The 144,179-nt window shown below is 38.0% G+C and overlaps 3 protein-coding genes across 4 annotated transcripts; all 3 read right to left on the bottom strand.

The window, feature by feature from the left end:
* Positions 1-76,955: 76,955 nt before the first annotated feature.
* On the bottom strand, positions 76,956-129,682 carry LOC310872473 (transmembrane protein 17A-like). Of its 2 annotated transcripts, XM_083784372.1 has the most exons (5): positions 129,520-129,682; positions 127,978-128,084; positions 123,357-123,470; positions 122,482-122,862; positions 76,956-77,080 (listed from the first exon to the last, which is right to left on the bottom strand). In XM_083784372.1, exons 1-4 carry the CDS (start codon positions 129,650-129,652, stop codon positions 122,539-122,541), a joined length of 678 nt encoding a protein of 225 aa, XP_083640498.1. In that variant the 5' UTR covers positions 129,653-129,682; the 3' UTR covers positions 76,956-77,080; positions 122,482-122,538. The 2 variants fall into 2 exon arrangements, with proteins under 2 accessions (XP_083640498.1, XP_083640499.1); XM_083784373.1 differs by lacking the exon at positions 123,357-123,470.
* Positions 77,368-82,095, bottom strand: LOC310871803 (transmembrane protein 17A-like; the record flags this gene model as incomplete). The annotated part of the gene is made up of 4 exons (XM_083783438.1): positions 81,916-82,095; positions 80,330-80,436; positions 78,182-78,295; positions 77,368-77,691 (listed from the first exon to the last, which is right to left on the bottom strand). The coding sequence occupies exons 1-4, from the start codon at positions 82,046-82,048 to the stop codon at positions 77,368-77,370; spliced, it is 678 nt and encodes a 225-aa protein (XP_083639564.1). The 5' UTR covers positions 82,049-82,095.
* A 1,294-nt stretch (positions 129,683-130,976) lies between the features above and the next one.
* Positions 130,977-136,267, bottom strand: selenoe (selenoprotein e; the record flags this gene model as incomplete). The annotated part of the gene is made up of 4 exons (XM_083783437.1): positions 130,977-131,149; positions 132,732-132,810; positions 133,973-134,049; positions 136,154-136,267. The coding sequence occupies 4 exons, from the start codon at positions 136,265-136,267 to the stop codon at positions 131,006-131,008; spliced, it is 414 nt and encodes a 137-aa protein (XP_083639563.1). The 3' UTR covers positions 130,977-131,005.
* Positions 136,268-144,179: the final 7,912 nt, after the last annotated feature.

The raw sequence follows: 144,179 nt of genomic DNA, 5'->3' as shown, positions 1-144,179 counted from the left end.
AAATGGATTGCCATGGGCACACTTCCCATACATTGCTCCTGCTTTGACGTATAGCAACTGTCTGCTTGCTTTTTAGTCAACTAGCAATTTCCGTTGCTTAGTTTTTATTTATTAGTCCTTATTGGTTGCGTTCCTGTTCTCCCTTTAAGCTTCTTCTGTAGTGGGTACTGTATTTATGAGCATTGTATGTCTGTCCTGTTTTTTGTTGTGTATTTTTTGTTACTGGCAGAGTTGTGTCACTTATTTTGCCTATTGTTCTGGCCAGTTCACACTTGTACAAGAGACTTCAGTCTCAATGTGGTTTTTACTGGTTAAATAAAAAGAAATACCCCTCTGGAGTGAGTGTGGAAATATAGTGGCCCTCTGGAGTGAGTGTGGAAATATAGTGGCCCTCTCTATCGTCAACGTTTCCCACCCCTGTCTCACAGCATGGAACATCTCCCACCACTGTATCACTCCCAGTTCATCTCACAGCATCGAACAGGAGGAGGATAGCATTGAAGGAAGGACCTTTTCCGAGGTCCACACCAGCTTATCTTATCCTACTCCAATTTAAAAAAAGTATTTTGATTTCCATTGACTTCCATTCTGGAGATATTGACCTTTTTGTAACACCTGCTTTTGTCTGAAAGTGATGTTCTTGAACAGAAAGCTAGCTATGGACTGTTTAAGGTCACAGACATTGACAGGCAGATATAAAAATGAACACAAAGAATATCCTATGCATACTATTATAGTATGTATAGGATATTTCTTGTGTTCATTTTTATACACCGAAAGAAAGGAACATCTCCCACAACTGTATCGCTTCCCAGTTCACTTAGAACTTTACAGCACTTTGAGCACGAAAGCAATTTTCTTAGTTTATGTCTGAGGAGTTTTCCTTAAGGTATTTGTGGAGTGAATGTTCCGGTTTTCAATTGTATAAAGACATAATCATGGGCATGGCTATCATTTATAGTCATGATTCAAATTGAGTGTGTAGGCTATTAAGGATCTTTTTTTTTTTAATTAATTTTAAATGATCTTGACTTTGGACGTCGGCAAGACACACAGGCAACTGTGATTTGGACCTGTACATTATAAAACAAAAACTAAGGCACTGGTTGTGGTACTTCTGGTTTACCAGAACGGGGTTCAACTCTCTGCGGTGCCCTGCTCAATTTGTTGTTACATGGTTCATTTTCTGCTCATTGTGTTTTGCTTTTTCACCTGGGGGTTATCATAGATGATAACCCCCAGGTTCTTTTCTGATTGTACCGTATAGTATATATTAATAGAGACGGCAACCGGAGGAAACCCTGAGGCGAAATGGACATGGTGGCCGAATTTGTTATTGCAGCTTTGGGGCCAAAGCTGGTCCGTTGACTATCATTGCTCACGCGCATGACACGTGAACGCTGTTTCATACGTGAACGCTGTTTCATACGTGAACGCTGTTTCATACGTGAACACTGTTTCACACGTGAACGCTGTTTCATACGTGAACACTGTTTCATACGTGAACGCTGTTTCATAGTGAACACTGTTTCATACGTGAACACTGTATCATAGTGAACACTGTTTCATACGTGAATACTGTTTCATACGTGAACGCTGTTTCAGTGCAACGATAGTCAGCGGCCCAATCCATCCCAGAATGCACTCTGTTCCAACCCGGAATGTGCTTTTGAGCAACTTAATGCAAGTGGATGGGAGGAATAACCCGGTGCCGTCTCTATTAATATATACTCTAAGGTTTGTACTCCCTACAGTTGGGTTACAAGTATATTTAGGGACCAAGCCCGAAGGGACTCTTGGTCGCTTTTTCGCTTCTCCTTCGCGAAACAATAATTTGAAGATGACTATTGGCCCTGATTTGACCCCATCTGATCGGACAACCTCTAGAGGGCAATGCCAAACGGTGAGGACGCGGAGCCCACAACCATTGGCCAATGGGTGGCCCTATAGCACTCAACTGAGCTTGTATAGAAACTCAAAGGACCACTTCACCACTTTTCAACCTTCATATAATTGGTCCTCACTGTTCATGATAAAATACCACCATTTTTTTCTACTCAGTCTGTGTCTCATAGGAGGGCTGTGGGCAGATCAGACTGGATCATCACCTAGATCTGCATATATGGAGCCGGCCAGCAACTCTACATCTGACCTCTAACCTCAAACCCTTAGATCTCCATATATGGAGTGGGCCTGTTCTGACATTCCATGTTGATCCTTCCCTACCCGTCCATCCTCTTCTATGTCTCCCTTTTGACTGATACCTGTCCATTCAAACTCTAGACAGGCCTGTTGACTGATACCTGTCCATTCAAACTCTAGACGGGCCCCAAAGTTAGTTAGTAGTGCTGCCGCGGCGGGCAGGTGGCAAAAACTAGAGTTCTCAACAGGCCCGAAAATAGTTTTGGGGGGACATTTTGCTGGCTTTTCAGAGTTTGTGTTCATAAAGATAGCCTGATGAAGGCTACATAGGCCAAAACGTTGCTATTTCCCTGAAAATAAAAGTTGGTCACTGCATTTGAAGACAGTGTGCGGTTGTTTTCCTTGTTCGTTTGGCTTTTCAGAGTAAAATCTCCCTCATCTGCTTGGTACTCTTGCGCCTTTAGTCTGAAAACGTCCCCGGCATATAATGTGTTTTAATAACCATTTAAACTCTACTTTGTGGACTATGTTTCACAAGGTCTGTACTAGGCCCCCTCCATTTTCCCTCTACACCATCACCAAGAAACATAGCTGGCCTACAAGCTCACAAGGCTTGAATGTTCACTATTGTCACCAAATGTTTGCCCAGAATAGTAACGTTGGGTTCACTTGGTTAAATTACATGTATTTATTGTATTTGCAAAGATCTGCTATTTTTCAATAGCAGATCTACAAGCTCATAGCACAACACAGAGTGCCGCCCTATGGGCTAGTATATCTGCTATTTTGTGAAAAGGTCATTTGTAGTACGGGCCTCGGGTCTTAATGGGTTAATTATCTAAGCACAATGTGTTGTCAAGCTGTGTCTCCCGACCCTCAGTCCACTGCTTCTTCTCATTGGTTGACAGCAAGCGATGACATCACATGACCTCTGGGCTGGTCACTCACCAGGTCAGAGGTCATGACCTCTGGGCTGGTCATCAAATGTCTTGCAGCGAGCGTCTAGATTTAAAGTTAAACACAAATGATGGTCATCTGATATATTGTCACTGTGGTTATCTTGTATGTCCAAAACCTTTACTTTTCAGGAAATGGAGAAATAGAGACATGTGTTCCAACGGATCCAATGGAGTTGAGTCTGTGTTAAACCCATTTTGGGCGGGAACCCTTTTTGGTGTTTTAAAGCATCGTGCTATTACTTTAGCTATTGGAAAATAGCAGATCTACAAACTCATAGCGCGGCACTCTGAAAAAATAGACGTCTAAAAAACGTCTAAAAATAGACGTCTAAAACACGTCTATTTTTAGACGTGTTTTAGACGTTTTTTATCCCATTTTTAGAAGCTCGTCTAATAGCCCATATCGTACGGCAAACTATAGCACGCCGTTTTTCATCATTTTTGAGGATTTGACCATCCCACTGAGCAATAGCCAGCTATTAGACGTGCGTCTAAAAATGGGATAAAAAACGTCTAAAAATAGACGTCTAAAAAACGACAAAAAATAGACGTCTAAAACACGTTTATTTTTAGACGTGTTTTAGACGTCTATTAGATGCTCGTATAATAGCCCATATCGTACGGTATACTGTAGCACGCCGTTTTTCATCATTTTTGAGGATTTGAAAAAAATGAAGAAAAAAAAAACATGGATTATAGACCATAGTTTTTTGAAATTTTGAAAAAAAAATGTAACCTCGTTTTTCATCATTTTTGAACATGGGCTATAGCCCATACCGTACGGCATACTATAGCACGCCGTTTTTCATCATTTTTGAGGTTTTGAAAAAAAAAAACAAAAAAAGAAAACATGGGTTATATAGCCCATCGTTTTTTGAAATTTTGAAAAAAAAATTAACCTCGTTTTTCATCATTTTTGACCATGGGCTATAGCCCATACCGTACGGCATACTATAGCACGCAGTTTTTCATCATTTTTGAGGTTTAAAAAAAAAAAACATGGGTTATAGCCCATCGTTTTTTTGAAATTTTGAAAAAAAAATGTAACCTCGTTTTTCATCATTTTTGAACATGGGCTATAGCCCATACCGTACGGCATACTATAGCACGCCGTTTTTCATCATTTTTGAGGTTTTGAAAAAAAAAAAAAAAAAAAAAAACATGGGTTATAGCCCATCGTTTTTTGAAATTTTGAAAAATAAATTTAACCTCGTTTTTCATCATTTTTGACCATGGGCTATAGCCCATACCGTACGGCATACTATAGCACGCAGTTTTTCATCATTTTTGAGGTTTAAAAAAAAAAAACATGGGTTATAGCCCATCGTTTTTTTGAAATTTTGAAAAATAACTTTAACCTCGTTTTTCATCATTTTTGAACATGGGCTATAGCCCATACCGTACGGCATACTATAGCACGCCGTTTTTCATCATTTTTGAGGTTTAAAAAATAAATAAAAAAATAAATAAAACATGGGTTATAGCCCATCGTTTTTTTTAAATTTTGAAAAAAAATTTAAACCTCGTTTTTCATAATTTTTGAACATGGGCTATAGCCCATACCGTACAGCATACTATAGCACGCCGTTTTTCATCATTTTTGAGGTTTTGAAAAAAATGAAAAAACAAACAAAACATGGGTTATAGCCCATCGTTTTTTGAATATTTGAAAAAAAAATATATCCCCGTTTTTCATCATTTTTGACCATGGGCTATAGCCCATACCGTACGGCATACTATAGCACGCCGTTTTTCATCATTTTTGAGGTTTTGAAAAAAAAAAAAAAAAAAAAACATGGGTTATAGCCCATCGTTTTTTGAAATTTTGATTTTTTTTTTAAACCTCGTTTTTCATCATTTTGAACATGGGCTATAGCCCATACCGTACGGCATACTATAGCACGCCGTTTTTCATCGTTTTTGAGGTTTTGAAAAAAATGAAAAAAAAAAACATGGGTTATAGCCCATCGTTTTTTGAATTTTTGAAAAAAAAATATATCCCCGTTTTTCATCATTTTTGACCATGGGCTATAGCCCATACCGTACGGCATACTATAGCACGCCGTTTTTCATCATTTTTGAGGATTTGAAAAATAAATCAAAATAAAAAAAACATGGGTTATAGCCCATCGTTTTTTTGAAATTTTGAATTTTTTTTAAACCTCGTTTTTCATCATTTTTAAACATGGGCTATAGCCCCTACCGTACGGCATACTATAACACGCCGTTTTTCATCATTTTTGAGGATTTTAAAAAAATTCAAAATTTCAAAAAACATGGGTTATAGCCCATCGTTTTTTTTTTTTTTTTTTTTTTTTTAAACCTCGTTTTTCATCATTTTTAAACATGGGCTATAGCCCCTACCGTACGGCATACTATAACACGCCGTTTTTCATCATTTTTGAGGATTTGAAAAAAATTCAAAATTTAAAAAACATGGGTTATAGCCCATCGTTTTTTTTTAATTTTTGGAAAAAATAAGTAACCTCATTTTTCATAATTTTTGAACATGGGCTATAGCCCCTAACGTACGGCATACTATAGCACGCCGTTTTTCATCATTTTTGAGGATTTGAAAAAAATGAAAAAAATAAACATGGGTTATAGCCCATCGTTTTTTTTAAATTAAAAAAAAAATTAAACCTCGTTTTTCATCATTTTTAAACATGGGCTATAGCCCCTACCGTACGGCCATACTATAACACGCCGTTTTTCATCATTTTTGACCATGGGCTATAGCCCATACCGTATGGCATACTGTAGCACGCTGTTTTTCATCATTTTTGAGGATTTAAAAAAAATTCAAAATTTTAAAAAACATGGGTTATAGCCCATCGTTTTTTTAAATTTTTGGAAAAAATAAGTAACCTCATTTTTCATCATTTTTGAACATGGGCTATAGCCCCTACCGTACGGCATACTATAACATGCCGTTTTTCATCATTTTTGAGGATTTGAAAAAAAATCTAAATTAAAAAAAAACATGGGTTATAGCCCATCGTTTTTTTGAATTTTTGGAAAAAATAAGTAACCTCATTTTTCATCATTTTTGAACATGGGCTATAGCCCATAACGTACGGCATACTGTAGCACGCAGTTTTTCATGATTTTTGAGGATTTTAAAAAAATTCAAAATTTCAAAAAACATGGGTTATAGCCCATCGTTTTTTTGAAATTTTGAAAAAAATTTAAACCTCGTTTTTCATCATTTTTAAACATGGGCTATAGCCCCTACCGTACGGCATACTATAACACGCAGTTTTTCATCATTTTTGAGGATTTGAAAAAAAAATCAAAAATTCAAAAAACATGGGTTATAGCCCATCGTTCTTTTGAAATTTTGAAATTTTTTTAAACCTCGTTTTTCATCATTTTTAAACATGGGCTATAGCCCCTACCGTACGGCATACTATAACACGCAGTTTTTCATCATTTTTGAGGATTTGAAAAAAATTCAAAATTTCAAAAACATGGGTTATAGCCCATCGTTTTTTTTTTAATTTGAAATTTTTTTAAACCTCGTTTTTCATCATTTTTAAACATGGGCTATAGCCCCTACCGTACGGCATACTATAACACGCAGTTTTTCATCATTTTTGAGGATTTGAAAAAAAATCAAAATTTCAAAAAACATGGGTTATAGCCCATCGTTTTTTTGAAATTTAGATTTTTTTTTAAACCTCGTTTTTCATCATTTTTAAACATGGGCTATAGCCCCTACCGTACGGCATACTATAACACAGAGTTTTTCATCATTTTTGAGGATTTGAAAAAAAATCTAAATTAAAAAAAATATGAGTTATAGCCCATCGTTTTTTTGAAATTTTGAATTTTTTTTAAACCTCTTTTTTCATCATTTTTAAACATGGCTATAGCCCCTACCGTACGGCATACTATAACACGCAGTTTTTCATCATTTTTGAGGATTCGAAAAAATGTCAAAATTTCAAAAAAGATGGGTTATAGCCCATCGTTTTTTTGAAAATTTGAAAAAAAATTAAACCTCGTTATTCATCATTTTTAAACATGGGCTATAGCCCCTACCGTACGGCATACTATAACACGCAGTTTTTCATCATTTTTGAGGATTTGAAAAAAAATCTAAATTTCAAAAAACATGGGTTATAGCCCATCGCTTTTTTGAAATTTAGATTTTTTTTTAACCTCGTTTTTCATCATTTTTAAACATGGGCTATAGCCCCTACCGTACGGCATACTATAACACGCAGTTTTTCATCATTTTTGAGGATTTGAAAAAAATTCAAAATTTCAAAAAACATGGGTTATAGCCCATCGTTTTTTTTTAATTTTTTTAAATTTTTAAACCTCGTTTTTCATCATTTTTAAACATGGGCTATAGCCCCTACCGTACGGCATACTATAACACGCCGTTTTTCATCATTTTTTTGGATTTGAAAAAAATTCAAAATTTCAAAAAACATGGGTTATAGCCCATCGTTTTTTGAATTTTTGGAAAAAATAAGTAACCTCATTTTTCATCATTTTTGAACATGGGCTATAGCCCCTAACGTACGGCATACTATAGCACGCCGTTTTTCATCATTTTTGAGGATTTGAAAAAAAATCAAAATAAAAAAAAACATGGGTTATAGCCCATCGTTTTTTTGAAATTTTGAATTTTTTTTAAACCTCGTTTTTCATCATTTTTAAACATGGGCTATAGCCCCTACCGTACGGCATACTATAACACGCAGTTTTTCATCATTTTTGTGGATTTGAAAAAAAAATCAAAATTTCAAAAAACATGGGTTATAGCCCATCGTTCTTTTGAAAATTTGAATTTTTTTTAAACCTCGTTTTTCATCATTTTAAAACATGGGCTATAGCCCCTACCGTACGGCATACTATAACACGCCGTTTTTCATAATTTTTGAGGATTTGAAAAAAAATCTAAATTTCAAAAAACATGGGTTTTTAAAAAATTTAAATTTTTTCAAATCCTCAAAAACGATGAAAAACGGCGTGCTATAGTATGCCATACGATATGGGCTATAGCCCATGGTCAAAAATGATGAAAAACGAGGATAGTGTTTTTTTTCAAATATTAAAAAAACGATGGGCTATAACCCAACTTTTTGAAATTTTGAATTTTCTTCAATTCCTCAAAAACGATGAGAAACGGCGTGCTATAGTATGCCATACGATATGGGCTATAGCCCATGGTCAAAAATGATGAAAAACGAGGATAAAAAAAAAATCAAAAATTCAAAAAACGATGGGCTATAACCCAACTTTTTGAAATTTTGATTTTTTTTTTCAAATCCTCAAAAACGATGAAAAACGGCGTGCTATAGTATGCCATACGATATGGGCTATAGCCCATGGTCAAAAATGATGAAAAACGAGGATAATTCTTTTTTTCAAAAATTCAAAAAACGATGGGCTATAACCCAACTTTTTGAAATTTTGTTTTTTTTTCAATTCCTCAAAAACGATGAGAAACGGCGTGCTATAGTATGCCATACGATATGGGCTATAGCCCATGGTCAAAAATGATGAAAAACTAGGATAAATTTTTTTTTTTAATTCAAAAAACGATGGGCTATAACCCAACTTTTTGAAATTTGGATTTTTTTTTTCAATTCCTCAAAAACGATGAAAAACGGCGTGCTATAGTATGCCATACGATATGGGCTATAGCCCATGGTCAAAAATGATGAAAAACGAGGATAGTGTTTTTTTTCAAAAATTCAAACAACGATGGGCTATAACCCAACTTTTTGAATTTTTGAATTTTTTTCAAATCCTCAAAAATGATGAAAAACGGCGTGCTATAGTATGCCATATGATATGGGCTATAGCCCATGGTCAAAAATGATGAAAAACGAGGATAATGTTTTTTTTCAAAAATTCAAAAAACGATGGGCTATAACCCAACTTTTTGAAATTTTGATTTTTTTTCAATTCCTCAAAAACGATGAGAAACGGCGTGCTATAGTATGCCATACGATATGGGCTATAGCCCATGGTCAAAAATGATGAAAAACTGGGATTATTTTTTTTTCAAAAATTCAAAAAACAATGGGCTATAACCCAACTTTTTGAAATTTTGATTTTTTTTTCAATTCCTCAAAAACGATGAAAAACGGCGTGCTATAGTATGCCATACGATATGGGCTATAGCCCATGGTCAAAAATGATGAAAAACTAGGATAATTTTTTTTTTTTTAAATTCAAAAAACGATGGGCTATAACCCAACTTTTTGAAATTTTGAATTTTTTTCAATTCCTCAAAAACGATGAGAAACGGCGTGCTATAGTATGCCATACGATATGGGCTATAGCCCATGGTCAAAAATGATGAAAAACGAGGATAAAAAAAAAAATCAAAAATTCAAAAAACGATGGGCTATAACCCAACTTTTTGAAATTTTGATTTTTTTTTCAAATCCTCAAAAACGATGAAAAACGGCGTGCTATAGTATGCCATACGATATGGGCTATAGCCCATGGTCAAAAATGATGAAAAACGAGGATAATTTTTTTTTCAAAAATTCAAAAAACGATGGGCTATAACCCAACTTTTTGAAATTTTGATTTTTTTTTCAATTCCTCAAAAACGATGAGAAACGGCGTGCTATAGTATGCCATACGATATGGGCTATAGCCCATGGTCAAAAATGATGAAAAACTAGGATAATTTTTTTTTTAATTCAAAAAACGATGGGCTATAACCCAACTTTTTGAAATTTGGATTTTTTTTTTCAATTCCTCAAAAACGATGAAAAACGGCGTGCTATAGTATGCCATACGATATGGGCTATAGCCCATGGTAAAAAATGATGAAAAACGAGGATAGTGTTTTTTTTCAAAAATTCAAACAACGATGGGCTATAACCCAACTTTTTGAATTTTTGAATTTTTTTCAAATCCTCAAAAATGATGAAAAACGGCGTGCTATAGTATGCCATATGATATGGGCTATAGCCCATGGTCAAAAATGATGAAAAACGAGGATAATGTTTTTTTTCAAAAATTCAAAAAACGATGGGCTATAACCCAACTTTTTGAAATTTTGAATTTTTTTCAATTCCTCAAAAACGATGAGAAACGGCGTGCTATAGTATGCCATACGATATGGGCTATAGCCCATGGTCAAAAATGATGAAAAACGAGGATAAAAAAAAAATTCAAAAATTCAAAAAACGATGGGCTACCCAACTTTTTGAAATTTTGATTTTTTTTTTCAAATCCTCAAAAACGATGAAAAACGGCGTGCTATAGTATGCCATACGATATGGGCTATAGCCCATGGTCAAAAATGATGAAAAACGAGGATAATTTTTTTTTCAAAAATTCAAAAAACGATGGGCTATAACCCAACTTTTTGAAATTTTGATTTTTTTTCAATTCCTCAAAAACGATGAGAAACGGCGTGCTATAGTATGCCATACGATATGGGCTATAGCCCATGGTCAAAAATGATGAAAAACGAGGATAAAAAAAAAATTCAAAAATTCAAAAAACGATGGGCTATAACCCAACTTTTTGAAATTTGGATTTTTTTTTTCAATTCCTCAAAAACGATGAAAAACGGCGTGCTATAGTATGCCATACGATATGGGCTATAGCCCATGGTAAAAAATGATGAAAAACGAGGATAGTGTTTTTTTTCAAAAATTCAAACAACGATGGGCTATAACCCAACTTTTTGAATTTTTGAATTTTTTTCAAATCCTCAAAAATGATGAAAAACGGCGTGCTATAGTATGCCATATGATATGGGCTATAGCCCATGGTCAAAAATGATGAAAAACGAGGATAATGTTTTTTTTCAAAAATTCAAAAAACGATGGGCTATAACCCAACTTTTTGAAATTTTGAATTTTTTTCAATTCCTCAAAAACGATGAGAAACGGCGTGCTATAGTATGCCATACGATATGGGCTATAGCCCATGGTCAAAAATGATGAAAAACGAGGATAAAAAAAAAATTCAAAAATTCAAAAAACGATGGGCTACCCAACTTTTTGAAATTTTGATTTTTTTTTTCAAATCCTCAAAAACGATGAAAAACGGCGTGCTATAGTATGCCATACGATATGGGCTATAGCCCATGGTCAAAAATGATGAAAAACGAGGATAATTTTTTTTTCAAAAATTCAAAAAACGATGGGCTATAACCCAACTTTTTGAAATTTTGATTTTTTTTCAATTCCTCAAAAACGATGAGAAACGGCGTGCTATAGTATGCCATACGATATGGGCTATAGCCCATGGTCAAAAATGATGAAAAACTAGGATAATTTTTTTTTTTTAATTCAAAAAACGATGGGCTATAACCCAACTTTTTGAAATTTTGAATTTTTTTCAATTCCTCAAAAACGATGAGAAACGGCGTGCTATAGTATGCCATACGATATGGGCTATAGCCCATGGTCAAAAATGATGAAAAACGAGGATAAAAAAAAAATTCTAAAATTCTAAAAACGATGGGCTATAACCCAACTTTTTGAAATTTTGATTTTTTTTTCAAATCCTCAAAAACGATGAAAAACGGCGTGCTATAGTATGCCATACGATATGGGCTATAGCCCATGGTCAAAAATGATGAAAAACGAGGATAATTTTTTTTTCAAAAATTCAAAAAACGATGGGCTATAACCCAACTTTTTGAAATTTTGATTTTTTTTTCAATTCCTCAAAAACGATGAGAAACGGCGTGCTATAGTATGCCATACGATATGGGCTATAGCCCATGGTCAAAAATGATGAAAAACTAGGATAATTTTTTTTTTTAATTCAAAAAACGATGGGCTATAACCCAACTTTTTGAAATTTGGATTTTTTTTTTCAATTCCTCAAAAACGATGAAAAACGGCGTGCTATAGTATGCCATACGATATGGGCTATAGCCCATGGTAAAAAATGATGAAAAACGAGGATAGTGTTTTTTTTCAAAAATTCAAACAACGATGGGCTATAACCCAACTTTTTGAATTTTTGAATTTTTTTCAAATCCTCAAAAATGATGAAAAACGGCGTGCTATAGTATGCCATATGATATGGGCTATAGCCCATGGTCAAAAATGATGAAAAACGAGGATAATGTTTTTTTTCAAAAATTCAAAAAACGATGGGCTATAACCCAACTTTTTGAAATTTTGAATTTTTTTCAATTCCTCAAAAACGATGAGAAACGGCGTGCTATAGTATGCCATACGATATGGGCTATAGCCCATGGTCAAAAATGATGAAAAACGAGGATAAAAAAAAATATCAAAAATTCAAAAAACGATGGGCTACCCAACTTTTTGAAATTTTGATTTTTTTTTTCAAATCCTCAAAAACGATGAAAAACGGCGTGCTATAGTATGCCATACGATATGGGCTATAGCCCATGGTCAAAAATGATGAAAAACGAGGATAATTTTTTTTTCAAAAATTCAAAAAACGATGGGCTATAACCCAACTTTTTGAAATTTTGATTTTTTTTCAATTCCTCAAAAACGATGAGAAACGGCGTGCTATAGTATGCCATACGATATGGGCTATAGCCCATGGTCAAAAATGATGAAAAACTAGGATAATTTTTTTTTTTTAATTCAAAAAACAATGGGCTATAACCCAACTTTTTGAAATTTGGATTTTTTTTTTCAATTCCTCAAAAACGATGAAAAACGGCGTGCTATAGTATGCCATACGATATGGGCTATAGCCCATGGTCAAAAATGATGAAAAACGAGGATAGTGTTTTTTTTCAAAAATTCAAACAACGATGGGCTATAACCCAACTTTTTGAATTTTTGAATTTTTTTCAATTCCTCAAAAACGATGAGAAACGGCGTGCTATAGTATGCCATACGATATGGGCTATAGCCCATGGTCAAAAATGATGAAAAACTGGGATTATTTTTTTTTCAAAAATTCAAAAAACAATGGGCTATAACCCAACTTTTTGAAATTTTGATTTTTTTTTCAATTCCTCAAAAACGATGAAAAACGGCGTGCTATAGTATGCCATACGATATGGGCTATAGCCCATGGTCAAAAATGATGAAAAACTAGGATAATTTTTTTTTTCAAAAATTCAAAAAACGATGGGCTATAACCCAACTTTTTGAAATTTTGAATTTTTTTCAATTCCTCAAAAACGATGAGAAACGGCGTGCTATAGTATGCCATACGATATGGGCTATAGCCCATGGTCAAAAATGATGAAAAACGAGGATAAAAAAAAAATTCAAAAATTCAAAAAACGATGGGCTATAACCCAACTTTTTGAAATTTTGATTTTTTTTTCAAATCCTCAAAAACGATGAAAAACGGCGTGCTATAGTATGCCATACGATATGGGCTATAGCCCATGGTCAAAAATGATGAAAAACGAGGATAATTTTTTTTTCAAAAATTCAAAAAACGATGGGCTATAACCCAACTTTTTGAAATTTTGATTTTTTTTTCAATTCCTCAAAAACGATGAGAAACGGCGTGCTATAGTATGCCATACGATATGGGCTATAGCCCATGGTCAAAAATGATGAAAAACTAGGATAAATTCTTTTTTTAATTCAAAAAACGATGGGCTATAACCCAACTTTTTGAAATTTTGATTTTTTTTCAATTCCTCAAAAACGATGAGAAACGGCGTGCTATAGTATGCCATACGATATGGGCTATAGCCCATGGTCAAAAATGATGAAAAACGAGGATAAAAAAAAAATTCAAAAAACGATGGGCTATAACCCAACTTTTTGAAATTTTGATTTTTTTTTCAAATCCTCAAAAACGATGAACAACGGCGTGCTATAGTATGCCATACGATATGGGCTATAGCCCATGGTCAAAAATGATGAAAAACGAGGATAATTTTTTTTTCAAAAATTCAAAAAACGATGGGCTATAACCCAACTTTTTGAAATTTGGATTTTTTTTTTCAATTCCTCAAAAACGATGAAAAACGGCGTGCTATAGTATGCCATACGATATGGGCTATAGCCCATGGTAAAAAATGATGAAAAACGAGGATAGTGTTTTTTTTCAAAAATTCAAACAACGATGGGCTATAACCCAACTTTTTGAATTTTTTAATTTTTTTCAAATCCTCAAAAATGATGAAAAACGGCGTGCTATAGTATGCCATACGATATGGGCTATAGCCCATGGTCAAAAATGATGAAAAACTAGGATTTTTTTTTTTTCAAAAATTCAAAAAACAATGGGCTATAACCCAACTTTTTGAAATTTTGATTTTTTTTTCAATTCCTCAAAAACGATGAAAAACGGCGTGCTATAGTATGCCATACGATATGGGCTATAGCCCATGGTCAAAAATGATGAAAAACTAGGATAATTTTTTTTTTCAAAAATTCAAAAAACGATGGGCTATAACCCAACTTTTTGAAATTTTGAATTTTTTTCAATTCCTCAAAAACGATGAGAAACGGCGTGCTATAGTATGCCATACGATATGGGCTATAGCCCATGGTCAAAAATGATGAAAAACGAGGATAATTTTTTTTTTCAAAAATTCAAAAAACGATGGGCTATAACCCAACTTTTTGAAATTTTGATTTTTTTTTTCAAATCCTCAAAAACGATGAAAAACGGCGTGCTATAGTATGCCATACGATATGGGCTATAGCCCATGGTCAAAAATGATGAAAAACGAGGATAATTTTTTTTTCAAAAATTCAAAAAACGATGGGCTATAACCCAACTTTTTGAAATTTTGATTTTTTTTCAATTCCTCAAAAACGATGAGAAACGGCGTGCTATAGTATGCCATACGATATGGGCTATAGCCCATGGTCAAAAATGATGAAAAACTAGGATAATTTTTTTTTTTTTAATTCAAAAAACGATGGGCTATAACCCAACTTTTTGAAATTTGGATTTTTTTTTTCAATTCCTCAAAAACGATGAAAAACGGCGTGCTATAGTATGCCATACGATATGGGCTATAGCCCATGGTCAAAAATGATGAAAAACGAGGATAGTGTTTTTTTTCAAAAATTCAAACAACGATGGGCTATAACCCAACTTTTTGATTTTTTTTTTTTTTTTCGAATCCTCAAAAATGATGAAAAACGGCGTGCTATAGTATGCCATATGATATGGGCTATAGCCCATGGTCAAAAATGATGAAAAACGAGGATAATGTTTTTTTTCAAAAATTCAAAAAACGATGGGCTATAACCCAACTTTTTGAAATTTTGATTTTTTTTCAATTCCTCAAAAACGATGAGAAACGGCGTGCTATAGTATGCCATACGATATGGGCTATAGCCCATGGTCAAAAATGATGAAAAACTAGGATTATTTTTTTTTCAAAAATTCAAAAAACAATGGGCTATAACCCAACTTTTTGAAATTTTGAATTTTTTTCAATTCCTCAAAAACGATGAAAAACGGCGTGCTATAGTATGCCATACGATATGGGCTATAGCCCATGGTCAAAAATGATGAAAAACGAGGATAAAAAAAAATATCAAAAATTCAAAAAACGATGGGCTATAACCCAACTTTTTGAAATTTTGAATTTTTTTCAATTCCTCAAAAACGATGAGAAACGGCGTGCTATAGTATGCCATACGATATGGGCTATAGCCCATGGTCAAAAATGATGAAAAACTGGGATTATTTTTTTTTCAAAAATTCAAAAAACAATGGGCTATAACCCAACTTTTTGAAATTTTGATTTTTTTTTCAATTCCTCAAAAACGATGAAAAACGGCGTGCTATAGTATGCCATACGATATGGGCTATAGCCCATGGTCAAAAATGATGAAAAACTAGGATAATTTTTTTTTTCAAAAATTCAAAAAACGATGGGCTATAACCCAACTTTTTGAAATTTTGAATTTTTTTCAATTCCTCAAAAACGATGAGAAACGGCGTGCTATAGTATGCCATACGATATGGGCTATAGCCCATGGTCAAAAATGATGAAAAACGAGGATAAAAAAAAAATTCAAAAATTCAAAAAACGATGGGCTATAACCCAACTTTTTGAAATTTTGATTTTTTTTTCAAATCCTCAAAAACGATGAAAAACGGCGTGCTATAGTATGCCATACGATATGGGCTATAGCCCATGGTCAAAAATGATGAAAAACGAGGATAATTTTTTTTTCAAAAATTCAAAAAACGATGGGCTATAACCCAACTTTTTGAAATTTTGATTTTTTTTTCAATTCCTCAAAAACGATGAGAAACGGCGTGCTATAGTATGCCATACGATATGGGCTATAGCCCATGGTAAAAAATGATGAAAAACGAGGATAGTGTTTTTTTTCAAAAATTCAAACAACGATGGGCTATAACCCAACTTTTTGAATTTTTGAATTTTTTTCAAATCCTCAAAAATGATGAAAAACGGCGTGCTATAGTATGCCATATGATATGGGCTATAGCCCATGGTCAAAAATGATGAAAAACGAGGATAATGTTTTTTTTCAAAAATTCAAAAAACGATGGGCTATAACCCAACTTTTTGAAATTTTGATTTTTTTTCAATTCCTCAAAAACGATGAGAAACGGCGTGCTATAGTATGCCATACGATATGGGCTATAGCCCATGGTCAAAAATGATGAAAAACTAGGATTTTTTTTTTCTTCAAAAATTCAAAAAACAATGGGCTATAACCCAACTTTTTGAAATTTTGATTTTTTTTTCAATTCCTCAAAAACGATGAAAAACGGCGTGCTATAGTATGCCATACGATATGGGCTATAGCCCATGGTCAAAAATGATGAAAAACTAGGATAATGTTTTTTTTCAAAAATTCAAAAAACGATGGGCTATAACCCAACTTTTTGAAATTTTGAATTTTTTTCAATTCCTCAAAAACGATGAGAAACGGCGTGCTATAGTATGCCATACGATATGGGCTATAGCCCATGGTCAAAAATGATGAAAAACGAGGATAATTTTTTTTTTCAAAAATTCAAAAAACGATGGGCTATAACCCAACTTTTTGAAATTTTGATTTTTTTTTTCAAATCCTCAAAAACGATGAAAAACGGCGTGCTATAGTATGCCATACGATATGGGCTATAGCCCATGGTCAAAAATGATGAAAAACGAGGATAATTTTTTTTTCAAAAATTCAAAAAACGATGGGCTATAACCCAACTTTTTGAAATTTTGATTTTTTTTCAATTCCTCAAAAACGATGAGAAACGGCGTGCTATAGTATGCCATACGATATGGGCTATAGCCCATGGTCAAAAATGATGAAAAACTAGGATAATTTTTTTTTTTTTAATTCAAAAAACGATGGGCTATAACCCAACTTTTTGAAATTTGGATTTTTTTTTTCAATTCCTCAAAAACGATGAAAAACGGCGTGCTATAGTATGCCATACGATATGGGCTATAGCCCATGGTCAAAAATGATGAAAAACGAGGATAGTGTTTTTTTTCAAAAATTCAAACAACGATGGGCTATAACCCAACTTTTTGATTTTTTTTTTTTTTTTCAAATCCTCAAAAATGATGAAAAACGGCGTGCTATAGTATGCCATATGATATGGGCTATAGCCCATGGTCAAAAATGATGAAAAACGAGGATAATGTTTTTTTTCAAAAATTCAAAAAACGATGGGCTATAACCCAACTTTTTGAAATTTTGATTTTTTTTCAATTCCTCAAAAACGATGAGAAACGGCGTGCTATAGTATGCCATACGATATGGGCTATAGCCCATGGTCAAAAATGATGAAAAACTAGGATTTTTTTTTTTTCAAAAATTCAAAAAACAATGGGCTATAACCCAACTTTTTGAAATTTTGATTTTTTTTTCAATTCCTCAAAAACGATGAAAAACGGCGTGCTATAGTATGCCATACGATATGGGCTATAGCCCATGGTCAAAAATGATGAAAAACGAGGATAGTGTTTTTTTTCAAAAAATCTAAAAACGATGGGCTATAACCCAACTTTTTGAAATTTTGAATTTTTTTCAATTCCTCAAAAACGATGAAAAACGGCGTGCTATAGTATGCCATATGATATGGGCTATAGCCCATGGTCAAAAATGATGAAAAACGAGGATAAAAAAAAATATCAAAAATTCAAAAAACGATGGGCTATAACCCAACTTTTTGAAATTTTGAATTTTTTTCAATTCCTCAAAAACGATGAAAAATGGCGTGCTATAGTATGCCATACGATATGGGCTATAGCCCATGGTCAAAAATGATGAAAAACGAGGATTAAAAAAAAAAAAAAAAAATCAAAAAACGATGGGCTATAACCCAACTTTTTGAAATTTTGAATTTTTTTCAATTCCTCAAAAACGATGAAAAACGGCGTGCTATAGTATGCCATACGATATGGGCTATAGCCCATGGTCAAAAATGATGAAAAACGAGGATAATTCTTTTTTTCAAAAATTCAAAAAACGATGGGCTATAACCCAACTTTTTGAAATTTTGATTTTTTTTCAATTCCTCAAAAACGATGAGAAACGGCGGGCTATAGTATGCCATACGATATGGGCTATAGCCCATGGTCAAAAATGATGAAAAACGAGGATAAAAAAAAAATTCAAAAATTCAAAAAACGATGGGCTATAACCCAACTTTTTGAAATTTTGATTTTTTTTTCAAATCCTCAAAAACGATGAAAAACGGCGTGCTATAGTATGCCATACGATATGGGCTATAGCCCATGGTCAAAAATGATGAAAAACAAGGATAATTTTTTTTTCAAAAATTCAAAAAACGATGGGCTATAACCCAACTTTTTGAAATTTTGATTTTTTTTCAATTCCTCAAAAACGATGAGAAACGGCGTGCTATAGTATGCCATACGATATGGGCTATAGCCCATGGTCAAAAATGATGAAAAACTAGGATATATTTTTTTTTTTAATTCAAAAAACGATGGGCTATAACCCTACTTTTTGAAATTTGGATTTTTTTTTTCAATTCCTCAAAAACGATGAAAAACGGCGTGCTATAGTATGCCATACGATATGGGCTATAGCCCATGGTCAAAAATGATGAAAAACTAGGATATTTATTTTTTTTTTAATTCAAAAAACGATGGGCTATAACCCAACTTTTTGAATTTTTGATTTTTTTTCAAATCCTCAAAAATGATGAAAAACGGCGTGCTATAGTATGCCATACGATATGGGCTATAGCCCATGGTCAAAAATGATGAAAAACGAGGATAATCTTTTTTTTCAAAAATTCAAAAAACGATGGGCTATAACCCAACTTTTTGATTTTTTTTTTTTTTTCAATTCCTCAAAAACGATGAAAAACGGCGTGCTATAGTATGCCATACGATATGGGCTATAGCCCATGGTCAAAAATGATGAAAAACGAGGATAATTCTTTTTTTCAAAAATTCAAAAAACGATGGGCTATAACCCAACTTTTTGAAATTTTGAATTTTTTTCAATTCCTCAAAAACGATGAAAAACGGCGTGCTATAGTATGCCATACGATATGGGCTATAGCCCATGGTCAAAAATGATGAAAAACGAGGATAATTCTTTTTTTCAAAAATTCAAAAAACGATGGGCTATAACCCAACTTTTTGAAATTTTGATTTTTTTTCAATTCCTCAAAAACGATGAGAAACGGCGGGCTATAGTATGCCATACGATATGGGCTATAGCCCATGGTCAAAAATGATGAAAAACGAGGATAAAAAAAAAATTCAAAAATTCAAAAAACGATGGGCTATAACCCAACTTTTTGAAATTTTGATTTTTTTCTTCAAATCCTCAAAAACGATGAAAAACGGCGTGCTATAGTATGCCATACGATATGGGCTATAGCCCATGGTCAAAAATGATGAAAAACAAGGATAATTTTTTTTTCAAAAATTCAAAAAACGATGGGCTATAACCCAACTTTTTGAAATTTTGATTTTTTTTCAATTCCTCAAAAACGATGAGAAACGGCGTGCTATAGTATGCCATACGATATGGGCTATAGCCCATGGTCAAAAATGATGAAAAACTAGGATATTTTTTTTTTTTTTAATTCAAAAAACGATGGGCTATAACCCAACTTTTTGAAATTTGGATTTTTTTTTTCAATTCCTCAAAAACGATGAAAAACGGCGTGCTATAGTATGCCATACGATATGGGCTATAGCCCATGGTCAAAAATGATGAAAAACTAGGATATTTTTTTTTTTTTAATTCAAAAAACGATGGGCTATAACCCAACTTTTTGAATTTTTGATTTTTTTTCAAATCCTCAAAAATGATGAAAAACGGCGTGCTATAGTATGCCATACGATATGGGCTATAGCCCATGGTCAAAAATGATGAAAAACGAGGATAATCTTTTTTTTCAAAAATTCAAAAAACGATGGGCTATAACCCAACTTTTTGAATTTTTTTTTTTTTTCAATTCCTCAAAAACGATGAAAAACGGCGTGCTATAGTATGCCATACGATATGGGCTATAGCCCATGGTCAAAAATGATGAAAAACGAGGATAATTCTTTTTTTCAAAAATTCAAAAAACTATGGGCTATAACCCAACTTTTTGAAATTTTGATTTTTTTTCAATTCCTCAAAAACGATGAGAAACGGCGTGCTATAGTATGCCATACGATATGGGCTATAGCCCATGGTCAAAAATGATGAAAAACGAGGATAATTTTTTTTTTCAAAAATTCAAAAAACGATGGGCTATAACCCAACTTTTTGAAATTTTGATTTTTTTTTCAAATCCTCAAAAACGATGAAAAACGGCGTGCTATAGTATGCCATACGATATGGGCTATAGCCCATGGTCAAAAATGATGAAAAACGAGGATAATTTTTTTTTCAAAAATTCAAAAAACGATGGGCTATAACCCAACTTTTTGAAATTTTGATTTTTTTTCAATTCCTCAAAAACGATGAGAAACGGCGTGCTATAGTATGCCATACGATATGGGCTATAGCCCATGGTCAAAAATGATGAAAAACTAGGATAATTTTTTTTTTAATTCAAAAAACGATGGGCTATAACCCAACTTTTTGAAATTTGGATTTTTTTTTTCAATTCCTCAAAAACGATGAAAAACGGCGTGCTATAGTATGCCATACGATATGGGCTATAGCCCATGGTCAAAAATGATGAAAAACTAGGATATTTTTTTTTTTTAATTAAAAAAACGATGGGCTATAACCCAACTTTTTGAATTTTTGAATTTTTTTCAAATCCTCAAAAATGATGAAAAACGGCGTGCTATAGTATGCCATATGATATGGGCTATAGCCCATGGTCAAAAATGATGAAAAACGAGGATAATGTTTTTTTTCAAAAATTCAAAAAACGATGGGCTATAACCCAACTTTTTGAAATTTTGATTTTTTTTTCAAATCCTCAAAAACGATGAAAAACGGCGTGCTATAGTATGCCATACGATATGGGCTATAGCCCATGGTCAAAAATGATGAAAAACAAGGATAATTTTTTTTTCAAAAATTCAAAAAACGATGGGCTATAACCCAACTTTTTGAAATTTTGATTTTTTTTCAATTCCTCAAAAACGATGAGAAACGGCGTGCTATAGTATGCCATACGATATGGGCTATAGCCCATGGTCAAAAATGATGAAAAACTAGGATATTTTTTTTTTTTTTAATTCAAAAAACGATGGGCTATAACCCAACTTTTTGAAATTTGGATTTTTTTTTTCAATTCCTCAAAAACGATGAAAAACGGCGTGCTATAGTATGCCATACGATATGGGCTATAGCCCATGGTCAAAAATGATGAAAAACTAGGATATTTATTTTTTTTTTAATTCAAAAAACGATGGGCTATAACCCAACTTTTTGAATTTTTGATTTTTTTTCAAATCCTCAAAAATGATGAAAAACGGCGTGCTATAGTATGCCATACGATATGGGCTATAGCCCATGGTCAAAAATGATGAAAAACGAGGATAATCTTTTTTTTCAAAAATTCAAAAAACGATGGGCTATAACCCAACTTTTTGAATTTTTTTTTTTTTTCAATTCCTCAAAAACGATGAAAAACGGCGTGCTATAGTATGCCATACGATATGGGCTATAGCCCATGGTCAAAAATGATGAAAAACGAGGATAATTCTTTTTTTCAAAAATTCAAAAAACTATGGGCTATAACCCAACTTTTTGAAATTTTGATTTTTTTTCAATTCCTCAAAAACGATGAGAAACGGCGTGCTATAGTATGCCATACGATATGGGCTATAGCCCATGGTCAAAAATGATGAAAAACGAGGATAATTTTTTTTTTCAAAAATTCAAAAAACGATGGGCTATAACCCAACTTTTTGAAATTTTGATTTTTTTTTCAAATCCTCAAAAACGATGAAAAACGGCGTGCTATAGTATGCCATACGATATGGGCTATAGCCCATGGTCAAAAATGATGAAAAACGAGGATAATTTTTTTTTCAAAAATTCAAAAAACGATGGGCTATAACCCAACTTTTTGAAATTTTGATTTTTTTTCAATTCCTCAAAAACGATGAGAAACGGCGTGCTATAGTATGCCATACGATATGGGCTATAGCCCATGGTCAAAAATGATGAAAAACTAGGATAATTTTTTTTTTTAATTCAAAAAACGATGGGCTATAACCCAACTTTTTGAAATTTGGATTTTTTTTTTCAATTCCTCAAAAACGATGAAAAACGGCGTGCTATAGTATGCCATACGATATGGGCTATAGCCCATGGTCAAAAATGATGAAAAACTAGGATATATATTTTTTTTTTAATTAAAAAAACGATGGGCTATAACCCAACTTTTTGAATTTTTGAATTTTTTTCAAATCCTCAAAAATGATGAAAAACGGCGTGCTATAGTATGCCATATGATATGGGCTATAGCCCATGGTCAAAAATGATGAAAAACGAGGATAATGTTTTTTTTCAAAAATTCAAAAAACGATGGGCTATAACCCAACTTTTTGAAATTTTGATTTTTTTTTCAATTCCTCAAAAACGATGAGAAACGGCGTGCTATAGTATGCCATACGATATGGGCTATAGCCCATGGTCAAAAATGATGAAAAACGAGGATAATGTTTTTTTTCAAAAATTCAAAAAACGATGGGCTATAACCCAACTTTTTGAAATTTTGATTTTTTTTTCAATTCCTCAAAAACGATGAGAAACGGCGTGCTATAGTATGCCATACGATATGGGCTATAGCCCATGGTCAAAAATGATGAAAAACGAGGGTAATCTTTTTTTTCAAAAATTCAAAAAACGATGGGCTATAACCCAACTTTTTGAAATTTTGATTTTTTTTCAATTCCTCAAAAACGATGAGAAACGGCGTGCTATAGTATGCCATACGATATGGGCTATAGCCCATGGTCAAAAATGATGAAAAACGAGGATCTTTATTTTTTTCAAAAATTCAAAAAACGATGGGCTATAACCCAACTTTTTGAAATTTTGATTTTTTTTCAATTCCTCAAAAACGATGAAAAACGGCGTGCTATATAGTATGCCATACGATATGGGCTATAGCCCATGGTCAAAAATGATGAAAAACGAGGATAGTTTTTTTTTTCAAAAATTCAAAAAACGATGGGCTATAACCCAACTTTTTGAAATTTAATTTTTTTTCAATTCCTCAAAAACGATGAAAAACGGCATGCTATAGTATGCCATACGATATGGGCTATAGCCCATGGTCAAAAATGATGAAAAACGAGGATAGTGTTTTTTTTCAAAAATTCAAAAAACAATGGGCTATAACCCAACTTTTTGAAATTTAAATTTTTTTCAATTCCTCAAAAACGATGAAAAACGGCATGCTATAGTATGCCATACGATATGGGCTATAGCCCATGGTCAAAAATGATGAAAAACGAGGATAAAAAAAAAATCTAAAATTCAAAAAACGATGGGCTATAACCCAACTTTTTGAAATTTTGAATTTTTTTCAATTCCTCAAAAACGATGAAAAACGGCGTGCTATAGTATGCCATACGATATGGGCTATAGCCCATGGTCAAAAATGATGAAAAACGAGGATAATTTTTTTTTTCAAAAATTCAAAAAACGATGGGCTATAACCCAACTTTTTGAAATTTTGAATTTTTTTCAATTCCTCAAAAACGATGAGAAACGGCGTGCTATATTATGCCATACGATATGGGCTATAGCCCATGGTCAAAAATGATGAAAAACGAGGATAAAAAAAAAATTCAAAAATTCAAAAAACGATGGGCTATAACCCAACTTTTTGAAATTTTGATTTTTTTTTTCAATTCCTCAAAAACGATGAAAAACGGCGTGCTATAGTATGCCATACGATATGGGCTATAGCCCATGGTCAAAAATGATGAAAAACGAGGATAATCTTTTTTTTCAAAAATTCAAAAAACGATGGGCTATAACCCAACTTTTTGAAATTTTGATTTTTTTTCAATTCCTCAAAAACGATGAGAAACGGCGTGCTATAGTATGCCATACGATATGGGCTATAGCCCATGGTCAAAAATGATGAAAAACGAGGATCTTTTTTTTTTTCAAAAATTCAAAAAACGATGGGCTATAACCCAACTTTTTGAAATTTTGATTTTTTTTCAATTCCTCAAAAACGATGAAAAACGGCGTGCTATATAGTATGCCATACGATATGGGCTATAGCCCATGGTCAAAAATGATGAAAAACGAGGATAGTTTTTTCTTTCAAAAATTCAAAAAACGATGGGCTATAACCCAACTTTTTGAAATTTAATTTTTTTTCAATTCCTCAAAAACGATGAAAAACGGCATGCTATAGTATGCCATACGATATGGGCTATAGCCCATGGTCAAAAATGATGAAAAACGAGGATAGTGTTTTTTTTCAAAAATTCAAAAAACAATGGGCTATAACCCAACTTTTTGAAATTTAATTTTTTTTCAATTCCTCAAAAACGATGAAAAACGGCATGCTATAGTATGCCATACGATATGGGCTATAGCCCATGGTCAAAAATGATGAAAAACGAGGATAAAAAAAAAATCAAAAATTCAAAAAACGATGGGCTATAACCCAACTTTTTGAAATTTTGAAATTTTTTCAATTCCTCAAAAACGATGAAAAACGGCGTGCTATAGTATGCCATACGATATGGGCTATAGCCCATGGTCAAAAATGATGAAAAACGAGGATAATTTTTTTTTCAAAAATTAAAAAAACGATGGGCTATAACCCAACTTTTTGAAATTTTGATTTTTTTTCAATTCCTCAAAAACGATGAGAAACGGCGTGCTATAGTATGCCATACGATATGGGCTATAGCCCATGGTCAAAAATGATGAAAAACGAGGATAATTTTTTTTTTCAAAAATTCAAAAAACGATGGGCTATAACCCAACTTTTTGAAATTTTGATTTTTTTTTCAAATCCTCAAAAACGATGAAAAACGGCGTGCTATAGTATGCCATACGATATGGGCTATAGCCCATGGTCAAAAATGATGAAAAACGAGGATAATTTTTTTTTCAAAAATTCAAAAAACGATGGGCTATAACCCAACTTTTTGAAATTTTGATTTTTTTTCAATTCCTCAAAAACGATGAGAAACGGCGTGCTATAGTATGCCATACGATATGGGCTATAGCCCATGGTCAAAAATGATGAAAAACTAGGATAATTTTTTTTTTTAATTCAAAAAACGATGGGCTATAACCCAACTTTTTGAAATTTGGATTTTTTTTTTCAATTCCTCAAAAACGATGAAAAACGGCGTGCTATAGTATGCCATACGATATGGGCTATAGCCCATGGTCAAAAATGATGAAAAACTAGGATATATATTTTTTTTTTAATTAAAAAAACGATGGGCTATAACCCAACTTTTTGAATTTTTGAATTTTTTTCAAATCCTCAAAAATGATGAAAAACGGCGTGCTATAGTATGCCATATGATATGGGCTATAGCCCATGGTCAAAAATGATGAAAAACGAGGATAATGTTTTTTTTCAAAAATTCAAAAAACGATGGGCTATAACCCAACTTTTTGAAATTTTGATTTTTTTTTCAATTCCTCAAAAACGATGAGAAACGGCGTGCTATAGTATGCCATACGATATGGGCTATAGCCCATGGTCAAAAATGATGAAAAACGAGGATAATGTTTTTTTTCAAAAATTCAAAAAACGATGGGCTATAACCCAACTTTTTGAAATTTTGATTTTTTTTTCAATTCCTCAAAAACGATGAGAAACGGCGTGCTATAGTATGCCATACGATATGGGCTATAGCCCATGGTCAAAAATGATGAAAAACGAGGGTAATCTTTTTTTTCAAAAATTCAAAAAACGATGGGCTATAACCCAACTTTTTGAAATTTTGATTTTTTTTCAATTCCTCAAAAACGATGAGAAACGGCGTGCTATAGTATGCCATACGATATGGGCTATAGCCCATGGTCAAAAATGATGAAAAACGAGGATCTTTATTTTTTTCAAAAATTCAAAAAACGATGGGCTATAACCCAACTTTTTGAAATTTTGATTTTTTTTCAATTCCTCAAAAACGATGAAAAACGGCGTGCTATATAGTATGCCATACGATATGGGCTATAGCCCATGGTCAAAAATGATGAAAAACGAGGATAGTTTTTTTTTTCAAAAATTCAAAAAACGATGGGCTATAACCCAACTTTTTGAAATTTAATTTTTTTTCAATTCCTCAAAAACGATGAAAAACGGCATGCTATAGTATGCCATACGATATGGGCTATAGCCCATGGTCAAAAATGATGAAAAACGAGGATAGTGTTTTTTTTCAAAAATTCAAAAAACAATGGGCTATAACCCAACTTTTTGAAATTTAATTTTTTTTCAATTCCTCAAAAACGATGAAAAACGGCATGCTATAGTATGCCATACGATATGGGCTATAGCCCATGGTCAAAAATGATGAAAAACGAGGATAAAAAAAAAATCTAAAATTCAAAAAACGATGGGCTATAACCCAACTTTTTGAAATTTTGAATTTTTTTCAATTCCTCAAAAACGATGAAAAACGGCGTGCTATAGTATGCCATACGATATGGGCTATAGCCCATGGTCAAAAATGATGAAAAACGAGGATAATTTTTTTTTTCAAAAATTCAAAAAACGATGGGCTATAACCCAACTTTTTGAAATTTTGAATTTTTTTCAATTCCTCAAAAACGATGAGAAACGGCGTGCTATATTATGCCATACGATATGGGCTATAGCCCATGGTCAAAAATGATGAAAAACGAGGATCTTTTTTTTTTTCAAAAATTCAAAAAACGATGGGCTATAACCCAACTTTTTGAAATTTTGATTTTTTTTCAATTCCTCAAAAACGATGAAAAACGGCGTGCTATATAGTATGCCATACGATATGGGCTATAGCCCATGGTCAAAAATGATGAAAAACGAGGATAGTTTTTTCTTTCAAAAATTCAAAAAACGATGGGCTATAACCCAACTTTTTGAAATTTAATTTTTTTTCAATTCCTCAAAAACGATGAAAAACGGCATGCTATAGTATGCCATACGATATGGGCTATAGCCCATGGTCAAAAATGATGAAAAACGAGGATAGTGTTTTTTTTCAAAAATTCAAAAAACAATGGGCTATAACCCAACTTTTTGAAATTTAATTTTTTTTCAATTCCTCAAAAACGATGAAAAACGGCATGCTATAGTATGCCATACGATATGGGCTATAGCCCATGGTCAAAAATGATGAAAAACGAGGATAAAAAAAAAATCAAAAATTCAAAAAACGATGGGCTATAACCCAACTTTTTGAAATTTTGAAATTTTTTCAATTCCTCAAAAACGATGAAAAACGGCGTGCTATAGTATGCCATACGATATGGGCTATAGCCCATGGTCAAAAATGATGAAAAACGAGGATAATTTTTTTTTCAAAAATTAAAAAAACGATGGGCTATAACCCAACTTTTTGAAATTTTGAATTTTTTTCAATTCCTCAAAAACGATGAGAAACGGCGTGCTATATTATGCCATACGATATGGGCTATAGCCCATGGTCAAAAATGATGAAAAACGAGGATAAAAAAAAAATTCAAAAATTCAAAAAACGATGGGCTATAACCCAACTTTTTGAAATTTTGATTTTTTTTTTCAATTCCTCAAAAACGATGAAAAACGGCGTGCTATAGTATGCCATACGATATGGGCTATAGCCCATGGTCAAAAATGATGAAAAACGAGGATAATCTTTTTTTTCAAAAATTCAAAAAACGATGGGCTATAACCCAACTTTTTGAAATTTTGATTTTTTTTCAATTCCTCAAAAACGATGAGAAACGGCGTGCTATAGTATGCCATACGATATGGGCTATAGCCCATGGTCAAAAATGATGAAAAACGAGGATAGTTTTTTTTTTTCAAAAATTCAAAAAACGATGGGCTATAACCCAACTTTTTGAAATTTTGATTTTTTTTCAATTCCTCAAAAACGATGAGAAACGGCGTGCTATAGTATGCCATACGATATGGGCTATAGCCCATGGTCAAAAATGATGAAAAACGAGGATCTTTTTTTTTTTCAAAAATTCAAAAAACGATGGGCTATAACCCAACTTTTTGAAATTTTGAATTTTTTTCAATTCCTCAAAAACGATGAGAAACGGCGTGCTATATTATGCCATACGATATGGGCTATAGCCCATGGTCAAAAATGATGAAAAACGAGGATAAAAAAAAAATTCAAAAATTCAAAAAACGATGGGCTATAACCCAACTTTTTGAAATTTTGAAATTTTTTCAATTCCTCAAAAACGATGAAAAACGGCGTGCTATAGTATGCCATACGATATGGGCTATAGCCCATGGTCAAAAATGATGAAAAACGAGGATAATTTTTTTTTCAAAAATTAAAAAAACGATGGGCTATAACCCAACTTTTTGAAATTTTGATTTTTTTTCAATTCCTCAAAAACGATGAGAAACGGCGTGCTATATTATGCCATACGATATGGGCTATAGCCCATGGTCAAAAATGATGAAAAACGAGGATAAAAAAAAAATTCAAAAATTCAAAAAACGATGGGCTATAACCCAACTTTTTGAAATTTTGATTTTTTTTTTCAATTCCTCAAAAACGATGAAAAACGGCGTGCTATAGTATGCCATACGATATGGGCTATAGCCCATGGTCAAAAATGATGAAAAACGAGGATAATCTTTTTTTTCAAAAATTCAAAAAACGATGGGCTATAACCCAACTTTTTGAAATTTTGATTTTTTTTCAATTCCTCAAAAACGATGAGAAACGGCGTGCTATAGTATGCCATACGATATGGGCTATAGCCCATGGTCAAAAATGATGAAAAACGAGGATAGTTTTTTTTTTTCAAAAATTCAAAAAACGATGGGCTATAACCCAACTTTTTGAAATTTTGATTTTTTTTCAATTCCTCAAAAACGATGAGAAACGGCGTGCTATAGTATGCCATACGATATGGGCTATAGCCCATGGTCAAAAATGATGAAAAACGAGGATCTTTTTTTTTTTCAAAAATTCAAAAAACGATGGGCTATAACCCAACTTTTTGAAATTTTGAATTTTTTTCAATTCCTCAAAAACGATGAGAAACGGCGTGCTATATTATGCCATACGATATGGGCTATAGCCCATGGTCAAAAATGATGAAAAACGAGGATAAAAAAAAAATTCAAAAATTCAAAAAACGATGGGCTATAACCCAACTTTTTGAATTATTATTTTTTTTTTTCAATTCCTCAAAAACGATGAAAAACGGCGTGCTATAGTATGCCATACGATATGGGCTATAGCCCATGGTCAAAAATGATGAAAAACGAGGATAATCTTTTTTTTCAAAAATTCAAAAAACGATGGGCTATAACCCAACTTTTTGAAATTTTGATTTTTTTTCAATTCCTCAAAAACGATGAGAAACGGCGTGCTATAGTATGCCATACGATATGGGCTATAGCCCATGGTCAAAAATGATGAAAAACGAGGATCTTTTTTTTTTTCAAAAATTCAAAAAACGATGGGCTATAACCCAACTTTTTGAAATTTTGAATTTTTTTCAATTCCTCAAAAACGATGAGAAACGGCGTGCTATATTATGCCATACGATATGGGCTATAGCCCATGGTCAAAAATGATGAAAAACGAGGATAAAAAAAAAATTCAAAAATTCAAAAAACGATGGGCTATAACCCAACTTTTTGAATTTTTTTTTTTTTTTTTCAATTCCTCAAAAACGATGAAAAACGGCGTGCTATAGTATGCCATACGATATGGGCTATAGCCCATGGTCAAAAATGATGAAAAACGAGGATAATCTTTTTTTTCAAAAATTCAAAAAACGATGGGCTATAACCCAACTTTTTGAAATTTTGATTTTTTTTCAATTCCTCAAAAACGATGAGAAACGGCGTGCTATAGTATGCCATACGATATGGGCTATAGCCCATGGTCAAAAATGATGAAAAACGAGGATAGTTTTTTCTTTCAAAAATTCAAAAAACGATGGGCTATAACCCAACTTTTTGAAATTTAATTTTTTTTCAATTCCTCAAAAACGATGAAAAACGGCATGCTATAGTATGCCATACGATATGGGCTATAGCCCATGGTCAAAAATGATGAAAAACGAGGATAGTGTTTTTTTTCAAAAATTAAAAAAACAATGGGCTATAACCCAACTTTTTGAAATTTAATTTTTTTTCAATTCCTCAAAAACGATGAAAAACGGCATGCTATAGTATGCCATACGATATGGGCTATAGCCCATGGTCAAAAATGATGAAAAACGAGGATAAAAAAAAAATCAAAAATTAAAAAAACGATGGGCTATAACCCAACTTTTTGAAATTTTGAAATTTTTTCAATTCCTCAAAAACGATGAAAAACGGCGTGCTATAGTATGCCATACGATATGGGCTATAGCCCATGGTCAAAAATGATGAAAAACGAGGATAATTTTTTTTTAAAAAATTCAAAAAACGATGGGCTATAACCCAACTTTTTGAAATTTTGAATTTTTTTCAATTCCTCAAAAACGATGAGAAACGGCGTGCTATATTATGCCATACGATATGGGCTATAGCCCATGGTCAAAAATGATGAAAAACGAGGATAATTTTTTTTTTAAAAAATTCAAAAAACGATGGGCTATAACCCAACTTTTTGAAATTTTGATTTTTTTTTTTCAATTCCTCAAAAACGATGAAAAACGGCGTGCTATAGTATGCCATACGATATGGGCTATAGCCCATGGTCAAAAATGATGAAAAACGAGGATAATCTTTTTTTTCAAAAATTCAAAAAACGATGGGCTATAACCCAACTTTTTGAAATTTTGATTTTTTTTCAATTCCTCAAAAACGATGAGAAACGGCGTGCTATAGTATGCCATACGATATGGGCTATAGCCCATGGTCAAAAATGATGAAAAACGAGGATAGTTTTTTCTTTCAAAAATTCAAAAAACGATGGGCTATAACCCAACTTTTTGAAATTTAATTTTTTTTCAATTCCTCAAAAACGATGAAAAACGGCATGCTATAGTATGCCATACGATATGGGCTATAGCCCATGGTCAAAAATGATGAAAAACGAGGATAGTGTTTTTTTTCAAAAATTCAAAAAACAATGGGCTATAACCCAACTTTTTGAAATTTAATTTTTTTTCAATTCCTCAAAAACGATGAAAAACGGCATGCTATAGTATGCCATACGATATGGGCTATAGCCCATGGTCAAAAATGATGAAAAACGAGGATAATTTTTTTTTTTTAAATTCAAAAAACGATGGGCTATAACCCAACTTTTTGAAATTTTGAATTTTTTTCAATTCCTCAAAAACGATGAGAAACGGCGTGCTATATTATGCCATACGATATGGGCTATAGCCCATGGTCAAAAATGATGAAAAACGAGGATAAAAAAAAAATTCAAAAATTCAAAAAACGATGGGCTATAACCCAACTTTTTGAAATTTTGATTTTTTTTTTTCAATTCCTCAAAAACGATGAAAAACGGCGTGCTATAGTATGCCATACGATATGGGCTATAGCCCATGGTCAAAAATGATGAAAAACGAGGATAATCTTTTTTTTCAAAAATTCAAAAAACGATGGGCTATAACCCAACTTTTTGAAATTTTGATTTTTTTTCAATTCCTCAAAAACGATGAGAAACGGCGTGCTATAGTATGCCATACGATATGGGCTATAGCCCATGGTCAAAAATGATGAAAAACGAGGATAGTTTTTTTTTTTCAAAAATTCAAAAAACGATGGGCTATAACCCAACTTTTTGAAATTTTGAATTTTTTTCAATTCCTCAAAAACGATGAAAAACGGCGTGCTATAGTATGCCATACGATATGGGCTATAGCCCATGGTCAAAAATGATGAAAAACGAGGATAGTGTTTTTTTTCAAAAATTCAAAAAACGATGGGCTATAACCCAACTTTTTGAAATTTTGAATTTTTTTCAATTCCTCAAAAACGATGAAAAACGGCGTGCTATAGTATGCCATACGATATGGGCTATAGCCCATGGTCAAAAATGATGAAAAACGAGGATAGTGTTTTTTTTCAAAAAATCAAAAAACGATGGGCTATAACCCAACTTTTTGAAATTTTGAATTTTTTTCAATTCCTCAAAAACGATGAAAAACGGCGTGCTATAGTATGCCATATGATATGGGCTATAGCCCATGGTCAAAAATGATGAAAAACGAGGATAAAAAAAAATATCAAAAATTAAAAAAACGATGGGCTATAACCCAACTTTTTCAAATTTTGATTTTTTTTCAATTCCTCAAAAACGATGAAAAATGGCGTGCTATAGTATGCCATACGATATGGGCTATAGCCCATGGTCAAAAATGATGAAAAACGAGGATAAAAAAAAATATCAAAAATTAAAAAAACGATGGGCTATAACCCAACTTTTTCAAATTTAGATTTTTTTTCAATTCCTCAAAAACAATGAAAAATGGCGTGCTATAGTATGCCATACGATATGGGCTATAGCCCATGGTCAAAAATGATGAAAAACGAGGATTAAAAAAAAATTAAAAAATTAAAAAAACGATGGGCTATAACCCAACTTTTTGAAATTTTGAATTTTTTTCAATTCCTCAAAAACGATGAAAAACGGCGTGCTATAGTAGGCCATACGATATGGGCTATAGCCCATGGTCAAAAATGATGAAAAACGAGGATAATCTTTTTTTTCAAAAATTCAAAAAACGATGGGCTATAACCCAACTTTTTGAAATTTAATTTTTTTTCAATTCCTCAAAAACGATGAAAAACGGCGTGCTATAGTATGCCATACGATATGGGCTATAGCCCATGGTCAAAAATGATGAAAAACGAGGATAATCTTTTTTTTCAAAAATTCAAAAAACGATGGGCTATAACCCAACTTTTTGAAATTTAGATTTTTTTTCAATTCCTCAAAAACGATGAAAAACGGCATGCTATAGTATGCCATACGATATGGGCTATAGCCCATGGTCAAAAATGATGAAAAACGAGGATAGTGTTTTTTTTCAAAAATTCAAAAAACGATGGGCTATAACCCAACTTTTTGAAATTTTGAATTTTTTTCAATTCCTCAAAAACGATGAGAAACGGCGTGCTATATTATGCCATACGATATGGGCTATAGCCCATGGTCAAAAATGATGAAAAACGAGGATAAAAAAAAAATTCAAAAATTCAAAAAACGATGGGCTATAACCCAACTTTTTGAAATTTTGATTTTTTTTTTCAATTCCTCAAAAACGATGAAAAACGGCGTGCTATAGTATGCCATACGATATGGGCTATAGCCCATGGTCAAAAATGATGAAAAACGAGGATAATCTTTTTTTTCAAAAATTCAAAAAACGATGGGCTATAACCCAACTTTTTGAAATTTTGATTTTTTTTCAATTCCTCAAAAACGATGAGAAACGGCGTGCTATAGTATGCCATACGATATGGGCTATAGCCCATGGTCAAAAATGATGAAAAACGAGGATCTTTTTTTTTTTCAAAAATTCAAAAAACGATGGGCTATAACCCAACTTTTTGAAATTTTGATTTTTTTTCAATTCCTCAAAAACGATGAAAAACGGCGTGCTATATAGTATGCCATACGATATGGGCTATAGCCCATGGTCAAAAATGATGAAAAACGAGGATAGTTTTTTCTTTCAAAAATTCAAAAAACGATGGGCTATAACCCAACTTTTTGAAATTTAATTTTTTTTCAATTCCTCAAAAACGATGAAAAACGGCATGCTATAGTATGCCATACGATATGGGCTATAGCCCATGGTCAAAAATGATGAAAAACGAGGATAGTGTTTTTTTTCAAAAATTCAAAAAACAATGGGCTATAACCCAACTTTTTGAAATTTAATTTTTTTTCAATTCCTCAAAAACGATGAAAAACGGCATGCTATAGTATGCCATACGATATGGGCTCTAGCCCATGGTCAAAAATGATGAAAAACGAGGATAAAAAAAAAATCAAAAATTCAAAAAACGATGAGCTATAACCAAACTTTTTGAAATTTTGAAATTTTTTCAATTCCTCAAAAACGATGAAAAACGGCGTGCTATAGTATGCCATACGATATGGGCTATAGCCCATGGTCAAAAATGATGAAAAACGAGGATAATTTTTTTTTCAAAAATTCAAAAAACGATGGGCTATAACCCAACTTTTTGAAATTTTGAATTTTTTTCAATTCCTCAAAAACGATGAGAAACGGCGTGCTATATTATGCCATACGATATGGGCTATAGCCCATGGTCAAAAATGATGAAAAACGAGGATAAAAAAAAAATTCAAAAATTCAAAAAACGATGGGCTATAACCCAACTTTTTGAAATTTTGATTTTTTTTTTCAATTCCTCAAAAACGATGAAAAACGGCGTGCTATAGTATGCCATACGATATGGGCTATAGCCCATGGTCAAAAATGATGAAAAACGAGGATAATCTTTTTTTTCAAAAATTCAAAAAACGATGGGCTATAACCCAACTTTTTGAAATTTTGATTTTTTTTTCAATTCCTCAAAAACGATGAGAAACGGCGTGCTATAGTATGCCATACGATATGGGCTATAGCCCATGGTCAAAAATGATGAAAAACGAGGATAGTTTTTTTTTTTCAAAAATTAAAAAAACGATGGGCTATAACCCAACTTTTTGAAATTTTGAATTTTTTTCAATTCCTCAAAAACGATGAAAAACGGCGTGCTATAGTATGCCATACGATATGGGCTATAGCCCATGGTCAAAAATGATGAAAAACGAGGATAGTGTTTTTTTTCAAAAAATCAAAAAACGATGGGCTATAACCCAACTTTTTGAAATTTTGAATTTTTTTCAATTCCTCAAAAACGATGAAAAACGGCGTGCTATAGTATGCCATATGATATGGGCTATAGCCCATGGTCAAAAATGATGAAAAACGAGGATAAAAAAAAATATCAAAAATTAAAAAAACGATGGGCTATAACCCAACTTTTTCAAATTTTGATTTTTTTTCAATTCCTCAAAAACGATGAAAAATGGCGTGCTATAGTATGCCATACGATATGGGCTATAGCCCATGGTCAAAAATGATGAAAAACGAGGATAAAAAAAAATATCAAAAATTAAAAAAACGATGGGCTATAACCCAACTTTTTCAAATTTAGATTTTTTTTCAATTCCTCAAAAACAATGAAAAATGGCGTGCTATAGTATGCCATACGATATGGGCTATAGCCCATGGTCAAAAATGATGAAAAACGAGGATTAAAAAAAAATTAAAAAATTAAAAAAACGATGGGCTATAACCCAACTTTTTGAAATTTTGAATTTTTTTCAATTCCTCAAAAACGATGAAAAACGGCGTGCTATAGTATGCCATACGATATGGGCTATAGCCCATGGTCAAAAATGATGAAAAACGAGGATAATCTTTTTTTTCAAAAATTCAAAAAACGATGGGCTATAACCCAACTTTTTGAAATTTAATTTTTTTTCAATTCCTCAAAAACGATGAAAAACGGCGTGCTATAGTATGCCATACGATATGGGCTATAGCCCATGGTCAAAAATGATGAAAAACGAGGATAATCTTTTTTTTCAAAAATTCAAAAAACGATGGGCTATAACCCAACTTTTTGAAATTTAGATTTTTTTTCAATTCCTCAAAAACGATGAAAAACGGCGTGCTATATAGTATGCCATACGATATGGGCTATAGCCCATGGTCAAAAATGATGAAACACGAGGATAGTGTTTTTTTTCAAAAATTCAAAAAACAATGGGCTATAACCCAACTTTTTGAAATTTAATTTTTTTTCAATTCCTCAAAAACGATGAAAAACGGCATGCTATAGTATGCCATACGATATGGGCTATAGCCCATGGTCAAAAATGATGAAAAACGAGGATAGTGTTTTTTTTCAAAAATTCAAAAAACAATGGGCTATAACCCAACTTTTTGAAATTTAATTTTTTTTCAATTCCTCAAAAACGATGAAAAACGGCATGCTATAGTATGCCATACGATATGGGCTATAGCCCATGGTCAAAAATGATGAAAAACGAGGATAGTGTTTTTTTTCAAAAATTCAAAAAACAATGGGCTATAACCCAACTTTTTGAAATTTAATTTTTTTTTCAATTCCTCAAAAACGATGAAAAACGGCATGCTATAGTATGCCATACGATATGGGCTATAGCCCATGGTCAAAAATGATGAAAAACGAGGATAGTGTTTTTTTTCAAAAATTCAAAAAACAATGGGCTATAACCCAACTTTTTGAAATTTTGAATTTTTTTCAATTCCTCAAAAACGATGAAAAACGGCGTGCTATAGTATGCCATACGATATGGGCTATAGCCCATGGTCAAAAATGATGAAAAACGAGGATAATCTTTTTTTTCAAAAATTCAAAAAACGATGGGCTATAACCCAACTTTTTGAAATTTAATTTTTTTTCAATTCCTCAAAAACGATGAAAAACGGCGTGCTATAGTATGCCATACGATATGGGCTATAGCCCATGGTCAAAAATGATGAAAAACGAGGATAATCTTTTTTTTCAAAAATTCAAAAAACGATGGGCTATAACCCAACTTTTTGAAATTTAGATTTTTTTTCAATTCCTCAAAAACGATGAAAAACGGCGTGCTATATAGTATGCCATACGATATGGGCTATAGCCCATGGTCAAAAATGATGAAACACGAGGATAGTGTTTTTTTTCAAAAATTCAAAAAACAATGGGCTATAACCCAACTTTTTGAAATTTAATTTTTTTTCAATTCCTCAAAAACGATGAAAAACGGCATGCTATAGTATGCCATACGATATGGGCTATAGCCCATGGTCAAAAATGATGAAAAACGAGGATAGTGTTTTTTTTCAAAAATTCAAAAAACAATGGGCTATAACCCAACTTTTTGAAATTTTTTTTTTTTTCAATTCCTCAAAAACGATGAAAAACGGCATGCTATAGTATGCCATACGATATGGGCTATAGCCCATGGTCAAAAATGATGAAAAACGAGGATAGTGTTTTTTTTCAAAAATTCAAAAAACAATGGGCTATAACCCAACTTTTTGAAATTTAATTTTTTTTTCAATTCCTCAAAAACGATGAAAAACGGCATGCTATAGTATGCCATACGATATGGGCTATAGCCCATGGTCAAAAATGATGAAAAACGAGGATAGTGTTTTTTTTCAAAAATTCAAAAAACAATGGGCTATAACCCAACTTTTTGAAATTTTGAATTTTTTTCAATTCCTCAAAAACGATGAAAAACGGCGTGCTATAGTATGCCATACGATATGGGCTATAGCCCATGGTCAACAATGATGAAAAACGAGGATATTTTTTTTTTCAAAAATTCAAAAAACGATGGGCTATAACCCAACTTTTTGAAATTTAATTTTTTTTCAATTCCTCAAAAACGATGAAAAACGGCATGCTATAGTATGCCATACGATATGGGCTATAGCCCATGGTCAAAAATGATGAAAAACGAGGATAGTGTTTTTTTTCAAAAATTCAAAAAACAATGGGCTATAACCCAACTTTTTGAAATTTAATTTTTTTTCAATTCCTCAAAAACGATGAAAAACGGCATGCTATAGTATGCCATACGATATGGGCTATAGCCCATGGTCAAAAATGATGAAAAACGAGGATAGTGTTTTTTTTCAAAAATTCAAAAAACAATGGGCTATAACCCAACTTTTTGAAAAAAATTTTTTTTTTCAATTCCTCAAAAACGATGAAAAACGGCATGCTATAGTATGCCATACGATATGGGCTATAGCCCATGGTCAAAAATGATGAAAAACGAGGATAGTGTTTTTTTTCAAAAATTCAAAAAACAATGGGCTATAACCCAACTTTTTGAAATTTTGAATTTTTTTCAATTCCTCAAAAACGATGAAAAACGGCGTGCTATAGTATGCCATACGATATGGGCTATAGCCCATGGTCAAAAATGATGAAAAACGAGGATAAAAAAAAAATCAAAAATTCAAAAAACGATGGGCTATAACCCAACTTTTTGAAATTTTGAATTTTTTTCAATTCCTCAAAAACGATGAAAAACGGCGTGCTATAGTATGCCATACGATATGGGCTATAGCCCATGGTCAACAATGATGAAAAACGAGGATATTTTTTTTTTCAAAAATTCAAAAAACGATGGGCTATAACCCAACTTTTTGAAATTTAATTTTTTTTCAATTCCTCAAAAACGATGAAAAACGGCATGCTATAGTATGCCATACGATATGGGCTATAGCCCATGGTCAAAAATGATGAAAAACGAGGATAGTGTTTTTTTTCAAAAATTCAAAAAACAATGGGCTATAACCCAACTTTTTGAAATTTAATTTTTTTTCAATTCCTCAAAAACGATGAAAAACGGCATGCTATAGTATGCCATACGATATGGGCTATAGCCCATGGTCAAAAATGATGAAAAACGAGGATAGTGTTTTTTTTCAAAAATTCAAAAAACAATGGGCTATAACCCAACTTTTTGAAATTTTGAATTTTTTTCAATTCCTCAAAAACGATGAAAAACGGCGTGCTATAGTATGCCATACGATATGGGCTATAGCCCATGGTCAAAAATGATGAAAAACGAGGATAAAAAAAAAATCTAAAATTCAAAAAACGATGGGCTATAACCCAACTTTTTGAAATTTTGAATTTTTTTCAATTCCTCAAAAACGATGAAAAACGGCGTGCTATAGTATGCCATACGATATGGGCTATAGCCCATGGTCAACAATGATGAAAAACGAGGATATTTTTTTTTTTCAAAAATTCAAAAAACGATGGGCTATAACCCAACTTTTTGAAATTTTGATATTTTTTTTCAATTCCTCAAAAACGATGAAAAACGGCGTGCTATAGTATGCCATACGATATGGGCTATAGCCCATGGTCAAAAATGATGAAAAACGAGGATAATCTTTTTTTTTCAAAAATTCAAAAAACGATGGGCTATAACCCAACTTTTTGAAATTTTGAATTTTTTTCAATTCCTCAAAAACGATGAGAAACGGCGTGCTATAGTATGCCATACGATATGGTCTATAGCCCATCGTCAAAAATGATGAAAAACGAGGATCTTTTTTTTTTTCAAAAAATCAAAAAACGATGGGCTATAACCCAACTTTTTGAAATTTTGATTTTTTTTTCAATTCCTCAAAAACGATGAAAAACGGCGTGCTATATAGTATGCCATACGATATGGGCTATAGCCCATGGTCAAAAATGATGAAAAACGAGGATAGTTTTTTTTTTCAAAAATTCAAAAAACGATGTGCTATAACCCAACTTTTTGAAATTTTGATTTTTTTTCAATTCCTCAAAAACGATGAGAAACGGCGTGCTATAGTATGCCATACGATATGGGCTATAGCCCATGGTCAAAAAGGATGAAAAACTAGGATAATTTTTTTTTTTAAAAATTCAAAAAACGATGGGCTATAACCGAACTTTTGGAAATTTTGATTTTTTTTTCAATTCCTCAAAAACGATGAAAAACGGCGTGCTATAGTATGCCATACGATATGGGCTATAGCCCATGGTCAAAAAAGATGAAAAACGAGGATAGTTTTTTTTTTCAAAAATTCAAAAAACGATGGGCTATAACCCAACTTTTTGAAATTTACAATTTTTTTCAATTCCTCAAAAACGATGAAAAACGGCGTGCTATAGTATGCCATACGATATGGGCTATAGCCCATGGTCAAAAATGATGAAAAACGAGGATAGTTTTTTTTTTCAAAAATTCAAAAAACGATGGGCTATAACCCAACTTTTTGAAATTTACAATTTTTTTCAATTCCTCAAAAACGATGAAAAACGGCGTGCTATAGTATGCCATACGATATGGGCTATAGCCCATGGTCAAAAATTATGAAAAACGAGGATAGTTTTTTTTTCCAAAAATTCAAAAAACGATGGGCTATAACCCAACTTTTTGAAATTTACAATTCTTTTCAATTCCTCAAAAACGATGAAAAACGGCGTGCTATATAGTATGCCATACAATATGGGCTATAGCCCATGGTCAAAAATGATGAAAAACGAGGATAGTTTTTTTTTTCAAAAATTCAAAAAACGATGTGCTATAACCCAACTTTTTGAAATTTTGATTTTTTTTCAATTCCTCAAAAACGATGAGAAACGGCGTGCTATAGTATGCCATACGATATGGGCTATAGCCCATGGTCAAAAATGATGAAAAACGAGGATAGTTTTTTTTTTCAAAAATTCAAAAAACGATGGGCCCAACTTTTTGAAATTTACAATTTTTTTCAATTCCTCAAAAACGATGAAAAACGGCGTGCTATAGTATGCCATACGATATGGGCTATAGCCCATGGTCAAAAATGATGAAAAACGAGGATAGTTTTTTTTTCAAAAATTCAAAAAACGATGGGCTATAACCCAACTTTTTGAAATTTTGATTTTTTTTTCAATTCCTCAAAAACGATGAAAAACGGCGTGCTATAGTATGCCATACGATATGGGCTATAGCCCATGGTCAAAAATGATGAAAAACGAGGATAGTTTTTTTTTTCAAAAATTCAAAAAACGATGGGCTATAACCCAACTTTTTGAAATTTACAATTTTTTTCAATTCCTCAAAAACGATGAAAAACGGCGTGCTATAGTATGCCATACGATATGGGCTATAGCCCATGGTCAAAAATAATGAAAAACGAGGATAGTTTTTTTTTCCAAAAATTCAAAAAACGATGGGCTATAACCCAACTTTTTGAAATTTACAATTTTTTTCAATTCCTCAAAAACGATGAAAAACGGCGTGCTATAGTATGCCATACGATATGGGCTATAGCCCATGGTCAAAAATGATGAAAAACGAGGATAGTGTTTTTTTTTCAAAAAATCAAAAAACGATGGGCTATAACCCAACTTTTTGAAATTTTGAATTTTTTTCAATTCCTCAAAAACGATGAAAAACGGCGTGCTATAGTATGCCATATGATATGGGCTATAGCCCATGGTCAAAAATGATGAAAAACGAGGATAAAAAAATATATAAAAAATTCAAAAAACGATGGGCTATAACCCAACTTTTTGAAATTTTGATTTTTTCTCAATTCCTCAAAAACGATGAAAAATGGCGTGCTATAGTATGCCATACGATATGGGCTATAGCCCATGGTCAAAAATGATGAAAAACGAGGATAAAAAAAAAATCAAAAATTCAAAAAACGATGGGCTATAACCCAACTTTTTGAAATTTTGAATTTTTTTCAATTCCTCAAAAACGATGAAAAACGGCGTGCTATAGTATGCCATACGATATGGGCTATAGCCCATGGTCAAAAATGATGAAAAACGAGGATAATCTTTTTTTTCAAAAATTCAAAAAACGATGGGCTATAACCCAACTTTTTGAAATTTTGAATTTTTTTCAATTCCTCAAAAACGATGAGAAACGGCGTGCTATATTATGCCATACGATATGGGCTATAGCCCATGGTCAAAAATGATGAAAAACGAGGATAATTTTTTTTTCCAAAAATTCAAAAAACGATGGGCTATAACCCAACTTTTTGAAATTTTGAATTTTTTTCAATTCCTCAAAAACGATGAGAAACGGCGTGCTATATTATGCCATACGATATGGGCTATAGCCCATGGTCAAAAATGATGAAAAACGAGGATATTTTTTTTTTCAAAAATTCAAAAAACGATGGGCTATAACCCAACTTTTTGAAATTTTGTTTTTTTTTCAATTCCTCAAAAACGATGAGAAACGGCGTGCTATAGTATGCCATACGATATGGGCTATAGCCCATGGTCAAAAATGATGAAAAACGAGGATCATTTTTTTTTTCAAAAATTCAAAAAACGATGGGCTATAACCCAACTTTTTGAATTTTTTTTTTTTCAATTCCTCAAAAACGATGAAAAACGGCGTGCTATAGTATGCCATACGATATGGGCTATAGCCCATGGTCAAAAATGATGAAAAACGAGGATAGTGTTTTTTTTCAAAAATTCAAAAAACAATGGGCTATAACCCAACTTTTTGAAATTTTGATTTTTTTTCAAATCCTCAAAAATGATGAAAAACGTCGTGCTATAGTATGCCATATGATATGGGCTCTAGCCCATGGTCAAAAATGATGAAAAACGAGGATAAAAAAAAAATCAAAAATTCAAAAAACGATGGGCTATAACCCAACTTTTTGAAATTTTGAATTTTTTTCAATTCCTCAAAAACGATGAAAAACGGCGTGCTATAGTATGCCATACGATATGGGCTATAGCCCATGGTCAAAAATGATGAAAAACGAGGATAATCTTTTTTTTCAAAAATTAAAAAAACGATGGGCTATAACCCAACTTTTTGAAATTTTGAATTTTTTTCAATTCCTCAAAAACGATGAGAAACGGCGTGCTATAGTATGCCATACGATATGGGCTATAGCCCATGGTCAAAAATGATGAAAAACGAGGATCTTTTTTTTTCTTCAAAAATTCAAAAAAGGATGGGCTATAACCCAACTTTTTGAAATTTTGAATTTTTTTCAATTCCTCAAAAACGATGAAAAACGGCGTGCTATAGTATGCCATACGATATGGGCTATAGCCCATGGTCAAAAATAATGAAAAACGAGGATAGTTTTTTTTTCCAAAAATTCAAAAAACGATGGGCTATAACCCAACTTTTTGAAATTTACAATTTTTTTCAATTCCTCAAAAACGATGAAAAACGGCGTGCTATAGTATGCCATACGATATGGGCTATAGCCCATGGTCAAAAATGATGAAAAACGAGGATAGTGTTTTTTTTTCAAAAAATCAAAAAACGATGGGCTATAACCCAACTTTTTGAAATTTTGAATTTTTTTCAATTCCTCAAAAACGATGAAAAACGGCGTGCTATAGTATGCCATATGATATGGGCTATAGCCCATGGTCAAAAATGATGAAAAACGAGGATAAAAAAATATATAAAAAATTCAAAAAACGATGGGCTATAACCCAACTTTTTGAAATTTTGATTTTTTCTCAATTCCTCAAAAACGATGAAAAATGGCGTGCTATAGTATGCCATACGATATGGGCTATAGCCCATGGTCAAAAATGATGAAAAACGAGGATAAAAAAAAAATCAAAAATTCAAAAAACGATGGGCTATAACCCAACTTTTTGAAATTTTGAATTTTTTTCAATTCCTCAAAAACGATGAAAAACGGCGTGCTATAGTATGCCATACGATATGGGCTATAGCCCATGGTAAAAAATGATGAAAAACGAGGATAATCTTTTTTTTCAAAAATTCAAAAAACGATGGGCTATAACCCAACTTTTTGAAAAAAAAATTTTTTTCAATTCCTCAAAAACGATGAAAAACGGCGTGCTATAGTATGCCATACGATATGGGCTATAGCCCATGGTCAAAAATGATGAAAAACGAGGATAGTGTTTTTTTTCAAAAATTCAAAAAACGATGGGCTATAACCCAACTTTTTGAAATTTTGAATTTTTTTCAAATCCTCAAAAACGATGAAAAACGGCGTGCTATAGTATGCCATACGATATGGGCTATAGCCCATGGTCAAAAATGATGAAAAACGAGGATTAAAAAGAAATTCAAAAATTCAAAAAACGATGGGCTATAACCCAACTTTTTGAAATTTTGATTTTTTTTCAATTCCTCAAAAACGATGAAAAACGGCGTGCTATAGTATGCCATACGATATGGGCTATAGCCCATGGTCAAAAATGATGAAAAACGAGGATAATCTTTTTTTTCAAAAATTCAAAAAAGGATGGGCTATAACCCAACTTTTTGAAATTTTGAATTTTTTTCAATTCCTCAAAAACGATGAAAAACGGCGTGCTATAGTATGCCATACGATATGGGCTATAGCCCATGGTCAAAAATAATGAAAAACGAGGATAGTTTTTTTTTCCAAAAATTCAAAAAACGATGGGCTATAACCCAACTTTTTGAAATTTACAATTTTTTTCAATTCCTCAAAAACGATGAAAAACGGCGTGCTATAGTATGCCATACGATATGGGCTATAGCCCATGGTCAAAAATGATGAAAAACGAGGATAGTGTTTTTTTTTCAAAAAATCAAAAAACGATGGGCTATAACCCAACTTTTTGAAATTTTGAATTTTTTTCAATTCCTCAAAAACGATGAAAAACGGCGTGCTATAGTATGCCATATGATATGGGCTATAGCCCATGGTCAAAAATGATGAAAAACGAGGATAAAAAAATATATAAAAAATTCAAAAAACGATGGGCTATAACCCAACTTTTTGAAATTTTGATTTTTTCTCAATTCCTCAAAAACGATGAAAAATGGCGTGCTATAGTATGCCATACGATATGGGCTATAGCCCATGGTCAAAAATGATGAAAAACGAGGATAAAAAAAAAATCAAAAATTCAAAAAACGATGGGCTATAACCCAACTTTTTGAAATTTTGAATTTTTTTCAATTCCTCAAAAACGATGAAAAACGGCGTGCTATAGTATGCCATACGATATGGGCTATAGCCCATGGTAAAAAATGATGAAAAACGAGGATAATCTTTTTTTTCAAAAATTCAAAAAACGATGGGCTATAACCCAACTTTTTGAAAAAAAAAAAAATTTCAATTCCTCAAAAACGATGAAAAACTGCGTGCTATAGTATGCCATACGATATGGGCTATAGCCCATGGTCAAAAATGATGAAAAACGAGGATAGTGTTTTTTTTCAAAAATTCAAAAAACGATGGGCTATAACCCAACTTTTTGAAATTTTGAATTTTTTTCAAATCCTCAAAAACGATGAAAAACGGCGTGCTATAGTATGCCATACGATATGGGCTATAGCCCATGGTCAAAAATGATGAAAAACGAGGATTAAAAAGAAATTCAAAAATTAAAAAAACGATGGGCTATAACCCAACTTTTTGAAATTTTGATTTTTTTTCAATTCCTCAAAAACGATGAAAAACGGCGTGCTATAGTATGCCATACGATATGGGCTATAGCCCATGGTCAAAAATGATGAAAAACGAGGATAATCTTTTTTTTCAAAAATTCAAAAAACGATGGGCTATAACCCAACTTTTTGAAATTTTGATTTTTTCTCAATTCCTCAAAAACGATGAAAAATGGCGTGCTATAGTATGCCATACGATATGGGCTATAGCCCATGGTCAAAAATGATGAAAAACGAGGATAAAAAAAAAATCAAAAATTCAAAAAACGATGGGCTATAACCCAACTATTTGAAATTTTGAATTTTTTTCAATTCCTCAAAAACGATGAAAAACGGCGTGCTATAGTATGCCATACGATATGGGCTATAGCCCATGGTAAAAAATGATGAAAAACGAGGATAATCTTTTTTTTCAAAAATTCAAAAAACGATGGGCTATAACCCAACTTTTTGATTTTTTTTTTTTTTTCAATTCCTCAAAAACGATGAAAAACGGCGTGCTATAGTATGCCATACGATATGGGCTATAGCCCATGGTCAAAAATGATGAAAAACGAGGATAGTGTTTTTTTTCAAAAATTCAAAAAACGATGGGCTATAACCCAACTTTTTGAAGTTTTGAATTTTTTTCAAATCCTCAAAAACGATGAAAAACGGCGTGCTATAGTATGCCATACGATATGGGCTATAGCCCATGGTCAAAAATGATGAAAAACGAGGATTAAAAAGAAATTCAAAAATTCAAAAAACGATGGGCTATAACCCAACTTTTTGAAATTTTGATTTTTTTTCAATTCCTCAAAAACGATGAAAAACGGCGTGCTATAGTATGCCATACGATATGGGCTATAGCCCATGGTCAAAAATGATGAAAAACGAGGATAAAAAAAATATTCAAAAATTCAAAAAACGATGGGCTATAACCCAACTTTTTGAAATTTTGAATTTTTTTCAATTCCTCAAAAACGATGAAAAACGGCGTGCTATAGTATGCTATACGATATGGGCTATATAGCCCATGGTAAAAAATGATGAAAAACGAGGATAATCTTTTTTTTCAAAAATTCAAAAAACGATGGGCTATAACCCAACTTTTTGATTTTTTTTTTTTTTCAATTCCTCAAAAACGATGAAAAACGGCGTGCTATAGTATGCCATACGATATGGGCTATAGCCCATGGTCAAAAATGATGAAAAACGAGGATAGTGTTTTTTTTCAAAAATTCAAAAAACGATGGGCTATAACCCAAACTTTTTGAAATTTTGAATTTTTTTCAAATCCTCAAAAACGATGAAAAACGGCGTGCTATAGTATGCCATACGATATGGGCTATAGCCCATGGTCAAAAATGATGAAAAACGAGGATTAAAAAGAAATTCAAAAATTCAAAAAACGATGGGCTATAACCCAACTTTTTGAAATTTTGATTTTTTTTCAATTCCTCAAAAACGATGAAAAACGGCGTGCTATAGTATGCCATACGATATGGGCTATAGCCCATGGTCAAAAATGATGAAAAACGAGGATAAAAAAAATATTCAAAAATTAAAAAAACGATGGGCTATAACCCAACTTTTTGAAATTTTGAATTTTTTTCATTTCCTCAAAAACGATGAAAAACGGCGTGCTATAGTATGCTATACGATATGGGCTATATAGCCCATGGTCAAAAATTATGAAAAACGAGGATAATTCTTTTTTTCAAAAATTCAAAAAACGATGGGCTATAACCCAACTTTTTGAAATTTTGAATTTTTTTCAATTCCTCAAAAACGATGAGAAACGGCGTGCTATATTATGCCATACGATATGGGCTATAGCCCATGGTCAAAAATGATGAAAAACGAGGATTTTTTTTTTTTCAAAAATTCAAAAAACGATGGGCTATAACCCAACTTTTTGAAATTTTGTTTTTTTTTCAATTCCTCAAAAACGATGAGAAACGGCGTGCTATAGTATGCCATACGATATGGGCTATAGCCCATGGTAAAAAATGATGAAAAACGAGGATAATCTTTTTTTTCAAAAATTCAAAAAACGATGGGCTATAACCCAACTTTTTGATTTTTTTTTTTTTTTCAATTCCTCAAAAACGATGAAAAACGGCGTGCTATAGTATGCCATACGATATGGGCTATAGCCCATGGTCAAAAATGATGAAAAACGAGGATAAAAAAAATATTCAAAAATTCAAAAAACGATGGGCTATAACCCAACTTTTTGAAATTTTGAATTTTTTTCAATTCCTCAAAAACGATGAAAAACGGCGTGCTATAGTATGCTATACGATATGGGCTATATAGCCCATGGTAAAAAATGATGAAAAACGAGGATAATCTTTTTTTTCAAAAATTCAAAAAACGATGGGCTATAACCCAACTTTTTGATTTTTTTTTTTTTTCAATTCCTCAAAAACGATGAAAAACGGCGTGCTATAGTATGCCATACGATATGGGCTATAGCCCATGGTCAAAAATGATGAAAAACGAGGATAGTGTTTTTTTTCAAAAATTCAAAAAACGATGGGCTATAACCCAAACTTTTTGAAATTTTGAATTTTTTTCAAATCCTCAAAAACGATGAAAAACGGCGTGCTATAGTATGCCATACGATATGGGCTATAGCCCATGGTCAAAAATGATGAAAAACGAGGATTAAAAAGAAATTCAAAAATTCAAAAAACGATGGGCTATAACCCAACTTTTTGAAATTTTGATTTTTTTTCAATTCCTCAAAAACGATGAAAAACGGCGTGCTATAGTATGCCATACGATATGGGCTATAGCCCATGGTCAAAAATGATGAAAAACGAGGATAAAAAAAATATTCAAAAATTCAAAAAACGATGGGCTATAACCCAACTTTTTGAAATTTTGAATTTTTTTCATTTCCTCAAAAACGATGAAAAACGGCGTGCTATAGTATGCTATACGATATGGGCTATATAGCCCATGGTCAAAAATTATGAAAAACGAGGATAATTCTTTTTTTCAAAAATTCAAAAAACGATGGGCTATAACCCAACTTTTTGAAATTTTGAATTTTTTTCAATTCCTCAAAAACGATGAGAAACGGCGTGCTATATTATGCCATACGATATGGGCTATAGCCCATGGTCAAAAATGATGAAAAACGAGGATTTTTTTTTTTTCAAAAATTCAAAAAACGATGGGCTATAACCCAACTTTTTGAAATTTTGTTTTTTTTTCAATTCCTCAAAAACGATGAGAAACGGCGTGCTATAGTATGCCATACGATATGGGCTATAGCCCATGGTAAAAAATGATGAAAAACGAGGATAATCTTTTTTTTCAAAAATTCAAAAAACGATGGGCTATAACCCAACTTTTTGATTTTTTTTTTTTTTTCAATTCCTCAAAAACGATGAAAAACGGCGTGCTATAGTATGCCATACGATATGGGCTATAGCCCATGGTCAAAAATGATGAAAAACGAGGATAGTGTTTTTTTTCAAAAATTAAAAAAACGATGGGCTATAACCCAACTTTTTGAAGTTTTGAATTTTTTTCAAATCCTCAAAAACGATGAAAAACGGCGTGCTATAGTATGCCATACGATATGGGCTATAGCCCATGGTCAAAAATGATGAAAAACGAGGATTAAAAAGAAATTCAAAAATTCAAAAAACGATGGGCTATAACCCAACTTTTTGAAATTTTGATTTTTTTTCAATTCCTCAAAAACGATGAAAAACGGCGTGCTATAGTATGCCATACGATATGGGCTATAGCCCATGGTCAAAAATGATGAAAAACGAGGATAAAAAAAATATTCAAAAATTCAAAAAACGATGGGCTATAACCCAACTTTTTGAAATTTTGAATTTTTTTCAATTCCTCAAAAACGATGAAAAACGGCGTGCTATAGTATGCTATACGATATGGGCTATATAGCCCATGGTAAAAAATGATGAAAAACGAGGATAATCTTTTTTTTCAAAAATTCAAAAAACGATGGGCTATAACCCAACTTTTTGATTTTTTTTTTTTTTCAATTCCTCAAAAACGATGAAAAACGGCGTGCTATAGTATGCCATACGATATGGGCTATAGCCCATGGTCAAAAATGATGAAAAACGAGGATAGTGTTTTTTTTCAAAAATTCAAAAAACGATGGGCTATAACCCAACTTTTTGAAATTTTGAATTTTTTTCAAATCCTCAAAAACGATGAAAAACGGCGTGCTATAGTATGCCATACGATATGGGCTATAGCCCATGGTCAAACATGATGAAAAACGAGGATTAAAAAGAAATTCAAAAATTCAAAAAACGATGGGCTATAACCCAACTTTTTGAAATTTTGATTTTTTTTCAATTCCTCAAAAACGATGAAAAACGGCGTGCTATAGTATGCCATACGATATGGGCTATAGCCCATGGTCAAAAATGATGAAAAACGAGGATAAAAAAAATATTCAAAAATTCAAAAAACGATGGGCTATAACCCAACTTTTTGAAATTTTGAATTTTTTTCATTTCCTCAAAAACGATGAAAAACGGCGTGCTATAGTATGCTATACGATATGGGCTATATAGCCCATGGTCAAAAATTATGAAAAACGAGGATAATTCTTTTTTTCAAAAATTCAAAAAACGATGGGCTATAACCCAAATTTTTGAAATTTTGAATTTTTTTCAATTCCTCAAAAACGATGAGAAACGGCGTGCTATATTATGCCATACGATATGGGCTATAGCCCATGGTCAAAAATGATGAAAAACGAGGATAATTTTTTTTTCCAAAAAATCAAAAAACGATGGGCTATAACCCAACTTTTTGAAATTTTGAATTTTTTTCAATTCCTCAAAAACGATGAGAAACGGCGTGCTATATTATGCCATACGATATGGGCTATAGCCCATGGTCAAAAATGATGAAAAACGAGGATTTTTTTTTTTTTCAAAAATTCAAAAAACGATGGGCTATAACCCAACTTTTTGAAATTTTGTTTTTTTTTCAATTCCTCAAAAACGATGAGAAACGGCGTGCTATAGTATGCCATACGATATGGGCTATAGCCCATGGTCAAAAATGATGAAAAACGAGGATCATTTTTTTTTTCAAAAATTCAAAAAACGATGGGCTATAACCCAACTTTTTGAAATTTTGATTTTTTTTCAATTCCTCAAAAACGATGAAAAACGGCGTGCTATATAGTATGCCATACGATATGGGCTATAGCCCATTGTCAAAAATGATGAAAAACGAGGATAGTGTTTTTTTTCAAAAATTCAAAAAACGATGGGCTATAACCCAACTTTTTGAATTTTTTTTTTTTTCAATTCCTCAAAAACGATGAAAAACGGCGTGCTATAGTATGCCATACGATATGGGCTATAGCCCATGGTCAAAAATGATGAAAAACGAGGATAGTGTTTTTTTTCAAAAATTCAAAAAACAATGGGCTATAACCCAACTTTTTGAAATTTTGATTTTTTTTCAAATCCTCAAAAATGATGAAAAACGTCGTGCTATAGTATGCCATATGATATGGGCCCTAGCCCATGGTCAAAAATGATGAAAAACGAGGATAAAAAAAAAATCAAAAATTCAAAAAACGATGGGCTATAACCCAACTTTTTGAAATTTTGAATTTTTTTCAATTCCTCAAAAACGATGAAAAACGGCGTGCTATAGTATGCCATACGATATGGGCTATAGCCCATGGTCAAAAATGATGAAAAACGAGGATAATCTTTTTTTTCAAAAATTCAAAAAACGATGGGCTATAACCCAACTTTTTGAAATTTTGAATTTTTTTCAATTCCTCAAAAACGATGAGAAACGGCGTGCTATAGTATGCCATACGATATGGGCTATAGCCCATGGTCAAAAATGATGAAAAACGAGGATCTTTTTTTTTCTTCAAAAATTCAAAAAAGGATGGGCTATAACCCAACTTTTTGAAATTTTGATTTTTTTTTAATTCCTCAAAAACAATGAAAAACGGCGTGCTATATAGTATGCCATACGATATGGGCTATAGCCCATGGTCAAAAATGATGAAAAACGAGGATAGTGTTTTTTTTCAAAAAATCAAAAAACGATGGGCTATAACCCAACTTTTTGAAATTTTGAATTTTTTTCAATTCCTCAAAAACGATGAAAAACGGCGTGCTATAGTATGCCATATGATATGGGCTATAGCCCATGGTCAAAAATGATGAAGAACGAGGATAGTGTTTTTTTTCAAAAATTCAAAAAACGATGGGCTATAACCCAACTTTTTGAAATTTTGATTTTTTTTCAATTCCTCAAAAACAATGAAAAACGGCGTGCTATATAGTATGCCATACGATATGGGCTATAGCCCATGGTCAAAAATGATGAAAAACGAGGATAGTGTTTTTTTTCAAAAAATCAAAAAACGATGGGCTATAACCCAACTTTTTGAAATTTTGAATTTTTTTCAATTCCTCAAAAACGATGAAAAACGGCGTGCTATAGTATGCCATACGATATGGGCTATAGCCCATGGTCAAAAATGATGAAAAACGAGGATAGTGTTTTTTTTTCAAAAATTCAAAAAACGATGGGCTATAACCCAACTTTTTGAAATTTACAATTTTTTTCAATTCCTCAAAAACGATGAAAAATGGCGTGCTATAGTATGCCATACGATATGGGCTATAGCCCATGGTCAAAAATGATGAAAAACGAGGATAAAAAAAAATATCAAAAATTCAAAAAACGATGGGCTATAACCCAACTTTTTGAAATTTTGATTTTTTTTCAATTCCTCAAAAACGATGAAAAATGGCGTGCTATAGTATGCCATACGATATGGGCTATAGCCCATGGTCAAAAATGATGAAAAACGAGGATAAAAAAAAAAATCAAAAATTCAAAAAACGATGGGCTATAACCCAACTTTTTGAAAATTTGAATTTTTTTCAATTCCTCAAAAACGATGAAAAACGGCGTGCTATAGTATGCCATACGATATGGGCTATAGCCCATGGTCAAAAATGATGAAAAACGAGGATAATCTTTTTTTTCTAAAATTCAAAAAACGATGGGCTATAACCCAACTTTTTGAAATTTAATTTTTTTTCAATTCCTCAAAAACGATGAAAAACGGCGTGCTATAGTATGCCATACGATATGGGCTATAGCCCATGGTCAAAAATGATGAAAAACGAGGATAGTGTTTTTTTTCAAAAATTCAAAAAACGATGGGCTATAACCCAACTTTTTGAAATTTTGAATTTTTTTCAAATCCTCAAAAACGATGAAAAACGGCGTGCTATAGTATGCCATACGATATGGGCTATAGCCCATGGTCAAAAATGATGAAAAACGAGGATTAAAAAGAAATTCAAAAATTCAAAAAACGATGGGCTATAACCCAACTTTTTGAAATTTTGATTTTTTTTTAATTCCTCAAAAACGATGAAAAGCGGCGTGCTATAGTATGCCATACGATATGGGCTATAGCCCATGGTCAAAAATGAGGAAAAACGAGGATAAAAAAAATATTCAAAAATTCAAAAAACGATGGGCTATAACCCAACTTTTTGAAATTTTGAATTTTTTTCAATTCCTCAAAAACGATGAGAAACGGCGTGCTATATTATGCCATACGATATGGGCTATAGCCCATGGTCAAAAATGATGAAAAACGAGGATATTTTTTTTTTCAAAAATTAAAAAAACGATGGGCTATAACCCAACTTTTTGAAATTTTGAATTTTTTTCAATTCCTCAAAAACGATGAGAAACGGCGTGCTATATTATGCCATACGATATGGGCTATAGCCCATGGTCAAAAATGATGAAAAACGAGGATATTTTTTTTTTTCAAAAATTCAAAAAACGATGGGCTATAACCCAACTTTTTGAAATTTTGTTTTTTTTTCAATTCCTCAAAAACGATGAGAAACGGCGTGCTATAGTATGCCATACGATATGGGCTATAGCCCATGGTCAAAAATGATGAAAAACGAGGATCATTTTTTTTTTCAAAAATTCAAAAAACGATGGGCTATAACCCAACTTTTTGAAATTTTGATTTTTTTTCAATTCCTCAAAAATGATGAAAAACGGCGTGCTATATAGTATGCCATACGATATGGGCTATAGCCCATGGTCAAAAATGATGAAAAACGCGGATAGTTTTTTTTTTCAAAAATTCAAAAAACGATGGGCTATAACCCAACTTTTTGATTTTTTTTTTTTTCAATTCCTCAAAAACGATGAAAAACGGCGTGCTATAGTATGCCATACGATATGGGCTATAGCCCATGGTCAAAAATGATGAAAAACGAGGATAGTGTTTTTTTTCAAAAATTCAAAAAACAATGGGCTATAACCCAACTTTTTGAAATTTTGAATTTTTTTCAAATCCTCAAAAATGATGAAAAACGGCGTGCTATAGTATGCCATATGATATGGGCTCTAGCCCATGGTCAAAAATGATGAAAAACGAGGATAAAAAAAAAAATCTAAAATTCAAAAAACGATGGGCTATAACCCAACTTTTTGAAATTTTGAATTTTTTTCAATTCCTCAAAAACGATGAAAAACGGCGTGCTATAGTATGCCATACGATATGGGCTATAGCCCATGGTCAAAAATGATGAAAAACGAGGATAATCTTTTTTTTCAAAAATTCAAAAAACGATGGGCTATAACCCAACTTTTTGAAATTTTGAATTTTTTTCAATTCCTCAAAAACGATGAGAAACGGCGTGCTATATTATGCCATACGATATGGGCTATAGCCCATGGTCAAAAATGATGAAAAACGAGGATCTTTTTTTTTCTTCAAAAATTCAAAAAAGGATGGGCTATAACCCAACTTTTTGAAATTTTGATTTTTTTTTCAATTCCTCAAAAACAATGAAAAACGGCGTGCTATATAGTATGCCATACGATATGGGCTATAGCCCATGGTCAAAAATGATGAAAAACGAGGATAGTTTTTTTTTTCAAAAATTCAAAAAACGATGGGCTATAACACAACTTTTTGAAATTTAATTTTTTTTCAATTCCTAAAAAACGATGTAAAACGGCGTGCTATAGTATGCCATACGATATGGGCTATAGCCCATGGTCAAAAATGATGAAAAACGAGGATAGTGTTTTTTTTCAAAAATTCAAAAAACGATGGGCTATAACCCAACTTTTTGAAATTTTGAATTTTTTTCAAATCCTCAAAAATGATGAAAAATGGCGTGCTATAGTATGCCATATGATATGGGCTCTAGCCCATGGTCAAAAATGATGAAAAACAAGGATAAAAAAAAAAATCAAAAATTCAAAAAACGATGGGCTATAACCCAACTTTTGGAAATTTTGAATTTTTTTCAATTCCTCAAAAACGATGAAAAACGGCGTGCTATAGTATGCCATACGATATGGGCTATAGCCCTTGGTCAAAAATGATGAAAAACGAGGATAAAAAAAAATTCAAAAATTCAAAAAACGATGGGCTATAACCCAACTTTTTGAAATTTTGAATTTTTTTCAATTCCTCAAAAACGATGAAAAACGGCGTGCTATAGTATGCCATACGATATGGGCTATAGCCCATGGTAAAAAATGATAAAAACGAGGATATTTTTTTTTTTCAAAAATTCAAAAAACGATGGGCTATAACCCAACTTTTTGAAATTTACAATTTTTTTCAATTCCTCAAAAACGATGAAAAACGGCGTGCTATAGTATGCCATACGATATGGGCTATAGCCCATGGTCAAAAATGATGAAAAACGAGGATTAAAAAAAAAATCAAAAATTCAAAAAACGATGGGTTATAACCCAACTTTTTGAAATTTTGAATTTTTTTCAATTCCTCAAAAACGATGAAAAACTGCGTGCTATAGTATGCCATACGATATGGGCTATAGCCCATGGTCAAAAATGATGAAAAACGAGGATAAAAAAAAAATCAAAAATTCAAAAAACGATGGGCTATAACCCAACTTTTTGAAATTTTGATTTTTTTTTTCAATTCCTCAAAAACGATGAAAAACGGCGTGCTATAGTATGCCATACGATATGGGCTATAGCCCATGGTCAAAAATGATAAAAAACGAGGATAATGTTTTTTTTTCAAAAATTCAAAAAACGATGGGCTATAACCCAACTTTTTGAAATTTTGAATTTTTTTCAATTCCTCAAAAACGATGAAAAACGGCGTGCTATAGTAATGCCATACGATATGGGCTATAGCCCATGGTCAAAAATGATGAAAAACGAGGATAAAAAAGAAAAATCTAAAATTCAAAAAACGATGGGCTATAACCCAACTTTTTGAAATTTAGAATTTTTTTCAATTCCTCAAAAACGATGAAAAACGGCATGCTATAGTATGCCATACGATATGGGCTATAGCCCATGGTCAAAAATGATGAAAAACGAGGATCTTTTTATTTTTCAAAAATTCAAAAAACGATGGGCTATAACCCAACTTTTTGAAATTTACAATTTTTTTCAATTCCTCAAAAACGATGAAAAACGGCGTGCTATAGTATGCCATACGATATGGGCTATAGCCCATGGTCAAAAATGATGAAAAACGAGGATAATGTTTTTTTTCAAAAATTCAAAAAACGATGGGCTATAACCCAACTTTTAGAAAATTTGAATTTTTTTCAATTCCTCAAAAACGATGAAAAACGGCGTGCTATAGTATGCCATACGATATGGGCTATAGCCCATGGTCAAAAATGATGAAAAACGAGGATAATTTTTTTTTCAAAAATTCAAAAAACGATGGGCTATAACCCAACTTTTTGAAATTTTGATTTTTTTTTCAATTCCTCAAAAACGATGAAAAACGGCGTGCTATAGTATGCCATACGATATGGGCTATAGCCCATGGTCAAAAATGATGAAAAACGAGGATAATGTTTTTTTTCAAAAATTAAAAAAACGATGGGCTATAACCCAACTTTTTGAAAATTTGAATTTTTTTCAAATCCTCAAAAATGATGAAAAACGGCGTGCTATAGTATGCCATACGATATGGGCTATAGCCCATGGTCAAAAATGATGAAAAACGAGGATAGTGTTTTTTTTCAAAAATTCAAAAAACGATGGGCTATAACCCAACTTTTTGAAATTTTGAATTTTTTTCAAATCCTCAAAAATGATGAAAAACGGCGTGCTATAGTATGCCATATAATATGGGCTCTAGCCCATGGCCAAAAATGATGAAAAACGAGGATAAAAAAAAAAATCAAAAATTCAAAAAACGATGGGCTATAACCCAACTTTTTGAAATTTTGATTTTTTTTCAATTCCTCAAAAACGATGAAAAACGGCGTGCTATAGTATGCCATACGATATGGGCTATAGCCCATGGTCAAAAATGATGAAAAACGAGGATAATGTTTTTTTTCAAAAATTCAAAAAACGATGGGCTATAACCCAACTTTTTGAAAATTTGAATTTTTTTCAAATCCTCAAAAATGATGAAAAACGGCGTGCTATAGTATGCCATACGATATGGGCTATAGCCCATGGTCAAAAATGATGAAAAACGAGGATAAAAAATAAATTCAAAAAACGATGGGCTATAACCCAACTTTTTGAAATTTTGAATTTTTTCCAATTCCTCAAAAACGATGAAAAACGGCGTGCTATAGTATGCCATACGATATGGGCTATAGCCCATGGTCAAAAATGATGAAAAACGAGGATAAAAAAAAATAATCAAAAATTCAAAAAACGATGGGCTATAACCCAACTTTTTTAAATTTAGAATTCTTTTCAATTCCTCAAAAACGATGAAAAACGGCATGCTATAGTATGCCATACGATATGGGCTATAGCCCATGGTCAAAAATGATGAAAAACGAGGTTAACATTTTTTTCAAAATTTCAAAAAACGATGGGCTATAACCCATGTTTTTTTTTTTTTTTTTAATCTTCAAAAATGATGAAAAACGGCGTGCTATAGTATGCCGTACGGTAGGGGCTATAGCCCATGGTCGAAAATGATGAAAAACCAGGTTATTTTTTTCTCTCCAAAATGTCAAAAAAGGATGGGCTATAACCCATGTTTTTGTTTTTTTTTCATTTTTTTTAAATCCTCAAAAATGATGAAAAACGGCGTGCTATAGTATGCCGTACGGTAGGGGCTATAGCCAGGGCTGCACACAACTTTTTTGGTCTAGTACTCAGAAGAGCACCTGGAGGAGTTGCTTGGTGCTCCTAAAATGCGGCGACCCGTCTCGCCGGATGGATAAAAGAGGGATGAATAACTTATAGCAAAACAATATTTATTGGATGAGTGGGGAGTCAATGGAGGGTATTGCAACTCTAGATTTAGCCCTAGAATGGCTCTTGTTGTAGATTCATCCCATTATTAAAAATATATAAATTTGCTAAAATCTAGGTCCATGTGTGGTCCAGCCCTATGGAATGCATATTATAATAAAAACAAGTTAACAACTTAAGGATAATATGATATGAGCATCAAAGCAATATTTAGATTTTGTATTATTTTGTATTTAAATAACCAATCTACTAGCTCACAACGTGTTGCGACACGTTGTGAGCTTGCAGATCAGCTATTTTTTTAACATGCGACACATCGTATGGCGAATCATACATCAGGCTTCCCTAGTTCCCTTTTGTTTTTAAATGAGGCGACGTACGTAGTCAGACAGTCAGACACACACACACATGGCTCCTCGGTGAAAAAAATAAACAGTGTACACTACCCGACTTTACGATAATAAGGGACAGTATGTCGAGACACGGTGTTCATGTTGGGCAGCAGCAGTGCCAGAGCAACCATGCTGCTCCAACAGCCGGAAAACAAACACAAGCACAGCGGCAAATGGGAAGAGTGCAAAGCATCCAAAGCATGACCTTTTACACCGGGGACTACAGTAGTTTGCTATCTGAAACGGAGAAGAGAAGACGAAACTATTTGTGTAAGGTTTTCCTGTCAACCGCCCTCCGCCTCCTCCCAGGCTCCTAGCACTCAGAAAGAAGCATGGATCCTCCCCCTTATGAGTAAGGACGCGCTGTGATTGGGCCAGTAGCCACTTTGAGTGGCAGTCGGTGGGAAATGCTCTCGCCACAACATTTTCTAGTATTCTGGCCATAATAATCATTCTGGGCGGCCCCAGCTGTTGGTACGCAGAAGCGCTTCCCGGCGCTTGATTGACAGCGCATTTTTAATTTTTACCGCGCATGCGCACCTGCGCACCACTTATGTGCAGCCCTGGCTATAGCCCATGGTCGAAAATGATGAAAAACGAGGTAAATGTTTTTTTCAAAATTTCAAAAAACGATGGGCTATAACCCATGTTTTTTTTTTTTTCATTTTTTTTAAATCCTCAAAAATGATGAAAAACGGCGTGCTATAGTATGCCGTACAGTATGGGCTATAGCCCATGGTCAAAAATGATGAAAAACAAGGTAATTTCTTTTTTTCAAAATTTCAAAAAACGATGGGCTATAACCCATGTTTTTTTTTTTTTTTTTAATTTTTTTCAAATCCTCAAAAATGATGAAAAACGGCGTGCTATAGTATGCCGTACGGTAGGGGCTATAGCCCATGGTCGAAAATTATGAAAAACGAGGTTATCATTTTTTTTCAAAATTTCAAAAAACGATGGGCTATAACCCATGTTTTTGTTTTGTTTTTTACTTTTTTTCAAATCCTCAAAAATGATGAAAAACGAGGTTATCATTTTTTTTCAAAAATTAAAAAAAACGATGGGCTATAACCCAACTTTTTGAATTTTTGATTTTTTTTCAATTCCTCAAAAACGATGAAAAACGGCGTGCTATAGTATGCCATACGATATGGGCTATAGCCCATGGTCAAAAATGATGAAAAACGAGGATAATTTTTTTTTTCAAAAATTAAAAAAACGATGGGCTATAACCCATGTTTTTTTTGTTTTTTTCATATCCTCAAAAATGATGAAAAACGGCGTGCTATAGTATGCCGTACGGTATGGGCTATAGCCCATGGTCGAAAATGATGAAAAACTAGGTTAACATTTTTTTTCAAAATTTCAAAAAACGATGGGCTATAACCCATGTTTTTTTTTTCATTCAAAAAACGATGGGCTATAACCCATGTTTTTTTTTTTTTCAGTTTTTTTTAATCCTCAAAAATGATGAAAAACGGCGTGCTATAGTATGCCGTACGGTATGGGCTAGCCCATGGTCAAAAAAGCTGAAAAACAAGGTTAAAAAAAAAATCTAAATTTCAAAAAACGATCGGCTATAACCCATGTTTTTCTTTTTTCCATTTTTTCCAATTCCTCAAAAACGATGAAAAACGGCGTGCTATAGTATGCCATACGATATGGGCTATTGCCCATGGTCAAAAATTATGAAAAACGAGGATTTTTTTTTTTTTCAAAAATTCAAAAAACGATGGGCTATAACCCAACTTTTTGAAATTTTGATTTTTTTTTCAATTCCTCAAAAACGATGAAAAACGGCGTGCTATAGTATGCCATACGATATTGGCTATAGCCCATGGTCAAAAACGGCGTGCTATAGTATGCCATACGATATGGGCTATAGCCCATGGTCAAAAATGATGAAAAACGAGGATAATTTTTTTTTTCAAAAATTAAAAAAACGATGGGCTATAACCCATGTTTTTTTTGTTTTTTTCATATCCTCAAAAATGATGAAAAACGGCGTGCTATAGTATGCCGTACGGTATGGGCTATAGCCCATGGTCGAAAATGATGAAAAACTAGGTTAACATTTTTTTTCAAAATTTCAAAAAACGATGGGCTATAACCCATGTTTTTTTTTTCATTCAAAAAACGATGGGCTATAACCCATGTTTTTTTTTTTTTCAGTTTTTTTTAATCCTCAAAAATGATGAAAAACGGCGTGCTATAGTATGCCGTACGGTATGGGCTAGCCCATGGTCAAAAAAGCTGAAAAACAAGGTTAAAAAAAAAATCTAAATTTCAAAAAACGATCGGCTATAACCCATGTTTTTCTTTTTTCCATTTTTTCCAATTCCTCAAAAACGATGAAAAACGGCGTGCTATAGTATGCCATACGATATGGGCTATTGCCCATGGTCAAAAATTATGAAAAACGAGGATTTTTTTTTTTTTCAAAAATTCAAAAAACGATGGGCTATAACCCAACTTTTTGAAATTTTGATTTTTTTTTCAATTCCTCAAAAACGATGAAAAACGGCGTGCTATAGTATGCCATACGATATTGGCTATAGCCCATGGTCAAAAATGATGAAAAACGAGGTTAACATTTTTTTCAAAATTTCAAAAAACGATGGGCTATAACCCATGTTTTTTTTTTTTTTTTTTTTTTTTTTTTAATCTTCAAAAATGATGAAAAACGGCGTGCTATAGTATGCCGTACGGTAGGGGCTATAGCCCATGGTCGAAAATGATGAAAAACCAGGTTATTTTTTTCTCTCCAAAATGTCAAAAAAGGATGGGCTATAACCCATGTTTTTGTTTTTTTTTCATTTTTTTTAAATCCTCAAAAATGATGAAAAACGGCGTGCTATAGTATGCCGTACGGTAGGGGCTATAGCCCATGGTCGAAAATGATGAAAAACGAGGTTATCATTTTTTTTCAAAATTTCAAAAAACGATGGGCTATAACCCATGTTTTTGTTTTTTTCATTTTTTTAAAATCCTCAAAAATGATGAAAAACGGCGTGCTATAGTATGCCGTACAGTATGGGCTATAGCCCATGGTCAAAAATGATGAAAAACAAGGTAATTTCTTTTTTTCAAAATTTCAAAAAACGATGGGCTATAACCCATGTTTTTTTTATTATTATTTTTTTTTTCAAAATCCTCAAAAATGTTGAAAAACGGCGTGCTATAGTATGCCGTACGGTATGGACTATAGCCCATGGTCAAAAATGATTAAAAACAAGGTTTTTTTTTTTCTTCAAAATTTCAAAAAACGATGGGCTATAACCCATGTTTTTTTTTTTTTTTTTTTTTTTTTCCAAATCCTCAAAAATGATGAAAAACGGCGTGCTATAGTATGCCGTACGGTAGGGGCTATAGCCCATGGTCGAAAATTATGAAAAACGAGGTTATCATTTTTTTTCAAAATTTCAAAAAACGATGGGCTATAACCCATGTTTTTGTTTTGTTTTTTACTTTTTTTCAAATCCTCAAAAATGATGAAAAACGGTGTGCTATAATATGCCGTACGGTATGGGCTATAGCCCATGGTCAAAAATGATGCAAAACAAGGTAAAAAAAAATAATCAAAATTTCAAAAAACCATGGGATATAACCCATGTTTTTTTTCATTTTCATTTTTTTCAAATCCTCAAAAATGATGAAAAACGGCGTGCTTTATAGTATGCCGTACGGTATGGGCTATGTCCATGGTCGAAAATGATGAAAAACGAGGTTAACATTTTTTTTTCAAATTTTCAAAAAACGATGGGCTATAACCCATGTTTTGTTTCTTTTCTTTTTTCTTTTTTTTTAAATCCTCAAAAATGATGAAAAACGGCGTGCTATAGTATGCCGTACGGTATGGGCTATAGCCCATGGTCAAAAATGATGAAAAACAAGGTTTTTTTTTTTTTTTTAATTTCAAAAAACGATGGGCTATAACCCATGTTTTTGTTTTTTTTTCATTTTTTTCAAATCCTCAAAAATGATGAAAAACGGCGTGCTATAGTATGCCGTACGGTAGGGGCTATAGCCCATGGTCGAAAATTATGAAAAACGAGGTTATCATTTTTTTTCAAAATTTCAAAAAACGATGGGCTATAACCCATGTTTTGTTTAGTTTTTAAAAAAACTTTCAAATCCTCAAAAATGATGAAAAACGGCTTGCTATAATATGCCGTACGGTATGGGCTATAGCCCATGGTCGAAAATGATGAAAAACGAGGTTAACATTTTTTTTCAAAATTTCAAAAAACGATGGGCTATAACCCATGTTTTTTTTTTCATTCAAAAAACGATGGGCTATAACCCATGTTTTTTTTTTTTTCATTTTTTTAAATCCTCAAAAATGATGAAAAACGGCGTGCTATAGTATGCCGTACGGTATGGGCTAGCCCATGGTCAAAAAAGATGAAAAACAAGGTTAAAAAAAAAATCTAAATTTCAAAAAACGATGGGCTATAACCCATGTTTTTCTTTTTTTTCATTTTGTTAAAATCCTCAAAAATGATGAAAAACGGCGTGCTATAGTATGCCGTACGGTAGGGGCTATAGCCCATGGTCAAAAATGATGAAAAACAAGGTTAACATTTTTTTCAAAATTTAAAAAAACGATGGGCTATAACCCATGTTTTTCTTTTTTTTTTTCCATTTTTTTCAAATCCTCAAAAATGATGAAATACGGCGTGCTATAGTATGCCGTACGGTAGGGGCTATAGCCCATGGTCGAAAATGATGAAAAACGAGGTTAATTTTTTTTTCAAAATTTCAAAAAACGATGGGCTATAACCCATGTTTGTTTGTTTTTTCATTGTTTTTAAAATCCTCAAAAATGATGAAAAACGGCGTGCTATAGTATGCCGTACGGTAGGGGCTATAGCCCATGGTCAAAAATGATGAAAAACGAGGTTAACATTTTTTTTCAAAATTTCAAAAAACGATGGGCTATAACCCATGTTTTTTTTGTTTGTTTTTTAATCCTCAAAAATGATGAAAAACGGCGTGCTATAGTATGCCGTACGGTAGGGGCTATAGCCCATGGTCGAAAATTATGAAAAACGAGGTTATCATTTTTTTTCAAAATTTCAAAAAACGATGGGCTATAACCCATGTTTTGTTTAGTTTTTAAAAAAACTTTCAAATCCTCAAAAATGATGAAAAACGGCTTGCTATAATATGCCGTACGGTATGGGCTATAGCCCATGGTCGAAAATGATGAAAAACGAGGTTAACATTTTTTTTCAAAATTTCAAAAAACGATGGGCTATAACCCATGTTTTTTTTTTCATTCAAAAAACGATGGGCTATAACCCATGTTTTTTTTTTTTTCATTTTTTTAAATCCTCAAAAATGATGAAAAACGGCGTGCTATAGTATGCCGTACGGTATGGGCTAGCCCATGGTCAAAAAAGATGAAAAACAAGGTTAAAAAAAAAATCTAAATTTCAAAAAACGATGGGCTATAACCCATGTTTTTCTTTTTTTTCATTTTGTTAAAATCCTCAAAAATGATGAAAAACGGCGTGCTATAGTATGCCGTACGGTAGGGGCTATAGCCCATGGTCAAAAATGATGAAAAACAAGGTTAACATTTTTTTCAAAATTTAAAAAAACGATGGGCTATAACCCATGTTTTTCTTTTTTTTTTTCCATTTTTTTCAAATCCTCAAAAATGATGAAATACGGCGTGCTATAGTATGCCGTACGGTAGGGGCTATAGCCCATGGTCGAAAATGATGAAAAACGAGGTTAATTTTTTTTTCAAAATTTCAAAAAACGATGGGCTATAACCCATGTTTGTTTGTTTTTTCATTGTTTTTAAAATCCTCAAAAATGATGAAAAACGGCGTGCTATAGTATGCCGTACGGTAGGGGCTATAGCCCATGGTCAAAAATGATGAAAAACGAGGTTAACATTTTTTTTCAAAATTTCAAAAAACGATGGGCTATAACCCATGTTTTTTTTGTTTGTTTTTTAATCCTCAAAAATGATGAAAAACGGCGTGCTATAGTATGCCGTACGGTAGGGGCTATAGCCCATGGTCGAAAATGATGAAAAACCAGGTTAATTTTTTTTCCCCAAAATTACAAAAAAGGATGGGCTATAACCCATGTTTTTGTTTTTTTTTCATTTTTTTTAAATCCTCAAAAATGATGAAAAACGGCGTGCTATAATATGCCGTACGGTATGGGCTATAGCCCATGGTCAAAAATGATGCAAAACAAGGTAAAAGAAAATAATCAAAATCATTTTTTTCAAATCCTCAAAAATGATGAAAAACGGCGTGCTTTATAGTATGCCGTACGGCAGGGGTTTTCAACTGGTTTTGACCCAGGGACCACCATTCTGACTAGCAGCAGCCTGGGGACCACCACTGTTGTGTCGGGTGGGTTCATCGTAGATCTACGATGGACCCACCCGACACAATAGTGGTGGGGCATTCATGCACCATGGGTTAAGATTGTTTTAGTTTTCTTCTTACTTGTTACTCACTAATCACACTATCACAGGCTACATTCATGAGCTGGACAAAAAAAACTAAGTATTTTATTATCAAAAGTTTAACAAAAGTGTTTTTTACTTGTACTAAGCAGGACTCAAAATAAGTCTCAAAACCCAAACACTGAAGACACATTTGACACTTGGTGCATTTGACAGTCACAGAAGGTTTGTTTCTGACACACACACACACACACACACACACACACACACACACACACACACACACACACACACACACACACACACACACACACACACACAGAAACAGAATATATATATATATATATATATATATATATATTATTATTTTTATATAAAAAAAATATTTTATTTTATTTATTATTATATTATTATTCTATTAATCTAATAATCGTCTCTTTATTTTAACCAACCTACAACCTGCACCGGTTTATACATTACCTTTCTAACATACAGAGGGAACTGTTCAGTGTGTACCGTCACTTTAAAAGCGTAATGTATACATCATCGTACGACGGTGTCACGCACCAAAAATAGCCAATCTACCAGCTCACATTGCACCCTTAGAGTATATATATGAATAGAGAAGGCACCCAGAGGAAATCTTGAGGCGAAATGGACATAGTGGCCGAATGAAGGTATTGCAGCCTGGCCCCAAACACATGAACGCGCTGTCCGTTGACTAACATTGTACACGTTCACGACGGACGACGCTCGTGCGCGTTCAACGGCAGCGCGTTCATGTGTTTGGGGCCACTCACCATTGCAATCCGTCCCAGAATGCACTCTGTTCCTACCAGGAAGGAGGAGTGAATCCGCCTCATGCGCTTTTGAGCAACTTAATGCAAGTGGATGGGAGGAGAACTCGGGTGTCTTCTCTATAGATATATAACTCTATGATTGCACCTGGTTGCATCGCGTTGTGAGCTTGTAGCTCTGCCTTTTCGGCAACGATAGACTGAGAAGTTGCACATTGAATACGTCACATATTATGTGAGACTATTCAATCGATCCGCGGCAGATATTATAACTCTATGGCAGGGAGATTTGACTTTCCCAAACGTATTATTATGAATTGGATGAATAATTATGGCAACGTCTTACCGTGCTTGCCTTGGGCAGCAAGCACGGTAAGCATGCATGCGTTTGGTGGAAGCACAACATGCGTTGGGTGGAAGAGAAGGATGGTTGTTCCGCTGCAGCAGCTGATGGCGCTGTCAGCTTTTTTTTAGTTTATTTGACACGTTGAGCACTTGACTTTTTTAATTGTAATGTTAGATTCGACTTAAGTTATTATTATTATTCACAAACAAGTAAAAATAGTGCAAATAAGTTTTATATATATATTAGAAAGGTAAAAAAAAAAGTAAAGAAAAAAAGGCAAAAATACAACTTTTCTGAATGCCTGGCTGCGGACCACCAGCAGTACCTCCGCGGACCACCAGGGGGCCGCGGACCACCGGTTGAAAACCCCTGCCGTACGGTATGGGCTATGTCCATGGTCGAAAATGATGAAAAACGAGGTTAACATTTTTTTTTCAAATTTTCAAAAAACGATGGGCTATAACCCATGTTTTTTTTTTCTTTTTTTTTAAATCCTCAAAAATGATGAAATGCCGTACGGTATGGGCTATAGCCCATGGTCAAAAATGATGAAAAACAAGTTTTTTTTTTTTTTTAATTTCAAAAAACGATGGGCTATAACCCATGTTTTTGTTTTTTTTTCATTTTTTTCAAATCCTCAAAAATTATGAAAAACGGCGTGCTATAGTATGCCGTACGGTAGGGGCTATAGCCCATGGTCGAAAATTATGAAAAACGAGGTTATCATTTTTTTTCAAAATTTCAAAAAACGATGGGCTATAACCCATGTTTTGTTTTGTTTTTTAATTTTTTTCAAATCCTCAAAAATGATGAAAAACGGCGTGCTATAATATGCCGTACGGTATGGGCTATAGCCCATGGTCAAAAATGATGAAAAACGAGGTTAACATTTTTTTTTCAAATTTTCAAAAAACGATGGGCTATAACCCATGTTTGTTTTTTTTTCATTCAAAAAACGATGGGCTATAACCCATGTTTTTTTTTTGTTTTTTTTTTTTCAAATCCTCAAAAATGATGAAAAACGGCGTGCTATAGTATGCCGTACGGTAGGGGCTATAGCCCATGATCGAAAATGATGAAAAACCAGGTTAATTTTTTTTTTCAAAATTTCAAAAAACGATGGGCTATAACCCATGTTTTTGTTTTTTCATTTTTTTCAAATCCTCAAAAATGATGAAAAACGGCGTGCTATAGTATGCCGTACGGTAGGGGCTATAGCCCATGGTCGAAAATGATGAAAAACGAGGTTATCATTTTTCTTCAAAATTTCAAAAAACGATGGGCTATAACCCATTTTTAGTTTTTTTTCCCATTTTTTTTAATCCTCAAAAATGATGAAAAACGGCGTGCTATAGTATGCCGTACGGTATGGGCTATTGCCCATGGTCAAAAATGATGAAAAACGAGGTTAACATTTTTTTTCAAAATTTCAAAAAACGATGGGCTATAACCCATGTTTTTTTTTTTCATTTTTTTCAAATCCTCAAAAATGATGAAAAACGGCGTGCTATAGTATGCCGTACGGTAGGGGCTATAGCCCATACTCAAAAATGATAAAAAACAAGGTTAACTTTTTTTTTTTTTACCCATGTTTTTTTTTTTTTTTTTTTTTTCAAATACTCAAAAATGATGAAAAACGGCTTGCTATAGTATGCCGTACGGTATGGGCTATAGCCCATGGTCAAAAATGATGAAAAGCGAGGTAAAAAAAATCTAAATTTAAAAAACGATGGGCTATAACCCATGTTTGTTTTTTTTCCCATTTTTTTCCAATTCTCAAAAATGATGAAAAACGGCATGCTATAGTATGCCATACGGTAGGGGCTATAGCCCATGGTAAAAAATGATGAAAAACAAGGTAAAATTTTTTTTTTTCATTTTTTTCAAATCCTCCTTACTGTAGAGACACATGCTGGAAAGGAAATGTTTTATAGTTTCTGAGTTATTTAACTTAAACGCCCAATGCATTCTCTATGGCAATAGCACAAACTTTGGCATGCTACTAGTCCTACTTAAACCTACCAACCCCATTCCTGCCTTAGGTTCATCTTACGGTGGACATGTTTGCCTGAAAAGGAATCTTTGAAATGTTTCATAGTTTTAGAAATATAGTGCTTTCAACTTTACAATGGGGCTCAATGGCAGACATTGGCACGTCAAAAATCACTTTCACCATCAAAAAAAGAAAAGAAAACGATGGGCTATAACCCATTGTTTATTGGTCAAGGTCATTGAGCGGCATGTTATAGTGCGCGATTCTTCATCATTGAGGATTTGAAAAAAGGTGAAAATCAAGAAAAGCAAAAGGCTATTATAGTCCATGGTGTCGGAGGGCATACTATAGTATGTTGTTTTTCACGATTTCGGAGGATTTGAAAAAAGGTGAAAATCGCGGAAAAGTGAAAGGCTATAGTCCATGTTCTTGGAGGGGATGTATCATCTATGAAAAGGCAACACAATGTGCGGAAAATAGAAATTAACCATGTAAATACAACAAATTGAGTAGAGCACTGCAGGGAGTTGAACCCTGTTCCGGTAAACCAGAAGTACCACAACAGTGCTTTCATTTTTGTTTTGTTGTCATTTAGAGGTCCATTCGTTTAAATGTAAATTTTACATTTCAACAGTAAAGAAGAAAAACACAGAAGCACAAAACTAACATTTGAAATAAAGGCGTAAGTCATGGAAAAGCGAAAAGTCCATATTCTCAGAGGACATACTATAGTAGTATGTCGTTTTTCACGATTTCGGAGGATTTGAAAAAAGGCAAAAAACACGGAAAAGCGAAAGGCTATAGTCCATCGTTTTTTCCGATTTCTGAGGATTTGAAAAAAAGGTGAAAATCTGAGAAAAGCGAGAGGCTATAGTCCATGTTATCGGAGGGCATACTATAGTATGTCGTTTTCCGCAATTTCGGAGGATTTGAAAAAAATATGAAAATCGCGAAAAACACGGAAAAGCGAAAGGCTATAGTCATGTTCCCGGAGGGCATAATATAGTAGCCTATTTTGTTTTTCACGATTTCGAAGGATCTGAAAAAAGGCGAAAAACACGGAAAAGCGAAAGGCTATAGTCCATGTTTTCGGAGTTCATACTGTTGGTAGGGCAAATTAATTTAGTCCCTTATTTGTGCCGAATCTGGGTTGCACATTGTACGTTGCACGTTGTTGAACTCCCTCTGGTGTTGTGGGTGTGGACTTCGTTGACATAGCACATTACATGTGCCTCTCAAACCCCTTCAAATGAGTGCAAAATGAATGCAGGGGAAACTGAATCCCACACCCTTGATATGGGTTACACCAGCGGCAGCTCATTCACCACCGTGTCACAGAGTCCTGGCTGCAGACATAATACACAGCCGCTCCCTGCTATAATATTCATCAGCACGGCGAGTGGCCATTTAAACCACCGGGAGAAGTGAATTGCTCTGCCATTCCAGTACCCAGGTAATCAGATCTAAATTGAAAATGTCCCAGCTGCTTGCCAATTCCTGCCAGAATCTCGGGAGACCATGGTAGAGGCAATGTGGGAGACAATGTTATTTGGGTGATGAATGTGACTGGAATTTCAAGACCCATAATGTATCATTTACAGATAGACCAGTACCAGTAAATGGTACAAGGGTAATCTATATTGTTTTGGGTGTGAAAGTAGACTATTGATTGTCATGAGTGTGAGTGACCACCCGATCTACTGGAGGGACACATGATGCATGAGTTTCCATCAACTAGCATACATGTATTCCCAATGCTTTCCATTACAGACTGACAGTCTGCCGTCACCCAGGCAGATGTGTGCACGTGACCTCACTTCTCGCCCTCAGGGCGTCTTACTGGTATAGTCTGATTGGCAAGATGGTCTACTGTTATTTATCTTTCTGTTCCCACAACAATATAGTCTACAGAAAAATATGGCATATTTTGGACATCATTGATCAATATACACACACATGGTATTATTAAAGTGGAGACATTTAGCAATGTTGCTAATTCCACGGACGCGTGGTCATGACAAGCTGTACCTCGTTGTAAAGGTGACTAATGATGTAAAATGATGTAAAAACACAATACCAATTGGTATTATTAAAGTGGAGAAATAATGGACTAAAGTTAAGTTTCCGGTCCCTCACGGATCACCGCCCTCACGGAGCACGGTCCCCTCACGGAGCACGGCCCGCTCACGGAGCACGTCTCGTCTGACTACAGCAAACAAACTGTGAGCAAACCCGCCCTCAACGCGCTTGCGTCGTATTTGAGGGGAGCATCACTTCCTTCCGGTGTGAAGTGAAGCTCCGCCCGTGGTGACGTGGAAGTCATGGCTTAAATACATAATACAGAATTTGATCTATAAACCTGGCAACATCCCCTGTGGTCTAGTGGTCTAGACTTCCGGCTTCGAATCCTAGCTTCAAAACTTCTCGGGTTCGAGCCCTGTTGATTACTTTACAAAACAACACTCACTACTTGTTTTTGTGAGGTTACGGTTTAGGGCTAGTTTGACATGCATTAGGCTACCCCCATTTAGTGGTATTTCTATCTCTGGGACCCCCAATTTATATTGTAAAATCAGGGTTAATTTGTTCTCTGAGAGTGTTTAAATCATGGAACATTCTGTCGGATTTATAGTTGTGTATATTTGTAGGCCTACGTCTCTAATTGTTTTGATGAATTGAAAATTGGTGGTATTCTATTGTAAACAAGTGTAATGCTTTATGGTGTCGTCCACTCACAGTTAACAGTTATTGTATTGAGTTGTACAGTGAAATGTATTGTAATTCTGCAAGCTGTTAATAAATAATCAATCAATCCTGCCTGTTCTACTATGCTAGTGTAGACTATGGGCGCGTTCGAAAATAGCGCACTGAGCCCACTGTGCAATGCAAACTAATAGGCGAGTGTGCTCCGGTGTGGTATTTCCGAACGCGCCCTTTATGTTGCTGCTTTACTACCTGTCTAGGACCAAGGCTCTTTAGTCGAGTAACGTACTGTGCCTCTGGAACAGGCAACCCGGGTTCGACACTATAGTATGCATTGATTTTTTTCCGGAAATACTTTGTAATTAATGACGATTTTGGGCCTTTATTTTATTTATCTTTGTGTATATATTTACAGTGTCATGTGTGTGCTTTGTTGGTTTGTGTAAAATAAATACTTTGTATTGATTTTTTTTACAGTCTATGATTGATACACTTACCCTGAGGTTTTGATTGATTGATATGTTTATTGACAATGTTTACATGTACAGAAAAATGCACATAGTTATCATCACTATCAAAAGGATAGATGCAATGAATGTGTATGAGTGTGTGTTATATAATGATTACCGGTATGTTGTTATTGTTATTATAAATTTGTTGTGTGTGTGTGTGTGTGTGTGTGTGTGTGTGTGTGTGTGTGTGTGTGTGTGTGTGTGTGTGTGTGTGTGTGTGTGTGTGTGTGTGTGTGTGTGTGTGTGTGTGTGTTTTTCATACATAACACACATCAGGGGGATATGCAATAGTAAAAGGATGCAGCATTCAATGTACAATAATTTCAAGTAATAGAGATAAAACAAAAAGGTTCTTTGTTACATCCTAGGCCTACATACCGGTACAGTCCGGTACTTGTAGCCTACACAGCGTAAAAATATTGTGTTTTCCAAGCTCTATAGGCCCCTATGCTCAACAGCAGTAGATAGGGAAGATGAAGAGAAGAGTTTCACAGAGTTCAACAGAAATGTTTAAAAGTATTTTGTTGTGATTTTACATTGAAAGAAAAAGGGATGTAGTGATATGTGCTATAACAGCCACTAGATGGCAATGATGATGACTATATACTACATACTGCTATATCTAGACCAGTGGTAGTTCCCAAACTTCTTCATGTCAAGGACCCCCACTAATTATCCCGCGGACCCCCATTTGAAAACATATGCCAGGGACCCCCATAAGAGATTTATTTTGTATGGCTCTAGTAATGATTCTCAACCTTTTTAACCACCAGTTTGACATGCATTAGTCTACGGACCCCCATTTAATGGCATTTCATTTTCTATCTCTGGGTCCCCCAATGTATTTATCTGAGAGTGTACAAATGGAACCAACGGGTCAATTTGGTTCCATTTGTACACTCTCTGAGGTACAGACCCATTTGGTTACTAACAAGTAAGACGCGCAAACGCGGGAAGCGAACGCAGCTTGTGTGTGTGTGGTTGTGTGTGTGTGTGTGTGTGTGTGTGTGTGTGTGTGTGTGTGTGTGTGTGTGCTACAGCTGCGCCCTGTGTGTGTGTGTGTGCTACAGCTGCGCCCTCTGGTGGCGGGCGGGTGGTGTAACAGCGGGACAGACAGACACACAGACAGACACACAGACATTCAGCCCTTGCTGTCATAGTAAGTGGCTCACTGCGTTCGCAACCATCATTTAGCTGGGGACCCCCTGGAACTCCCTCAAGGACCCCTAGCTGTGTCCCCACTTGGTCAAGATGGAAAGAATTTATCCATCAATTCATCAATTGACAGCAAGCTGAAATTCGATGAGAACTGTGAAATGTTGTGCAAGAAAGGCCAACAACGCCTCTTTTGCTTGAGGCAGCTCGCTAAAATTTCAGGTTGACAAATCCTGTTCTACAGTGCTTTTATTGAGTCCGTTATATCTCCTTCTCTATCATTTGTTGGTATGGAAACGTAAAGGAGAAAATTATATGTAATATGCCTCTGCCCCCCCCCCCCCCCCCCATCTGAAAATATGTTGTTCCAGGGACCCCGCCCCCAGAAGCAAAAGATTGAAGTTAAAATGTTCACTCTGTATTAATAATATATTCAAAGATGTGAGGCACATTTTCAAGATTTTTCTAAAATAGCAGACTTACAAGCTCATAGCGCGGCACTCGGTGCCGCGCTATGAGCTTGTAGATCCGCCCAGAATGGGTTAACACAGACTTAACTCCATTGGATCCGTTGGAACACATGTCTCTATTTCTCCATTTCCTGAAAAGTAAAGGTTTTGGACATACAAGATAACCACAGTGACAATATATCAGATGACCATCGTTTGTGTTTAACTTTAAATCTAGACGCTCGCTGCAAGACATTTGATGACCTGGTGACCAGCCCAGAGGTCATGACCTCTGACCTGGTGTGAGTGACCAGCCCAGAGGTCATGTGATGTCATCGCTTGCTGTCAACCAATTGGAAGAAGCAGTGGACTGAGGGCCAGGAGACACAGCTTGACAACACATTGTGCTTAGATAATTAACCCATTAAGACCCGAAGCCCGTACTACAAATGAGCTTATCAAAAAATAGCAGTTACACAAGCCCATAGGGTGACACTCTGTGTCGTGCTATGAGCTTGTAGATCACCTTGAGGGTGAGAATCACCGCGTGCACGCATCCGCCTGGGTGACGGCAGACTGCTGGGCGAACGCTGGCACATTGGCATGGGTGGGTCGGATCAACATTATGGAATTAATTCTGTACTGGCCATATATGGAGCATGTCTTGAGTGTACAGGGTTCGATGACGGTCCAGGCAGGGCCGGGCCTAAAATTTCGGGCCTGTTGAGAACTCTAGTTTTTGCCACCTGCCCACTGCGGCAGCACTAATAACTAACTTTGGGGCCCTTCTAGAGTTTGAATGGACGGGTATCAGTCAAAAGGGAGACATATAGTAGAAGAGGATCAACATGGAATGTCAGAACAGGTCAGCTCCATATATGGAGATCTGAGGGTTTGAGGTTAGAGGTCAGATGTAGAGTTGCTGGCCGGCTCCATATATGCAGATCTAGGTGATGATCCAGTCTGATCTGCCCACAGCCCTCCTATGAGACACAGACTGAGCAGGAACAAAATGGTGGTATTCTATCATGAACATTAGTGAGGACCAATTATATGAAGGTTGAAAAGTGGTGAAGCTCAGTTGAGTGCTATAGCGCCACCCACTGGCCAATGGTTGTGGGCTCTGCCATACAACTGATGCTGAAGTTCCAACGTATAGGGGAGGAACAACACACAGAAACAAAGAACTCCCATTTTCAAACCAGAGTAACCCCTGATTTAAGATCTTTTGTAGATATTAATAGGGGTGCTCCACACAGGTAGATTACAATCTAGATCAGACAGGCTGTGCAGGTAGACCACATGACAAGCCCCTAAAACAACATACAATCTAAATCTTTTTGGCATCGGCCACTTGATTTAATGACATCAAAAGAGGCCTGTCAGCTCAAACCCACAATTGTTTTCAAGAGTGTTGCACACAAGTAGCATTACAAAGTAATTAGAAACCTGGCCTATACCAACTATCATCTCCCCCCCACGATTACCCATTCCAAGTGTGTTTGTCTGACATGTAGCCTAACGTCAGTGGTGTTATTCCAAAGCCAAAGGTAGGTAACTATTTTCAACATTGTTAGTTTTTTGTGGGTATAAGTGTAGATCTCGTTGCAAGTCCAAAAAGTGTGGGCAGACTGGGCACAGTACAATACAAGCTCATGACACATGAGATGTGACACACTGATCTTGTAGACCAGTTTCAGTGCACGACACCATGACACGCGTCTATAAATCAGGCTTAAGATGCAGATGCACGCGGCCGGGGGGAAACAATATGTTTGGTGCGATAGGTATCCCTTCGTCCCCGGTCTCTATTATTAACCGTGCCTGTGCTCCCCGCCATTGAAATCCAATTTGACGAGGGGGAAGTGCCGATGAGTCACCTCAGATGGGGACACGTTGATCTCGAGGGGGGGTAGGCTAGTTTCTTTCGGCTTTTTACCAGCAGACCAGAGGGTTATGTAAATTCCTTGTCTCTCGCGGTCACCACCCGATGAGGTTGAAAACGCATTAAAAGAGAAAAGAAGAAAGGAAACAGAAACTCGGCAATCAGAGCTCAGATCCCCGTTGGGTGCGCGCTGCATGGGCTAGGAGAAGGACCATCTGGGGACCTCGAGGGGATTATAAGGCTTTGCTAGTGAATTAAGTTGGAGTGAGATGAGCTTGACAGTGACATTATTGAGAGGTGCAGCCACTCCAATGCACTGCAGTGAGTGTCCCTACTCCCTATACACATGTCTGTTTTGGGTAACGGGTGACAAAGTGGCACTGTTGCGCTTCACACTGTGCACAGGTGCCCTGGTCCAGTGCAAGTCTCTCTCTGACGCCCTGTGGAAGTCCCTTCCGCAGCCCTCTGGTGATATTCTCACTCCTGTGCGAGTGTTTACAATTCCCAGCAAATAAACAAAACGACGCAACTACTCACCGACACAAAGCCTGCTAGACCTTGGTAAAAGTCTATTCTCGAAGCTGGGAAGAATCTCAGGTCCCCAGCTTCTCTCTAAAATGCACTTTATGCCATTTTAATAACGCAATGTACCCTGAATTTACCGGGCAGAGTCATTTCTTCTATTACGGCATTTCCGGGTTTTGCCTGTGCCGATCTGGTTGGATTCATTTTATTTAATGATTAAAATAATGCATTTTATAGAAGCTGGGGACCTGAGACGCTTCCCAGCTCTGAGAATAGACTTTTACGAAGGTCTAGCAGGCTTTGTGTTGGTGAGTTACGTAGTTTTGTTTATTTTCTGGGATTTGAAAATCCTTGCACGGGAGTGAGAATATCACCAGAGGGCTGCGGAAGGGACTTCCACAGGGCGTCATCGTTTGTAGAAAATCTGACACATAAAATGTGTGTCTCACAGAGACAACTGCTTTGCAAACACTCCTTGGATCACCAAGCGACCGCACGAGAGGCGATTTTAATTCCAAAGAATGTCACCTTCCCCTATCAAGGGGGGGATGAAATATAGTGTCACTCCACCAACCACTCGGCAGTGAGGAGGGGGATCTCTCTCCACGGTGACCTCTAGAGCAGTGACAAATGTCACAAACAAATACAATACTGACCACTTTGCCTGCTTGCACATGAATGGGGGGGGGGGGGGGGGGCTGTCGACTTGGAGCCTTCAGTCTTTCTTGAAAAACCTTTTTGTTTTCTCTTCTTTTCTCTATTTTACTTTACTTCATTTCTTGTACTTAACTTTACTTTCTTCTGCTTTACATTTTATAGTTCACTTTTACTTCGTTCACTTTACTTCTTCTTGTATACTTTGCTTTCTTCCTTCCAACTGCTTTCTACCTTCTGCACAGAGCTCTCTCTCTCAGTGATCTGCACAGTGCACTCTCCTTCAATGTAATGAGACTTCTGCCCTCTCTCACTCACAAACAGGTGAAACCAACAAGCTTAATTAGCAGAACACAGATGCAACAAAGACACACAATTGAGAACTCTCAACACATAGAACACACATAGAGTGCCCCCAAAAGGACAAATACAGAAAAAGGAAAACCTTGACATGGCTGCAGTAAGTTAGTAACAGGCACTGCATGGTAATCTTCCCATTGCACTTTGCAGCAGCACAGTGTTGAAACATCTCTCTCTGCTCCCCCTCGTCTTGTGGTCGTTGAGTGCCACTGTGTGGCCATAAATATTTAACACAGTTCCACTGCAGTACCATATACATACAGTGGAAGAGAGAGACACCGCAGCTTACAAATAAGGTGAACCCAGAAGCCACGAGATGGGATGCAACATCTATAAAGCAATATGGAAATGTAGCCTATGTCGACATGATTTATTTCTAGGAGATAATCAACAGATTAAAGAGATAATCAACATTTTCAAATCCACAGCAGCAGCACACCAGATGAAAGAGACAGCTTGCCTCACACACACACACAGCTTTATATAAAAATGTATTTTGTAATTGTTACAAAAAGAAACTCCTCTATTTCATTTCACAAGTGTACATTATTGGTGGTATGGCCAGCCGCTCCTATGCCCAGCTGCGTGTGTGTGTGTGTGTGTGTGTGCGTGTTTGTACCACAATTCTTTTGCAATGGCAGATTTGTCTGGTTTCCAGGCGGATGTGGTCCCATCCTCAGCACTCTGGGCAAGACCTACGCTGTAGAATAAAGCAAAGCAAAGTTCTTTGTTTACCCAGGGAAGTGGACTAAGCTCGAGATGCTTGTTACATACAGCCACACCCTGCTCATAGAACATTTCATGGTAGGGGTTCAATGCCTTGCTCAAGGGCACTTATAGGTTGTGACCAGGCTATATATTCTCTTGGCATGATGAGTAAGGCTGGGACCGAGGCTATACCCTTAAGGCTCATACATAGTCTGGATTTTCGGTGGTGAGGTGACCACCGAACTACAACATGACGTCACGAGCCGTGGTGAAGAGCAAACCACCGCCACCGCTCCAGCCCTTCTCTCTGTTTTTACTCACCACCGCTCAACGTTATTTCAGCTCCGGTGGTCAGCTCACCACCGGAGCGGTGGTCAGCTCACCACCGGAGCGGTGGTCAGCTCACCACCGGAGCGGTGGTCAGCTCACCACCGGAGCGGTGGTCAGCTCACCACCGGAGCGGTGGTCAGCTCACCACCGGAGCGGTGGTCAGCTCACCACCGGAGTGGTGGTCACCTCACCACCGGAGCGCTGGTCACCTCACCACCGGAGCGGTGGTCAGCTCACCACCGGAGCGGTGGTCAGCTCACCACCGGAGCGGTGGTCACCTCACCACCGAAAATCCAGACTATGAATAGGCCTTTAGTCGTATGCGGTGGTGCGTAGCGGCGCCATGGGCAGCACGCTGAGCCTGCGGCGGTACGGCGCCATCACGCCCTCGGCCCTCAGGCTCTGCACCTCCAGCTCGCCCAGCTGGCGCAGGTGGAACAGCACGGTGAGCTTGTGCGTCATGGTGCGGAGTGCCAGGAACGCCGACAGGATCTCCGCGATCAGGAAGGCGAGGTAGACGCCGTGCGCGGCCCTCTCCAGGGGCAGGATGACGATGGCCTCGTCCGTCAGGAAGAACAGCAGGATGGGCAGCTGGAACACGAAGGACAGCAGCCAGAACGCCGCCAGCTCTGGCACCTGCATGAGAGAGACGGGGGAGTTAGACAATTATTGAGAACTGAGACCAGATTCCACAAAATGTCTTCTTCTGAATGACGTTTTTTTTTTTTCTGAAAAACATATGTTTCTATGTCAGTGGTTCTCAAACTATTTCATGTCAAGGACCCCACAAATTTAATTGGGCCACCGACCCTCATCTGAAAAATATTTTGTTCCAGGGCTCCCCAGAAGCAAAGATGAGTTAAACACGTTTTCTGTGAAAGAATATATATATTCAATGATTTGCACTCATTTTCAAGATTTTTCAATAAATAGAAGATCTACAAGCTGTGCCACAGCTTGAAATAATGACTAAAACCACTTCAGCAGGCTATATACATTTCGACCATTTGAAAATAGCCGATCTACAAGCTCACAATGCCTCTCATCGCGACGCATTGTGTGACCCAGGTAGGTTTAGTTACCTTCTCTCCGAGGTTACCAATGTAACCCAGGTAGGTTTAGTTACCTTCTCTCCGAGGTTACCAATGTAACCCAGGTAGAGTCGCACCACTTCCACCACACTGAGGAGAACGATGCCTGTCACCAGGAGGGCCTGATAGTAGCCAGCAAGGTAATGGAACTGGAAAGAACAGAGGCAGATTAAGAGTGATCTAAGATATATCTTTCTTTCTTTGTTTCCTTTTTCTTTCTTTCTTTCTTTCTTTTCTTGTTTTTTAAATGTTGTTCATATTAAGGTCATCAAGTGCATGTCTTTCTCTCTCTCTCTCAATTCAAAATTTCAATTTCAAAAGGCTTTATTGGCTTGATAAATATGTTCTACATTGCCAAAGCATACATACAACAAAACAAAACATTGCGCACACAGACTCTCTGGGCACACAGAAACAACAACAAACATCCCAACAATAATGAACAACAAGCAATACAGTAACAATGAAAATAAATTAACAAACATCTACCTCTCTCTCTCCCTCCCCCCCCCCCCTCTCTCTCTCTCTACCTCTCTATCTCTCTACCTCTCTCTCTCTGTACCCCTAGGAAAATAATAATTCAAATGTAGAATGTGTTGAAAGTGATTTTTTGCTATGTTTTTCTTTGTTTTTTATTTCTTATTTTATTTTGAGTTGGTGTTTGTAAACAATTGTAAGTATTGCCTTTGTTAAATGTTTGTCTGTGTCGGATCCCAGGAAGACTAGCTTTTGTCAAGGCAAAAGCTAATGGGGATCCTTATAAACTCTACCCCCCTCTCTCTCTCTCTCTCTCTCTCTCTCTCTCTCTCTCTCTCTCTCTCTCTCTCTACCTCTCTCCACCTCTCTCTCTCTCTCTCTACCTCTCTCTACCTCTCTCTACCTCTCTCTCTACCTCTCTCTCTCTCTTTTGATTGAACTTCACAAAAAAAGTGGCACAGTGGCACCTATTAATACAAATGAATGCAAAAAGTTTAGCCCAAATAAGACAGCAACTTAATGACCCTGTTCAGACAGATATACCTGTCTCTTCTGTCCACTGGCTGTCCCTCAGTTGATGACAACTCCACACGTAAAAACTGCCAAAACTGTGCATTTGGACTGTTCTCCCAGAACATATTGGAGTGATGAGTTATTAATGGTGGATTCAATTCTGTATATTTTTCTTTAAATTTGGGGAAGAATGATTCTCTGATGTCTTTATACTTGTCGCATTGTAACACAAAATGTAGCTCCGCCTCCACCTCCCCTTGAGAGCAGAGTGAACACAGTCTGTCTTCTCTAGGCAGCCAGTTCTGTCTCTGTCTGCCTGTTTCTATTGCCAGGCGGTGGTCGCTGAGTCTGTACATAGTCAACATCTTCCTCAGTTTTGGATCAGTAACAGTGGTCAGGTAATTTGCCACTGTGTATTCTCGGTTGAGGGCCAAATAGCATTCTAATTTACTTTGGGTTTTTGTTGTGTTTTTCCAATATGTGATATAATGTTCTTGTTGCATTTTGATAATTTGGTTAGTGGAGGTTGTTTTAGTCAGGGGAGGGGTGGTGGGGGTAAGACTCAGGACCAGCTGACTGAGGGGACTCCTACTCATGTTCTCCTCTTGGCATTTTAAGGCCTGGTGATGGTAGGAGGTGGGGTCACTATTTTGAAGGTGCTTATGGAATTTGAATGCTCTTTTCTGGATGTTAATTAGGAGAGGGAATTGTTTTTAATATATATTTACATATTTATATTTCTCTCTCTCTCTCTCTCTCTCTCTCTCTCTCTCTCTCTCTCTCTCTCTCTCTCTCTCCCTCTCTCCCAAATTGTAATATTCTGTGAGTATACATTAATTACACGTTTGGCATTTAGCTGATGCAGTTATCCAGAGTCAAGTGACTTACACATTGAACTTTATTGAACACTAAAGTCAATAAACAGTTAAACAGTCTGTATGAAAAGGAGTCCAGCCTCAAAGAGAGTCTAGAATACCAGATAAACAGTAAACCTATTATCTGTAACATCTGAATAACATGTTATCTGAATAACATGTTATCTGAATAACATGCTATCTGAATAACACAGGTTGGAACAGGGGTACGTATGTATGTAACATGCTGAATAACAGGAACAGCAGGTTGCAAACAATAAATATACATACTTACATACATGTACGTACGTACGTGCGTGCGTGCGTGTGTGTGTGTACCTTGACCTGCAGCATGACCACAGCAGTGAACCACCAGCAGGGGAAGTAGAACATGTTGAAGTACATGAGCATCTGGAGGGGCAGGTGAGACACCAGCTCATTGGCCACTGTGAAGTAAATGGTAAATGGTGCATTTATATAGCGCCTTTATCAAAGGCACTTTACATAGATTGTGCATTACATTCACCCATTCACACACCTTTACATAGATTGTGCATTACATTCACCCATTCACACACACTGATGCCGGAGGAAACCATGCAAGGCACCAACCTGCACACTACACCCGTACTCTATAGGCCTATATAGTAACATTTTGAGTTTTTTGTATTTTATTTGGGCAATTCCAATGTCCAATAGGCTAAATATTACTTTTACTCCATTACATTTATTGGAAAACTTGAATTATACTAATTATGTAGATTTGGGTTATTACAAAAACATACATGAACCACTTCAGCCCGATATACATTTCGGCCATTTTTGAAAATAGCCGATCTACAAGCTCACAACGATGTGACGCATTGTGAGCTTGTAGATCGGCTACATTCAAATAGTTTTTATAGTAGTCTGAGTACGTTCTAGTTTTGGTACAAATTATTTTGCACAAAGTAAACATTTTGAATTGTGGACTTTTACTTTTACAAAGTAGTTCTACATAATAATAATATTGCAGTACTGATACGTTTAGTGAAGTAAAACAGTACGTTGGCCACCACTGCCAACTACAGCGCAGTTCCAAAACGTTTTCATGTCAAGGACCCCAAATTGACACTCATAAAAAGAAGATTTTTACAGCTCTATAGCAGTGATTCTCAACCAGTTTAATTTCAAGGACCCCCAGTTTGACCTGCATTATGCTATACGGACGGTCCCCCATTTAATGGCATTCTATCTCTGGGACCCCAATGTAGGCCTATATTGTAAAATCAAAGTTGAATGAATGAATGAAATATTCCGATGATTGAAAATGTATTTTTTTTTACTTTTATATGTTCGGAAAGGAGTAGGGAGAAGTAAAAAACGTATATAACCCTACCCCTTTATAACATATTTCAGCGTCATCGCTTGACGTCAGTACTACATACCAACATGGTATAAACTAAATAAAATAATTCACAACAGAGAGATTGTAGTACATTAAATATATATATATATATATATATATATATATATATATATATATATATATATATATATATATATATATATATATATATATAAACTGTGTGAAAAGTTAGAGTTACAGACCCATAAGGGTCCATTAGGTTCCTATTAAATTATCATTTAGCTGGGGACCCCCTGGAAGTCTCTCAAGGAGGGGTCCCGTCACTGGACCATACTTTGTGAACCACTGCCTTTATATTCAACAACAACTTTGCCTCTGAGGGGTTCCTGGAACAACATATTTTCAGATGGGGGGGTCGGTGGCCAATTACATATATTTTTGGAGGTCCTTGACAGACATGAAAAGGTTTGAGCACCACTGACATAGAAACATGAGTTTTTCAGAAAACCGTTAGGATTTAGAAGGTATTTGTATAGAAAGGCTCAGGGTCTACATGGGGTTAACGGACTGTCCCAACCTGAGCTGCCCGCCTGCTGCTGTTCCCTGGCGAAGTCACTGTCTCTGGTCCGGTTGCCGGAGAACACCGAGCCGCCCACGTAGGCCAGACCCATGCGCAGGTTCTGAGGTACCGGAGAGTAGAACACAGGCATGATGGCGGAGAGACGGCATGCAGCGCTGGAGAAGCATCTATCCTCTCTCTCTCTCTCTGTGTGTGTGTGTGTGTGTGTGTGTGTGTGTGTGTGTGTGTGTGTGTGTGTGTGTGTGTCATTAATCCCTGCCGTTTTGCACACACACACACACACACACACACACACACACACACACACACACACACACACACACACACACACGTAACACGTGCGCGAGCGCAGATACACGCGGGCGCACTACAAGCAGACAGGCAGGCTGTGCTAATCAGATTATCCAGCAAGGCGGTCGAACAGGGGATTAGCTCTAGGGTTGAATCAGTGGAACGGTGGTTAGTTAGTTTACAGCTGACTCACTCAGTCAGACAGACAACATTGTTTCTATAGTTCCACCAATTAGAAAGAAACGTAACCACAACAAGGATGAAGTTAAATATACTTAGGCCTACATAAATAAACACAATAGGCTACAATGGTTTATCATGGATTGGTTTTTGACGACAAAAAGGTTATAATCATTAAAAACGACATACTGTATAATACTACGCTTATATCGTTTTCAACGTTAAAAACAAATTCTATATTCTATGGCTCTGAGACATGGACACTTTAAAATAAATTAGATCTATATCTATCCATTATTATTTTATTTTTTACAATGTTTTATTTGGAGTTAGTGTTTGTAAACAATTGTAAGTATTGCCTTTGTTAAATGTTTGTCTGTGTCGGATTCGGACCCCATGAGGAAGACTAGCTTTTGTCAAGGCAAAAGCTAATGGGGATCCTTATAAACAATAAACAAGAATATCTATCTATCTATCTATCTATCTATCTTGTCAAACACATGAATGCACACACGCATACACGCATGCTATAGTATGTAGCCTACTTCATACGACCAACATCGCAACATGTAAAAAAAAAAAAAAAAGTAAAGAAAAGGGAAACTATTACTCTGTCCATAAGTCACACTGCACAGTCTTCTACCAGCCAAGAACGTTTATTGAAGAATGTAACACATATTTTTATATACTTTCTCCACACGCCACTATAGTGACGCTCTATAGGGATTGATTGATTGATTGATTGAAAATTAGTTTTTTTACAAAACAGTTTGTAGAATGGGAACATTTCCATGAAAATACAAAAAAGAGGATAAAACCAGAACAAGCACTAAGAATTGTTTTCATAAGGGTCCGCCATTTTCAATTAAATTTAAAGACACAGATATACATTTCTAATTTTCTATGCAAAAAAGGAAAAAGAAAACAGTTAGAAAAGAAAGGAAAACATGTAAAAAAATCACACCCGTGTGAAGTGAAAATGAAAAAGTGAAAAATGCGGCACAAATATTTGAATATTTATTCTTTCAGAGTGAACGTTCTTTTTATTTCAGGTCTAAAAGGGTTAATTGCCAACGGCATTCAATGTCTGTGATAGGACAGAAATCTACACTATAGCTGAATATAGGAGGAGCTACAGAATGTAGGAGGGGCTACAGCAACATAAAACCACTAGTCTGAATATAGGAGGAGCTACAGCAACATAAAACTACTAGTCTGAATATAGGAGGAGCTACAGCAACATAAAACCCCTAGTCTGAATATAGGAGGGGCTACAGCAACATAAAACCACTAGTCTGAATATAGGAGGAGCTACAGCAACATAAAAACCACTAGTCTGAATATAGGAGGAGCTACAGCAACATAAAACCACTAGTCTGAATATAGGAGGAGCTACACCAACATAAAACCACTAGTCTGAATATAGGAGGAGCTACACCAACATAAAACCACTAGTCTGAATATAGGAGGAGCTACAGCAACATAAAAACCACTAGTCTGAATATAGGAGGAGCTACAGCAACATAAAACCACTAGTCTGAATATAGGAGGAGCTACAGCTACAGCAACATAAAACCACTAGTCTGAATATAGGAGGGGCTACAGCAACATAAAACCACTAGTCTGAATATAGGAGGGGCTACAGCAACATAAAACCACTAGTCTGAATATAGGAGGGGCTACAGCAACATAAAACCACTAGTCTGAATATAGGAGGGGCTACACCAACATAAAAACCACTAGTCTGAATATAGGAGGAGCTACAGCAACATAAAACCACTAGTCTGAATATAGGAGGGGCTACAGCAACATAAAACCACTAGTCTGAATATAGGAGGGGCTACACCAACATAAAAACCACTAGTCTTTTAGATCTACTGGATCTCTTCTCCACAAGTCCCTCACTGTCATTTTCTAGTCTAGTTTTTTTCGTTGGTAAAATTGTCAATATATTTAGTCCCAGTTTTAGTCACCATAGCTTAGTTTTTATTTAGTTTTCGTCATTTAGTCGTCACTACTTCGGAGGCCAAAAAAAACGTATGTTATGTTAGCCGATCTACAAACTCACACATCGGCTGTTTCTTTGTAATGGATGCATATTAGAGGCTTTAAGTGTTGTTGTCACCATCATTTCACGTGACCATTCGTTGACACATCAATAATTGTGATTAACACAAATAGTGATTGTACTGGTAAAGAACATTGTAGCATTGAAATGTAACTATTTTAGGCTTTATTAAACAAACAAAAACAATCAAATAGGCCATATTTAATACATTTACTGTATACTCAAAATGTTGTTTTAACCACCGCACAAAGCTGATCTGGCACCCTCACAACGTGTCACGAGAAAGCTTGTAGATCAGCTACACCAGTGTTACCTGCTCTCTGACTACATGACATCTTTAGAGAATCCTGTATGAGTTTTCTGGTGACGTTTGAGATTCCTTCTCTCACTGAACCGTTTCCCACACTGGTCACAGGCGTAGGGCTTCTCTCCTGTATGAGTTCTCTGGTGAAGTTTGAGATCACTGCTCTGGCTGAACCTAGTCCCACACTGGTCACAGGCGTAGTAGGGCTTCTCTCTTGTATGAGTTCTCTGGTGACGTTTGAGTTTACTTCCCTGGCTGAACCGTTTCCCACACTGGTCGCAGGCATAGGGCTTCTCTCCTGTATGAGTTCTCTGGTGAAGTTTGAGATTACTGCTCGTGGTGAACCTATCCCCACACTGGTCACAGGCATAGGGCTTCTCTCCTGTATGAGTTCTCTGGTGAAGTTTGAGATTACTGCTCGTGGTGAAGCTACTCCCACACTGGTCACAGGCATAGGGCTTCTCTCCTGTATGAATTAGCTGGTGACTTTTGAGATGACTGCTCGTGGTGAACCTAGTCCCACACTGGTCACAGGCATAGGGCTTCTCTCCTGTATGAGTTCTCTGGTGAAGTTTGAGACCACTTCTCTGGCTGAACCGTTTCTCACACTGGTCACAGGCGTAGGGCTTCTCTCCTGTATGAATTCTCTGGTGATCTTTGAGGTGACTGCTTGTTGTGAACCTAGTCCCACAGTGGTCACAGGCATAGGGCTTCTCTCCTGTATGAGTTCTCTTGTGATTTCTCAGATGACTGATCTGTCTGAAGGTTATCCCACATTGGTCACAGGCATAGGGCTTCGCTCCTGTATGAGTTCTCTGGTGAACTTTGAGATCATTGCTCTGGCTGAACCGTTTCCCACACTGGTCACAGGCATAGGGCTTCTCTCCTGTATGAGTTCTCTGGTGAATTCTCAGATTACTGATCTGGCTGAAGTTTATCCCACATTGGTCACAGGCATAGGGCTTCTCTCCTGTATGAATTCTCTGGTGAAGTTTGAGATCATTGCTCTGGCTGCACCGTTTCCCACACTGGTCACAGGCGTAAGGCTTCTCTCCTGTATGAATTATCTGGTGAAGTTTGAGAGCACTGCTCTGGCTGAACCGTTTCCCACACTGGTCACAGGCATAGGGCTTCTCTCCTGTATGAGTTCTCTGGTGAAGTTTGAGAGTACTGATATGGCTGAACCGTTTCCCACACTGGTCACAGGCGTAAGGCTTCTCTCCTGTATGAATTATCTGGTGACGTTTGAGAGCACTGCTCTGGCTGAACCTAGTCCCACACTGGTCACAGGCGTAGGGCTTCTCTCCAGTATGGATTATCTGGTGTTGGTTGAGATGTCTATTTCTGCAGTAGACATGTTTGAGTTGGACAGGAACGACATCTGCGATGGAGAATGAGGAGAGGACAAAACAAATGAATAGAATGTTTTAAAATAACATGGAAGCTGTTACCAACTGATAATGGTCTAAATCTAGGACAGCAGCAACTGTCAGACACAAATTGGCAGTTGGAACATTCCTGGCCTGACTCTGTCTCACACATGACTTATTGATTGATTGATTAATTGGAAATAATGTAGCACCCAAAATTTTCAGTGACTACTTTTCAAAGGTTAGTGTCACAGACACTGCACCAGAGGTAAGGTTAGTGATAGTCACAGACACTACACCAGAGGTAAGGTGATACTCACAGACACTACAGGTAAGGTTAGTGATAGTCACAGACACTACACCAGAGGGAGCTCTACTGATTTTAAACCCTGCCATTTTCACAGCAATATGGGGAAAACATCATCCCTGTACTCAGCAGCAGTTCAGTGGAATGGCTTGCCTTCCAGCCTCAAGTTGATCACTTCCTTTGAAAACTTTAAATCCACATTAAAAAGACGGTTGGCCTAATGTCCTAATTTTACATTTAAGTATTTAAGACATTATTTTTTGTAGAATAGATAATTAACAAAATGTATGGGAAAAATCCAGTTTTATTGGTCAGTTTTTATGAAATTGTTCTGTTTTTGTGTTTTATTTTTATTAGTTTTTTGTCTCCTGGCAATTTTTTTTTGTTGCTTCTGTCTGTTTCATATTGTTGCTCTCCATCCCCTTTCCCCAAGAGCACCACAACAGAAACAAGCCTAACGGATTTCTTGTGACTCTATGCTTTTGAATGTATTTTCAATAAGGTAATCAATCAATCAATCAAAATTGATTGATTGATTGATTGGGACAGAAATGTAAACAGTACAGACTACAGTAAAACACAGCGAAAGGTAAGATAGGGCTAAAAGGAGGGGGGGGAAATCCACGGCTGCGTGAAGTGAGGGGCACTCTTATCATCATACATCTTCAATTGAAGGAGCCATTTCTGCCTGTGTGTGCCTTTAATCCGTTTGATGGGCGGGTTCACCATGGGGGGTGTGTGTCACAAGGATTGGCATATGAGAACACAGGTGCAACAAGCCAGGTTGAATGGTTTGGAAGGTATGGGCACAACAGGCTAAGAGATCACACAGTATTTTACCGTATCACTGTATTTTGCATAACGAAAACTGCTGTATTACAGAAAGTGTACAATAAATGGGAACCTCACCCTACAGCAGTCAATGCCTGGACAATATATTATACACGCGTCAAAAACTGTTTCTGTATGCATGTGCCCAGCTGAGAGGCAAAGTATAGTTTGAGCTTGCCTCTACATCAATAATACATCAATTTGCGTCCTCACCACTTCATCATCAATTTACACTATGATGTAGCTGGCACCCCTCAAAAATCACAAAATTCAAATCATCACAAAAACAAAATATATATAAATAAATACAAAAGACATGGGCGTAGTCACTTATATAACTAAGGGAGGAGCAATCATCTCCCTTTGGCTGAAAGGTGGATTTTCTCATTTCTGGCTGTTTTGCATTTTTTAATGACATTCCACACTCGAGTGGCAGTGCTGTAGAAGGAGAATGTACCCACGTTTGTTTTAAAAGTGGGTGGAACCAGGTCGTTTTTAGGTAGTTAGTCAGGTATGCGTGCACTGAGGGCATCGAGGGCAAAGCTGCATTTACAATTTTAAATGTCAATCCCAATTTAAATTGCTTAACCGTATCATTTCCACCAGTGTGTTATTTTGCTCATGCGTGTGGAGAGGGAAAGTTTAAGCCACTTTTCCGCCACTTTTCCGCAAAATGCACAAATGTTTTTGCGCGTACCCCTGCTGAACATAAAGCACCTCCTACTGTAAATATCTTCCTACGGCCATGCTTCACCGTATTTTTTGTGTTGCCATTTTTGTAGACAAAGCGAGCAGGCCAGCAGTGGAAGACCTTAGGGGGGCGGTTTGGGACATATTTAGGCAGGCAGTCATGTAGGTTTATTGTTTATTGTTTATAAGGATCCCCATTAGCTTTTGCCTTGACAAAAGCTAGTCTTCCTGGGGTCCGACACAGACAAACAATTAACATAGGCAATACTTACAATTGTTTACAAACACTAACTCAAAATAAAACATAGTAAAATAAAATATAAAAGAAAAAAAAAAAAAGAAAAAAAACATAGGAGAAATAAAAAACAAAGAAACATAGCAATAAAAAAAATCACTTTCAACACATTATACATTTGAATTGTTCTTTTCCCAGGGTTACTGCAGTATGATTTACATAAGGTGTTCTTTTAACTTGATTTTAAAGATGACTTTTGTATTTGTATTGGTTATACACTTTGGTAGTGCATTCCAACCTATTACTGCTCTATAGATAATAGAAGATTTAAGAATATTTGTTCTTGGTTTAGGTGCCACCAAAACACCCGAACTGGCTTGTCTAGTCATATGATTATGTTCGTCTCTTACATGTGCTACCTGTTCAAAGAAATACTGTGGTTTTTTGTCCATTAATACATTTCTGAAAAACGTAAGAATATGTGAATGTAATCTATTCTCAACAGTAAGCCATGATAGATGTCTGTGCATTTCTGCAATGTGTATCATTAGTATATCATTTAATTCACCTACTGTAGATGCTGTACTGTACATTGTCGAGTCATCCGTGTACATTACTACATTAGATTTATTCAATACTGTAATGGAATCTGTGGATGTATGCTCAAAAGACAAATCACAATAATGAATAATGAGACAACACAAGAATTCGGAGTTATAGATTATAAGGATTTACTCGAGTAAAGGAGACAAGACTTACACGAACCTGTATCATGTATTGGAAACCCTAGTCTGGCTCCCAGAAGGACAAGACAGGACAGCCTTTATAGCTCTCTCTCACACAGACAACCCCCCCAACATATAGCCACAAGGCATTCACCAAATGGGACAGTGACGTCATAAAACAATCAGCACAGGGCACAGCACCAAACTAATCTTGGAGTATTATTACAAGTTTATCTCTAAATTTCCACGACAATACCAAAGGTAAGTCATTAGTAAATATCGAAAATAGGAGAGGCCCTAATGAGCTTCCCTGAGGAACCCCGCACTGCAGCTCCTTACTGTCAGAAAAGCTTCCGTTGAAATATACCCTCTGCTTTCTCTGACAGGTAGCTCCCCATCCAAGACAAAGCAACAGGGCCAAAACCATAGCATTCAAGCTTTCCTAATAACAAATCATGATCAATAACATCAAAAGCAGCACTGAAATCTAACAGTACTGTCCCCACAAGTCTCTTATCATCCATGTTCTTTAGCCAATCATCAGTCATTTGTGCCAGAGCAGTGCTTGTGGAGTGACCTTCTCTGTATGCATGTTGGCAGCTTGTTATCAGCTCATTACTTGCTAGATAGTCTTGAATCTGATCATATACAATCTTTTCTAGAATTTTACTCAGTACTGGAAGAAGACTTATAGGACGACTGTTTGGACCAGCAAATGCTGCTCTTTTATCCTTGGGCAGTGGAATGACCTTTGCTTCCTTCCAAATCTTGGGGCATACACCATACTCTAGGCATTTATTGAATATGTGACATAAGGGCTTTGAAATTTATTTAGCTGCTATTCTAAGTAATTTGCAGTCAAGATTGTCTGTACCTGAAGGTTTGTCATCCGATAGATGTAACAGCATTTTTTCAATATTTCCCTCCACAACCTGGTGAAATCCAAACATACACTCCTTTCCTCTCATTATACAATTTGTGATGTTATTTGACCCATTGTTGCCTATTGTATTTGTACACATGTCATTCCTCAGTTTATCCACCTTGTTTATAAAGTAATTATTAAAATAATTGGCTATTTCATATGGCTTTGTGATAAATGACCCGTCTGTTTCTATAAAAGAGTTATACAAGTTTGGATTCCTCCCCATTATATTATTCAGCGTTTTCCACAGCATCTTTTTATCATTTTTAGCATCATTAATTTTAAGCACAAAGTATTCCTTCTTTTTATTATTATTCAATTTTGTCACTGCATTTCTAAGTTTGCAGTAATGTTGCCTATCCAATAGTAACCCTGATTTATCTGCAGCTCTTTTTGCATCATTACGGTTGGCCATTAATCTCCTCAATTCATTATCCAACCAGGGAGCATTTTTTGACCGCGCAGTCCATTTTTTCATTGGAGCATGTTTATCAGCAATCTCCAAAAACATTTTCATGAAATCACTTAGCGCTTTTTCTGGATTTTCATTATTGCATATATCAGACCAGCTTACAATACTTATTTCTCCCTCAAATTATGCCTCATTAAACATTTTATAAGACCTTCTATAAATAATCCTAGAGCCAGCTTTAGGTATATGAGTTTTTCTAACAACTGCAATCAAGTTATGATCACTGCAACCCACTGTTACTGATATTGCCTTGGAACATTGCTTGGGTCTGTTAGTATAGATGTGCTCAATACATGTTTTTGTTGTTACAGCAGACTTGTTTGTGACAGTTCTTGTTGCTGATGTTACTAGCTGAGACATGCTGTGCTCATCATGGTGCTCTGTGCTCATGGTGCAATTAAAAAGCAAACGTTTCGGTCCTCAGACCTTCGTCAGTGCTATGTAGACGAAGGTCTGAGGACCGAAACGTTTGCTTTTTAATTGCACCATGAGCACAGAGCACCATGATGAGCACAGCATGATAAAATAAAAGAAAATATATTTTTCTAAGTCTCAGTCTAAGGAGTTTTACTTCTTTTTCTATACGGTGAGCGAGTCTTTTCCAGTCAAAGTTTTCCTTATGTTTTTGAGACCACCGCTACCGTAGTTAAGTTTGAAGAGAGAAAAAAAGGACGAAGAAAGGCGCAACAGTTTTCTCAGTGCTTCATATTTTAGCAACAGACATTATTTTCTTCCACATGGGGCAATTGACATTAAATGCATTTATGTTCATATCTGTCAGGAAGTAAATTTCATTATTATAATCAGCTGTTTTGTCATGTATGAGTAGGCTACCACTTTTGCGTCCTCTCCGTTCAGCTTAATAAACACTTTACAGCTCGCAGTCCATGTAGCTTCAATCTTGGTCAATAAAGGTAGGAAGGTGCGAGAACATTGAGAGCTTTATAAAGAAGTAAAATCATTTTAAAATCAATCCTAAAAACAACCGGTAGCCAATGCAGTGAAGCCAAAACTGGAGTAATATCAAGCTGAGAAAAAAACTAAGGTGTATAGATTAGCGTTTTTGCATCTTCCAATGACAAATAGGCTTTGATTCGTGCAATATTTCCAAGGTGAAAAAAGGCAATCTTGGTAACATGATTAATGTGTGAATTAAAATTCAATTCAGAATCAATAAAATGGTCCCCCAAGTTCTTTACTGTACTGTTACTTTCTACAGTCAGGTTGCCACGTCTGCTTATACTCCATTATTTCTGCTCACTAGAACCGATTATGAGATCTTCTGTCTTATGGCTGCATTCTCTGTCCTGAGTGTCACAGCCACGAGTTCAAGTCCAAATAAGGACTGTCCACAGGTGTGAGTGCTTGTCACTGATTTGTATCTGCCCAATTATACCTCTATACCTGTACTATATGCATTGCTATCCAATATACCTGACGAAGGCCACAGAGGCCAAAATGTTGTTTTAACCCGCCTTGGTAAATAAAAATGTGGGGAGCATTCAAAACGGTATGCAGACTTATTCTTCCTTTTCCAGTCTGTTCTTTTTTTGTTCGAGCACCCGTTGAATTTACCCAGGATATTAGCCGCAATTTGCAACTTTAGATTTTTTTATAATGGGATGAATCTAGAGTTGCAATACCCTCCATTGACTCCCCACTCATCCAATTTGGTTTGCGATCTGTTTGTCTTAAACAACGTTAAACTCACCAACATTGCAGCTGTAGTCCAAGCTTGAATTATCTTCTTTCAATCTGCCGAGCTTGTTTTTCATAAAAATCCACCGTAGACATGTTATGAGCTACTTTCTGTCAAGAAATTCTGTGCAGGTGATTCTTTTTCTAAGTGCTGGAGTTTGGAAGCACTCGTCATAAGTCACTGAACGGCCCTGCATACCACCTGTTTCGAATTTGCACAAAATGCAGGAGGCAGCAGCGCGACCCGTTAACAAAAACGAGTGCTTCCAAACTGCAACTTTCCTTATCCTGCCCTGTTTAATGATTAGCTGTGATGTGGACACTGGAGAGAGGTTCTTCTGGCGGGGTGGGGTGGGGTGGGTTGTGCAAACATTGTTGTTTGCACAGCAGCAAGATGTGTGAACTGACAAAAGAAGGGTAGCCGTAATAGCTGCTGGAATACAACCACCTATAGCCCTGGTCCAGTTCTTACAGGTCAGAGAGAGACTCGCTGTAAGCACTGGACCAGGTTCTGGACTAGCCCTCCAAGCAGAACCCAATGGTACTGAAGTTTCTGACTTTTTGACGACACAGACCATTGGGTCCTGTTCCAGCAGTATCCTGCCACCTGGTACGCGGACATACATAAAACATAAACAACGTGGATAACGCCTGTCTGCGCTCTTTGACGACATTTTTTCGTGTGAGGGCTTCTGAATATGTGAAGTATAAGTACCCATACATGCCGCTGCGCATATCTCCTGTGGCGCGGAAGCCGTTAAGTATTTTTAATCTTTGTTTGACCGATTTGGTCGCTTTGATTCTTCTCTTCCTTCCTTGTTTATTGACACCTCATTGTACCGCCTATCTGGCTAGCTAGTGGCGCTATAGCTATGACAGAGCAGATCAGAGGCAGGGACGTAGCCGCACAAGCCAACCGCACACCGGGAGGCGGTACAATAAACGGTAAACAAACAAGAAGAAATAAAGCGACCAAATCGGTCAAACAAAGATTAAAAATACTTAACAGCTTCCGCGCCACAGGAGATATTCGCAGCGGTATGTATAGGTACTTAAAGTTCACGAATTCAGAATAACTTAAACTAAAAAAGGCCGTCAAACGCCGCAGATACGATCTTTGAGAGAATATTTATGTCCGCGTTCCAGAATTCCCATACGAAAATATAGTTATGAGCAGGGACCCTACATAAAACTCATCCAAATTTCAGAAAAGCTTTATGGAGGGTCCCGAAAGGGGCTAGTTCTGGACCAGGGCTAACAGGGCTAACTTGGTACTTAAGTACCAGTAGACCTACTGCACATGTAAACAGAGCTGCTACCTTTAAACACTTCTTAAATCTGATCATTGTATATATTTAAATAGTCTTGAGAACACAACGCTATTTGTCTTAAACTGATGGCAAAACAATGCTGCTATTTGTTTCAGAAAAGTTTTATACCCTGTATAACATAACAATGCAATTTGACTTAGCTCCGTTTACAAAATGCTGTAGTGTACCCTCTCCAACTGTAGCCTATATACTTTGCCCATTTTCAACAGTTTTTTATTGTATTTTGACAATGTAATCGTATTTTTTCTCATGCCAAAGAAGCTCCTATGAATTGCAAATGGACATGCTTATCTACTCTAGGCCTACAGTGCTAGTTTGGTAAAGGGGCGAGCAGTCTCGTATTCGTTAGAAGCATTACTCCGTTTCTCCACCGAGTAGCGACGACATTTTGTGTACATTTGCTTTCTGTTGCAGATTAAATCAAAGTGTAATAGTGTAGGCTATACAGTGAGTTGAAAACATGCACATACCTATTCTGTGTAGCTTTATCACGGGCTGCTTCAGCATGGCTGCCTGTAGCCCCTTTCGGGACCCTACGTAAAACTTTTTTGATATTTTGTTTAGTTTTACGTTGGGTCCCTGCTCGCTAGTGTATTTTCGTATGGAAATTCCTAAATGCGGATGTGGAGATTCTCTCTAAAACGCCTCCCCGCGGCATGTGACGCCATTATTTTCCTTGAGTTATTCTTTATTCGGTAACTTTAAGTAGCTATACATCCCGGTGCGAATATCTCCTGTGGCGCGGAAGCCGTTAAGTATTTTTAATCTTTGTTTGACCGATTTGGTCGCTTTATTTCTTCTTGTTTGTTTACCGTTTATTGTACCGCCTCCCGGTGTGCGGTTGGCTTGTGAGGCTACGTCCCTGCCTCTGATCTGCTGTGTCATAGCTATAGCGCCACTAGCTAGCCAGATAGGCGGTACAATGAGGTGTCAATAAACAAGAAGAATCCAAGCTTCCAAATCGGGCAAACATATATTAAAAATACTTAACGGCTTCCGCGCCACAGGAGATATTCGCACCGGGATGTATAGCTACTTAAAGTTACCGAATTCAGAATAACTCAAGGAAAATAATGGCGTCACATGCCGCGGGGAGGCGTTTTAACATGTAAACACGAGCCAGTAAATGTTTTAATCAGGTGGCATGGACGACGAGGAACAGGACCCAATGCACTGGGTCGAACAAATGTCAGAAACTTCAGTAGCATTTGGGTTCTGCTTGGAGGGCTAGGCTGCCTGGTAGATCTGGTCCTTCTCCGCTGCAGCTGAAAAGCCCAAATAGTTCATCTCCTCCTTCGGTCCACTCTGAAGTCTCTGATGGTTCACGTTTAATGTCGAGGTCCTTCTTTTACTGTCGCATACTGCTGTTGTGGTCTAGAGTCAGTCCTCTGCTCTGCTTCCTGACTAAACTATAGTATAAACTATAGCATAATGTTGTTGTGGTCTAGAGTCAGTCCTCTGCTCTGCTTCCTGACTAAACTCCACCCACTGCTACAGCACCCCCCCCCCCCCCCACCCTCCTGTGAAAGCACAACTCAATACAAAGACTGTTACTAACGTCTGGGTTTCCTAGGCTAGTTACTGTGTGGACGACACACTGAGCATTACACTTGTTTACATTAACAGGGTCCACCATTTTCTATTCATCAGACACACGTAAGCAGTAGCCTGGTTAATAAACCAGACCGAATCAGCCGTTGGCAAAAAAAATAGCTTAAAGCCCCCAAAAATCCCAAGACTGAAAATTATTTTTTGCAAATCTGCAGTGATCTCATTAAATGACCCCTATGAAATCCTCAGGACTGAAATCAGTCCCCAGGACTGAGAACTTTAAGCCCTGCGTAAGGGTCCATTTGGCATGGTTCCTTTTGTGGTTCTGGGTGTCTTTAGTTTAAAATGAAAAGCTTTGAGAATGACTGCAGTCTGCAGTAAGTGATTATATCCAGCAGGTGTCACTGTTTAACCATTTATGTTTATGCTGTAAAAAACAGTAACAATTTGATACAATTATATAGTAACAACTATAAGCTCTTGTTAATATTTGTATTATGTTAAAAAAATATATACGAAAAATAAGGAGACACACCTAAACACTTTAATTTCCTGATTTAAAAAACAATATACAATGTCTGTCCATTAAATACATAGGTCTATACATCCATGTCAGATATAAATTATATTAATATGTTTTCCATACAAAGGTCAATACAAGCAGGGGCCTATTTCATGAAATGTATTAAAACCTGGGATTTAATAGATATCCTGGCTTAATATATCCTGGATCAGCGATTAACCGGTTTCATGAAAGCTGATAGCCAGTTAACCTGGATATGTTGAGGCTTGATTCGGTTTCATGAAAGCAATGAATTCCACACTAGTTTCCATGGAAACGAATGATGTGGACTTAGCCTGATCCGGACCAGGATAACAGCCAGGTTTAACATAATCCTGTCTTTACTGTTCAAAACCAATATTTCTTCCACACTTATCAATTATTATGTGTTTATGTTGCCTTAATTTTATTAGTATGCATTAAAACATCATATTGGTACACATTGCCATAAAGGACTAACTTTAGCCCTATATACAAAATCAAAGAGACAAAATATATAGGCTGCACAACCTCATCATGACACCTTGTGAGCTTGTAGATCAGATACTTTTGGCAAAGTTTGCTGGGCTGCAAGTGGTTAAGAATAATCAAATAGGCCTACATCCTATTTTTGTTTTTATTGTAGAAGTTAAAACATTACTAAATATTACCATTACTCGTTATTATACAACATATTACCATTGTAACATTGCACACACCAATGGCTAAGAAGTGCATCGCCCCAAGTCAGGACCGAACACATGACCCACGGTTCACCAGTCTGTGAAACAACCACAAAGGTACCTCCCTCAGAGAAGGGAGTTATGGCCAAATATCAAGACGCTACAATATCATTATGCTTACAATATGAACAATTATTTTATAGTATAGTATATTTATGACAATTTCATTATGAAGTTTAAGTTAAGAGTGCGGTTAAATGTAGACCATATTTTTGGGGTAGTTAAGCATTCAGTCTGTCCACTATTGAGAGTATTCTCTCTCTTTTATACTGTACTATACTGAGATATACATTAGGGGGACGGTAATGCAACTATACTGCCAACTGCCATAATACCCCACGAAGAAGGATCAGTAAATCTGTGCTCAAACGCATGGTCTAGTGATTCATGGCTGTGCATTCAGCCAGGATTGATGGCTGTGATCCTGTAACTGTAACAATAAAAGGAACATACATGTACAGCAATCATGAACACAATACCCACAATCTTAAAGATGGAGTGCCGTGATTTTTTTCCACACTTAAACATGATCATCAGGTGTATTTAGGTGTATAATTTTTTCAAAAAAGTGTACAGTATTTGTTAAAATGATGGTTTTATGTGGACACACCCACCAGTTCATTAGGTATGCGTGAGTTTAACCGTAGCACCACCCACCTAATCCAGTCCCTCCGCCTCCTCCTTTAAGACCACCCACTTGTCCTAGTCCCTCCCCCTCCTTATAAAAGGACAGCCCATGGCTCTGCCCTTTTCTTTACAAAATGACAAATTGGTGTCTGTAATGTAACAAGAACTCATGTTTTTGTGAATGTTAGAAGTGAACACTTCCCATATTTCTGAGATATCGTATAAGCACCATTATGCACTTATACTGCCACCATCCATGTATAGGCATATAATCCACGCATCCATACCATAAGGATCTGTTTTTTCTGATTTTTTATAATCATTTATTTATTTCCTCCAATTATATTGACCCTATTGTCACAATCAGCTCAGCTCATCATGCAATTAAATCATAGTTTAACAGCAGAAACAATTAATTTGATAGATCATTTAGCATGAATAATTGTATTAATTTGCCAATATATTGTAGGCTATTGATTTCCTCCAGCTAAGCACCCTGGCATTAAAACTGTCCAAAACACTTGCACTGCCCTAGGCACATGATGCTCTGGACAGAAGACTCTCCACTCTTGCTCTGATCAAACTCAATTTACAACATGAATGTTCCTTCTGACTGCGTTGAGCAAAAGTCGCCAGATTTAAAGAAACAAGCGGCCAAGTCCACAAAAATAAGTCACAGATATTGCCTTGAATATTTATGAAAACGTTTCAACAACACCAATCCTTTTAACAACATATTAATTTGAGGGTCCTTCACATAAACCATTGGTCAAGTCAACCACATCTCCCCTGAAAGTTACTTATGAAAACAAGCCCAAGTCGCTTGTAATAGCCAGACACTTCCAGCGCGACACAACAACAGATTCTAATTCTTGACTTTACAGCCTCGTATAAGTATTAGGACCTACATATTGACTACAACAGCCAACAAGAATGCGCATGCACTGTGACAATACACTCTGTATCAAAGCCCGACCACTGTGATTATAAAAGAAACAACCTACTCCTTGAGAACAACAAGAGCAACTATACAGGAGAGCAGGTAGGCTATATAAGGCTGGTTTGTTGTGGTTTCCTTGATTATCCTGAGGACCCGACGTGAACATTTACTTGCTTCCAATCTAACGGAAAACAGTCTGCTCTGCTGTGAACTGGTAATGTGTGAAATTTGACTGTTTGAAAATCTGCCGCACAGAGCAGCAAACTGGCTGCGCCGTTCAGTTCACACGTGTGTATGTGGCAGGCAGCTCCGCCCACAGAGGTTGTCGTATTTAAAAATATATATAGAGGGGGAGGTGCGAGTGTGCGTGCAATCTTTTTACGTCACACTATCCGTGTTTACTTCATTGGCCCGTTTGACCGTCAAGTGTTCAGCCTCCAGGAAGAAACCCTAAATACAAAGTTATTACACCATTGCACATAAAAACGACTCCAGGGTGTCTAATGAAGTACTGTCACCCCATAGACACATGAAAAGCTGGAAAAATACAAAAAATGTGGCACTCCATCTTTAAGTCAAGGCAAGGCAACTTTATTTAGTGGGTTTTAGTTATATAATGGGATGAATCTAGAGTTGCAATACCCTCCATTGACTCCCCACTCATCCAATTTGCGTTTGCGATCCGCTTGTATTAAACAACGTTAAATTCACCAACAATGCAGCTCAAGGCCAAGCTTGAATTATCCTCTTTCAATCTGCCGAGCTTTTGTTTCATAAAAGTCCACCGTAGAGATGCTATGAGCTACTTTCTGTCAAGAGATTCTGTGTAGGTGATTCTTTTTCCAAGTGTTGGCGTTTGGAAGCACTCGTCAAAGTCACTGCGCGGCCCTGCGTACCACCTGTTTCGCATTTACACATGATGCAGGAGGCAGCAGCACGACCCGTTAATAAAAACGAGTGTCACCTGCTCTCTGACTACATGACATCTTTAGAGAGTCCTGTATGAGTTATCTGGTGACGTTTGAGAGTACTGCTCTCGCTGAACCATTTACCACACTGGTCACAGGCATAGGGCTTCTCTCCTGTATGAGTTCTCTTGTGACGTTTGAGAGTACTGTTGCGGCTGAACCATTTCCCACACTGGTCACAGGCATAGGGCTTCTCTCCTGTATGAGTTATCTGGTGAACTTTGAGATCATTGCTCTGGCTGAACCGTTTCCCACACTGGTCACAGGCGTAGGGCTTCTCTCCTGTATGAGTTATCTGGTGACGTTTGAGATGACTGCTCGTGGTGAACCTAGTCTCACAATGGTCACAGGCGTAGGGCTTCTCTCCTGTATGAATTATCTGGTGAACCTTGAGATGACTGCTCTGGCTGAACCTAGTCCCACACTGGTCACAGGTGTAGGGCTTCTCTCCTGTGTGAATTATCTGGTGAACTTTGAGATCACTGCTCTGCCTGAACCTAGTCCCACACTGGTCACAGGCATAGGGCTTCTCTCCTGTATGAGTTCTCTGGTGAAGTTTGAGAGCACTTCTCTGGCTGAACCATTTCTCACACTGCTCACAGTTGTAGGGCTTCAATCCTGTATGAGTTAAGTGGTGCTTTTTTAGATTGCTGCTGAGGCTGATCTGTCTCCCACACTGGTCACAGGCGTAGGGCTTCTCTCCTGTATGAGTTCTCTGGTGAAGTTTGAGATGACTACTCCGTCTGAACCTAGTCTCACACTGGTCACAGACATAGGGCTTCTCTCCTGTATGAATTATCTGGTGATCTTTGAGATCACTGCTCGTGGTGAACCTAGTCCCACACTGGTCACAGGCATAGGGCTTCTCTCCTGTATGAGTTCTCTGGTGAAGTTTGAGAGCACTTCTCTGGCTGAACCATTTCTCACACTGCTCACAGTTGTAGGGCTTCAATCCTGTATGAGTTAAGTGGTGCTTTTTTAGATTGCTGCTGAGGCTGAACTGTCTCCCACACTGGTCACAGGCGTAGGGCTTCTCTCCTGTATGAGTTCTCTGGTGAAGTTTGAGATGACTACTCCGTCTGAACCTAGTCTCACACTGGTCACAGACATAGGGCTTCTCTCCTGTATGAATTCTCTGGTGATTTTTGAGATCACTGCTCGTGGTGAACCTAGTCCCACACTGGTCACAGGCGTAGGGCTTCTCTCCTGTATGAGTTCTCTTGTGATTTCTCAGATGACTGATCTGGCTGAAGTTTATCCCACATTGGCCACAGGCGTAGGGCTTCTCTCCTGTATGAATTCTCTGGTGAAGTTTGAGAGTACTGCCATGGCTGAACTGTTTCCCACAATGGTCACAGGTGTAGGGCTTCTCTCCCGTATGAATTCTCTGGTGATCTTTGAGATGACTGCTCGTGGTGAACCTAGTCCCACACTGGTCACAGGCATAGGGCTTCTCTCCTGTATGAGTTCTCTGGTGAAGTTTGAGAGCACTTCTCTGGCTGAACCATTTCTCACACTGCTCACAGTTGTAGGGCTTCAATCCTGTATGAGTTAAGTGGTGCTTTTTTAGATTGCTGCTGAGGCTGAACTGTCTCCCACACTGGTCACAGGCGTAGGGCTTCTCTCCTGTATGAGTTCTCTGGTGAAGTTTGAGATGACTACTCCGTCTGAACCTAGTCTCACACTGGTCACAGACATAGGGCTTCTCTCCAGTGTGAATTCTCTGGTGAAGTTTCAGATTACCTTCCAGGCTGAACCTAGTCTCACACTGGTCACAGGCGTAGGGCTTCTCTCCAGTATGGATTCTCTGGTGTTGGTTGAGATGTATATTTCTGCTGTAGACATGTTTGAGTTGGACAGGAAAGACATCTGGGATGGAGAATGAGGAGAGGACAAAAAAAAGTAATAGAATGTTTTAAAATAACATGCAAGCCTTTGTATTATTACCAACTGATAATGGTAATGGTCTAAATCTAGGACAGCAGCAACTGTCAGACACAGATTGGCAGTTGGAACATTCCTGGCCTGACTCTGTCTCACACATGATTGAATGGAAATAATGTAGCACACAAATATTTCAGTGACTACTTTTCAAAGGTTAGTGATAGTCACAGACACTACACCAGAGGTAAGGTTAGTGATAGTCACAGACACCACACCAGAGGTAAGGTTACTGATAGTCAGACACTACACCAGAGGTAAGGTTAGTTATAGTCACAGACACTACACCAGAGGTAAGGTTAGTTATAGTCACAGACACTACACCAGAGGTAAGTAAGGTTAGTGATAGTCACAGACACTACACCAGAGGTAAGGTTAGTGATAGTCACAGACACCACACCAGAGGTAAGGTTACTGATAGTCAGACACTACACCAGAGGTAAGGTTAGTTATAGTCACAGACACTACACCAGAGGTAAGGTTAGTTATAGTCACAGACACTACACCAGAGGTAAGGTTAGTGATAGTCACAGACACTACACCAGAGGCAAGGTTAGTGATAGTCACAGACACTACACCAGAGGTAAGGCTAGTGATAGTCACAGACACTACACCAGAGGTAAGGTTAGTGATAGTCACAGGCACTACACCAGGTTAAATTGCTTAACCGTATCATTGCCACCAGTGTGTTATTTTTCTCATGCGTGTGGAGAGGGAAAGTTTAAGCCACTTTTCCGCGTGAAAATGCACGAATATTTTTGCTGAACATAAAGCACCTCCTACTGTAAATATCTTCCCACGGCCATGCTTCACCGTATTCTTTTGTTGCCATTTTTGTAGGCAAAGCGAGCAGGCCAGCACCTTAGGGGGCGGTTTGGAACATATTTAGGCAGGCAGTCATGTAGGTAGGAAGGTGCGAGACCATTGAGAGCTTTATAAAGAAGTAAAATAATTTTAAAATCAATCCTAAAAACAACCGGTAGCCAATGCAGTGAAGCCAAAACTGGAGTAATATCAAGCTGAGAAAAAAACAAAGACGTAGATTAGCGTTTTTGCATCGTCCAAATAGGCTTTGATTCGTGCAATATTTCCAAGGTGAAAAAAGGCAATCTTGGTAACATGATTAATGTGTGAATTAAAATTTAATTCAGAATCAATAAAATGGTCCCCCAAGAGAAATTCTGTGCAGGTGATTATTTTTCCAAGTGCTGGAGTTTGGAAGCACTCGTCGTAAGTCACTGAACTCCCTCCTTACTGGCCTACCAGCATGTGCACTTAAGCCTCTCCAGCTGATCCAAAATGCAGCAGCTCGCTTGGTCTTCAACCAGCCAAAATTCTCACATGTCTCCCCCCTGCTCCGCTCCCTCCACTGGCTCCCGGTCGCTGCCCGCACAGAATACAAAACTCTGATGCTGGCATTCAAAGCAACCAAAGGTATGGCTCCCCCATATCTTACAAGTATGATTGAACCCTACAAACCCTCCCGCGCACTCAGATCAGCCAACGCAGGGAAGCTGGAAGTACCCTCACTAAAAACGCCGGGACAACGCTCCACACGTCCCAAACTCTTCTCCCTTCTGGCTCCAAAACTGTGGAATGCACTTCCCATTGCAGTCAGAACTGCAGCATCACTCCCAATCTTCCGCCGTAGCCTGAAAACCCACCTTTTCAGACTCCATCATGGCCCTTAGCACTTACCCTAAACCCTTAGATAGCATTTCTGTTGGATTATATAGCATTTGATACAGACTTATAGCATGTTATGTAGACAGCACTGTAATTGTATTGTATGTAGTCATAGCACGCCATAGTACACATATATAGCATAGTAGTAAAGATGTATAGTTTATATGTATAGTGTATGTATAGTTTCACTATATAAATATTCCACTGTTACTTTCTTAGCTTACGCATGTTTCATGATAAATGCTTTTTATGTGATGTATTCCCATGCTTTGTTCTTGCTTAAATGTAAGTCGCTCTGGATTAAGAGCGTCTGCTAAATGCCTAAATTGTAAATTGTAAATTGAACGGCCCTGCCTGTTTCGAATTGCTATCCAATATACCTGACGAAGGCCACAGAGGCCAAAACGTTTTGTTTTAACCCGCCTTGGTAAATAAAAATGTGGGGAGCTTTCAAAATGGTATGCAGACTTATTCTTTCTTACAAGAGGGTCCACCATGTTCAATTCATAAAAAATTGGACTACAGCTGCAATGTTGGTGAGTTTAACGTTGTTTAAGACAAGCAGATCGCAAACCAAAATGGATGAGTGGGGAGTCAATGGAGGGTATTGCAACTCTAGATTCATCCCATTATAAAGATGTGGTGCACCTCCTGACCACTTTAACTTCTGTCTTATCCTCAGTGGGATGGCCTACCCTGGACAATGGAGGGGGGGGGGGAGAGGATGTGTGTGTGTGTGTGTGTGGGGGGGGGGGGGGCTGTTGTGCAGACAATGATAGTGATCTTTTAGCGTACTCTCCTGTCTTAACAACCCCAAGATGTGTGAACTGTTGCGAGTTGCGACAAAAGAAAGTTAGCTAATTGAATACAACCACCCTAAGGACTACTATCTGTACCAAGTAGACCTACTGCACATGGAAACAGAGCTGCTACCTTTCATTGTGTATACTATTTAAATGGAGAAAATGCTGCTATTTGTCCCAAAGTGACTGCAAAAAATGTAGCTATTTGTTTCAGAACAGCTTCATAGCCTACCCTGTGTAACATATAATGATGCAATGTGACATAGTATATAGCTCGATCTGTTTACAAAATGCTGTACCCTCTTGAACTTCACCCATTTTCAACTGTTTTTATTGTATTGTGACACTTGCTTTGGCAACGTAATGTTATGTTTTCTCATGCCAATGAAGCTCATTTGAATTTAAATTGAATTGCTTTATTATCTAATCTACAGCTAGTGCTAGTTTGGTAAAGGGGCGAGCAGTCTCGTATTCGTTAGAAGCATTACTCCGTTTCTCCACCGAGTAGCGACGACATTTGTGCTTTCTGTTGCAGATTAAATAAAAGTGTAATAGTGTAGGCTATACAGTGAGTTGAAAACATGCACATACCTATTCTATGTAGCTTTATCACGGGCTGCTTCAGCATGGCTGCCTGGTAGATCTGGTCCTTCGCTGCAGCTGAAAAGCCCAAATAGTTCATCTCCTCCTTCGGTCCACTCTGAAGTCTCTGATGGTTCACGTTTAATTTTGAGGTCCTTCTTTTACCGTCGCATAATGTTGTTGTGGTCTAGAGTCAGTCCTCTGCTCTGCTTCCTGACTAAACTATAGTAGGCAGCGTCTAGTGAGCTAATCTAGTGAGCTAATTTAAGACTTCCGGTGGACGATCTCTTCAAAATAAGAGTACCCTCTAGAGTATTGAAAAAAAGTTTAATTTGCACATTAAAACTACAAATTAAGCATTTAAATGATGCTATATGATGCTATAAGACACACATTATGTTTCTGTGTAAGAATAAGTAATTAAATCCTTATAATAATAATAATAAAGTTATCTAAATGGATAAATGCTATTCACTGGAGTGCATGGACTTTATAAAGTGGACACTGGACAAAAGACGGCTCCGCAAGGCAACTATCTGGACATACCCACGCGTTCGGGGAGATGTCCTATACCACACCCCACTCTCCGCTAAGCGGGAGAGGTGTAAAATTCACAGTAGCAGACCTTCTACTGGGGTCAAGGCTGACAAAAAGTACCGTTTCCGGACCCAGAATGGACACTGGACAAAAGACGGCTCCGCGAGGCAACTATCTGGACATACCCACGCGTTCGGGGAGATGTCCTGTACCACACCCCACTCTCCGCTAAGCGGGAGAGGTGTAAAATTCACAGCAGCAGACCTTCTACTGTGGTCAACGCTGAAAAAAGTACCGTTTCCGGACCCAGAATGGACACTGGACAAAGAGGCCTCCGCGAGGCAACTATCTGGACATACCCACACGTTCGGGGAGATGTCCTCTACCACACCACACTCTCCGCTAAGCGGGAGAGGTGTAAAATTCACAGCAGCAGACCTTCTACTGGTGTCAAGGCTGACAAAAAGTACCGTTTCCGGACCCAGAATGGACACTGGGCAAAGAGGCCTCCGCGAGGCAACTATCTGGACATACCCACGCGTTCGGGGAGATGTCCTCTACCACACCACACTCTCCGCTAAGCGGGAGAGGTGTAAAATTCACAGCAGCAGACCTTCTACTGGGGTCAATGCTGACAAAAAGTACCGTTTCCGGACCCAGAATGGACACTGGACAAAGAGGCCTCCGCGAGGCAACTATCTGGACATACCCACGTGTTCGGGGAGATGTCCTCTACCACACCCCACTCTCCGCTAAGCGAGAGAGGTGTAAAATTCACAGCAGCAGACCTTCTACTGGGGTCAACGCTCAAAAAAGTGCTGTGCCTTGGGGCATTGACATGAAATCACTTTCTCTACGCAAGCTAAGTCAGGTCAAGGAGTTACCTCTAGCTTTGGAATGGGTGTCAATGTGCGTTGATTGCATCTGTCTGTGCATTTATGCATTTGTTTGTCCTGACGAAACTTGATTATTTCTCGACTGTTTATTTTCTCGTATGACACGACATAGAAACTACCTGTGACTACTGTCTTTGTGTGCTGTCGAGCGGATGTTCTTTGCATCAGCTCAAAGGTATAGCCTGCTGTGTCATTCGATTCATTTGTCCAGATATGCCATTTATGATCTTTAAGGATGTACAATGACGCATATGGTGGCCTGTCGAAAAATACACACATACTGGTCAAAGCATACTCATTTTGGTGGTACAGACAGGATAAATTGAACGTTTTTGGAATTCTTGTGCCAGCTCTTAACAGGAGAAGTAAGGTCTGTGGGCTGTTAATTACTTCATATGTTGATAAGCTCTTTTCCTGCTGACATGTTTCACATTGTTCAGATTGAGCAGGTAATATTTGTGCAATAGTGTCTAAGATGCCTTTTTGTGACACGTCAAGTGGCTGCACTATGAATTGTGACATGTTCTTTGTAGATGGTAAGGCCTTGTCACCACATTGAGTACAACTATACAGACTAAGACTTTTCAGGCAAAGCAGGTCATCTCCAAGGAAAGGAGACCGAAGTGTGTATTCTACAAATCTATTTAATATGGTGCATACTTCTGTCCTAGAACATTTCTGAGACACTAATGACACTGATGTGTTGGCTAGATTGAATTTCTCAAGTTTCCGTCTAAATGTTGAGTCCTGCGCTGCTGCTTCTTCAAGCCGTGTGTGACATTTTTTGATAGCAGATGTCTGTTGTAGAAATGTTAGAATTGGTAATGGTATAGCTTCACACATATTGTCATTTAGACTTTCATTGCATAAAACCACATCATCATCATCTTCTTCCAAATTGTCCTCCGTTATTGTTCTGTTAATTGCTTTCAACTGTCCAGGCACAGAATGTACAGATGTCTGTATGTTTTGCTTGAACAACTGTGTGGACACCACACATAGCCTACTCAACCAAACTACTAGTTTGTGTATAAAATCTAATGGGTCATTGTGCATTCCTAAGGCCAAGTAAGATGCTATTCACTAGTTGTTGAGTGACACCACAGATTGTTTTGCAATCAAATGTGTGACCTGGATTTTGAAAAAACGCTTGAATGAGAGCTGCTAAATTCCCCGGCATAGATGACAACTGAACCATCGAAGTAGGTGTCAATGGTTTCAATTTATCTTGTACTACTTGTAGATGCAGTATACCCACGCGTTCGGGGAGATGTCCTGTACCACACCCCACTCTCCGCTAAGTGGGAGAGGTGTAAAATTCACGGCAGCAGACCTTCTACTGAGGTCAACGCTCAAAAAAGTGCTGTGCCTTGGGGCATTGACAATTATTTAATTAACGAATTAAATAACCTTATTTTATTCTGAAGGCAACCGGATGTCTTAAATTAGCTAGCTCTCAGACAGGAAGTTCTAAATTAGCTCATAAGACGGAGCCAAATATCTGTCTGAGAGTGGAGCCTGCCTGGCAAATGACATGGGGGGTCCTTTTTGTGGGCTTGGCCGAAAGTGGGCGTTACCAAAAGGTGGGCGTGGCCATGGCCGCCAGAAGTCTGTCAGATTTTGACAGCTTCAAATTAGTGTTAAACATAATATAACCCAATTGACTCCAGTCCTCTCTGTTTAATATATCTATAATGAAACTATATAAACTATGCATATACCATGAAGTGCTATGACTACTAGCTCTGGTCCATAGCTCTAATGCGTTTCATTTAGAGCTATGTTACTCTAAACTTCCCCGCTCGCATGAATGCAGACCAGCCTCTACTCTTTGGCGTAAATAAAAAGAACGTTTTTGCTACACATAAAAACAAAGGCGAGTTGTGTCATTAGAAAGCCTACTTTGGTAATTGGTTCTAGTTCTAGTGAACAGAAATAATAAATAAATAGACTTGGTAACCTAACTGTAGGGAGTGCAAACACATTAAAGAACCTGGGGGTTATCATCTATGAAAAGGCAACACAATGAGCAGAAAATAAAAATGAACCATGTAAATACAACAAATTGAGCAGAGCACTGCAGGGAGTTGAACCCCATTCCGGTAAACCAGAAGTACCACAACCAGTGCCTTGGTTTTTGTTTTGTTTTACGAGGTCCATTCGTTGAAATGTAAATTTTGCATTGCAACGGTAAAGTAATTTCACAATTGACATTGTAGGCAATAATTAATAACGGTATGGCACCAGGCCAAAGCCATGGGGATAGAGTATGTTTTGCACTCTGAGTGAGTGTGTGTGTGTGTGTGTGTCCGTCAGTTTGTTAACAGCTAATCTCCAGCACCATTAACCCGGTCGATGCCAAATTTTGCACACACACTCCCTGGATGCCAACGATGAACCTCTGTCCCAAATTTTCCAGAACGGCCTGTATAGCACCACACATTTTTGTATGCCCTCCGAGACTATGGACTATAGCCTTTCGCTTTTCCGCGATTTAACCTTTTTTCAAATCGTGAACAATGATGAAGAATCGCGCACTATAGCATGCCACTTAATGACCTTGGGGTCATCAAGGTCATTGATATTGATCAATAACCTTGAGCAGTATAAATGACCTTCAATAAGACTAGTAAATGACCTTGACCAGTATAAATGACCTTGACAAGTACAAATGACCTTGACCAGTATAAATGACCGTGACCAGTATATGACTGACCAGTATAAATTACCTTCATGAGACTAGTAAATGACCTTGACCAGTATAAATTACCTTTAGAAGACTAGTAAATGATCTTCACCAGTATAAATGACCTTGACCAGTATGCGGTCCGTGACCATGGACTATAGCCTTTTGCTTTTCCTTGATTTTCACCTTTAAAAAATCCTCAACAATGATGAAGAATCGCACACTATAGCACGCCGCTCAATGACCTGAGACCATGGACCAATGAATGAAATACAACACATTGAGCAGGGCACTGCAGGGAGTTGAACCCCGTTCCGGTAAACCAGAAGTCCGACACCAGTGCCTTAGTTTTTGTGTTGTTGTTCATTTAAAGGTCCAGGTGTGCATACGCATGTGCCCCTGTGTGTGTAGGTGCATGTGTGCATGTGTGTGCACGCTTCAATGACCACTGTTGGACCCAATGGCGATCAAGGACCTCAGGGAGCCACCCATAATTCACAACGGTCACAGCGAACTCTGTTGCATCACAACTGGTGGCCAACAGTCGTAACCAACACCGCCACGACCCACAGGAGAATACCATCGCACAGTGGTATCAGACCAACCACAATCAGCCAGCCCTCAAACCAAACCCTTCGACCTAGAAGAACTCAAAACTGCAATGGGAAAGTTGAAACCCGGAAAAGCAGCAGGGATTGATGACATACTGGCAGAAATTATACAGCACCTGGAACCTAACGCAAAGACCTGGCTCGTGGGGATGCTGAACACATGCATGGCACAGAAAACCATCCCTTCTGTCTGGAGAAAAGCCAAAGTGGTTGCAATCCCCAAACCTGGCAAAGACCCATCATCCTCAAAGAGCTACTGACCCATTTCCCTCCTCTGCATCACCTACAAGAGAGGCTGCTACTCCAACGCCTCATACCACTCATAGACACCAAGCTGACTAAAGACCAAGCTGGTTTCCGTCCCGTCCTGTGCTGGACAGAGCTCAACCTCACCCAACACATTGAGGATGGGTTTGAGGGAAAACAAATAACTGGAGCAGCAACTGGAGGGCAAATTAGCACGCAGGCAGCTTGTGCCTGCCTGCGTGCCTGCCTGCCTTCCTCATGTGGAAGCTGCATAGTTGAGTTTGTGTGTGTGTTTCTTTTTCTGTCTTTCTTTCTTAGGACGAAGATCAAGGTAGACGCCGTTGGAAGGCTCAACACAAGCCGATGCCCCTAGAGATCCATCCCAAAGCTTCCCTCAGGGAGTCCAGCAAGCCAGCTAGCCAGCAAGCCCGCCCAGTCAGCCAACGCAGCCAGCCAGCTCCGCCAGTCAGCCAGTGTAGAAAGTCAGGCTGCCAAGCCAGCGCACATCAGCCCTTGCAGTCAACCATTGTAGCCATACCAGCCTTGCTCAGTCAGCTCAGCCAGGCCTCTCTCGAGGCCTGGCTCTCTGTCTGCCTGGCCCGGTCTGCCCCGCCCTGCCTTGCAGCAACAGAACCAGCCTTGCTGGCAAGCCAGCCAGCTCAGAATACGAGCTCAGCAAGCCAGCGCAGCTGGCAAGCACGCAGTTAGTCTAAACCAGTTTCAGACTGGCAGGCCAAGGCAGACAGACAGGAAGACCGAGGCGCCTAGGCAGGCAGACAGGCCAGGAAGGCAACAAAGTGCAGGCAGGGGGACTGTCCGGCCTAAGGCTGCGCTGCAAGGGTTGGAGCCTGGCCAGCTCCTGCTGGTCTAGACTGAGTGGCTGTGGCTGCACAGTAAGGCTGCGGTAACCTAGTCTGGGCTTGCTGCTGCACTGGCTTGCTCAGCTCGCATTCTGAGCTGGCTGGCTTTCCAGAAAGGCTGGTTCTGTTGCTGCAAGGCAGGGCAGGGCAGACCGGGCCAGGCAGACAGAGAGCCAGGCCTCAAGAGAGGCCTGGCTGAGCTGACTGAGCAAGGCTGGTATGGCTGCAATGGCTGACTGCAAGGGCTGATATGCTCTGGCTTGGCAGCCTGACTTTCTACACTGGCTGACTGGCGGAGCTGACTGGCTGCGTTGGCTGACTGGGCAGGCTTGCTGGCTAGCTGGCTTGCTGTGCTCCCTGAGGGAAGCTTTGGGATGGATCTCTAGGGGCATCGGCTAGTGTTGAGCCTTCCTATGGCGTCTACCTTGATCTCCGTCCTAAGAAAGAAAGACAGAAAAAGAAAGACACACAAACCCAACTATGCAGCTTCCACCTGAGGAACCGAGACGCGAGAAAAGAACTGAGCGTCACTTGGGATGGTCACAAACTCTCCAACCATACCCACCCCATGTATCTTGGAGTTACACTGGACAGGACACTCTTCTTCAAAAAAACACCTGGAGAACACAAAAGCCACGGTCAACACCCACAATAACATCCTGTGAAAACTAGTGAACTCCCAAGTGGGGCGCAGACCCACAAACAATCCGTGCAACTGCCATGGCCCTGTCTTTCTCTACAGCAGAGTATGCCTGCTCAAGCTGGAGCCGATCACGTCACACCAAATTGGTCGACACAGCCCTAAATGACACCTGTCGCATCATCACGGGATGGGTCAAGACAACACCTGTCCCGTCCGTGCCTTTATGCGCTAGCCGGCACCTCCCCCCGCACATCAGACGACTGTGTAACGCTCAAGATGAATGGAAAACACAGGAGATAGACAGTGAAGTCTGGAATGAAATGATAGAGAACACCTCACACACACAGTTTCCTTTCGTGGCCGTTTACATTCGAGGGTCGCCGGTCCTCTCGAACGGAACAGTTTAACGTCATGCCCAGGATGAAAAGATATAGAGAACACCAACATGTCAAATAACAGCAGGAAGGCATGGGCCACAATCCACCGTCTTGGCAAAAACCACACCACGCATAATTCACAACGGTCACAGCAAACTCTGTTGCATCACAACTGGTGTAGGTATTGGATGGAGCCCGCACACCACAGGTATAAGAAAGACGTTCTTTGTTGAAATACTGACAGCGTTTCGATCCATTTGATCTTCATCAGGTCATGTGTACACAAAACATACACTTTTATACTAAGGGAGTGCCCCCATTAAACAATCAAAATACCACATTTTGGTGCCCCTCCCATCACTGCAGGTGTGACACGTCAACCCTGAGTGAGTAGGTGGGGACCCAGACATATTGATGTAAATATAGTCTGTTCAGAAATTGTAGTGCCTCTCATAGAGCTTGTAGGTGATGCAGAGGAGGGAAATGGGTCGGTAGCTCTTCGGGGATAATGGGTCTTTGCCAGGTTTAGGGATTGCAACTACTCCAGCCTTTTTCCAAACAGAAGGGATGGTTTTCTGTGCTATGCATGTGTTCAGCATCCCCACAAGCCAGGTCCTTGCGATAGGTCCCAGGTGCTGTATCATTTCTGCCAGTATGCCATCAATCCCTGCTGCTTTTCCGGGTTTCAACTTTCCCATTGCAGTTTCACGTTCTTCTAAGTCGAAGGGTTTGGTTTGAGGGCTGGCTGATTGTGGTTGGTCTGATACCACTGTGCGATGGTATTCTATGTGGGTCGGTGGCGGTGTTGGTTACAACTGTTGGCCACCAGTTGTGACCAAGACCGCCACCGACCCACAGGAGAATACCATCGCACAGTGGTATCAGACCAACCACAATCAGCCAGCCCTCAAACCAAACCCTTCGACCTAGAAGAACTTGAAACTGCAATGGGAAAGTTGAAACCCGGAAAAGCAGCAGGGATTGATGACCTACTGGCAGAAATGTTACAGCACCTGGGACCCAACGCAAAGACCTGGCTTGTGGGGATGCTGAACACATGCATAGCACAGAAAACCATCCCTTCTGTCTGGGAAAAGGCCAAAGTGGTTGCAATCCCTAAACCTGGCAAAGACCCATTATCCACAAAGAGCTACCGACCCATTTCCCTCTGCATCACCTACAAGGCTATATGAGAAGCTGCTACTCCAACGCCTTGTTGCCACTCATAGATACCAAGCTGACTAAAGACCAAGCTGGTTTCCGTCCCAGCCGCTCCTGTGCTGGACAGAGCTCAACCTCACCCAACACATTGAGGATGGGTTTGAGGGGAAACAAATAACTGGAGCAGCATTCAGAGATCTCTCTGCTGCCTACGACACTGTCCAACACCGCACAATGGTCAGGAAAAGCCTCCTCAACAACAGGCGCTTCTATGTCCAGTTAAATGACCAGAGGAGTAAATGGAAAGCCCAAAAGAACGGCCTCCAACAAGGTAGCGTGCTCGCCCCCCTCCTTTTCAATATCTACACAAACGACCAGCCACTACCCAATGCCTAATGCCAGCGTTTCATCTACGCCGACAACCTCTGCATTACGACCCAACAAGCAGACTTCCAGAAGATTAAGTCTGTCCTTGAAAGTGCCCTCCAAGAAATGTCAAGCTACTACAATACAACCACCTGAAACCCAACCTATAGAGAACACCTCACACACACATAATTTCCTTTCGTGGCCGTTTACATTCGAGGGTCGCTGGTCCTCTCGAACGGAACAGTTTAACGTCATGCCCAGGACGAAAAGATATAGAGAACACCAACATGTCAAATAACAGCAGGAAGGCATGGGCCACAATCCACCGTCTTGGCAAAAACCACACCACCCATAATTCACAACGGTCACAGCAAACTCTGTTGCATCACAACTGGTGTAGGTATTGGATGGAGCCCGCACACCACAGGTATAAGAAAGACGTTCTTTGTTGAAATACTGACAGCGTTTCGATCCATTTGATCTTCATCAGGTCATGTGTACACAAAACATACACTTTTATACTAAGGGAGTGCCCCCATTAAACAATCAAAATACCACATTTTGGTGCCCCTCCCATCACTGCAGGTGTGACACGTCAACCCTGAGTGAGTAGGTGGGGACCCAGACATATTGATGTAAATATAGTCTGTTCAGAAATTGTAGTGCCTCTCATAGAGCTTGTAGGTGATGCAGAGGAGGGAAATGGGTCGGTAGCTCTTCGGGGATAATGGGTCTTTGCCAGGTTTAGGGATTGCAACTACTCCAGCCTTTTTCCAAACAGAAGGGATGGTTTTCTGTGCTATGCATGTGTTCAGCATCCCCACAAGCCAGGTCCTTGCGATAGGTCCCAGGTGCTGTATCATTTCTGCCAGTATGCCATCAATCCCTGCTGCTTTTCCGGGTTTCAACTTTCCCATTGCAGTTTCACGTTCTTCTAAGTCGAAGGGTTTGGTTTGAGGGCTGGCTGATTGTGGTTGGTCTGATACCACTGTGCGATGGTATTCTATGTGGGTCGGTGGCAGTGTTGGTTACAACTGTTGGCCACCAGTTGTGACCAAGACCGCCACCGACCCACAGGAGAATACCATCGCACAGTGGTATCAGACCAACCACAATCAGCCAGCCCTCAAACCAAACCCTTCGACCTAGAAGAACTTGAAACTGCAATGGGAAAGTTGAAACCCGGAAAAGCAGCAGGGATTGATGACCTACTGGCAGAAATGTTACAGCACCTGGGACCCAACGCAAAGACCTGGCTTGTGGGGATGCTGAACACATGCATAGCACAGAAAACCATCCCTTCTGTCTGGGAAAAGGCCAACGTGGTTGCAATCCCTAAACCTGGCATAGACCCATTATCCACAAAGAGCTACCGACCCATTTCCCTCTGCATCACCTACAAGGCTATATGAGAAGCTGCTACTCCAACGCCTTGTTGCCACTCATAGATACCAAGCTGACTAAAGACCAAGCTGGTTTCCGTCCCAGCCGCTCCTGTGCTGGACAGAGCTCAACCTCACCCAACACATTGAGGATGGGTTTGAGGGGAAACAAATAACTGGAGCAGCATTCAGAGATCTCTCTGCTGCCTACGACACTGTCCAACACCGCACAATGGTCAGGAAAAGCCTCCTCAACAACAGGCGCTTCTATGTTCAGTTAAATGACCAGAGGAGTAAATGGAAAGCCGAAAAGAACGGCCTCCCACAAGGTAGCGCGCTCGCCCCCCTCCTTTTCAATATCTAAACAAACGACCAGCCACTTGAAACCCAACCCATCAAAAACCCAACTATGCAGCTTCCACCTGAGGAACCGAGACGCAAAAAAAGAACTGAGCATCACAAACTCTCAAACCATACCCACCCCATGTAACTTGGAGTTACACTGGACAGTTTAACGTCATGCCCAGGACGAAAAGTTATAGAGAACACCAACATGACAAACCCTACACTTAAACCCTCTATATTTAATAAAAAACAATTCTGGACAGGAATCCTGTATTGCAGGGGTGCCCAAAAGGTACATCGTGATCTACCAGTAATCACAAAGGCTGTGCAGGTAGACCATATGGCATGCCCCTGTATATAATCTATCACTTGAATTAAGGTGACTTGACACCAGCTCAAATGTTGCACACAAACATCAGTAGCAAAAGTACAAAGTTATTGTGACAGTAATAATTGCTATAGTGTGTGTTCAGTAACAGGAATATTCCTGTCTCTCCAGCTCTTTAATAAATAGAAAAGGGTTTAATCAGGAGTTGTAGTAGCCACAGGATAATCTAAGCGGTGGATATTGCTCTTTTCTTCATGTCTTTATGTATGTAAATTGTCTTGTTGTTTGTGTTATGTCAAATGCGTGTATATGTGTTCTGCATATACTTGGCTGCTGTGTTGCAAGTTACTGAACACACACTATAGCAATGATTACTGTCACACTATAGAGCTATTTAACACTGTTACTGAACACACACTATAGCAATGATTACTGTCACAATATAGAGCTATTTAACACTGTTACTGAACACACACACTATAGCAATGATTACTGTCACAATATAGAGCTATTTAACACTGTTACTGAACACACACACTATAGCAATGATTACTGTCACAATATAGAGCTATTTAACACTGTTACTGAACACACACTATAGCAATGATTACTGTCACACTATAGAGCTATTTAACACTGTTACTGAACACACACTATAGCAATGATTACTGTCACAATACAGAGCAATTTAATTTAGGTAACCAAATTGACCCCAATAGTAGATCTTTACACTCTCAATAGTTCAATTGTTGTTAAGCATCTGCTTAATTTCCAAAAAAACTACACAATTAGAGAATGTAGAAGATTGCTACTTTTGATCCTTTGATTATATAATGCTGATTGTAGCATAGTGGTTAGTGACTGAGCTTTGTTAACATGAGTGCCCGGGATCGTTTCCCACCAATTTCAAAGAATGTTTGTTGCTTCGTGCCAATTTTCACAGAATGTTTGTCCTTTTACCTACCAAACAATACTATTTTCACCTCTAGTCGATTATTTATTCAGCGTTTGAGCCACGGACCACCATTTGAGGCCATCTAGTCTCTCAGACCCATTTGAGCCACTGACCACCATTGTGAGAGTCTATTAATGTGAAATGGTGGTCCGTGGCTCAAACATGTTATCACTTTTGAAGTTACTTGTTGTGTTTAGATATGTAAATACTACTCTTTAAAGCCGTGTTTCGGTAGTCGAGTGGGTACTGTCGACGGTTAGTAAACATTGAGGCCGGGCATAGTTGTTTATAAACCTTCGACACTAACCATTCGGCTACTGAAACACTGTTTTACAGTTTCGTACAAACATCATATATAAACATCATAACAAGTAACTTCAAGTGATAGACGTTTGAACACACAAACAACAACAGCGTTAAGTATTAAATAACATTTAATCACTTACTTGCTCCGAAGACGGACCCGCGATGGTGACGTGGCACGTTCCAAACAAACACTGACCAAACCTACCTCCACGCGTCTCTTCCGTATTTGAGGGCGGCGGCACTTCCTTCCGGTGTGAGGCCACGCCTCACACCGGATTGTAGTCCTCTTACGTTACATCCGGGTCCCTTGGTCCCATCCGCTTCTAATGCAAAATAGCTACATATGAACGCGTGAATCTTTTTTTTTTTTACAATAACGTTATTTGTCAGAAAGGAAGCCATTGAGGGTTAAAATGGGTCTTAATGCTTCCAACTCATATAACTGTCACCAACAACACTTTTAATGATATTACATGAAGCAGACAGCCCTGTGATGAAACCTTTAGCATTACACTGTGGTTAATAGGTTTTTATTCACAATGGAATGTTATTGTACTCTTAATATATCATGGTGTAGCACAGCACAGTAGATTCATATTTCAATCGATCTGGGATGTTAAAATTGTACAAAACTCTGTTCAATGAATGGCCTCTTCTGCTACATTAAACATTACTAAACATTAAACGTTACTTATACCTGTTATTGAGACTCCTATAGAGCATGTTGACATGGATAGCTTGGTTAGTAGTATCTCTGAGTTAATGCAGTTTGATTGATTAAATTAATAGCCTATTTTATTAGACAAAAATGTAGAACAGTAGTGTCATAGAGTGGAAAATGCCATTTGGTTTAATGTCACAGAATGCAGTGCCACGTAGAGCAGCATGATAAATGGTTAACTTTATAGTTTGTTCAAAAATGGCAGATCTGCAAGTTCAGTGTCTTGAATGAGATGTGCTGTGAGTTTGCATATCTGCTATTGTCCAGCATAGGACCGTTGCACAGTGAAGTATAAACAAGGCTTTAGGATTTATAAGTCGTTTTTAGAATAGAATAGAATATTCACTCCAGTGAATAGCATTTATCCATTTAGATAACTTTTTGATGTTATTTAATTACTTATTTTTACACAGAAACATAATGTGTGTCTTTACAATAACTGTAATGTAATAATAATACTAATAATGTAATGTAATAATTATTAATTAAATAACCTTATTTTATTCTGAAGGCAACCGGATGTCTTAAATTAGCTAGCACAACTCAATACAAAGACTGTTACTAACGTCTGGGTTTCCTAGGCTAGTTACTGTGTGGACGACACACTGAGCATTACACTTGTTTACATTAACAGGGTCCACCATTTTCTATTCATCAGACACACGTAAGGGTCCATTTGGTATTGGTTCCTTTTGTGGTTCTGGGTGTCTTTAGTTTAAAATGAAAAGCTTTGAGAATGACTGCAGTCTGCAGTAAGTGATTATATCCAGCAGGTGTCACTGTTTAACCATTTATGTTTATGCTGTAAAAAACAATAACAATTTGGTACAATTATTTAGTAACAACTATAAGCTCTTGTTAATATTTGTATTATGTAAAAAAGACGAAAGAAAGGAGACACACCTAAAAACTTTCATTTCCTGAATTAAAAAACAATATATAATGTCTGTCCATTAAATACATAGGTCTATACATCCATGTCAGATATAAATTATATTAATATGTTTTCCATACAAAGGTCAATACAAGCAGGGGCCTATTTAATAAAATGTATTAAGCCGGGATTTAACAGATATCCTGGCTTAATATATCCTGGATCAGCGATTAACCGGTTTCATGAAAGCTGATAGCCAGTTAACCTGGATATGTTGAGGCTTGATTCGGTTTCATGAAAGCAATGAATGCCACACTAGTTACCATGGAAACTAATGATGTGGACTTAGCCTGATCCGGACCAGGATAACAGCCAGGTTTAACCTAAGCCTGATGTCTTTACTGTTCAAAACCAATATTCTTTTCCCACACTTTTTCAATTATTATGTGTTCATTTTTCTAGTAGCCTATGCAGCCATTAAAACATCATATTGGTACACATTGCCATAAAGGACTGCTCACAGTGGTAGGGCTTATGTCCTGTATGAGTTTTGTATCTGTATGAGCAACTTGGACACTCAGGCATGAAGGAAGCATGAGTTCACGTCCGTTGCTCTCCCCTTGTTCCCCATATATGGGGACTAGGTTGGCAGAGGGTGTGTAGAGCCCAGGATCACATTAGATAATTGACACAGGGGTGAAAAATGGGTTACAAAATCGTGGGATAACAAAATAAGAAACACACATAATTCAGAGCAGATTGTGTAGTTTTTACAAGCCGTTTGTGTGCTGCTAACAGAAGCAAAGGATTTAAGTTAAAATGTTCACTCTGTATTAATAATATATTCAAAGATGTGAGGCACATTTTCAAGATTTTTCTAAAATAGCAGACCTACAAGTTCATAGCGCGGCACTCGGTGCCGCGCTATGAGCTTGTAGATCTGCTATTTTTCAATAGCTAAAGTATAACATGATGCTTTAAAACACCAAAAAGGGTTCCCGCCCAGAATGGGTTGACACAGATTTAACTCCATTGGATCCGTTGGAACACATGTCTCTATTTCTCCATTTCCTGAAAAGTAATGGTTTTGGACATACAAGATAACCACAGTGACAATATACCAGATGACCATCATTTGTGTTTATCTTTAAATCTAGACGCTCGCTGCAAGACATTTGATGACCTGGTGACCAGCCCAGAGGTCATGACCTCTGACCTGGTGTGAGTGACCAGCCCAGAGGTCATGTGATGTCATCGCTTGCTATCACCAATCGGAAGAAGCAGTGGACTGAGGGTCAGGAGGAGACACAGCTTGACAACACATTGTGCTTAGATAATTAACCCCATTAAGACCCGAAGCCCGTACTACAAATGAGCTTTTAAAAAAATAGCAGATACACAAGCCCATAGGGTGACACTCTGTGTCATGCTATGAGCTTGTAGATCTGCCATTGTAAAATAGCAGATCTTTGCGAATGCAATAAATACATGTAATTTAACCAAGTGAACCCAACATTACTATTCTGGGCAAACATTTGGTGACAATAGTGAACATTCAAGCCTTGTGAGCTTGTAGGTCAGCTATACTGACCCACTGCATGAACAATAATGCTTACAGAGCACAATAGACAACACACACACACACACACACACACACACACACACACACACACACACACACACACACACACACACACACACACACACACACACACACACACACACACACACACACACACACACACACACACACACACACACACACACACACACACACACACACACACACACACACACACACACACAATTTCAATTCAATTCAATTCAATTCAAAGGGCTTTATTGGCATGAGAAAACATACGTTTACATTGCCAAAGCAGAAAGAACAATACAACAATACAATCAATACAAAAATTATGTACATTTGAAGGTCAGAATCTTCACACACACACACACACACACACTACTAGTAGCCTACTTCAGATGGACACAGCGTTGCTTTTTTGGGCTCGTTTAAAAAATGTGGTGGCTTGTTTTGAAAATCTAACATTTCTTTGATGTATAATTATACCGGGGTGACGGCAGACTGCTGGACGAGCGCTGGCGCATTGGCATGGGTGGGTCGGATCAACATATGGAATGAATTCTGTACTGGCCATATATGGAGCGTGTCTTGAGTGTACAGGGTTCGATGACGGTCCAGGCAGGGCCGGGCCTAAAATTTAGTTTTTTGCCACCTGCCCGCCGCGGCAGCACTAATAACTAACTTTGGGGCGCGTCTAGAGTTTGAATGGACAGGTATCAGTCAAAAGGGAGACATACAGTAGAAGAGGATGGACGGGTAGGGAAGGATCAACATGGAATGTCAGAACAGGTCAGCTCCATATATGGAGATCTAAGGGTTTGAGGTCAGATGTAGAGTTGCTGGCCGGCACCATATATGCAGATCTAGGTGATGATCCAGTCTGATCTGCCCACAGCCCTCCTATGAGACACAGACCGAGCAGGAACAAAATGGTGGTATTCTATCATGAACATTAGTGAGGACCAATTATATGAAGGTTGAAAAGTGGTGAAGCTCAGTTGAGTGCTATAGCGCCACCCATTGGCCAATGGTTGTGGGCTCTGCCATCCAACTGATGCTGAAGTTCCAACGTATAGGGGAGGAACAACACACAGAAACAAAGAACTCCCATTTTCAAACCAGAGTAACCCCTGATTTAAGATCTTTTGTATAGATATTAATTAATAGGGGTGCTCCACAGGTAGATCACAATCTAGATCAGACAGGCTGTGCAGGTATAGACCACATGACATGCCCCTAAAACAACATACAATCTAAATCTTTTTGGCATCGGCCACTTGATTTATTGACATCAAAAGAGGCCTGTCAGCTCAAACCCACAATGCAATAGGCCTACTTTGTTTTCAAGAGTGTTGCACACAGTGGCAACACACACACCAGCTTCCCTCTAAAATGCACTTTGTGCCATTTTAATAACGCAATGTACCCTGAATTTACCGGGCAGAGACATTTCTTCTACTACGGCATTTCCGGGTTTTGCCTGTGCCGATCTGTTTGGATTCATTTTATTTAATGATTAAAATAATGCATTTTATAGAAGCTGGGGACCTGAGACGCTTCCCAGCTCTGAGAATAGACTTTTACGAAGGTCTAGCAGGCTTTGTTTCGGTGAGTAGTTACGTCGTTTTGTTTATTTGCTGGGATTTGAAAATCCTCCCACAGGAGTGAGAATATCACCAGAGGGCTGCGGAAGGGACTTCCACAGGGCGTCAGACAATTCATTGTTTGTAGACAATCTGTCACATAAAATTTGTGTCTCACAGGGACAACTGCTTTGCAAACACTCCTTGGATCACCAAGCGACCGCACGAGAGGCGATTTGAATTCCAAAGAATGTCACCTTCCCCTATCAAGGGGGGATGAAATATAGTGTCACTCCACCAACCACTTGGCAGTGAGGAGGGGGATCTCTCTCCACGGTGACCTCTAGAGCAGTGACAAATGTCAAGTGGCGTAGAAGCAATTTGTAATGTCATATATCCCGACACGGGATAACAAGATCCCTGAGAAGCGTTAAGTCCAAATCTTTTATTGGTTGTACAGCGGAAATAGCCAATCCCCAAGCTCACCATGGAGCAAGCCTATAAATTAGGCATTACTAATTAGCCCATTGCTATCGCCATCTATCAGTATTGGACAGGCCTTAACCTTTATTACTCGGACAGAACGGTTCGCAGACGAGGACAGTTCATGGATCAGTATTAGGACAGGCTCTGTGCCGCCCATCCATCGCACGAGACTACTCAGAGTTCTTTTTTACTGCTGTTTATTAACACCATGCTGAAAACACTGTGCTGTAAAACACCGTAGAACTGACATACAAAAACAAGACAACAAACAAAAAACATTAACTTGGACGTTCATACTATTACATTCATAATAATAATAAAATAATAATAATAATAATAGGCTACATTTTCACAATAAGGCTCACAAACAAATACAATACTGACCACTTTGTCTGCTTGCACATGAATGGGGGGGGGGGTGTTGACTTGGAACCTTCAGTCTTTCTTGAAAAACCTTTTTGTTTTCTCTTCTTTTCTCTATTTTACTTCACTTCATTTCTTGTACTTAACTTTACTTTCTTCTGCTTTACATTTTACAGTTCACTTTACTTCTCCTAGTTTACTTTACTTCTTCTTGTCTACTTTGCTTTCTTCCTTCTGCACAGAGCTCATGTGATCTGCACAGTGCACTCTCCTTCAATGTAATGAGACTTCTGCCCTCTCTCACTCACAAACAGGTGAAAGCAACAAGCTTAATTATCAGAACACAGATGCAACCAAGACACACAATTAAGAACTCTCAACACATAGAACACACACAACACATAGAGTGCCTCCAAAAGGACAAATACAGAAAAACTAAAACCTTGACATGGCTGCAGTACCAGGCACTGCATGGTAATCTTCCCATTGCATTGAAACATCTCTCTCTGCTCCTCCTCGTCTTGTGGTCGTTGAGTGCCACTGTGTGGCCATAAATATTTAACACAGTTCCACTGCAGTACCATATACTACATACAGTGGAAGAGAGAGACACTGCAGCTTACAAATAAGGTGAACCCAGAAGCCACGAGATGGGATGCAACATCTATAAAGCAATATGGAAATGTAGCCTATGTCAACATGATTTATTTCTAGGAGATAATCAACAGATTAAAGAGATAATCAACATTTTCAAATCCACAGCAGCAGCACACCAGATGAAAGAGACAGCTTGCCTCACACACAGCTTTAAAAAATGTGAATAATCTGTCTTCTCTGGTTCCGTCAACACATCTTTATATCAAAATGTATTTTGATACAAAAAAAACTCCTCTATTCCATTTCACAAGTGTACATTAGATTGGTGGTATGGCCAGCCGCTCCTATGCCCAGCTGCGTGTGTGTGTGTGTGTGCGTGTTTGTACCACAATTTTTTTGCAATGGCAGATTTGTCTGGTTTCCAGGCGGATGTGGTCCCATCCTCAGCACTCTGGGCAAGACCTACGCTGTAGAGTAAAGCAAAGCAAAGTTCTTTGTTTACCCAGGGAAGTGGACTAAGCTCGAGATGCTTGTTTAAAGCCACACCCTGCTCATAGAACATTTCATGGTAGGGGTTCAATGCCTTGCTCAAGGGCACTTATAGGTTGTAACTTGTGACCAGGCTATATTCTCTTGGCATGATGAGGCTATATACCCTTAAGGCTCATACATAGTCTGGATTTTCAGTGGTTAGGTGACCACCGAACTACAACATGACGTCACGAGCCACGGTGAAGAGCAAACCACCGCCACCGCTCCAGCCCTTCTCTCTGTTTTTACTCACCGTCGCTCAACGTTATTTCAGGTGGTCGGTGGTCACCTCACCACCAGAGCGGTGGTCACCTCACCACTGGAGCGGTGGTCACCTCACCACCGAAAATCCAGACTATGAATAGGCCTTTAGTCATAAGCGGCGGTGCGCAGCGGCGGCATGGGCAGCACGCTGAGCCTGCGGTGGTACGGCGCCATCACGCCCTCGGCCCTCAGGCTCTGCACCTCCAGCTCGCCCAGCTGCCGCAGGTGGAACAGCACGGTGAGCTTGTGCGTCATGGTGCGGAGTGCCAGGAACGCCGACAGGACCTCCGCCATCAGGAAGGCGAGGTAGACGGCGTGCACGGCCCTCTCCAGGGGCAGGATGACGATGGCCTCGTCCGTCAGGAAGAACAGCAGGATGGGCAGCTGGAACACGAAGGACAGCAGCCAGAACGCCGCCAGCTCTGGCACCTGCATGAGAGAGACGGGGGAGTTAGACAATTATTGAGACCTGAGACCAGATTCCACAAAATCACGTTTTTTTTTCTTCTTCTGAAAAACGTATGTTTCTATAGTGGTTCTCAAACTATTTCATGTCAAGGACCCCACAAATTTAAATATTTTGTTCCAGGGCTCCCCGGAAGCAAAGATGAGTTAAACACGTTTTCTGTGAAAGAATATATATATTCAATGATTTGCACTCATTTTCAAGATTTTTCAAAAATCTGATCAAATCTGTTCCACAGCTTGAAATAATGACTAAAACCACTTCAGCAGGCTATATACAGTACATTTCGACCATTTGAAAATAGCCGATCTACAAGCTCACAATGCCTCTCATCGCGACGCATTGTGTGACCAAGGTAGGTTTAGTTACCTTCTCTCCGAGGTTACCAATGTAACCCAGGTAGGTTTAGTTACCTTCTCTCCGAGGTTACCAATGTAACCCAGGTAGGTTTAGTTACCTTCTCTCCGAGGTTACCAATGTAACCCAGGTAGAGTCGCACCACTTCCACCACACTGAGGAGAACGATGCCCGTCACCAGGAGGGCCTGATAGTAGCCAGCAAGGTAATGGAACTGGAAAGAACAGAGGCAGATTAAGAGTGATTAAGATATATCTTTCTTTCTTTCTTCTTGTTTTTTAAATGTTGTTCATATTAAGGTCAAATGTACAAGTGCATGTCTTTCTCTCTCTCTCTCAATTCAAATTTTCAATTAGAAAAAGGCTTTATTGGCATGATAAATATGTTCTACATTGCCAAAGCATACATACAACAAAACAAATGTCAACATTGCGCACACAGAGACAACAACTCTCTGCGCACACAGAAACAACAACACACATACCAACAATAATGAACAACAAGTGTTACGGACCGCTGTCCTTATGACAGGGGGTCGTAACAACAAGTAATACAGTAACAATGAAAACTAGAAAATTCTCAATTTAAAAAAATTGCAGAGTGTGGTTGCCGCAGTGGCTTACATATGCCCCTCCCACTAATATTGACAGCCAATTACAATTTCAAGTCACACCTTAGATCATGTGTAAGTAATTCTGAGGGGATTTAACCCCCAAAATTCATGTTTTTGCGACAAACGGTTACATTTCTCGCATTTGCGGCGCCCCCTATGGATGAAAATGGATTTGCTTTTAGAACTTGGTTGAACCACCCCGGACATGTGATTCAAATTTGGGATGGATTGGACATTCCGTTCGTGATTTATGTCATTTTTTGTGATATAGGCCCCTTCTACTAACTTCGGAAGACGATTACGGCCGAACGATACGCACTACCAAAATTCTGCAGTTGGTGTTTTAATCGGATAGGTCCAGAGATCATGTGTGCCGATTTCTGTGAGATTTGGACAAAATCTGTAGGAGGAAAAGCAAAAAGTGTGTTTTGGATAAAATAAAAAATGGCGGAAAATCTATCATGACGCAAATGGGCGTGGCCTATATGGGGAGATGCGTAATGACCCAAGGAATCCAGGGAAAAATATTTTGATTTTACGACCTACGGTTCAAGAGTTATAAGCCAAAAGGTAAAGTGGGCTGTTATAGCGCCACCATGAGGCCGACCTATAAAATTATAATTTTAATTAATTTTAGTGATAATTATTTATTTATTATTTATTTAATTTATCCTCCAAGTTTTGTAACTATAGTCCTCACAGTCTCAGAGGAAAAAATACTTGAATGTGAATTTTTGCATTTTCCCATTCATGTCAATGGGAAATTTTAATTCATTAATAAATTCATATCAATTAAACTATACAACATTTCTCTTAACAAAATACAAGCACACGATTCCCAATTGTTTCGGTCAATTTGACATATGGCTCAAGTGCGTACAGTCAAAAGTGTGGGAGGTATAAAGCGACAAACAAAAGACTACTCCAGTGAAATAAAACGCGTCACCCCTGTGATCATGCGTAAGTAAAAAAAAATCTAATTTTTTCAATTTTTTTCAAATCTTTTCAATTTTTTCAAATCTTTTCAATTTCTTTCAATTTCTTTCATTTTTTTTATTTTTATTTTTTTCATTTCTTTTAAATTTTATAAAAGTTTATTTTTTATAAACGTGCGTGCGTGCGTGCATGCGTGCGTGCGCGAGAGCTGTGTAAACGCCAGCCAATAGGAAAACATGGTGTGTGTGTGTGCGTGCGTGCGTGCGTGCTCTTGCGAGAGCTGTGTAAAGGCCAGCCAATTGCACAAATAGCAGACCTACAAGCTCACAAGGTATCGCAGAGCAAGTCATTGAGATCTTGTAACTTTAATGTCAAGCCCTGTAATTAAGCCCTTATATGTCTCAGCTGTGGAAGTAAAAATAGTTCTATTACTTGCCAGACAGCTTGTAGGTCTGCCATCTATGACTGGGAGATTTCAATGATCCTGAATGGGGTGAAACTATGCCCGAACAAATTGCTCTATCGCAAACAGTAAAAGTCGAATGCAAATATTATTTTTGCTGTGAGTGGCCTGAGATAGAGGTACACCATGTGCGATTGTGGTGTTGGTACGATCGAAAATGTGGTTATAAGAGCGAGTTAAGAATTGTCATCGCGATAATTTCCTCGTAAGAATTATACAATGGAGGTCAATGAGCAGCTTGACTGTATTTGTGTAACTTAAAAGGCCGTAGTTCACATTCTGTATGTCTCTGTGCTTTGGTGGTCACATTGTGTGAAAGAGGACATGTGTGGCTACAAAATGACCAAAGAACATGCGTGTAAAATGAATATTTTGGCCGGGACGACAATTTGTTTGGTCAATTTTCAAGGAAAGAATTTCAGTTTCCACACTCTAGTCAAAGAAGCCCCGCACTCTAAGTTGGCACTAAATAGGCGAAACGGCCTGCGATTGAACTGCGATTTCGGAGAAAACGTTTAACATACGGTTTGAACCACGAAAAAGTCCAGAGTCGTGTGAGCTTTCTAAAGTTTAAATCAAGTTTCTACGACAAAGTATGCCAGAGTAATGAGGCTGCAAAAGTGAGGTTGATTTAGAGATAAATCCCATACATTGTCAATGGGAGGAAAAACTATAAATAAAGTTAAATATTTTAAAAAGTATAAACTTTTTCAAAACAACTTTTTCACCAATGAAAGTTCAAAGATAGATGAACATTATAAAGTTTAAATTAAGTTTCAAAGTGAAAGTATGACGGAGTAATAAGAGCTCAAAAAAGTTAACTGTGAAAAATGGGACCTTTCTTCCATCGACTCTCATTATAAAGAATGTAATAAAAAGTTAAAAAGTATAAAAAGTATAAAACTTTGTAAAAATTAAAATACAAGCACACATCACTGCAAAGAGCTGAACAGTTTGAAGTTTGAACTACATTTCTAGCATAAAGTATGTGGAAGTAGTTAGTCGGCAAAAAAAGTGGCGGAATAAATATAAACTGGCAGTAACAATTGTGTGCTCGCAATAATAAAGTGTTACAATTACTAGAGTCTGGGCAACCACACTAATAAATTAACAAACATCTACCTCTCTCTCTCCCTCTCCCTCTCCCTCTCCCTCTCCCTCTCTCTCTCTCTCTCTCTCTCTCTCTACCTCTCTCTCTCTCTACCTCTCTCTCTCTACCTCTCTCTCTCTCTCTCTCTCTCTTTTGATTGAACTTCACAAAAGAAGTGGCACAGTGGCACCTATTTATACAAAAGAATGCTAAAAGTTTAGCCCAAATAAGACAGCAACTTAATGACCCTGTTCAGACAGATATACCTGTCTCTTCTGTCCACTGGCTGTCCCTCAGTTGATGACAACTCCACACGTATTTTGCTGCCAAAACTGTGCATTTGGTCTGTTCTCCCAGAACATATTGGAGTGATGAGTTATTAATGGTGGATTCAAATTCTTTATATTTTTCTTTAAATTTAGGGAAGAATGATTCTCTGATGTCTTTATACTCAAATTGTAACACAAAATGTAGCTCCGTCTCCACCTCCCCTTGAGAGCAGAGTGAACACAGTCTGTCTTCTCTAGGCAGCCACTTCTGTCTGTGTCTGCCTGTTTCTATTGCCAGGCGGTGGTCGCTGAGTCTGTACATAGTCAACATCTTCATCAGTTAGTGGAGGTTGTAACTGACATTTTTTCCAGTCTCCTTTGCAGTTACCTCACAGGTATGGGAGTGATCCTACGCAGTACACACACAGAAAATTGCAACAGATGGATGTCCAGTCTTTGATCCAGTTTGAGTTTTATTTATTTATCAGAAGTCAGAAATCATGAACATGAACATACCAGTGATGTGAGTGATCCAGTGATGTTTATTAGTAGATGTTATAGGTTAGTCTCTGTACTGCTGCTACTGGTAAGAACGGTTTGCTCCCTGGTTCCCTGTGTCTAGTTCCTCCTCAGTGCCCCTGTGTCACCTTATAAGTGGTCACCTTCTAAAAGCTGTGTTTCTCAAGCCCGCCACCAGGTGGTCCAAAATAATACTGGTAATAATTCTAATGGCTCCTACAGAGGTTGTTTTAGTCAGGTCTTTTCTGGATGTTAATTAGGAGAGGGAATTGGCCAAGTTCCGCTCTGCATGCATTATTTGGAGTTTTTCTTTGAGTTGTAATATATATTTACATATATATCTCTCTCTCTCTCTCCCAAATTGTATAATATTCTGTGAGTGTACATTAATTACACGTTTGGCATTTAGCCGATGCTGTTATCCAGAGTCAAGTGACTTAAACATTTTATTTTATGTTTATTGAACACTAAAGTCAATAAACAGTTAAACAGTATGTATGAAAAGGAGTCCAGCCTCAAAGAGAGTCTAGAATACCAGATAAACAGTAAACCTAGTATCTGTAACATCTGAATAACATGTTATCTGAATAACATGTTATCTGAATAACACAGGTTGGAACAGGGGTACGTTTGTATGTAACATGCAGCTATCAGAATAATGCAGAATAACAGGGACAGCAGGTTGCAAACAAGAAATATACGTGTGTGTGTGTGTGTGTGTGTGTGTGTGTGTGTGTGTGTGTGTGTGTGTGTGTGTGTGTGTGTGTGTGTGTGTGTGTGTGTGTGTGTGTGTGTGTGTGTGTACACGCACGTGCATGTGTGTGTGCGTACCTTGACCTGCAGCATGACCACAGCAGTGAACCACCAGCAGGGGAAGTAGAACATGTTGAAATACATGAGCATCTGGAGGGGCAGGTGAGACACCAGCTCATTGGCCACTGTGAAGTAGATGGTAAATGGTGCATTTATACAGCGCCTTTATCCAAGGCGCTTTACATAGATTATGCATTACATTCACCCATTCACACACATTCACACACCGATGCCGGAGGAAACCATGCAAGGCACCAACCTGCACATCGGGAGCAATTAGGGGTTCAGAGTCTTGCTCAAGGACACTTCGACAATTGACGCATTGTGAGCTTGTAGATCGGCTACATTCAAATATTTTTTTATAGACACACATTCTGCATATAGTGAGTTGTCTGAGTACGTTCTAGTTTTGTTACTTTAAGTACATTTTTATGCCAAATTATTTTGCACAAAGTAAACATTTTGAATTGTGGACTTTTACTTTTACAAAGTAGTTCTACATAATAATAATATTGCAGTACTGATACGTTTAGTGAAGTAAAACAGTACGTTGGCCACCACTGCCAACTACAGCGCGGTTCTGAAACGTTTTCATGTCAAGGACCCCAAATTGACACTCATAAAAAGAAGATTTTTACAGCTCTATAGCAGTGATTCTCAACCAGACCCCCAGTTTGACCTGCATTATGCTATACAGACGGTCCCCCATTTAATGGCATTCTATCTCTGGGACCCCAATGTAGGCCTATATTGTAAAATCAAAGTTGAATGAATGAATGAAATATTTTCCGATGATTGAAAATGTTTTTTTTTTTTACTTTTATATGTTCGGAAAGGAGTAGGGAGAAGTAAAAAACGTATATAACCCTACCCCTTTATAACATATTTCAGCGTCATCGCTTGACATCAGTACATACCAACATGGTATAAACTAAATAAAATAATTCACAACAGATAAATTAAGTAGGCCTACATTAATTAATGTAAATAATGTAATAGTGTAAGTATATGTGTGGGTTACAGACCCATAAGGGTCCATTTGGTTCATAATTATCATTTAGCTGGGGACCCCCTGGAAGTCTCTCAAGGAGGGGTCCCGTCACTGCAGACCCCACTTTGTGAACCACTGCCTTTATACGACAACATGTATACTAGATTTAGGGCTGGAACCCCTTTTGGTGATTTAAGCATTAATTGTTTTAATTTAGCCATTGAAAAATAGCAGATCTACAAGCTCATAGCGCGGCACCGAGTGCCGCACTATGAGCTTGCAGATCTGAGCACTATTTTTGAAAAATTGTGAAAATGTGGCGCAATTCTTTGAATATATTCTTTCAGAGAGAACGTTTTTAACTCAAATCTTTGCCTCTGAGGGGTTCCTGGAACAACATATTTCCAGATGGGGGTCGGTGGCCAATTACATATATTTTTGGAGGTCCTTGACATGAAAAGGTTTGAGCACCACTGACACATAGAAACATGAGTTTTTCAGAAAAACGCATTTAGAAGGCATTTGTAGAAAGGCTCAGGGTCTACATGGGGTTAACGGACTGTCCCAACCTGAGCTGCCCGCCTGCTGCTGTTCCCTGGCGAAGTCACTGTCTCTGGTCCGGTTGCCGGAGAACACCGAGCCGCCCACGTAGGCCAGACCCATGCGCAGGTTCTGAGGTACCGGAGAGTAGAACACAGGCATGATGGAGGAGAGACGGCATGCAGCGCTGGAGAAGAAGCATATCTCTCTCTCTCTCTGTGTGTGTGTGTGTGTGTGTGTGTGTGTGTGTGTGTGTGTGTGTGTGTGTGTGTGTGTGTGTGTGTGTGTGTGTGTGTGTGTGTGTGTGTGTGTGTGTGTATGTCATTAATCCCTGCCTGTGGCTGTGCTAATCAGATTATCCAGCAAGGCGGTCGAACAGGGGATTATAGCTCTAGGGTTGAATCAGTGGAACGGTGGTTAGTTAGTTTACAGCTGACTCACTCAGTCAGACAGACAACATTGTTTCTATAGTTCCACCAATTAGAAAGAAACGAAACCACAACAAGGATGAAGTTAAATATACTTACATAAATAAACAAAATAGGCTACAATGGTTTATCATGGATTGTTTTTTGACGATAAAAAGGTGATAATCATGAAAAACGACATACTATAGTAGCCTACGCTTATATCGTTTTCAACGCTAAAAAAAATCTATATTCTATGGCTCTGAGACATGGACACTTTAAAAGAATTTAGATCTATACCTATCCATCTATCCATATCTATCTATCTGTCTGTCTGTCTGTCTGTCTGTCTGTCTGTCTGTCTGTCTGTCTGTCTGTCTATCTGTCTATCTATCTATTTTATTTCTACTATGTTTTATTTGGAGTTAGTGTTTGTAAACAATTGTAAGTATTGCCTTTGTTAAATGTTAAATGTTTGTCTGTGTCGGACTCGGACCCCAGGAAGACTAGCTTTTGTCAAGGCAAAAGCTAATGGGGATCCTTATAAACAATAAACAACAAATTAACAATAAACAACAATATCTATCTATCTTGTCAAACACATGAATGCACACACGCACACACACACACATGCTATAGTATGTAGGCCTACTTCATACGACCAACATCGCAACATGTTACTTTCTTAGTTTACGCATGTTTTATGCTTTTTTGTGATGTATTCCCATGCTTTTTGTTCTTGCTTAATGTAAATCGCTCTGGATTAAGAGCGTCTGCTAAATGCCTAAATTGTAAATTGTAAATGTAAAAAAAAAAGTAAAGAAAAGAAAAGGGAAACTATTACTCTGTCCATAAGTCACACTGCACACAGTCTTCTACCAGCCAAGAACGTTTATTGAAGAATGTAACACATATTTTTATATACTTTCTCCACACACCACTATAGTGACACTATACCGCCCTACTACTACTACTACAACTCAGCCTGCGGAACTATAGAGTCCTCAGACTGGGGCCTGGCTCGGGGTAACCGGCCTTGGGGCCCCACTCGTCATTTACGCAGGGAACTGGGGTGCATGCAGTGGCGGAGTGCGACCACCGGGTGTCCTCATAGCTCATCCCTTGGGGCGCGCAGGGGGAAGTGCTGGAACTCCCCCGGCACCTCCTCCCCCTTGGCAGACCGCCGGTAGAAACCCAGAGAGTCCAGCAGGCCGCTGATCTCGTCCGCCGTCATCTTCTTCACCTTCACCGTCTGGTGGACGCCACGCCGGGCCAGGTAGGTGTAGGTAGGCCATGTCGCACGATGTGTAATTCACAACAGGGGAAGAGAAAAGAAGTGAGAAAGAAAGAAGTGAAGTGAAGTGAAGTGAAGTGAGTGGTTGGTGGGTGTGTGTGTGTGTGTGTGTGTGTGTGTGTGTGTGTGTGTGTGTGTGTGTGTGTGTGTGTGTGTGTGTGTGTGCGTGCGTGCGTGCGTGCGTGCGTGCGTGCACACGCATGTACATGCATGTAGGCTATGCATCAAATCATTCAAATGTTCCATAATAAGTATAGTATTTGGACTTTGGTAAATTTTCCTGGTCCTTAACAGAAAATGGGCATTTTTAAGTTTGCTGTCCAAACTTTTTCATGTCAAGGACCCCCAAAATTATACAAATTAGCCCGCGGACCCCCCATTTGATGAGATATGCCAGTGACGGTGGGATCCCCATAAGAGAAGATTGTTATGACTCTAGCAGTGATTCTCAACCCGATATAAATTTCAAGGCCGCCCCATTTGACTATTTAATGGCATTTCGATCTCTGCAACCCCCAATTTATATTGTAAAATCACTGTTAATTTTACGCTGATAGTGTACAAATGAAACCATTTCTATCATTTAGCTGAGGGCCCCCTGGAAATCCCCCAAGGACCCCTGGGGGTCCCCAGACCCCACTTTGGGAACCAGTGCCTTAGAGAAGAAAAGGGGCATTTTTAATTTTTTTCTGTAAAAAATATAGTAAGAGCTGATAATATAGCGTGTGCTATAAGCATGTAACGATAATAAAAAAAAAATAATACATCAAGGAAGGCAATTATGTTTCTGCACTGTCAAATAGGTCTACATCGATCGTAAGATGCCATCAAAGAAAACCTTTGTGAAAAAAGCTTGGGGGCAGATAAATCATAAAAAAAAAAAAAAGATCTGGAAAATAATTGTGTTGAAAATATCGTGAAAAATCGTATCGTGAACCTCATATCGTGATAGGTATCGTATCGTGAGTTGAGTGTATCGTTACATGTTTAGTGTGCATGCTGTAGCACTCTGCTATGCCGTTGTGTACAACTTCATCTTCTGACTCATTCTGCTCTCTCTCTCTCTCTCTTTATCTCCCACCATCTGCATAAAGCTGTCCTCTCCACCTCGGTACCTCACAGAGGATGTGATATCTAATCAGACGTCACATCTTTAGAACGAACGCGTACGTCTCGTCGGTTCATCCCAGATAAGCCTTGATGCCTCGAAGCTGATCCGTGATCAGTGTAAAAAACAGCCTGGCAACAAATCCCTGCATTACATGCTCACCTGAACAACCTGAACAAACACCTGAACAAATCCCTGCATGCTCACCTGAACAACCTGAACCACCACCTGAACAAATCCCTGCATGCTCACCTGAACAACCTGAACCACCACCTGAACAAATCCCTGCATGCTCACCTGAACAACCTGAACCACCACCTGAACAAATCCCTGCATGCTCACCTGAACAACCTGAACCACCACCTGAACAAATCCCTGCATGCTCACCTGAACAACCTGAACCACCACCTGAACAAATCCCTGCATGCTCACCTGAACAACCTCGTCCTTCTGGTCGTAGAAGATCAGACGAGGGTTCTTCTCCTCCGTGGAGTCGTACTCTAGGTTGTGGCTGCAGATGGAACGCAAGGGATCAAAGAAAATGACGGGCAAAAGCTGGTGCATTGCATACTGTACATGTTGCATGGCTGGGAGCAGCAAAGAAAACACCCTATACTGTACGTCCCATGGGTCTCAGTATACATGTATAATGTCTCAGGAACAGATTCCGAGCTACGCTACTGAATCTGTCGCCAGGGGCGTTCAGAAACATCGGCCGGCGCCGCCACAGGAAGACGAGACAAGGGGCCTATAAGGCCGGAGCAAACGGGCCAACATCCTGCTATCAACATTCTGTTTGGCACCGACCCGGCCCGGTGGCCCGGCGCCCGACGGCCCCCAGAGGTACATCAGACGGAAAAGCGCTGGTTTCCCAGACTGCAGTATTCGGCCTAAACATAATTCAGCACACTGCACGATTATTTCAAACTTTTTTTGCCTTGATTACGATGAGGACGATTCTACAAATGCCTTCTAAATCCTGACAGTTTTCTGGTGTGGGAAGTGAGTATGCTGGCATCGACTGTTCACCGCTTCACCTCCCAATGTATGAGTTATAATGTGCTTTGAGGCACTTGGAAAAGCGCTATAAAAATGACATTCTTTATCATTTTCACAGACCGATTAATTTATAGTCGATTGTAACAAAACTATTTTTCCGCGTTGATTGATTCTAATTCAACATTACACTAATATTATTATTATCATTACTGCCACATGCTTTGGGAGATTTGCGTGTTTTGGATTGATTGATTGAATTTTTTGATTGAAATATGTATTAACTATAGTTTGCAGAATTACAGTACATTTCAAGCACAAACTCAATACAAAGACTGTTAACTGTGTGAGTGGACGACCCCAATTAAGCATTACACTTGTTTACAAGAGGGTCCACCATGTTCAATTCATCAAAACATTTAGAGACACTTCTATATAGCCAAAGTTCATCATAAAGGAGGTAAAAAAAGGGAAACTTTGTGCTGCTGAGGCACAATGTACGTGCTTGGCGTCGGACTTGGCCCGCCCCGTCGTCATAGCAACATTGTTTTGTTTATCAGGGGAAGGTCATGAGAAAGCCCAGAGGCTGATGTGTGGGTGGGCCGCATCTAAATAAATGCTTGCGTAGCGTCTAGCTACGCAAGCTACAAGACATGAACAGCAGCATTTAAGGATACTATAATGCCCATCGCTCCATGAGGAAATGGTGCAGCTCGGGCAATTTCTTGATACCTCATCCGACCACGCTGGGCGCCTGAGGAGATGACGACAACACACAGCTGTAAAAACAGGCATAACAAAATGCTTCCCTCCCTGCATGGTGTTGTTGTTAAAGTGTGCTCAAATGTAAATGGTAAATGGTGCATTTATATAGCGCCTTTATCCAAGGCGCTTTACAGAGATTGTGCATTACATTCACCCATTCACACACACATTCATACACCGATGGCAGCGGAAACCATGCAAGGCACCAACTAGCACATCGGGAGCAATTAGGGGTTCAGTGTCTTGCTCAAGGACACTTCGACAGTAACTCTGGGGGAGCCCGGGTTCGAACTGGCAACCTTACGGTTACCATCCAGGCACTCTACCCCTGAGCCACCGCCGCCCCTAAAATATGTTTCCTATCTTTGGAGTATACACCCGGAAACCAAAATCAAAATCATTATCACACTTCATTGTGTTTAAATCTCACAGCTTTGCATTTTGGTCATTCTGGCCCTTTTGTCTATACATGTGAGGCCTGTTTTCATTCGATTCAAAGGAAAAGAGGTTCAAACTGAACCAGTATTCATTTACATAAGGATATGAAATGAATGCCTTTAGAGTCATTCTTTAACCACATGAACCCTATTACAGCATCACTATTCTGGTCCATTTACATGAATGTGAAAACCTACGTGTTGATTAATGAGCGTTGAGCATTGTCCCCGTCAAATAAATAAATACATTCTGGGCATGTCTTAAATAGGCAAACTATGCTATTAAAATAGCTGAACATTCTATGACAATATAGGCACACATTCTATGAAAATATATGCACACATTCTGAAAAGGATATTCGATCTACACGAACATCTTTCGTCGCGATATCTATACAGCTCACAACATTATGACACGTTGTGAGCTTGAAGAAGAGCTACGTCAGTGGTTTTCAACCCTTTTCATATCAAGGCCCACTATTTATTCAGCATTTCAGCCACGGACCACCATTTGACGACATTTAGGGCTCCATTTTCGTCACCGCTAAACCCCTTATCCCTAAACTTCTACTATTTTGCAAAACATTTTTGAATAGTTAAAATGTCCAGTCTACAAGCTCACAATGTGTCAATGTAGATTGGCTAGTTGAATTATTTAAAAATGTTTTTCAAAATAGTAAACAAAAAAAAGGCAAAGAAGTTTAGGGACAAGGGGTTTAGCGGTGAGAAAATGCAGCCCTTAGCCTCTCAGACCCCAAACTAAAGAATATTGTGTTGGCCCAGGCCGTAGCGTAACGGTCTGGGCACCGGACTGGTGATCCAGTCGCGGTGTGCCGCGGGTTCGACTCCCGGACCCGACACGGCCTTTACCGCCGTTTCCTGTCAGCCTACTTTCTATCCCTTAAAAAATCAATAAAGGCGTAAGCCGCAAAAAAATATCTTAAAAAAAAAAAAAAGAATATTGTGTTATCATTGGATAAACTTTTGATGCTGTATTGATGTTGGTACCGTTAGGAGAGAGAACAGGATAAACCTTTGATGCTGTATTGATGTTGGTAGGCCTACCGTTAGGAGAGAGAACAGGCTGTATTGATGTTGGTACCGTTAGGAGAGATAACAGGATAAACCTTTGATACTGTATTGATGTTGGTACCGTTAGGAGAGAGAACAGGCTGTATTGATGTTGGTACCGTTAGGAGAGAGAACAGGATAAACCTTTGATGCTGTATTGATGTTGGTACCGTTAGGAGAGAGAACAGGCTGTATTGATGTTGGTACCGTTAGGAGAGATAACAGGCAAACGTTGATCAAAAATAACAATTATGTTACATTCTCCAACTGTGTAGACTTCTTGTATTAAGTCATGCAGATGTTTACAATAATTGAACCCTTAAATGTTAACCCTTAAATGTAAGGGTCCATTTGGTTTCATGTTATACGCTCTTAAGAGTTAAAAGAGCTAGAAGGGTCAATTTGGTTACCAACTTTCCATCACGTGGTCTCCCCATGGAGCTAGCATGGGGAGACCACGTGGAATCCCCTCAAGGACCACTGGTTGAAAACCACTGCTCTAGCAGCTAAAACCACTGCTCTATAGCAGCTTGTACAGTACAGTGTGACTCATAATAATGTTGGCTCTGCACATGCAGTACTCACCATGAGTTTACCCCTGGCTATAACAGGCTCCTCTTCAGTCACTGCGCTGCTGACATCTCCCTCTCCACTGGCAGAGATACAGGCTAGAGTTACAACCATCAACAAGGCCCACATTTTAAGACAAATGGGCATCTTAGGCTTTTCCGTCCAAAGTTACCACCACCAGTATAGGCTATAGTACTATACTGCAAATACAAATACACTTGCCCTCTTCTCAGGGTGGAGCAAACCATGATACAGGGGTGGGGTGGGGGGGGGGGGGGGGGGGTTACATTTGCAACTCCTTAAATTGATATCTGTTGACTTCAGTTTTTCACCCAGGCCCGTGCCTTAAATGTTAACGAATTAGCAGAGAATTGTTACCTTCGCTATAAATCTCAAATGTTAAGGTTACGATTGGTATTATGTATCATTTTAAACCATGCAGTGAATTGGCCCCTGGGTGAATTGATAGGTTTTCCCAAAGCATTTGAGTGGTCCACGCAAACATTTAGGTTTTAGGACATCTGTATTCTTATCACTTTTTCCCATGGGCTGCACTGAACTCCAGGATAGAGAGAGAGAGAGCTATACTATTAGTCCACTTGCCAGAATGTGAACTCAGGCATGTTGAGTACGAGGCTACACCAAAGTTGTATGTTAGAAATGTTGAATATGGGTCACTACTATGTAGAATCTGCCGGATGCTAACTTGCATAATTATGTTGAGCAATTCTTATTTAATAATTGGCATAATATGTGACCATACCATTGACAACCTATAAGGAGAAAATAAATCATCATGCTTAAATACTGGGGATCCAGTCTCAACGTTTTTGACATAAAACCTTGGTGTAAGTCAACATGTCCGCGTTCACAATGGGGCTCTATGGGCTGGCAAGTAGACTATATGGAAATAAAAGTATCAATACTGCCATGTAGAACTACTCCATTACAAGTAAAAGTCTGGAATTCAAAATGTACTTGCAAGTAAAAGTACAAACGTATTGGCGTCTTAAAGTACCAAAAGTAGGAAGTAATATATGCAGAATGTCCAATTCCATGTCTTCATTAATGTTTAAAGAATTTAGACAATAGCTGATGTACAAGCTCACAATGTGTCGCATTCGCAACGCATTGTGAGCTTGGAGATCGGCTATTTTCAATTGGCCAAAATGTATATAAGGGCTGAAGCGGTTGATGTACATTTTGCAATAATTATCTAAATCTAGTAACTATAATTAACCCAAGTTTTCAAATAATTGTAGTGGAGTAGAAAAGTACAATATTTTCCTCTGAAATGTAGTGGAGTAGAAGTAGAAGTACTGCACATCTGATGTACTCAAGTAAAGTACAAATACCTGAAATTTTTACTTGAGAATGGTACTTAAGTAAATACTTTCCACTACTGTCTGTATACCACACCCCCCCTCCCACCCCATACCAATGAAGGCTGACCAGAGATTGTTTGAACACAAATCTATTTCTCAATTCATGACGTTTGTTGATACTTTATCATTCTTGAGGTTACAATAATAATGAGTGTCGACTAGGAGTGGACAATGCAGTGCCATTGTGTTATTAAATCATACTCTTTAATATGCTGTAGATCACAACAAGGATTAAACTGCGAGAAACAGCAGAGGAGGAAAAACAATTCCATTTTCCAAGTTTGCTCAACTCTTTCCAACGCTGTGGTAATGTCGTGGTGGAGGCCCACACAAGTGCTAGGTCACCGCCAGAGGGCAGTATTACCCACGTAAACATTTCCTGGCTAAGATTGGCGGGTTAAAATGTACTTCCAAATCCTCCTAGCCACAGACAATTATCTTTCCAACAAAAATACACCATTCCTGACTGGAATGCTTATAAGCAAAACCATCTTTCTCTGTCTATCTTTTCCAGGCCATCATGGCGCACTGGTGGCGGCGGGGGCCAGATCCTTGATCGCACTCAGAGTCATCAGTAGCTTATAATGGAAGAGAAGTTGGATGTTTAGTTGTAAAGTAGCAATAAATGCCACAGTGTAGAATTACTCCGGGGTTCCAAGATCGCTGTGAGTAAAAGTACAAAAGCATCGGCAACAACAACATAATGCTCATATACCAAAGTAAAATAACTCAAATTTGACCCGAACAAAAAATCTATACAAGCTCAGCTTGTATGCTATACATACATTGGCTATTTTTTTTAGTGATATATATACTCAACTAAAGTAAAAGTACCTCAACATTGTACTTAGTTACTTTCCACCACGACTACCCATCATGTGCCCCCCCCCCCCATGCCTGAGATGATGTGACAAATGGCAACAGAGCCCCCCCCCCCCCATTTTTACAGGGTTTCCTCCCCTTGGCAGCCGTCGTAAATTCTGCCCGAACAGAATATAGGGCCTCCACTCCATTTGGAGGTGGTGTGTGTGTGTGTGGGGGGGGGGGGGGGGGGGGGGGGGACTTATTTGTGTTATAAAGTCCCCGGCCTTGTTTCTCATAATGTTAACGTTTAGCTTTGCCATACTTTGTTGTGTTGATGTTAGGCCTGCGTCAACTCACACATATACAGAGAGGTGAAGGAAGGGAAGAGGAAGATTGGGAGAGGGGAGGGCAGTGTGTGTGTGTGTGTGTGTGTGTGTGTGTGTGTGTGTGTGTGTGTGTGTGTGTGTGTGTGTGTGTGTGTGTGTGTGTGTGTGTGACGTGTGTGTGTGTGTGTGTGTGTGTGTGTGTGACGTGTGTGTGTGTGTGTGTGTGTGTGTGTGTGTGTGTGTGTGTGTGTGTGTGTGTGTGTTGGGGGGGGCACAAACTGGGGAAGGGAACGACAGAAAGAGGGAATGAATTGGATTGGAGAGATAGAGAGAGAGAGAGAGATATATATAGAGAGAGAGAGAGAGAGAGAGAGAGAGATATATAGAGAGACAGAGAGAGAGAGAGGTAAAGACATGGAACAGTGCATGAGCGAAAGCTTTGGATCGGAGCTAGAGGACGTGAGGGGGGCGGGGTGGTCGTTCTTGGCACAGGGCTCTGTGTGAGCTCTCTCTCTTTCTCTCTCTCTCTCTCCTAGCCTATATAAGTGTGGATTCATACCATGTGTGTGTGTGTGTGTGTGTGTTCTCTCTCTCTCTCGCTCTCTCCTCCGCTGGGTTCCAGCTCTTATATCGCACGCTGCTCGCCAGCAGAGAGCCGTGTTATTATCGCTCATCGTGCTGACGATGGGAAAAACCCGCTCACACTGACGGAAGGAACGCTACGGTGGACTTATGAATGCAGACGCGGTTAATAAAAAATAAAGAGAAAAAAAGTGAAAAAATAAAATGAAGAGTCCATGCAGAAGAAGAGCGAGTGGAGAGTTTGGACCCCGTTGTTATTGGCGTTACAGTCCAGTCCAGTCCAGTCCAGTCCAGTCCAGTCCAGTACAGTCCAGTCCAGTCCAGTAGTCCAGTCCAGTCCAGTACAGTACAGTCCAGTACAGTACAGTACAGTACAGTCCAGTACAGTACAGTCCGTTACAGTACAGTACAGTACAGTACAGTCCAGTCCAGTAGTCCAGTACAGTACAGTACAGTACAGTAGTCCAGTCCAGTCCAGTACAGGTACAGTCCAGTCCAGTCCAGTACAGTACAGTACAGTACAATACGATGAAGCGTTGAAGCAGCGACACGTGGTGTTCAGCTCGAGACCCAAAAGATGATATTGTGATTGTCTCCCTCCCCCCCCCCCCCCCACCACTGGGGACCCACACTTAAGAGAATAAGTTATGAATGAAGCACTGAAGCCCTATTTCACACACTGAAGCCCTATTTCACACACTGAAGCCTTATTTCACACACTGAAGCCCTATTTCACACACTGAAGCCGTATTTCACACACTGAAGCCCTATTTCACACACTGAAGCCCTATTTCACATCATTGGGAAAATAGCAGAGAAACATTGATCTATACTGCTGTCAACTTTCAAAAGTATGAAGATTAGGTCTCCAAATTTGGATGTATACATAACTATCTCTGACAGAAAAATATTTTTCTTTTAATAGTTTCACAAGATAGTATATTACTCCAAGTGTTAATGCATTTTGGGCGGGAACCCTTTTTGGTGTTAGCATCACGTCGTGCTTTAGCTATTGAAAAATAGCAGATCTACAAGCTCATAGCGCGCCACCGAGTGGCGTGCTACGAGCTTGTAGGTCTGCTATTTTTGAAAAATCAAAGAACGACTGACATTTTTTAGAATCTGATCTCAGGTCAGAATGGGTTAATCAGACCAGTGTGTGTCCAGTGGAAACCTCGTATGAATCTGATCTCAGGTCAGAAAGTGTTAATGCAACGCAGCTCTGCTGTTTACACGTTTATTGTATCGTTTTATCTTGATTGTTTTGTTCCACTTTTAGCTTTGGCAATGTAAACGTATGTTCATGCCAATAAAGCTCCTTTGAATTGAATTGAATTGAATTGAGAGAGAACGAGAGAGAGGGGGAGGGGGGGCTCAACACATTAAAAAGGTGTCTGTGACCCAAAAATTTCTCCCGAGTCCTGACCCATTGTTTGGATAACACACTGTACTGTACTGTACTGTACTGTACTGTACTGTACTGTACTGTACTGTACTGTACTGTACTGTACTGTACTGTACTGTACTGTACTGTACTGTACTGTACTGGGCGCGCTGCCAAGTCAATAAGTCATATAGCCCGCATTGTTGATTTCGTCGACTTATACTATGACTAAAAATGTTCGTCGACTACCTTTTTGACAAAAACGGAATACAAACTGTCGATGTGTCAACAAATGAAAACTAGACTAAAATGTTAGGAAGGGACTATAGTGGACAAGAGATTCAGTACACGTCATTTTACACTTGGTTGCATGCTGGGAAATAACAGATGTACAAGCTCACAACACTGTACTGTGTAGTGTCTCTGTCGGGTGGAAATCTCCTAATGTCCAAAACAGTTCCATGTCAAGATTCACATGCAAAAGCACCAGAAGTTGCAGATATCTACAAGCTCAAAACATGTTGCTTGTGCCCGACAACGACGACAGTGTGTGTGTGTGTGTTCTCTACTGTATTTATGTATATGCGTTTCTCCTCTAAGAGGTGTGTGTAATGACAGAGAACTCAAGCCCTCCTCCCCTTACTACCCCCATGCAGCTCAAGCCCTCGTCCCTCCGCCCGTCCCCCGTCTGTCTGCCCGTCCATATGTCTGTCTGTCTGCCCGCCCATCTATCTGTCTGTCTGTCCTCCCCCCGTCTGTCTGTGTGTGTGTCTGTCTGTCTGTCGACTCTTTCCCCTGTACTCAGCACTTAATTGTTTCACACGCACATGCACACGCACACACACACACACACACACACACACACACACACACACACACACACACACACACACACACACACACACACACACACACACATCCTGTTACTGCAAAAGCGTGAGCGAGAGACAGAGAGAGACAGAGAGAGAGAGAGAGAGAAGAATATGTATTTCTGCTGTACATGTGTCTGTGTGTACTCTAGTGTTGTGTATGTGAGTCTTATTTATGCTGTGTGGTCATTGCGTGCAGTTTGTCTGTGAACTGAACATCGTTATGATGATACTACAGGCTCGATAATAGCCTACTCAAGTCTGCGTATGTGTGTGCGTGTGTGTGTGTGGGTGCGCGCGTGTGTGCGTGCGTGCGTATGTTTGATCCTGTCTGGACCCTCAGGGCTGCAGGGGAAGCCTGCTGTAGTAAAGTCAGCCTATAATGATGAGACGGCGTGTGGAAGGAAGTGTGTGTGTGTGTGTGTGTGTGTGTGTGTGTGTGTGTGTGTGTGTGTGTGTGTGTGTGTGTGTGTGTGTGTGTGTGTGTGTGTGTGTGTGTGTGTGTGTGTGTGCGTGTGGAGGGGGTGGGGTGGGGCAGAGGGCGGCACTGTACAGTATTTGTGTCTGACTTTGGGTACAGAGGGACAGTGCATTCATCACACAGGGCTGTAACAATTATGACACTTTACTTGACATATTTGGCATTATGAGCATAATTAACATTTCTGTTTGGCTTATTCAATGAATGAGAAAATAAAATAGTGGAAATAGCTGATCAACAAACTTCTACCATGGTCCTTATTATGTCAGTATCATGGGCAGTATCATGGTCAGTATCATGGGCAGTATCATGGTCAGTATCATGGTCAGTATCATGGTCAGTATTATGATCAGTATCATGGTCAGTATCATGGTCAGTATCATGGGCAGTATCATGGGCAGTATCATGGTCAGTATCATGGGCAGTATTATGGTCAGTATCATGGTCAGTATTATGGTCAGTATCATGGTCAGTATCATGGTCAGTATCATGGTCAGTATCATGGGCAGTATCATGGGCAGTATCATGGGCAGTATCATGGGCAGTATCATGGGCAGTATCATGGTCAGTATCATGGTCAGTATCATGGTCAGTATCATGATCAGTATCATAGTCAGTATCATGGGCAGTATCATGGGCAGTACCATGGTCAGTATCATGGTCAGTATCATGGTCAGTATCATGGTCAGTATCATGTCAGTATCATGGTCAGTATCATGGGCAGTATTATAGTCAGTATCATGGTCAGTATCATGGGCAGTATCATGGGCAGTATCATGTCAGTATTATGGTCAGTATCATGTCAGTATCATGGGCAGTATTATGGTCAGTATTATGGTCAGTATCATGGTCAGTATCATGGTCAGTATCATGGTCAGTATCATGTCAGTATTATGGTCAGTATCATGTCAGTATCATGGGCAGTATTATGGTCAGTATCATGGGCAGTATTATGGTCAGTATCATGGGCAGTATCATGGTCAGTATCATGGGCAGTATCATGGTCAGTATCATGTCAGTATCATGGGCAGTATCATGGTCAGTATCATGTCAGTATCATGGGCAGTATTATGGTCAGTATCATGGTCAGTATTATGGTCAGTAATATCATGACTAGTCATTGGTTACAAGGCGTCACATCACATCGTGCTGTAAGCTTGTAGATTGGCCATTCTCATTGTTTTAGGAAAATCTTTCAGAATGTATGAACATTTTTCACCATAGAAATGATGATGATTAATGATCATGCAAACGATAATTGTGATTATCTCCAATAGTTGCGACTAGACAAACGCAGGCCTAATCAGAGGTGTGCTGAAGGACAGTACAGAATAATCATTTAAGTGTAGAAATGGACCTCACAAGTCCATTTGGTTCCATTTGTAGGCTACACTCTTCTGAGATTATGAACACAGAGGGTTTCAGGGAGATGTGCCATATCTGTCGTTTAACCCATTTTGACCGGGGAACGATTCTACAAATGTCTTCTAAATCCTGACAGTTTTCTGAAAAACTCATGTTTCTATGTCAAAAATATGTAATATGTAATTGGCTGCCGACCCCCCATCTGAAAATATGTTGTTCCAGGAACCCCTCAGAAGCAAAGATTTTAGTTAAAAACTTTGGCTCTGAAAGAATATATATTCAAAGATTTGTGCCACATTTTCACGATTTTTCAAAAATAGCAGACCTTCAAGTTCATATGAGCTTGTAGATCTGCTATTTTTCAATAGCTAAAGTATATGCTTAAAACACCAGAAGGGGTTCCCGCCCAGACAGGGTTAAGACTTGTGTTCTCGGATGCCACTGTGGCTAATTAAGTGCAGAGCTTTGAAACGTGGCTGTTTAGCAGGGATGGAAGAAGTAGCCTATACTACAGGTTTATTTTTTACTCGAGTACAAGTAACAATACCACAATGGAGAAACGCTAGATATAATGTCATGAGTCCTGGATTCAAACTTTTTACTTGAGTAAAAGTACAAGCATTGGTAATGCCAAGAATTGGTAGTGCCAAAGTAATGGTACTCATTAATTGTGCAAGAATGGCCTATACACACACTTTTTAAAATAACAGATCTCCAAGCTCAACACGCTGAATAGACCGGCTATTTTTCAATGGCTGAAGTACAGGTATTACTGTAGATCTGCGCATACAAAATCTGCAAGGTAACTTAGTTGTAACCAAAGTTTTCAAATACTTGTAGTGGAG

This window comes from Protomyctophum parallelum, assembly GCF_964188405.1.
Source record: "Protomyctophum parallelum genome assembly, chromosome: 15".
NCBI classification, from domain to species: domain Eukaryota; kingdom Metazoa; phylum Chordata; class Actinopteri; order Myctophiformes; family Myctophidae; genus Protomyctophum; species Protomyctophum parallelum.
Note: the sequence above shows the minus strand (reverse complement) of the source record. Positions and strands in the feature narration are given on the sequence as shown.

What these genes read in the sequence shown, in the direction of transcription:
- LOC310872473 (XM_083784372.1), bottom strand. Translation starts at nt 129,652, where the DNA reads ATGCCTGTGTTCTACTCTCCGGTACCTCAGAACCTGCGCATGGGTCTG. An exon ending in GCAGCAGGCGGGCAGCTCAG is followed by an intron (nt 128,085 to 129,519) that starts GTTGGGACAGTC and finishes TCTACTTCACAG; the next exon opens with TGGCCAATGAGCTGGTGTCT. An exon ending in TGGTCATGCTGCAGGTCAAG is followed by an intron (nt 123,471 to 127,977) that starts GTACGCACACAC and finishes TGTTCTTTCCAG; the next exon opens with TTCCATTACCTTGCTGGCTA.